We start from the raw sequence: 144,179 nt of genomic DNA, 5'->3' as shown, positions 1-144,179 counted from the left end.
CCGTGTGCTGTGTCCCAGAAGTGGCCAGCAACAGGTCTGTCTCATAGGCGGAGGCACACAAGTAGCTCCACACCGCTGTTGCCCACAGGCACCACCCCCTTCGCGCCCGGCCAGTGGGATTGCAGAGCCGGTGCTTGGGGTGGGGGCAGCACGCGGAGCCCTGTGGCTCCCCAGGTGCTTAGCCAGGCAGCACCGCCGACAGGACTTTTAATGGCCCGGTCGGCGGTGTTGACCAAAGCTGCCATGACCCAGTGCCTTACATTCCACGACTCAGTACTGGGTCACAACCCGCAGTTTGAAAACCACTACTTTAATACCCAGTTTTTTCTCCCCCATGAAGGTACTTATACACTGTGATCAAGTCACTTTTCAATCTTCTTTTTGATAAGCTAAATGGATTGATTTGAGCTCTTTAAGTCTCATTCTCAAGCATTTTCTCCAGCCCTTCAAATAATTTCTGTGGCTCTCTAGTTTTTCAACATTCTTTTGAAAATGTGGACAGCAGAACTGTACATTGTATTCCAGTATTGGTCTCAATAATCCTTATTCAAGGTAAAATCACATCCCTTCTGCTCACTACTCTGCTGTCTATATCTCCAAGAATTGAATTAGCCCTTTTTGCCACAGCATCATACTGGGAGCTCATGTTCAGCTGCTTTTCCACTATGACCCCCAGATCCTTTTCAGAGTCACTGCTTTCCAGGATACAGTTTCCCATCCTGTAGGAATGGCCTGCTTTCCTCATTACTATATGAATAACTTTGTATTTGACTATTGTTTGACTAGGCTCAGTTTATCGAGCAATCCAGATCACTCTTTATGACTGCCCTGTCCTCACTATTATTGACCAATCCCCCAATCTGAGTGTCATCCACAAATTTTATCAGCAGTGATTTTATATTTCCTTCCAGATCATTGATAAACTGTTCAGTAGCATCAGGCCTACTGCTGATCCCTGCGAAACACCACTAAAAACACCGTCATTCAATTATTCCTCTTTGACAACTATTTTTTTAGATCTGTCAGTAAGCCAGTTCTTAATTCATTTAATATGTGCTCTGTTGATATTGTATAGTGCAAATTTATAAAATCAGAGTCTCATGCAATACTAATTAAAACACCTTACAACAACCTAGGTGTATTACATCTGCACAGTTACCTTTATCAGCCAAACTTGTAATCATCTCAAAGAATGAAGTCAGGTTTGTTTGACGTAAAACCATGTTGACTGGCATTAATTATATTCCTGTCCTTCAATTCTTGATCATTTCAATTCTGTATAAGCTTTTCCATTATTTCTCCTGGGGACTGATGTCATCCCAATTGCTCTTTTTGAATACTGCCACCGCATTAGCTCTCTTCCAGTCTTCTGGAATTTCCCTGGTATTCCAAGATGCATTCAGAATTAACATCTGTGGGCCAGAGATCTCCTCAGTGAAATCTTTTAGCACTATTGGGTGCAATTTATCTGGGCCTGCTAATTTTATTTTTTTATTCCCTAGTACACATTGTCTAACATCCTCCTCAGTTAATAATGGTACTTCATCATCCTGCTTCTTTCCAAATACAGAACAGAAATATTTATTGAACACTTCTGCCTTTTCTGCATCATTATTAATGATTTTACCATCTCTACCTTGTATCAGCCTCTTTCATAATTAGGATTTCTTTTGTTCCTAATATATGAGTGATGGTCACTTCCTTTGGTTGACATACCAGATATTGAATCCGGGACCTCCAGAGCAAAAAATCACCGGCTGCTACAGCTTAAGCTAAAAAGCCTCTCTTCTACAACTGCGGGCTATAATATCTCATAGTCTCTATGGTGTTTCAGGCAAAAAGAGGGACTAATAACACACACTCACCAGTGGGTTGCATATACTTAAAAAACTCCTTACTATCCCTAGCCTTGTTGGGGATGGATTTTTCATTGATGTCTTTAACTTCCCTCATAATTTTCTGCACTTCATAACTTCTAATTTATACTGATTGCTATCTATTTCCCCCTTTTTTCTTTTGTTATATATTGCTTTTTTATTTTTAACTGCAACCTTCACTTTGCTGCTGAACCTGGATGGGCTTTTAGCCAAAGTTGTCCTCTTTCTTGATTGTGGAATTGTGGCTTTTGGGCAATCTGATAAACTGTTCTTAAAAAATTCCCAATTTTCATTCACAATTGTCAGTTTAAATTTTTCCTCCCAATCAATTTCTCTCATAACTTTCTTCAGCTTTAAAAAGTTAGCCCTTCTCAAACACCATGTATACTACTAGTTGGGACTCTCCTCTGTTTGCCCATATTGAATGTAATCAGGTCATGACCACTGGTCTCTTGGCAAACACCAACTTCCAGTCCAATGATTAATTCATCTTTATCCATCATAATGAGGTTCAAAGTAGAGTTTACCTCATGGTGGGTACAATACCTTGTGTGTTAGAAAATCCTCATCCATAATTTTTAGAAACTCTAATGATATTTTAGTACTAGCTGTAGGAGACGTCCAAACTGAAGTTGCCACAACACCATCCAATAAACCCATGTCTGGACCTGTCTCCAGCTGCCTGTGACATCATTCATTAACCATGAGAGCACCAATGGAGGCCACAACAAATGCTGTTTTAAATGGGAGTGCTCTCTCCTGTCGGTTTAGAGTGTCTTCACTAAAGTGGTACAGCAACGCAGCTTCACTGATGCAGCATTTTAAGTGTAGGTGTGCCCTCAGTGAATATCTATGCTGCAAACAAAACAAAACATGAAAGCGTTTTTCCAGATCCCAGGTCAACTGACTCGGGCTTGCGCTATGGGACTAAAAATACAGTGTAGACATTTCCACTTGGGCTAGAGCCCAAGTTCTGAAACCCAGTGAGAGGGTTGGGTCTCAGAGCCCAGGCTGTAGCCTGAGCAGCAATCATAGAATAACAGAGTTGGAAGGGACCTCTGGAGGCCATCTAGTCCAACCCCCTGCCCAGAGCAGGACCAATCCCAAGTAAATCATCCCAGCCAGGGCTTTGTCAAGCCTGACCTTAAAAACTTCTAAGGAAGGAGATTCTACCACCTCCCTAGGTAACGGATTCCAGTGTTTCACCACCCTCCTAGTGAAAAAGTTTTTCCTAATATCCAACTTAAACCTCCCCCACTGCAACTTGAGACCATTACTCCTTGTCCTGTCATCTGCTATCACTGAGAATAGTCTAGATCCATCCTCTTTGGATCCACCTTTCAGGTAGTTAAAAACAGCTATCAAATCCCCCCTCATTCTTCTCTTCCGTAGACTAAACAATCCCAGTTCCCTCAGCCTCTCCTCATAACTCATGTGTTCCAGTCCCCTAATCATTTTTGTTGCCCTTCGCTGGACTCTCTCCAATTTCTCCACATCCTTCTTGTAGTGTGGGGTCCAAAACTGGACACAGTACTCCAGATGAGGCCTCACCAATGTCAAATAGAGGGGAACGATCACGTCCCTCGATCTGCTGTCAATGCCCCTACTTATACACCCCAAAATGCCATTGGCCTTCTTGGCAACAAGGGCACGCTGTTGACTCATATCCAGCTTCTTGTCCACTGTCACCCCTAGGTCCTTCTCTGCAGAACTGCTGCCTAGCCATTCGGTCCCTAGTCTGTAGCGGTGCATTGGATTCTTCCGTCCTAAGTGCAGGACTCTGCACTTGTCCTTGTTGAACCTCATCAGATTTCTTTTGGCCCAATCCTCCAATTTGTCTAGGTCCCTCTGTATCCTATCCCTACCCTCTAGGGTATCTACCACTCCTCCCAGTTTAGTGTCATCCGCAAACTTGCTGAGGGTGCAATCCACACCATCCTCCAGATCATTAATGAAGATATTGAACAAAACCGGCCCCAGGACCGACCCTTGGGGCACTCCGCTAGATACCGGCTGCCAACTAGACATGGAGCCATTGATCACTACCCGTTGAGCCCGACAATCTAGCCAACTTTCTACCCACCTTGTAGTGCATTCATCCAGCCCATACTTCTTTAACTTGCTGACAAGAATACTGTGGGAGACCGTGTCAAAAGCTTTGCTAAAGTCGAGGAATAACACTTCCACTGCTTTCCCTTCATCCACAGAACCAGTTATCTCATCATAGAAGGCAATTAGATTAGTCAGGCATGACTTTCCCTTGGTGAATCCATGCTGACTGTTCCTGATCACTTTCCTCTCGTCTAACTGCTTCAGAATTGATTCCTTGAGGACATGCTCCATGGTTTTTCCGGGGACTGAGGTGAGGCTGACCGGCCTGTAGTTCCCAGGATCATCCTTCTTCCCTTTTTTTAAAGATGGGCACTACATTAGCCTTTTTCCAACCTTCCGGGACTTCCCCCGATCGCCATGAGTTTTCAAAGATAATGGCCAATGGCTCTGCAATCACATCCGCCAATTCCTTTAGCACTCTCGGATGCAACGCATCCGGCCCCATGGACTTGTGCACGTCCAGTTTTTCTAAATAGTCCCGAACCACTTCTTCCTTCACAGAGGGCTGGCCACCTCCTCCCCATGCTGTGCTGCCCAGTGCAGTAGTCTGGGAGCTGACCTAGTTGGTGAAGACAGAGGCAAAAAAAGCACTGAGTACGTTAGCTTTTTCCACATCCTCTGTCACTAGATTGCCTCCCTCATTTAGTAAGGGGCCCACACTTTCCTTGGCTTTCTTCTTATTGCCAACATACCTGAAGAAACCCTTCTTGTTACTCTTAACATCCCTCGCTAGCTGCAACTCCAGGTGTGATTTAGCCTTCCTGATTCCATTCCTACATGCCCGAGCAATATTTATATACTCATCCCTGGTCATTTTTCCAGTCTTCCACTTCTTGTAAGCCTCTTTTTTGTGTTTAAGATCAGCAAGCATTTCACTGTTAAGCCAAGCTGGTCTCCTGCCATATTTACTATTCTTTCTACACATCGGGATGGTTTGTCCCTGTAACCTCAATAAGGATTCTTTAAAATACAGCCAGCTCTCCTGGACTCCTTTCCCGCTCATGTTATTCTCCCAGGGGATCTTGCCCATCAGTTCCCTGAAGGAGTCAAAGTCTGCTTTTCTGAAGTCCAGGGTCCGTATTCTGCTGCTTTCCTTTCTTCCTTGTGTCAGGATCCTGAACTCGACCATCTCATGGTCACTGCCTCCCAGGTTCCCATCCACTTTTGCTTCCCCTACTAATTCTTCCCGGTTTGTGAGCAGCAGGTCAAGAAGAGCTCCACCCCTAGTTGGTTCCTCCAGCACTTGCACCAGGAAATTGTCCCCTACAGTTTCCAAAAACTTCCTGGATTGTCTGTGCACTGCTGTGTATTGCTCTCCCAGCAGATATCAGGATGATTGAAGTTGCCCATGAGAACCAGGGCGTGCGATCTAGTAGCTTCTGCAACTTGCCAGAAGAAAGCCTCGTCCACCTCATCCCCCTGGTCCGGTGGTCTATAGCAGACTCCCACCACGACATCACCCTTGTTGCTCAGGCTTCTAAACTTAATCCAGAGACTCTCAGGTTTTTCTGCAGTTTCATACTTGAGCTCTGAGCAGTCATACTGCTCCCTTACATACAGTGCAACTCCCCCACCTTTTCTGGCCTCCCTGTCCTTCCTGAACAGTTTACACTGCTGAATGTCTACACTGCTATTTTTAGCTCCCTAGTGCTAGCCCCTTGAACCCAAGTCAGTTGCCCCAGGATCTGACACTCGCTGCTGTGTGGGGGAGCAGGAGGGTTGCAGTGTAGACATAACCTTAGTGTCACATTTGGCAAATAAAGCTCTGAGCCACACCCTCTCACCAGGGGGTGGAAGCAGGTGCCTGGGGAGGCCAATAGAAAGGGGCGGCACGCCGTCCGTTATTGGGGTGGCACGTCCTGATCTTCGGCGACAGTTCGGCGGTGGGTCCTTCATTCTCTCCCTTCCTCTTCGGCAGCACTTCGGAGGCAGTTCAATTGGGTTTTCCATTCTTTTTCTTCGCCGCTTTGGGCAGCAAAAAAGCTGGAGCCGGCCCTGCCTCTCGCCATGGTAACCACCACATCAAACAAGGAACGCTTAACTGAACAAAATCGAGGGGCAAGATTGTCATTTACAGAGGAGTCCGGAGGTAGGATAAGTGGTGGATAATCCTGTGTTTTCCCTTAGCCCTTTTAGATGCCACACCCAGGGGTGATGTTCATAGATCTGGCACTGGTAGGATTTAAAAAAAACCCAAAAAAACAAAACCACTCTCTTAGATACCATCTTCATCAAAATGTTATCCTGAACTGTAGTTACTATCCTTCAACAGACTTCAAGTTTTCCACTCACACATCACCTTGCTCCTTCATATGGTATTTGAAAACCTGCTGAAAAATCCATTACATAAAGAAATCCCGTTAGGATAATCCAATAGCAGAGTCCATAACACCTGTAAATTAATTGGGGAAGGAGCCTTTTCCAGAATTGCTCTCACTGATCCTGTTGGAGTACCGAGGCCTTGGAAACTGCTGTTCTTCCCACCAACTGGGCCTTCCCCTTGCCTCCACAGTAGATGAGGGAACCATGCTGACCCACACACCTCCCACAGAAATGCTTCTATTTGTGGAGTTGTGGTTCTAGGGTCAGACTTCTGAGTCTTTTTAGGACCCATATGTAAATCTGTGGTAGAGATCATCCTTCAATCCAGGGATCGCTGATGATGATTTGCAATGGGAACAAAAATACTTCCCATCATTAAAGACAAAAGAGACGCTGGACCTGATATTTGCTGTTGGAGCATGTGGTTTTGACACTGGTAACCTGCTGTCTGTATAAGCAAGCTGGACTAGGTGGCACAAAGTCATGCATTCCAGCCACAGGTCCTGGTTCTTCCTACCTCACGGCAAGTTTGTCACCTCTGCCACCCCCAGTTGAGATGCCTCATCATACCTCAAGTTTGTCCCTTGATCTGTCAGGATTTCCCAGGGCACCCTGACTCAGGCAAAGATGTTCATAAGTTCTGTAGCCACCCCCTTGGCATTCATGGAGCACAGCGGCACTGCTTCAGGGTACCAGGTCGCATAGTCCACTACAACAAGAATAGGAGTACTTGTGGCACCTTAGAGACTAACCAATTTATTTGAGCATAAGCTTTCGTGAGCTACAGCTCACTTCATCGGATGAAGTGAGCTGTAGCTCACGAAAACTTATGCTCAAATAAATTGGTTAGTCTCTAAGGCGCCACAAGTACTCCTTTTGTTTTTGCAAATACAGACTAACACGGCTGTTACTCTAAAACCTACAACAAGAATGAACCAGTATCCAACAGCGCTCTTCTCCAGTGGACCAACTATGTCCACTCCAACTGGCTCAAAGAGTACACTTACAAGCGGCTGGGGGATCAACGGGGCTCTCTCAGCTGGCTGAGGTGCAGTGAACTAGCACTCTGGGCATGAGGCACAGAAGTCTGCCACGTCTTGGTACACCCCGGACAAAAGAACCAGGCTAATATCCAGGCTAGCGTCTTTTCCCTTCCAAGGTGCCCAGCCACGGGCATGGCATGGGTGAGTCACATAACTTCCCTCTGGTACAGTCGGGTCAACAAGCCTAGCAGCCTCTTGTTCATATTCCGACCTATTCATGATGACGACAGCACCTCCTTTGTCAGCCTTTTTGATTATGATGTCAGAGTTGTTTCTGAGGCTGTGGATGGCATTGTGTTCTGCACGGCTGAGGTTATGGGGCAAGCAATGCTGCTTTTCCACAATTTCAGCCCGTGCACGTCAGCAGAAGCACTCTATGTAGAAGTCCAGTCTGTTGTTTCAACCTTCAGGAGGAGTCCACCCAGAATCCTTCTTTTTGTAGTGTTGGTAGGAAGGTCTCTGTGGGTTATTATGCTGTTCAGAGGTGTGTTGGAAATATTCCTTGAGTCGGAGACTTCAAAAATAGGATTCTAGGTCACCACAGAATTGTATCATGTTCGTGGGGTGGAGGGGCAGAAGGAGAGGCCTTGAGATAGGACAGATTCTTCTGTTGGGCTAAGAGTATAGCTGGATAGATTAACAATATTGCTGGGTGGGTTAAGGTGACAGAGACAAACACGTACAAGATCTCTATCAAGCATTCTTACAACTACAATACCCACCTGCTGAAGTGAAGAAACAGACTGACAGAGCCAGAAGATTACCCAGAAGTCACCTACTACAGGACAGGCCCAACAAAGAAAATAACAGAACGCCACTAGCTGTCACCTTCAGCCCCCAACTAAAACCTCTCCAGCGCATCATCAAGGATCTACAACCTATCCTGAAGGACAACCCATCACTCTCACAGATCTTGGGAGACAGGCCAGTCCTTGCTTACAGACAGCCCCCCAACCTGAAGCAAATACTCACCAGCAACCACACACCACACAACAAAAACACTAACCCAGGAACCTATCCTTGCAACAAAGCCAACTGTGTCCCCATATCTATGCTGGGAACACCATCATAGGGCCTAATCACATCAGCCACACTATCAGAGGCTCGTTCACCTACACATCTACCAATGTGATATATGCCATCATGTGCCAGCAATGCCCCTCTGCCATGTACATTGGCCAAACCGGACAGTCTTTACGTAAAAGAATAAATGGACACAAATCAGACGTCAAGAATTATAACATACAAAAGCCAGTAGGAGAACACTTCAGTCTCTCTGGTCACTCAATTACAGACCTAAAAGTGGCAATTCTTCAACAAAAAACTTCAAAAACAGACTCCAATGAGAGACTGCTGAATTGGAATTAATTTGAAAACTGGACACCATTACATTAGGCTTGAATAAAGACTGAGAGTGGATGTGTCATTACACAAAGTAAAACTATTTCCCATGTTTATTTTTCCCCCCTACTGTTCCTCACACATTCTTGTCAACTGCTGGAAATGGCCCATCTTGATTATCACTACAAAAGGTTTTTTTTCTCTCCTGCTGGTAATAGCTCACCTTAACTGATCACTCTCGTTATAGTGTGTATGGTAACACCCATTGTTTCATGTTCTCTTTGTATATAAAATCTTCCTACTATATTTTCCACTGCTTGCATCCTATGAAGTGGGCTGTAGCCCACAAAAACTTATGCTCAAATAAATTTGTTAGTCTCTAAGGTGCCACAAGTACTCCTGTTCTTTTTGCGAATACAGACTAACACGGCTGCTACTCTGAAATCTGATGGTACAGCAAGTAAATGGTTCCATATATTTACTGACATTCAGTGGGATGATCAACATGATGCTGTCATTATTTTCCATACTTGTATCCATGTGTTTTGGATATTTTGGAGGATATGCTGGTAGAGCTCGTCAAAACATTTAATCAAAATTTTGAATTTTGACACGCCCCCCCCACCCCAGACACACACACAGAAACTAGAATCTGGAAAGAGAAAGGGAGGCAGGAAGTATCATGAAACTTTTTTCCTCCTTTTTCCAACCAGTTACAGAGCCGGCTAACTTTTTTTGAAATTAAAAATGGTCAACAACATTTTTCCTTCAGATTTCAATTGAAAAAAAAACAAATGAAAAACAAACAAAAAAAGTGTTGAGGGGGAAACATTTGCATTATTCCTTCCTGGTTTGACCAGCTCCACATGAAAGGTTGGAATACACCAGGAGATGCATGCTTTACAGGACACAGAATTTATAATAATACTCAGATTCTTGAAGCAGTTTCTGAGAGAGAGTAGACAACAGGGCTCTGCAACAGATTTATTTGCAGCCAACAACTATACAAAAATGATGGATCAGATCTTTCAAGCCTGATATCAAAATGAAGACTTATTCAACAAACTCTACACAAGTAAAAGAAATGCAAAGTGACATTAGTCTAAGGTTCTGTCAAGTGATAACAACACTGATAGAATGTACCATCACACCCTGTTCAGCAAAATCACATAACTGCACTATTTATTCTATTTCTGGAAGATTTCCTCATGTACCTAAATGACTAATTTAGAGCTTACAGTATATATAAAAAAGTGCCTCTGTTTTATTGGTTTGCTGCCTAAATATTTCAGCAAATAAAACTACAGTGAACCTGATCAGTTAGTTAGCCACTACCTGCCATATTTACCTAATGATAAACATCAAACCTGTTTTAGGTACCAGCAGATAAAGAGATATTGGCAACGAAAGGAGTCCATTCCTAATAACATTACAGAGACTCTGCCTCAACATGAACCAGTATTTTTTTATGATAGCCACATATTTCACTTTCCTCATACTTTTTCCTCTGCTAAAAAGAAAATAAAACCAAAGCAAATCATTCCATCGCATGCACAGTTCTCCCCAAGTCAGAGAAAATCCACACATGGCAGATGTTAGCCAATCACTCAATGCACTGTTGGAAGATGCTCCAATACTATGGTGATGAGAGTAGTATAAAAACCTGCATAGAACAGAACAAAACTTGGGTTTACACGAAAGGTTATTGACTTCTTACAGTGGCTGAGGCCCATCTGAATGCACTAGCCTTGAAGTTTAGCATTGAGAGCTGACCCAAGACACTTACAAACTGACAGAAAATACAAGTGATTACTTTGCAAAACTGCTAGGATCTCAAAAACTATTGCTATGCAACACATTGGATATTGTGAAAGTCATTCATTCATAAAAATGAAGCTAATTTACATAACAACATTTGCATGGGTTACTTATTTACATAGTGACCCCACCCATTGCAAACTCTAACTTTGCCAGTGAAAGAGCTTTTCATTTTACCTGACAAACCTTCTAGTAAATGTCCCTTGTGTAGAGTAACCACCAAAGGAACACTTCTGATGTATACTATATGTTGTGTTAATCTACACTGGATCTGGGAACTTTTTCAAGGGCAGTGCATTCAAAGAGGTATATTTCTGATTTTTTAAAGCCAATATTTTACTTATTAACCAATATTGCCAAATGCTTGGTGAAAGACAAAATCAGAAAGAGCACCCAAATTATCTACTGGTTGGGTCAGATGTTTAACTGATGTAAATCTTCATAGCTCCATTGATTTCAAAGAAGCTATGGGGATTTACACCAGCTGGCCCTTCAGCCATAAAAATAGATTAGCAATGAACTTCATTTTAAAAAGATACAAAACTGATTTAAGAATAAAACAAAGTAAAATACAAATGTGCAATTAAAACAACCTTAGATGTGCAATGATATCCTGATCAATCTGAGAAGTGAATCACTCTTACATCAAGGATTAGTTACTGTTGGTGTGAACAATACAGCTGTTGAAAAGCTGGACAAACCCTGCTAAATTAAAGTCACAGTTTATCTCTTCTAAAAGGTCTCTCTGATAAAGCAGTAAATCAATGAAAGGAAATATCCTCTCTTTCATAAGTTTATCCTGATAAAAGAGAGACTATGCCCTGTTCAAGAAGTTTCTGTTGCTAAAGAGGTTGAAGTTTGTTTCTTATTCCCAGTTCTTTATTCATGATACCAGCTCCTTATTTGTGGTTCCCAGTTCCTTATTCAAAGGGCAAAAGTATATACATGTAAGCAGAGTCAGGATGGGCTCCACCCTGACATCTGGTGGTGAGGTGTGGCAAGTTGTGGAAAAGAACTTCAGGGGCTGATCTCAATTTGCATAGGCACACCCACCCTGCCTAGAATGAGGCCATAACTGCCCAAATGGTCACTTTGGCTGTTGTGGGATCCCCAGTGTCTTTGTTATTGGGGCGGGAAGAGTAAATTGTTATTACCCTGATTATGGGAACTGTGCTTGGAACTGGTACTTGGCCTTTTGTTATGATGGAGGGACTCACCATCAACTGAGTAGCACTCGCTAGGCAAGGGACATGGGTTCCAAAACTCTGTGAAGGGGGAGAGACTTGAGACAGGTATTAGTACCTGGTGGTGTGGGCCCCTTTGTGAGGGCCTGAAGCACCAATTGCATCGCTGTCTCTTTCCACTGTGGAATGTCAGAGCTAATTTTGGGTCTATTAAGAGTCTTGCTACAGGTACTGTGCTGCATTCACTTTGGCCTTATAGTGCACCAGCACTAAGGCTCCCACTACTATGAGCTGAAATCACTGAGCACTGTGTCAAGTAGTGGGGAGCCGGAAGATCTAGAGTGCAGTGGTGCTGTTCGTGGCTAGGCTGGCAGAGTGTTCATGAGACGGTGAGGTGAGCTGTGCAGAGCGGAGCTGTTCATGAGACAGCGAGCTGAGCAGAGCGGAGCCGGTTGTGGTGGAGCGGAGCCGTCGGTGAGACAGCGGTGTGTTCGTGAGACGGCGAGCTGAGCAGAGCTGTTTGTGAGACGGCGAGCTGTGCAGAGTGGAGCCGGTCATGGTGGAGCGGAGCCGTTCGAGAGACAGCGGTGTGTTCGTGAGACGGCGAGCTGAGCAGAGCTGTTCGTGAGACGGCGAGCTGTGCAGAGTGGAGCTGGTTGTGGTGGAGCGGAGCTGTTCGTGAGACAGCGTAGCAGAGCAGAGCCCTGTGGGGCAGTCAGCTTCAGGACACGTAAGGTGCCCCTTACCCCTTTCCCCCACACACAGGCACATTTTAGCCAGACTGGGGAGTAACACTATGCAGATGAACTTTTGAATTCTGGGGCTGGACTTTTTGGACTTTGGGTGATTTGTGGATTGCTGGACTCAAGAGACGTTTGGGTTCTGGGACTCAAGAACCCAAGGGAAAGGATGTGGCCCAATTTTCTGGGGTGGGTCTTTGCTCATGGTTTGGTTAATGAACACTAGTTGTGGTGTTTCCCCAATTTAATGCTGATGTCGTTTACCTCAAGTTATTAAAGATTCTCTACTACACCGAGACTCTGTGCTTGCGAGAGGGGAAGTATTGCCTCTTTGAGGCGCCCAGGGGGTGTGTAAGATTTCCCAGGTCACTGGGTGGGGGCTCGAGCCAGTTTTGTATTTGCTTTGATGAGAGGGAACCCCTGTGTACTGAACCCGGCCCTTGCTGCTATCAACTTGGCCTGGCAGAAGGGTTACATACAAATATATCAATGTAAGATTAATTTTTTAGAAGTGTAATCAAATCAATGTGATAAAAATGTAATGACTAATTACTTAATTACTGGGTTTTGACCAACTGTACATGACAAAATACGTTTTTGGTCACCCAAGTGAAACATCCCTGCAACTGCTGTGAAGGAGCTGGGACATGTCACTTGCCAACCTAAGGCTTTGTTCCTGGCAATAGGCTGCAAAATGTACCCCTGCCCCTCACAACCCCACTTTCATATTGTACATAGGGCTTGAATAAGAAGCTGGGTTTTGGGTGCCTGTATAGAATAAAATAAGTCTCATGTCGTCCCAAGTGACATCCCTGTGAGCGTCAGACTGCTTTGAAGGAGCTGGGACATGCCACTTACTGACCCAACATTTCGTTCTTGAGCAGTACGCTAGCCACACATCATGCTCCGACCCTCTTCTGTATTGTAAATAGTGATTGAATAAGGAACTGGATTTTGTCTGGCTGTATGTAATAATATTAGTCTCTGGTTACTTCAGGTGACACGTCCACACAACAATTAAATTGTTCTGATACAGCTGAGGCATGGAAATCCCTTACTTGAAACTTTTTTGTTGCAAAAAATTGTGGTTCATGTCACCAGCCCTTCCCCACCCCCAAACACACCTGCACCCTTTAGCAAGGTAACGGGAGCTGCAAACCAGGGGGTGGGTGATGGATATTCCCAGGGTAAAACCTGAAACTGGGGTACTATTGAGCCCTCTGTCTCACCAGCCTGGGCTCCCTCTCACACCATGTGATACGCTGCAAGGCTCTCCAAGCTTGCACTCACACCAACATTAACAGGCAGGGGCCACACTCAGCTGAGTTACTCATGAACCAACAATAGAAGCTCAACCAATTCTCCCACAGCTCCCTACCGTTCCCCCACAGCTCTCTACCCTTGTCAAAAGCCTGACCAGTGTAAAGTAATTACCCAGTCCGCCTCTCCCTCAGTGTGGGGAGGACAATGCACCAGCTCTTGCTCCTGAGTAGCTTTCCCTTTAGCATTTTAAACAACTGTTTTAGGTACAAATATAAAACAGATTTATTAACTACAGAAAGATAGATTTTAAGTGATGATAAGTAATAGTGTACAGATCCAGGAAGATTACCTAAGAAATAAACAAACCCTAAGTACTGCTGTCCCCACAGCTGTATCTGCTGTGGGTGACTGTACCAAAGCATAATGTCTCATGAAGGCATGCAAAGAGTTCCAAGTAGCTTCCCTATATATCTCTAGTAGGGGTATATCTCTCAGAGAGAAAGCTTGCCCTCTAGTGGAATGAGCCCTCACCCACCACTGCCCACAAAGGGGTAAGTGAAAGCTAGTAGGTAACAAAGAGCAATACAACCCCAACCCGAGATCCACTTAGAAAGTCTCTGCACCAATATAGCTTGACACTTTGATCACTCTGCTATGGAAAAAATAGTTTGTGTCTTTCTAATGTCCTTTGTTCTCTGTAGATAAAAGGCCAAAGCCCTTTAGATGTCTGGAGAATGCAGCCTTCTCTCTTCCTCCGAGGCATGCAGTTTAGGAAAAAAATACTGGTAAGTAGATGACCTGACTCATATGAAATTCAGAAACTACTTTAGGGATATATCTGGGAAGGGAGCATAATGAGACCTTTTCTTTATAAAATATAGTATATGGTGAGTCTGCCTTGAGTGCCCCCAGCTCACTGACTGTGGCTGATGCTATAGCTATTAGAAAGGCCACCTCCATAGACATATGGGCCATATATCATCTGACTACAGACTGAAAGGGTGGTTTAGTGAGAGACGACAGAACAAAGTTGAGGTCCCACTGAGGTGCAAACTTCACTAATGGTGGAAATAATCTGAAAACCCCCTTCAGAAATCTAGTTATGACAAGATGAGTGAAGATCATATGGTTATCCACTGGAGGATGGAAAGCGCTGATTGCTGCTAAATGTCCGCTGAGTGTGAAACCCAAAGACTTCAGGGTATGTAGATACTCTAAGATAGCAGGGATTCAGGCAGATTCCAGAGGCACTGGTAAGCTCAAGGGAAGATACAGTTCTATTTTGCTGAATAACAGCTCCTCATAGAATCCTTTCTGGTTTGGGTAAGGATGGATCACACCTTTCTGGAACATGAGCATTCTATTTCTGATCCCCATCCAAATACTAGGTCTGAGTTGTAGTGGTCCTGGATTGGGAAGCCTGAACCTGCCCCTGTGCTGTGTTAGATGATCCAGCAAATGGAGGGATGTTCAGGAGTGGTTAAACTGAGAGCTTCAGTAGATCTGTAGACCAGAAATACCTTGGCAAGTTGGGTGCAATCAGGATGACTCGAACGCTGTCTTGGCAGATCTTCCTTAGAACTTGTGGTTTCAATGGAATGGGAGAGAAGGCATATCCTAGGCGACCGTTCCATGACATCAAGGAAGGCATTTCCCATTGAGCCCTTGCCCAAGGCTGCTCTGGAGCAGTACCAAGGAATTTACCTGTTTGCCCACAAAGTGAAAAGGTCCCAGGCTGGTGTTCCCCATTGGGTGAAGGCTTCATCAAGAATCCAATTGTGAATCTCCTATTCGTAATTTGCGGAAAAATGTCTACTCAGCCTGTTCGTTAGCAAGTTTTGCACTCCTGGTAAGTATGATGTAGATAGGGTTATCGGAGGGCTGATGCACCAGTTCCACAGTGTGGCTGCTTCAGTGCACAAAGGGCAAGATCTCATTCCCACCTGCTTGTTTATATAAAATACCATTGTTGTGTCGTCCAACATTATTTGGACATGTCTGGATTGGATGAGCAGGAGGAAGGTGTTGCAGGCCCAAGGGACCAGCCTGTGTTTTAGTAAACTGATATGCATCCTGGACTCCTGCAGGGTCCAGATGCCTTGTGCCATATGGTCACCCATGTGAGCACCCCAACCCAAGAGGGAGGCATCGGTAACAATGGTTGCCTCACGAGTCAACGGGAGAAAAGGAATCCCCACCCAACCTTCTCTGATTTTTGTCCACCAGACGAGAGTCCTTGGATGGAATTGTCACCCTGCCATTATCTGGTAAGTAAATGGAGAGAATCCAGGCTTGTAGGCAACAATGATGAAGCCTGGTGAAGGGCATGTGGCCATGAGGCCATGTGGCTGAGAAAGGAAAGGCAAGTTCTGACTGACATCCTGCGTCTGATAGTGACTTATTGTCTGAAAGCGCTCTTAGCCTGAAACCTCCTAAGAGGTAGATATGCTCTTGCGGTTGAGTCCAATGTTGCCACCATAAAGTTTATGTACCTCTTGGGGGTCAATGTGGATTTTTTGTAGTTGACAAAAGGGAAGACAGAAGGCTGAGCAGAACATGGGTTGCCCGCTGGACTTCTTCATATGAGTTGCCTGTCAGAAGCCAATCATTGAGATATGGGAAGACTGTAAATCCCACTTTTCTCATCCAAGATGCCATCACTGAAAAAACCTTTGTAAAGACCCTAGATGCTGTGGCCAGTCCAAAGGGGAGAACTCTGAATCGGTAATGGATCTTGACCAAAGAGGAACCCAAGGAACCTCCTGTGCACTGGGCAAATGTCTATGGGAAATTATGAGTCTTTCATGTTGAGAGCTGTGAACGATGTGCCCTTCTCTAAAGAGGGATTATTGATGCCAAGTAGATCAAGCAGAAATTTAGTTTTCAGATTAACAGGTTCAGTTGTTGTAGATAGAGAATTGCCCTCAACCCCCAATTCTCCTTGGGGATCAAGAAGTAAGGGGAATAGAATCACTTCCCTTATGCTGCGGTAGCATCTTTTCTATAAGTCCCCTGAGGAGAAGGAGTTCATCTCCTGTTGTAGAATTGCCCTGTGAGAGTGGTCCCTGAAAAGGAACTGGAAAGAGGGTTTGTGGGTAGGCATTGCCAGAAACTTGGTCAGATATCTGCCATGAATAACTTCTAGTACCCATTTGTCTGCATTTATAGAGCTCCAGTTTTTGGCAAATTGGATAAGGTGACCTCCAAATATCTGAGGAGGGGAATGAAGAGGCACCAATAAAAGGATGTGGGTCTCGACAATCCAATCAAAAGAAACTCTTTCCTTGGGGGTTAGAGTATGATGTGGCAGTGGATGTTGCAGAGGCTGGGTTCCTGGATCTATAAATCCTCAGTCTCTTACATGGTGGATACTGAGGATGCTGGTGATAAAAAGGCTGAGGAGGCAGTCTTGCCCTCTACCCCTGTTTATGGTGTTTTCTCTTAGGGGTAGGAGTATAGCTGCCCAGCAAGCAAAGCATTCTCCTTCAGCCCTTAAGGGAGTGGACAGACTCATCCGTCTTCTCAAGGGAAAGGTTGATCATATCAAAGGGTAGATTTTGGATGGTACTCTACACCTTTCTAGCGAAACCTGAGGATTGTAACCACAGGTCTCGCCTCATAACAGCAAAGATGATGGAATTGCTCCTGGAATTGGCAGATGCGGCTCATCTTCCATCTCTGAATACATCAGTGCATCCAGTTGTGGATGGCAAGGCAATGGCAAAAAAGGACACATGGACCAATCCTGGGTGTCTAGGGTAGGGCTCCCATGGTCCCCAATATAGCCAGTAAGATAGATCAACCAGTGGAGGAGGACCCCATGGCATAGGGGTCTCTTGGCCAATCATGTCTGGTCTGAGTCCAGAAGCCTGATCTTGTAAGGGCTTCTGTCCCATGCCACCTCCACCCAGTGCCACAGAGACTCTTCAGGGCCTCTGACTCATCCAAAGAGAAAGGTGGATCTTGCACTACCAGCAGAATCGACACCTGTGCTTTGAGGCTGGCAAGTGGGATAGAAGAATGATTCTGCCTCATCAGGATAGTCTCTTCCGCTGGTGTAATAATGTCCCAGCATAGACACAGTCCCAATAGGAGGAGTGAATGCAAATAGGGGATAACAAAGTTGTCCTCAGAGGAGATGTAGGTCTCAGACTGCCCTGCGGTATGAGGCACGTTCATTGGCAGAGCCAGAGCTTCCCTGGTCACCGTGGAAGTTCCCTCCAGGGCTGTGTCGCTACCGGTACCACACTGGCTTTAGAAGTGGATGGGAGCACAAGGAGCTGTTTATCCTGAGCCTTCACCATCAGAGCTGATGTCAGAATGATACCTTTGCATGCCTCCTTCTCCTGCTGAGAAGATATACTCGAGTTTAAGTCCTTAGCATCAATGCACACTGGCTCTGTCAATTTAAATGGGGTCAGGGAGGGATCTTTTCTCTTCAGGGCAGTTTTAGATGAAGATGGCTTGTCCTTATGGCTATGAGAGTGCCCTCTGCTCTCATGTGAGACCTTCTCTTTAGGCTTTGCAGTCTTAGTCTCTGCTCCCAATCTCTAGGGTTGCCAACTTTCGAATTGCACAAAACTGAATACCCTAGCCCCACCCCTTCCCTGTGGCCCCACCCCCTGCTCACTACATTCCCCTCCCTTGGTGGCTTGCTCTCCCCCCAACCTCACTCACTGGGGCAGGGAGTTGGGGTGAGGGCTCTAACTGGGGGTGTGGGGTCTGGGGTGGGGCCAGAAATGAGGGGTTCAGGGTGTGGGAGGGGGCTCTGGGCTGGGGCAGGGAGTTGGGGTATGGGAGGAGGTGAGGGATCCAGCTGGGAGTGCAGGTTCTGGGATGGGGTTGAGGGGTTTGGGGTGCAGGAGGGGGCTCCAGACTGGGGGATGGGGCTGAGGGATTCACAGTGCCGGAAGGGGCTGCAAGAGGGAGTATGGGCTCTGGGCTGGGGATACAGGCTCTGGGCTGGGGCTGGGGATGAGGGGTTTGGAGTGCAGGAGGGGGCTGCAGGCTGGGGGGTGGGGATGAGGGATTCGGAGTGTGGGAGGGGGTTGTGGGTTGAGGCAGGGGGTTGGGGTGCAGGAGGGAGTACGGGCTCTGGGCTGGGGATGCGGGCTCTGAGGTGGGGCCAGAGATGAGGGGGTCGGGGTGCAGGAGGGAGCTCTGGGTTTGGGCAGGGCTCAGGGCTGGGGCAGGGGATTGGGGCGTGAGCTTACCTCAGGCAACTCCCTCTCAGCTGCACAGCGGGGCTAAGGCAGGCTCCCTGCCTGTCCTGGCTCTGAGCTGTGCCCCGGAAGTGGCCAGCAGGTACAGCTCCTCGGTGGGGGGGGAGCGGTCAGGAGGTTCCTTGCGCTTCTCTTGCCCGAAGACCCCCACCCCCCACAGCTCCCATTGGCCGCGGTTCCCAGCCAATGGAAGTGCCTAGCTGGTGCTCGGGGAGGAGGCAACCTGCGGAGCCCCGTGGCAGCTCCATCTAGGAGCCAGACCTGCTGGCCACTTCCGGGGCACAGCGCGGTGCCAAGACAGATAGGAACTACCCTGCCTTAGCCTTGGCCCACCACTGACCGGACTGTTAATGGCCTGCTCAGCGGTGTTGAGCGGAGTTGTCAGGGTCTCTTTTCGACTGGGCAATCTGGTAGAAAACCAAATATCTGGCAACCCTACCAAGCTCATGGTCGGAGGTCACTTGTTGAGACTGATGTATTGGGGGAGTACTGAGCCTAGATCTGATTGGGGTCTCATTGCCTTTGCCATCAGATATTTTCTAAGTCTCAGTTTCCAACCCTCAGGAGTTCTCTGTATCTCCTCAGCAACACAGGCTACTGTGAACACATTAAACCTATTCTCCACTCTCTATACTGCTTCATGTGGAATTTCAAATCAAATTCAAGGTCTCAGTCCTTATTTTCAAGGCACTCAATAGCCTGAGCCCAGGATATCTTAAAACAGGGGTTGGCAACCTTTTAGAAGTGGTATGCCAAGTCTTCATTTATTCATTTTAATTTAAGGTTTCGCGTGCCAATAATATATTTTAACATTTTTTAGAAGGTCTCGCTCTAGAAGTCTATATATTATATAACTAAACTATTGTTGTATGTAAACAAGGTTTTCAAAATGTTTAAGAAGCTTCATTTAAAATTAAATTAAAATGCTGATCTTACACAGCCGGCCTGCTCAGCCCGTTGCCGGCCTGGGGTTCCGTTCACCTAGGCTGGCAGCAAGCTGAGCAGGGCCTGCAGCCAGGACCCCGGCTGGCAAGGAGCCGGCAGCCAGAACCCCAGACCAGCAGTGGGCTGAGCGGCTCAGCCCGCCGCCGCTCAGTCTGCTGCCGGTCTGGGGTTCTGTCCGCCGGCTCCTGCCAGCCAGGGTCCTGGCTGCAGGCCCCGCTCAGCCCGCTGCTGGTCTGGGGTCCCGGCCCTGTCCACATAGAGTAGGTACCTACCTTCTCCCTGGTTCTAGCCATTCTCTTCCTCTCTCTGCACTGAGATGGGAGTGGGAGTGCGCTGAGACCAGGGCTGGGGGTGAAGGAGCAGGTTCAGGTGCAGGGTCTGGCCAGGAGCTAGAATAAGGGAGGGGACTCAGGGTTGGGGCAGGAAGTTTGGGTGTGGAGTGCTTACCTGGGCAGTTCCCATTTGGTGTGAGGGGTGCAGGTGGGAATGTGGGGTGTGTGTGTGCAGGAGCTCCCATTTGGTGCTCATGGCAGGGGCTGGGGTTTGTGAGGAGGGTGCAGGAGTCAGGGCTGAGGTTGTGGGGTGCAGGGGTCAGGGCACGGGGCTGGGGTGTGTGGGCATTGCAGGGGTCAGGGCAGAGGGCTGGGTGTGTGTGAGGAGGGGTCAGGGCAGAGGGCTGGGGTGTGTGTGAGGGGATGCAGGAGTCAGGGCAGAGGGCTGGGGGTGTGGGCTGGGGTCGTGGGGGTGCTCCCAGCCCCCTTCCCTGAGCGGCTCACGGCAGGGGTCTGGAAGGGATATGCCCTGATTCCACCCCCATCCCCAAGGTCCCCGGAGCAGAGAGCGTGCTGCTGTTCCACTTTTCCCTCTCCTCCCCTGTAGCAAAGGCCATCAGCTGATCGGCGGCAGGGAGGGAGAGAAGGAGGGGCAGGAACCCAGCACGCTGGGGGAAGAGGCCGGGGGAGGGGGAAGCTTGCCTGCCCTGCAAGGAGAGAGTGGTGGGTGGAAAAGAGCGGGCTGGGACAGGCAGGAATTTAAATGGTACGCTGCTGTTTGCCAGGGTCCGTGCCATTAAAAATTGGCTCGCATGCCGTCTTTGGCACGCATGCCATAAGTTGCCGACCCCTGTCTTAAAACAAAACAAAAAAAAAACATCCTAAGCTCTGGAACAAAGATCATGGTCAATATCACTGCTTCTCAGGTACAATGGAATGCTCTAGGATAAGGACAACGCTTAGCTGTGTGGGAGACAAACTTTTTTTTTTTTGGTGTGTGTGCGGGGGAGGCTGATCCCAGATTGTGGAATGACCTCCCTCAGGAACTAAATCATCACCACAAACCTCACCACCTGCAAGACTCATTTTTTTGGCCTTGACTTCTCTAACAAACACATAGCAACGGAAAAAGTTAGATCATAAAAAAGCAATGTAAAACCCAGCCAAAAGAAGACACTCCACTGCACATACCCTGGTCCCCGGGGAATATCACTAGTGGGCAGCATCAACAACAGCAACAATTGCTCAGTTAATTGCTCAATTATTTTTTTTTATTATACTGAATATCAATTTCTTATTTTACAATTTCAGAGTCAAAGTGAACAAATGCAATGGGTTATGCCAGGTAACTACATCATTTCATCAGTTGTGAGCTATGCATCTTACTCATTACGCTTGCAGTAAAGTCTTATCACAGAAAGATACAAAAATGTGACCCTTGGCTATTTCCATCAGCGATTTCTGTGCATGATAGTAGGTAAGTTGAAAGGAAACAAGGTGCATTTTGGTGGATGCATCTCAAAATAGTGACCGGAATTTTTTCAAATACCATTTGCTGACTATTTAGACAAATATGAAATGCCTCTATCCCAGAAAAATACTTTATCTGCCTTCTCTGTAGCACTTTTCCGTGTAACTTGAATATAGCATTAATATTTAACATGTTTCAAATATTGATTAGTTCCATAGAAGTCACCAAAATTATTTGCATTAACAGTAGAGTTTATTAAAGCAAAGCTGGTATCATTATAGATACAAAGATGCTGGGATAACACACAATACATATTTTGTACGTTTCCACAAACTTGGTCATACTGAGGACTGGCTTTTCTATGATAGAATTTTGGAATTAAAAAGGAAAGGAGGTGGGGCTATTCTAGCCACAGACAGATTTATCCAAATTCTATTAAAGTATACCAAGCCCAGGGGTGCTGGAACAATTTTTATAGAAGGGGTGCTGAGAGCCATTGAACCAAACTGTAAACCCTTTATATAATGGAAACCACTTCAAGCCAGGGGGTATGGCAGCACTCCTAGCACCGCTAGTTCCAGCACGATATTGTTGCTGTATAAATCTCACAGCAACACTAAAGACACTAGCTGGTTCAACTAATGGTAGTAGATAGGAATACAGTAGTATGCCTTTAAAACTAGTTTATGAGCACTCTAGTGGCGTTCACTGTTTTCTCTATTTCAGAAGCCATTGGAAAACACTCAGAGCAGCAGTATACATTAAGCTAGGACTTGTATGTTTGCATATATTTAATAAACATGAGTATTTGGGAACCAACTATGCCCAAGCAGTGTCGTCTTACTAGTTTTGTTGAGCAAAAGACACATTAATCATACCAAATATTTTTATATCTGTAACATAATTAAAGGAATTTCAGTAAACACCCATTTTTTCTGTTGTTAATTCATCTAACAACAAAGGAACATTCCTACAGACGTCTACATTTGTAACTACCTTATAATTTCTGTGAAATCATTACAGCTAGATTTCCAACAAACTGGCTGAATATTGCTTTTGTCAAGGTTCCTCCCCCACTCTGAACTCTACGGTACAGATGTGGGGACCTGCATGAAAACCTCCTAAGCTTACTTTCACCAGCTTAGGCTAAAACTTCCCCAAGGTACAAATTAATGTTATCCTTTGTCCTTGGATCTCCACTGCCACCACCAAACTTTAACTGGGTTTACTGGGAAACGTAGTTTGGACACGTCTTTCCCCCCAAAATCCTCCCAACCCTTGCACCCCACTTCCTGGGAAAGGTTTGGCAAAAATCCTCACCAATTTGCATAGGTGACCACAGACCCAAACCCTTGGATCTGAAAGCAATGAAAAAGCATTCAGTTTTCTTACAAGAAGACTTTTAATAGAAGTAAAGGAATCCCCTCTGTAAAATCAGGACGGTAGATACCTTACAGGGTAATTAGATTCAAAACACAGAGAATCCCTCTAGGCAAAACCTTAAGTTACAAAAAAGACACACAGACAGGAATAGTCATTCTATTCAGCACAGTTCTTTTCTCAGCCATTTAAAGAAATCATAATGTAACACATACCTAGCTAGATTACTTACTAAAGTTCTAAAACTCCATTCCTGTTCTATCCCTGGCAAAAGCAGCATACAGACAGACCCAGACCCTTTGTTTCTCTCCCTCCTCCCAGCTTTTGAAAGTATCTTGTCTCCTCATTGGTCATTTTGGTCAGGTGCCAGCGAGGTTACCTTTAGCTTCTTAACCCTTTACAAGTGAGAGGATTTTTCCTCTGGCCAGGAGGGATTTTAAAGGGGTTTACCCTTCTCTTTATATTTATGACAGCTTTTTATTGTTTTTTACATGCATACTGTATGTTAATGGACAAAGAAAATACAAAATAAAAGTTGGGGTAATATATTTGTCAGACCAGAAATAAAAAGGTTCACCTCTGGGAGTGAATATCAGAGGGGTAGCCGTGTTAGGCTGTATCCACAAAAACAATGAGGAGTCCGGTGGCACCTTAAAGACTAACAGATTTATTTGGGCATAAGCTTTTGTGGGTAAGAAACCCACTTCTTCAGATGCATGGAGAGAAAATTACAGATACAGACATAAATATAAATTGGCACATGAAGAGAAGGGAGGTACCTTACAAGTGGAGAACCAATGTTGAAGGCCAGTTTTAGCCACCTCTGTGCAGCCGGTGGCATGTGCTTCCCAATGCCATACTGGATCCTTCACATTTATTTGACAAATAAAATGTGCAGAATTTTGCTGAATTTTAAAATATTGTGTGCAGAATTTTTAATTTTTTGGTGCAGAATGCCCTCAGGAGTAAATAGTGAATTAGCATCTTTCATTTTGCTTCATTTGCCAGTTATTTCTGTCCTCTTCTAACTTTTTTTGTTTTTTTTATCTTTATTTGGTGGAAAGGTCGGGGGACACTTGAGGGAGGTGCGTGGGGACGGCAGGCGGGGATGGGGGAGAGACCCAGACCCAAACATTGGTGGAGCTGGGTGAGTGGCATGTCCCAGTGTCCCAGCTCCCTCAGAACGGCCTGAAGGTCGTGGGGACATTGTGCCTGGGGTGACCCAAGACAAAATTTGTCACATACAGGCTGTAAAACCCCAGTTTCTTATTCAAGCCCTCCTTACAGTGTAGAAGAGGGGCGGAGGCATGACATGTGGCAGCATATTGTGCAGGAACCAAGCTTTGGGTCATGGAGTGGCATGTCCCAGCTCCTTCAGCAAAATCTGATGGTTGTGGGGATGGGTCACTTGGGGAGACCTGAATGACACATTACACTTCTGGTCAGACACATCCTAGCTCCTTGAGTATGGAATGAATGCAGAATTGGCTTGTAATTTAAATTTTGACCACAGAAATGTGACGCAATGTGATTGTATAAGACCCCATGCTGATGTATTTTAACTAGTTTTGACCTTGCAATAAGGACCTGGGAACCACAAATCAGGAGCTGGGGATAAGGAACCAGCTTATCCTCCTGATTCGTGGCGCCCTCGGCCAGGAAGAGGGGCCAGCAGCCCCCCAGGAAAGCACCCCGAAGCCGGGCGCGGCGGCGGGAGGCAAGGAGCCGGGCGGATATGTAGCGGTTCACGCCTGGGTTACGGTCCCGGAGCCGCTGAAAAGGCCCGGGAGAGCAGGCGCATTGGGAGCGTGACTAGCACCCGCGTCCTCTGATTACTGCCGGCAGGTCAGATGGGCTCTGGCCGCCGGGCACAGGGGCCGCCGGGGACAATGGCCGCTCAGAGGAGCCTGCCCAGCTGACAGCCCCGAGGACGTCACCTGCCGAGCGCGGGAAATAGCCGTGGAGAGGCAGCGGGGATAAATAGAGGCCGGCAACCCCAGGCACTGCCCGGCGCCTCCCCGCGGCCAGCCCCGCAGCATGGCGTGCCCGGCGGCCGGCGAGGAGCTGCCGCGCCCCTGCTGCAATGGCTACAGCGAGCTGCCGTCGGCCGAGGCGCGCCGGGCCCTGGTGCAGTATCGCCCGGAGAAGCGCGGCCGGGAGGAGGCGGCAGAGGGCGGCGAGCTGCCCGCCTTGGAGGACGCCTACCTGAGCATCCTGCAGCGGCTGGGCGAGAACCCTGCGAGGCAGGGGCTGCTCCTGACGCCCAGGAGGGCTGCCAAAGCCATGCAGTTCCTCACGAAAGGCTACCAAGAAACCATCGAGGGTGAGTCCTGCTGGCCGGCCTGGCTGTGACGGTTTTGGTGGTTGGACTAGGTAGGGTGAGCAGATGTCCCGATTTTATAGGGACAGTCCTGATTTTGGGGCCTTTTTCTTATATAGGCTCCTATTGCCCCTGTCCTGATTTTTCACACTTGCTGTCTGGTCACCCTAGGCCTCGATGGCCTCCGGAGCGAGGTCTCTTCCAACCCTAATCTTCTGTGAGTCTATGAAAGGGAACGTGCAAGCGCCCCTGGTCTCTGCCGCCCTGCTCATGGAAACCAAGTGCCCTGAGCCTAGATGGCCTTTCACCAAGTGGGACCCTCAGCTGGACCCTTTCCTCTCCTCTCAGCTGCTGCTTCATTGCCTTCCACCTGTCCTCCAGAGACAAGGGGGTGGGGGTATAGCTTGTATTGGACCCATGGCTGGGGGTGAGAGCTACACCAAGCGCCCCTTCCGGGCTGGGAAACTGACTCAGTGGGTCACAGCTCACCACAAGGTGGCACAGAGTGGTTAGGGTAAAGGTTTTGTTGAGCAAAAGGTTAGTGGTTAGGGTTTTGTTGAGCAAAAGACACATTAATCATACCGATCACATTAATCATACATTTCACAGGGATCATTCAAGGTGAAGTGGCCTGTTAACATCCCTCCAGTCATAAGGGGGAAAGGGAGGGGAAAAGGCGGCAGGGGGGTAGTGGGTTACAGATTGTTGTAATAAGCCATAAATCCAGTCTGTCTATAGCTGATCCCGTAGTCCTCATACTCAAAGGAAACCTGCACAACACTTTCGAAAAAGGAGCCTGGCAGCTTAAATTCATAACTCTGTTAGACACTAAAAGTCAGAGACTGAATAGAGACACTGGATTTATGGCTTGTTACAGCAATCTGTAATCCACTAATAGCGCCTCACCCCCAGGTACTTCCCTCAACTGGAGGGTTAAAGACCACTTCACTTTGACAGGCCCCTTAAAATACATTTTAACTACTTCTGCTAAACAATCTCTTCCACCTTGTATGTAGCTGTGGCAGTGTGAATAAGATTCTCAGACCTGAAGAAGAGCTCTGTGTAAGCTCCAAAGCTTGTCTCTCTCACCAAGAGAAGTGGGTCCAGTGAAAGATGTTACCTCACTCACCTTATCTCTCTGATATCCTGGCACTACAATCACACTTCATTTTTCACTTCACTAAGGGGGCAGATTCTCACATTCCTGGAAGGTGCTCTATGGCTTTCAGTTCTTGCATTTAACAGCCTTCACCTCTATAAACCTTCAAAACCCTTCCCAGTCTCTCAGAACATTTCATACAGTCAAGTTTATCAGTGAAATGGGGGAATTAAAAACAGGGAAACTTCTCCATTTTACTCCCCAGCTTCAGGGTGATAATCATATGTATAAGTGCCATGGGGAGGGGGGGAAGTGGGAAGTAATTTTCAAATAAATGAATCTAAACACAGTCAGATGCATTACTCATAGAAAACTAATTTGCCATTTTGTGCTATGTTTGTACAGCGCTTAGCACAGTGGGGTCCTGGTCCAGGACTGATGCTCCTTTGCACTACTGCAACAGGAAACAAGAATTTCAGCTTGAGCATCAGTTAAAAAAGAGGGAGGGGGAAGGCAAGTGGCAGCAGGCTCGAGGGTTGTGTATTAATTATTCCTGGAGGTATACTAATAAAGTTTAAACTTAAATAGTATCTTTGTTACCTTAATTTTGTAAAATAAGGCCCTGAGTCTGCAAACATTTTTGGGGGGACATGCAATTAAGTTTAATGTTACTATTTGCAGAAGTGAAATTATGCAAACACTTATATTTAGGAGTAAGAGTCATTTGCAATTTTACCTTTCAGAGATTTTTATCTTAATCTTCTTTTTCCACTGTTGGCATTTATATTAGTTACATTTCCCCCCATTTTGTAGTTTTCTGGTTCTCTATTCTGTATCTTAATATCCACAATAGGAGCTGGTCTCTGATGACAAATTTTTCTCATCTTCAATGTTTAGACTTTTCTTTCAAATTAATTTAAACAAATAAGGCTTTGCAGCTTCTGAAGTACAGATTTGATAAAGAATGTGTGTACTAGGGACCCATTGTCTCCAAACAGATAAAATTCTATACTAGTTTATTAGGAAATAAGCTCATATACACCTTAACAATGGGTGCTGGCCTCTCTCTTTATAGGCATGCGCTGTGATCAATGCTCCCTTCACCCTGCCTGTGACTGGGAGCATTCAGTAGGCCCCCAAAAGTAAGAACCGCATAAAAAGAAGTTTAGCACTGCTTGGCAGGGCTGAAGTCCATTAGATGACACCTGTGTATAAAGTTACTTATATGCATGTAAGATGGGGTGTGCGAGTTGAATGTAGGAGTCTACCTGTACTTAAAACTGATTTTTTTAAAACTATACTGTCAGTTCTATACAACCATTGAATTTCAGCTAAGAATATGTCCATATTTAAACTATTTTTAAAAGGTTTGGGGTTGTGCTTTTCTCTCACATCAGATTTTGTTTTGTGCTTAGAAAAGTACTTACCAACTGCAGTACATGCATAACGCTATTTAGGATAGAATCCTGTGTAGAGTCTTTCATTAACTGCTCATCTTGTCCTTTCAGATATACTCAATGATGCAATCTTTGATGAAGATCATAATGAAATGGTTATCGTTAAGGATATTGATATGTTTTCCCTTTGTGAGCACCACTTGGTACCCTTCTTTGGCAAGGTAGTTATCCATCTGCCTTATAGCAAATATTTGTCATTCAGAGGTCTTGGGTGTTCTACTGAATAAAGGGAAATAAAATGTGTTTTGAAAAACTAGGGTGAGTTCTTGCTCATAGCCAGTGTAGTCCTGTAGAATTCAGAATAATCATTCTTAGGAAGAATTTTAAAACATGAAAACTATGATGTGGGCATTTTGAGGTGATAAGTAGAGGATTTATTTTGTGGACTAACTGCATCTGCAGTATGAAGCATATTAGTGAGGGGAAATAAGAGCCATATTTTCTACAATATGATAATAGGAAATTGATTATCCTCGGAGAGGCTCCTCAGCAGGCTCCTAGAAATCCGTTTGCTGCGGGAAAAAGATGGAGTATGCATTTTTACAGAGACTCTTTAGTTTTTACATTTTTTGGAAAACTAAAAATGTATTAACTAGTAGCTAAATTTTACTGAAAGTACCAGTGTCACTTATTCAGTGCATGCAACCTCCCCTCTTGTGGTTGGTTTTTTTTTTGAATGCATTTTAAATCTACATAGCTAAACATCCCCAATAAACTGCTTCTGGCGTATATAAGTTGCCAAATGGCATAAAGGGGTTCATGTTTTAATGCATCTCAAATTTAACATAAGAACAGCCATACTGGGTTAGACCAAAAGTCCATTTAGCCCAGTATTCTGTCTTGACTGTGGCCAATACCAGATGCTCAGGAGGGAACGGACAGAACAGATAATCAATTGATCCGTCTCCTGTCACCCATTTCCCAGCTTCTGGCAAACAGGCAAGGGACAACATCCCTTCCTTTCCTGGCTAATAGCCATTGATGGACCTATCCTCCCTGAACTTACCCTAGTTCTTTTTTGAACCCTGTTATAGTCTTGGCCTTCAGAACATCCTCTGGCAAGGAGTTCCAGATTGACTCTGAGTTGTGTGGAAAAAATACTTCCTTCCTGCTGCCTATTAATTTCATTTGGTGACCCCTAGTTCTTGTGTTATGAGGAGTAAATAACACTTACTTATTTACTTTCTCTACACTAGTCATGATTTTATAGACCTCGATCATATCCCGCCCACCCCCCCGTTGTCTTTTTTTTCCAAGGTGAAAAGTCCCAGTCTTATTGATCTCTCTTCATATGGAAACCGTTCCATACCCCTAATCATTTTTGTTGCCCTTTTCTGAACCTTTTCCAATTCCAATATATCTTTTTTTGAGATGGGATGACTACATCTGCACGCAGTATTCAAGATGTGGGCATACCATGGATTTATATAGAGGCAATATGATATTTTCTGTCGTCTTATCTAGCCCTTTCTTAATGATTCCCAACATTCCGTTTGCTTTCTTGACTGCTGCTACACATTGAGTGGACGTTTTCAGAGAACTAGCCACAATGATTCCAAGATCTTTCTTGAGTGGTAACAGCTAATTTATATCCCCTCATTTTTTATGTATAGCTGGGATTATTTACCTCTCTCTATTCTGAAAACTGACCATTTATTCCTACCCTTTGTTTCCTATCTTTTAACCAGTTACCAATCCATGAGAGGATCTTCCCTCTTATCCCATGACAGCTTACTTTGCTCAAGAGCCTTTGGTGAGGGACCTTGTCAAAGGCTTTCTGAAAATCTAAGTACGCTGTATCCATTGGATGCCCCTGGCCCACATGAGGCGGTGAACAAGCAAAGAATTCTAGTAGATTGGTGAGACATTATTTCCCTTTACAAAAACCACGCTGACTTTTCCCCAACAGATTATCTTCATCTATGTCTCTATGGCAATTTTGCTCTTTACTATAGCTTCAACCAGTTTGCCCGGTATTGAAGTCAGGCTTACCAGCCTGCGATTGCAGGGATCACCTCTGGAGCCTGTTTTAAAAATTGGCGTCACATTAGCTATCCTCCAGTCATTTGGTACAGAAGCTGATTTAAATGGTAGGTTACAAACTACAGTTAATAGTTCTGCAATTTCACATTTGAGTTCCTTCAGAACTCTTGGGTGAATACCACCTGGTCCTGGGGACTTATTACTGTTTAGTTTATCAGGTTGTTCCAAAACCTCCTCTAATGACACCTCAATCTGAGACAATTCCTCAGATTTGTCACCTAAAAAGAATGGCTCAGATTTGGGAATCTCCTTCACATCCTCAGCCATGAAGACGATGCAAAGAATTCATTTAGTTTCTCCGCAATGGGCTGATCATCCTTGAATGTTCCTTTAGCATCTTGATCATCCAGTGGCCCCACTGGTTGTTTAGCAGTGTTCCTGCTTCTGATGTACTTCTAAAGAAAATTGCTGTTACTTTTTGAGTCTTTGTCTAGCTGTTCTTCAAATTCTTTTTTGGCCTTCCTACCTACATTTTTACACTTCATTTGCCAGTGTATGCTCCTTTCTAATTTCCTCACTAGGATTTAACTTCCACTTTTTAAAGGATGCCTTTTTGTTTCTCACTGCTTCTTTAACTTTGTTTAGCCACAGTGGCACTTCTGGTTCTCTTACTATGTTTTTTTTTTTTAAATTTGGGGTATACATTTAAGTTGAGCCTCTATTATGGTGTCTTTAAAAAGTTTCCATGCAGCTTGCAGGGAATTTCACTTTTGGCATTGTACGTTTTAATTTCTGTTTAACTTTTTATGAAGTCCCCATTCCTGAAATTAAATGCTAGAGTGTTGGGCTACTGTGATGTTTTTCCCCACCATGAGGATGTTAACTTTAATTATATTTTGGTCACTATTACCAAGAAGTCTAGCTGTAGGCACCTTTTGGACCAGATCCTGAGCTCTACGTAGGACTAAATCAAGAATTGCCTCTCCTTGTGTGGGTTCCAGGACTAGCTACTCCAAGAAGCAGTCATTTAAGGTGTCAAGAAACTTTATCTCTGCATCCCGTCCTGAGGTGACATGCTCTTAATCAATATGGGGATGGTTGAAATCCCCCATTCTTATTGAGTTCACTTCAGCCTCCAGCCGTGAGTAATTAAAGTTATGAAAATATGCCAAAAAGCTTTAAAAATCACCCCTAAAGCCCATGTCACTGAGTTTGGCAAGGACAAATTTCATGTTAATGGTAATGTGGTCTTCTGTACTGTATGCAGCAAGGCTGTAGATTACAGGCAGACAATTGTAGAACACATGGAAAGCACTAAACAATGAAAAGAAGAGGTTGAAACAGCAGGGAGGGCCGTCAACAACAATAAAGAAACAATACACTGTGACTGGATGATTTTATGATTGGTGACGCTGGTAGACTTGGAACTTGCTTTAAAATTGTAAATATATCAATAAAACGTTGTGTTCAGTTGATACCTATATATATTGTAGCTAGGGAAACTAAAGTGCAACATTTCATTTTAATTGTGGAAAAACACAGGGTTTTTTTTTTTTTTAAATCTGAGAATTTTTTGGATTTTTTTTATCATGGAAAACTAGGATTCCTGCCCCTTGCACCCACTAAATATCCACTGAAGCCAATTTGTGAGCGGGGCGTTGCCTGCATAGATATATGGGATCAAGCTTGTCTGAGTATGGGCAGGGAAATTTTCCCTGAAGTCTCTTCCAAACACAACTTAAACTCCTTAAAAGTGATTGCACTCAGCATCCCAAACTGGCAGTCATTGTACCACCAAAGCTCCCAATGCACGGGTCTGCTAGAATGAAGATCGATTAAATAAATAGTTCCATGTATCTTCCTCCTGCTTCTTCCCAGCTCCATCTTCCTCCCTTCCATATTGCTTTTTCTCCTGTAACAGCCTCCTTCTTTCCTTTCTCCAGCTTCTCTCTCTCTCTCTCAATAAACCTCCTCTCCTACTTGCCTCTTTCCCTTCTTGTGCCTCTCTGACACTTTTTCCATGAAGACTGATAATTCTTGAGAGCTCAAACTGTTTGGAATATACAACAATATGAACTGTCTTCTTCCTTACCAATAAATCTACTTGCTCTACGTATGCCCATAAGCTACACAGCATCTGTACATAAGCACCTTCTCCCTCTACTACATGGTGCAGGTCTGACTTCACAGGGCACTTTGTCTGCATTAAGGATCCAGTCCTGCTTCCATTAAAAGCTGCACTGAAACTCCCATTGACATCACTAGAGGAAAGATCAGGCCTGAAGCCAGCAGGTTTAGGTTCTGGGAGCCCTGATCCTGCAACTTCCACTGGAGTGGACAGACTGCTATGAATGTGGAGACCCATTGACTAGGCTAGAGCTTCTCAAAGACACAGCCATCTGACTGTGCGTTGTACACTGCACCTCAGAGCCCTGAGTTTATTCAGACCTTCAACTTTCCTGCAGAATCAGGTGTGTAGTAATCATTCAGCACTTAGACTCCTGTTCATATTTGCAGGTACATATTGGATATTTACCTATAAAGAAAGTGGTTGGACTAAGCAAGCTTGCAAGGTAAGTGCATCTATGCAATGTGGTAGTGAAAGTGTAAAGGTGAAATCCTGTTCTCAGTGCACAGCCCAATTGAGGATGCCATGTACTGGGATGCTCTGCAGAGGGAAAGGGACAAGAATACTTCCCCTGAGATGTATGATAGCAACAAAGTTATTGCTCCAGAGGCACTACTGAGGCTTTAAGGCTGCAGTAAGCCCTGGGGCTCCTTTGGTCTGGTGGGTCTGCAATAGCAGATCCCTTGTTCCCACTTGCCCTGCACACTGGAGTGCATGGAGTCTACTGTGGAGCTGCTGCAGAGGGATGTGGAACTCCTGTATGGCATTCTGATCTCCCTTTCACAGTGGTGTGGGGTCCCCTATGGCTCCAGGGGGCAGGATTTTCCACTGTTCGTGTAAGCCAATAACCAGGATTATGAAGGTGAGCTGAGAAGGACTGAGAACTTGGATTTCCCCACTGTGATTCTTAAGGATAACTTCTCATAAGAGAAACTGCATAAATGTTTGTGGCTGATATAAGCCTTTTATCCCATAATTGTGCTGAATTTGTAATGTCCCCCAACCACTGAGACCCCTCAATCTGTGCATACAGAGCACTCCATCACCTGCTAACAGAAGGGGGCTAGTGGGAGAGCGTTCTCTTTGAGGGATCATCAGTTTTTGGACTGAAATAGCCTTGCTTTGTGGGCATGCTGCAGTGCTTGGGTGTTGCTTCTCAGGAAGGAGGGGCTTGACCATGTCTAAGGACTTACGTGAATAGTTCATTTAAGTGAACGGCTGGCAGTTTTGTTTATTGGCAGCTGCTGCAAATGGTGCTGCCTTCGCTTTTGGGTTTAATTTATTTGTTTTGTTAGCATATATCAGAGTTGCCTGCAGTTTTCAGCTATGTGCCTCTCTCTCTCTCTCTCTCTTTCTTTTTTTTTTTTTTTTTTTTTTTTAAGGAACTTTTTTTTTTATAAATGAAATTTACTTTTCTACTCAACAGGCCATCAACTTTTACTTAAACTCAGCCTATACATCTTAAAAGAACAGTCCAGATGTCAATAGCAGACTATAATTAAGTGTCTAGTAGTAGCCCTGTTATAGTCTTCTGCATTCTGAGCACCAGCTTGTTAATGGTCGATCAGAGGCTGCTTTACAAATGTGACACACAGGCTGATAATCCACAGACTGAAAACAGATTATAATGTGGTTAAATAAGATCTTTTTGAGGGAGTACTTAATTATTTTTTTAAAAATATGCTTTCTCTAAGGGATTCTAAATCCATTTATAAGGTACTTGGGTTAAAATAAGTGGTACAAAGTAGAATATATTAATACTCAATATATAAGGTATTCTAAAATAGACTGAATATCAGCTGTATGTAAATTACATACTGTAATATAAAATCACTTGTACTACAATATATTTAGCCTTCTAAATAGCCAGGATAAAATCCTACTTAACACCTGTGATACCCAGAGAGTCTATTAAGTTCAACTGAAATTTTGTGTTTAAATCAGGAGGAAATATTTATTATTCTTACATTTTTCCCCCTCCCAGAATTGTTGAAATCTTTAGTCGAAGACTGCAAGGTGTGTATCCTTTCTACAATATCTCTGTTCTGCTGAACTGTATTTCAGCTAGATGATGCTCAACTGAAGAAAGTATTCAAGCGTATGCCTAATTTTAATTGACACTAGTTCTGTTGAAGTAAATGTATTTAAGGTTAGGCATAGGCCTAAGTACTCTCCTGAACTGGGAACATAATCAGTGTGGCATATTTGTTAAAGTTGTCAAGGGACCAAGCAGAAAACATCCAACTAAAGCAGCCTGATTCTACACCTCAACAGTCTATTGCCTTTATTGGAAGCTTGAGGTGTCTATTCCTGAGTCCAGAACCTCAGTGATCAACAGCTGGGTCGGTATAATGGGGAAGGTATGCATATAAAATAAGAAATGTGTTGGGTTCTCTTTTCTGAAAGAATGAGGAAGTGTACTCAGTGCATAAAAAACAGGAGTACTTGTTCTCTTTGCAGATACAGACTAATATGGCTGCTACTCTGATACTCAGGTGCATAGGCCACCCCTGATAGGTAGCCAAGAAGGACAGCAGTCACTGAAGTGTGGGGAAAACTGACTTTGGATAATGTATTTCACAGGGTGTAAGGGTGGTTTTGTTAACTATTAAAAATCCTGCGGGCAGTCAAGGTGGATAAATATCTGCTCACTGGATGAACAGATTTCAGGGCTCCAAAGGTGTCATTCCAGCACTTTTTACAAACACTAAATTCACATTGAAAAAATAATTTAAAAAACCATTTCTAGCATAGGGGCTCATTTTACTTTAGTTAGCTAGTGGGAGAATTTGAGGGACTGTATTTGCAAGGAATACCAAGAGTGGCAATTACATATAGAAAAATCATACTGTTCTCTTTTCAGTTCAAGAGAGGCTTACCAGACAGATCGCTCTGGCAATTACTGAGGCTCTGAAACCTGCTGGGGTGGCTGTGATTGTAGAAGCGTCGTAAGTAATTCATTATTGTTAGTCTAATTAAAGTCAACCTCTAAGAACAGTTACCACACCACAGTATCTGAAATGTCATTGTTACCTAAACAGACTTGGGAGAGTTGCGTTTCAGTTCCTTCCACAGACTTCCTATAGGACCTTAGACAAGTCATTTAATCTCTCTAGCTCAGTTCCCCATCTGTAACATGAGGATCCTAATATCACTGCTCTTCACTGGGCACATCAGGATGCATTCACTAATAACTCTGAGGTATTCAGATGCCATTGTGATGGGGCCATTTAAGTACCTGGATAGATAACTTCTGAGTATAGAAAAATATTACAGTACTTCAGGTACTAGCTTATGAGAAATGGTGACCTCTGTCGATATCCACCTTTCTCACACACTCCAACAATTGCTGCTGGGTATATATGGGTAATTTGGCTTGAACGGACAATGTAAAGTGAAAGTGACTAAAAGTGGGATATAAAGATTTTTGGCATATATTGCACTGTCACTTTGTGTGCTCAAGTTTGGTACAAGTCTTAGTAGTTGTGGATGCTGATGGTTAGTCATTTGCACAGATACAGATGTGTGTGGGTACATTTTTTTTCAGGCTTACCCCAAAACTTGTCCAAGTGTATTCTAACATGTGGACCAGTCACATCTGGCACCAATACATTTAGGATATGTGTACCCTGCAATTAAACACCTGTGACTGGCCCATGTCAGCTGACTCAGGCCTGTGAGCCTTGGGCTAAGGGGCTGTTTAATGGCAGAGTAGACATTTGGGCTTGGACTGGAGCACAAGCTCTGGGACCCTCACTCCACATGGGGTCCCTAGCCCAAACATCTACACTGCAGTTTTACAGTCCCGTAGCCCTAGGCCCATGAGCCTGAGTCAGCTCACACAGGCTGGCCATGGGTATTTAATTGTAGGGTAGACATACCTTTTATTGGCCTGGTTTGTGCTGTTCTGCAAGGCAAAAGTGGTGAATGTAGACTGAATAGTTCAAACATGATCTGCTTAAGCTTCCTGTCAATATTTATTCATTTATTTCAACTTCAGTCAACAAGTATGGTTGTAAACAAACAACCCCCCTCACTAAATGTTTTGAAATACTACAACATTTAAAGAAAATAGAATTCAAGAACGATTCTCCTATCAATAGTTCTGAGTGAACTGGTAGCTCCCAATAATATTTGGACATGCTTTAACGAATCAAAGGCACTACTTGGTACACAGTGTATTGCTGATTATCAAAATGGTAATTAGATCCAGTTATCCCAGTGTGCAGGTTAAATAGCCAACCTCAGTTTAATATGTTGTTAACTAATTACCTTCTAGGCACATGTGCATGGTTATGCGAGGGGTTCAGAAAATGAACAGCAGGACTATCACCAGCACCATGCTCGGAGTCTTGCGAGAAGATCCAAAAACCAGAGAAGAATTTCTTACGCTGATCAAGAATTAAATGGAAACAGCTTCCCACTCACTGTTTGTTGGCTCTAACAGTAAAACCAATTGCCAGAAACTAATTACCATGTGTGATGCAGGACTGTTTGTAGCATCTGTGTATTAGAAATAGCTGTGTGACAGCTTGGTTCTCAGTAATGCCTTGTAATGTCATAAAATATTTGGTAGAGAATGAATATGCCTCAATCAGAATTACTGAACTGAAAAGAGATTAGCTGTTTCCCAATGCTAACCATAGAGTGCTATGAAAATATGTTGCTAGATGGGAGCTAAAAACAAGCCTTCCCCCCCCCCCCCCCAAAAAAAACAAAAAAACAAAAAACCAAGCAGCCACAGGAAGGTGAAATTAAGCACAAAATCCTGTGGCCTTTATCACTCAATCTTCAGTCCCTTTGTGCTCCTTGTATTAGACAAAGGGGTCAGAAAGCCAACAGATCTCCCCAACTGGAGATTCATCTGGTGTAAGGGGATGTCTGGGAGGCATGGAACTGTTGAATCTGATCCTACACCATCCTCTTCTGGCCCCCAGGGTAGGGGGCATGAGGGAAAAATTGCCAGATGGGAAGGGGCATGACCACTGTGCTCCACCAATTCCTGTCTGGTGAATGGCCTTTGGGGGCCATAGCCAGCTGGGTGTAGCATGGAGTAGTAGAGAGCTCAAGGGCTGGCTGATTTCCCCGCAGCCACCATTAGGAATATGAATGGGAGTCCCCATGGATGTGCCTGGAGGTGACAGTGTGGAAAATGGCACTTCTCTAGCTCTGCCTCTTTCCTGCCCAGCTAAGCTCCCCTGATCTGAACTAGTTTCCCAGAAGGCCTAGGTTTGTCATTGCCACACAATAGTGCTTCATTAGATCTTAGTGACCCATTAGTGCTCCAGCAGATTTTTTCAATATATGCATAATATCCCAACACCTCTCACCCATCACAAAGATCTGTTTATGGCTAAGTCCCAGTCCAGCTCACTCTCAACCTTGCTTTGATCCCTTCTGAAGAAAAAGCAGGAGATGATATGGCACTAGGATTGTTCCTTAAGGTCATGATACAATTTTTGATACCATAATCTGAGTCCAGAATTGTCTCTGGGATTGAGTAGTTTTTCAGATCCCCATGCATAGATAAAAGATCAGCTCTTTTTAAACTGCAATGTATGTATAATGTTGGAGAGCTGAATTCTTATAAAGGCTTGTTATTAACCCTCCAACAGAACTGACATTTGTTTTGATAGTAAGCCTCATAGCATTACTAAACCAATCAGAACAAAGATGTAGCTATGGAATTTCCTCCTGGAGATCATAAATATAGAACACTAGAGGGCCATATTCTGCTACCCTTACTGTGCAGTTAGTCCCTTTCATTTCAATGGGACTACTCGTGGAGTGAGGCATTGCTACTCAACCTGAGTAGAGTTAGCAAAATATGACCATAACAGAGTTTCAAATAAAGGTTTGTTTTCTTTAAATGCTTTGTCCCCTATCTGACTGGTGCTTGATTTTTAATATCTACTCCTCAGTGTTGGAACAGTATCATTTTACAGACACTTAAGACCCTTCGTTTTCAGTTTAAGCTGATTTTTACCAAAAAAATCCCGGGTTTTACAAAAAGTATTGGTTTTCTGGTTTTCACCCTACTTTTGTATCATTCAAATTTTATATTATATATGTGTATATATTAGGAAAATACATTTCATGAGATATATGTATTACACACCGACTAATGTATTCTTGTATGTGCAAAGCTGCCTGTTGAAGTAAGGCTCTGTATTAGTTTAGAAGATACACAATAAACAAACAGGCATGCACGCAAGCTCTGAAGTGCATGTGTGTATGAACATACTGATGAATCTCATGGCAAACATTTCAAGCTGTTAGCAGACAACAGTTTAAAGATTTGATGCTAAAATGGGAAGAAAATGAAAATTCACCAAAATAAACCCCAGTATTTACCCAGAAAAATTAAGGTTTTTTGCTCTGATTTTCAGCTGTTTTTGTTGTAGTAAAACACTGAAATTCCTGGGAAAAATTAAATAAAAAACAAAAAGGACCCTACAGATGCTGTATTTTTCAAGCAAATGTATTTTGAGATACATCTGTGTGTATGTCCTAAATGTACTAGAATGATATCTTACTATCCATATGCCAAATCAGTTTGAGAATCTGCCTTAATCTTTGGTAAAATGGGGGAACACATTAATTTACTGCTAACATTTACTCAGACACTTACTGCTTTTAAACTGGTAAATATTGGTTTTATAAATGAAATGTTCAATAGAGAAACATTTTGCAGCTCATTCTATTCAAAGGTAAATGTTGAACAGTCTTAGAAAACCTTCTTCTCTATCAATAAGAGCTGCATAACAGTGTTCAATAGTGGTGCTAAAATACATGTACAAGTTTTGTGGAAATTGCATTAATGCATTTTCAAAAAAGTTTTGGAGCATAGTTATATTATGTATATTATTAGCCTTTTGCTTTGTTACATGGGGATTGTGGGGCAAACTCTTTTGTGTGTCCTATTCTCACATATGCAGTGTTGTTGTAGCTGTGTTGGATCAGGAAATTTAGAGACACACGGTGGGAAGGTAATCTTTTACTGGACCATCTTCTGTTGGTGAGAGAGACGAGCTTTTGAGCTTACACAGAGCTTTTCTTCAGGTCTGGGCAGACCTGTGCAAGCTCAAAAGCTTGCCTCTCACCAGCAGAAGATGGTCCACTAAAAGATATTACCTCCTCCATCTTCTCTCTTTCTTCTCACATATATCAGACATGTTGTTTCTAGGGCTGTCAATTAATCACAGTTAATTCTAGCGATTAACTCAAAACAAATTAACTCTATTAAAAAATTGCGATTAATTGCACTGTTAAACAATAATAGAATACTAATTTAAAAATTATAAATACTTTTGGATGTTTTTCTACATTTTCAAATATATTGATTTCAATTACAACACAAAGTGGACAGTGCTCACTTTATATTGTTTAAATATTTGCACCATAATAATAAACAAAAGAAATAGTATTTTTAAATTCACCGCAGATGAGTACTGCAGTGCAATCTCTTTATTGTGGAAGTGCAACTTACAAATGTAGATTTGTTTGTTTGTTACTAACTGCACTCAAAAATAAAGTCCATTCAGTCCTTCTTCTTGTTCAGCCAATCACTAAGACAAACATGTTTGACCTTTACGGGGTCCTACCTGTAATGTACTTTCATGATAAAAAGATTGCCCTACAGTACTTGTAAAAGGTTAATTGAAAAATATGATTTCCTTTGTTTATCTTTTTTACAGTGTAAATATTTGTAATAAAGTGAGCACTATACACTTTATTCTGTGTAATAATTGAAATCAATATATTTGAAAATTTAGAAACTATCCAAAAATATTTAAATAAATGCTATTCTATTGTTTAATGGTGTGATTAAGCACAAGATTTAAAAAATTACAATTAATTGCAGTTGTAATCATGATTTTTTTAATAGTTTGACAGCCCTAGTTATTTTGCATTAACAGAAGGCAAAGCCATGTTTGTCTAGCAATCTAGGAGCCATGAATTTTCCATGAGTTTTAATCCCAAAGGAAGATAACTTCCTTTGTAGCCTTGAACAAGTCACTCTGCCTCAGGTTCCCTTTCTGTAAAATGGATTGAATGCTACCTTGCAGGGGCGTTGTCAGGCTAAGTTAATGTTTGCACAGTGCTCTGAAGATGAAAATAGTCAGTGCTGAGTGTTACTGTTATGCTCTACTCCCTCAGTTTGAGCCCTGATTTTACATTACACATAGAACAGAAAAACAGGAAACAAAATGCAGCTAGTGCACCCAGTAATGTAGGATGGAAATTAAAAAAAACCAAACACACACCTCAAATCCAGCAGTGTGTGGTATTTATTCTAAAATATGAGTAACCTATAAATTCAGATCCAAATGATCCTGCAATATTGTGGTCTACATTTCAAATGATCTGATACTTTTTAAATATTTTCATAAATACAGAAGCCTAATGATTACCCCCTTTAAATACACAGGCCCCCAGTTCCATGGTTTTGAAGGCTGTCACCTTCATCTAATCTTTCTAGAGATCAAAATGAAGTGGGAAATTAACACAGGGGTTTTTAAATGATTTTATTTACTTTATAATATTAGTATGTTTGGTTTTGGTTTCTAACCCGAGCTCAATAGCCAAAATATGTTTTCAATTTTATAATGTATGTAACATTTTTTAAAAAGATATATATATACACTTCATCTACCATAATGCTGAGTTGTCTACTTCTTTTCTATACAGCTATCACTGTCTCAGTCAAAGCCCAGTGTTAACACATGTGTTTCTCAGCCAGCTGCCAAGGAAGCAGTGATAATGAAAAATTTGGATTTGATTAAAAGGAGCGAAGCAGAGTACTATAAGGCTAAGATTTTGTCATGGTGATTTTTAGTAAAAGTCACGGGCAATAAACAAAAATTCAAGGAAGCCATGATCTACCTGTGATTTTTGCTGCTTTGGCTCCATGGTTTCTCCTGCCACTATACTGGCTGGGAACTGTGGGGTTCCCCCTCTGCCTGCAGCAGCTGGAAGCTGCAATGGGGGCCCCCCCTCTGCCCACAGCAACTTGGAGCTGCAGGGTGACCATATTTCCCAGGGAGAAAACCATACTCCCCAGGTGCTCACCCAAGGTGCACACTCTTCTCCCCTCCACTCCCCAGTGAGGCTGTTGCTTGTCACTACAACCCTGAAGAGGGCCCCCTCAGGAGGCTGTCACATGTTGCTGGAACCCTGCCAGGGCCCTGCTGGCTGCCAGGGAGTCACACAGCCCCTGGGGCTGAAGCAGATGTTACTGATTCAGTGACTTTCATGACCTCTGTGACATAAACATAGCCTTAACTATAAGCAGTATGACAAGAGTGCCGCCTCTCACAATACCCCTTATGGTGGCCTCACCTATGGGGAAAGGAGCTTCACAGTTTCACCCACCACAATTCCCCATACAGACCACCACTTGTAATGCCACACACTATCCACAGTAGTTATCAAACCTGAGACTTCTGCACCTTAAAGTCTGAGCTACTGCAGCCTGAGCTAAAAGCCTCATCTCTGGTAACTCATGAGACCTTCTCTATGTGGCCCAATCATCATTAGAGCCAAACACCACACTGAATGCATGTGAGATACACGTACACATTGAATAGGAAAGTTGGTGTAACAGGATGCTGCTCTTGGGGAGAGTGAGCAGTTGTTCAACAGCAGTGTCTGTGATCTCTCTGAGGGGAAGGCATGAACCAGCTTGAAAAAGGGCCACCCTACTGAAGTACTGCAATGAGTTAAAAATATCTCATGATGGGCAACATCACAAGCTGCTGACAAACTGAATGAAAGCAAAATGGACACTTTTTCTAGCTCTATCCATCACCAGGAGATAATTAGTCTTCAACAGGAAACTGTCTCTGTCCCATACCCACCTCTGAAAGCAGACTGGTAGGGATTTAGGACAGTGTCTCCCAAACTTTGGAAACCTGAGCTCTCTTTCAATTATGCACCTTGCAGCCTTGACATGTGTCACTAGAGATCTATCCATGCCAATTTATACATCTTCCGCACTTGCTCCCCCAACTAACCCTTCATACATTCCTGAGGGAGTGTGCACCACATGTAAGAAAGGAGATAAATCATCAGCATTTGCTAACGTGTTTTGATGAGAACTGATATAGTTAGCTATATTGACATTTTATCACCCTATCTGAGCTAGCATGCATTGGGAGAATGGGGCAATTAGACCTCAGAGGTATTGTTTCATGCTCTCTATTGCTGAATTGGTAACACTCACTTTGTATTTTGAGGACTTTCTCTGCAACTGTAACAATTGCAGATGAACTTTAAACAAATAATAAAAGCTGAGACTCTGGCGAATAGCTGAGAGGTCGTTACTTTATACCCAATGGGGGAACGTCCTGTACTTTAGAAAACAATGATTTAGGAAACTAGTGGAAGCCAAGTGTTGTTGCAGCTGCCCTGTCACCACTTTTTCAATAAAGTTCCATAAAAACAGAGGTTTGAGACAAGAGAGTAATTAGCAACAGTCCTTGGTTTTTATTCTATTTATTATTTTATCTTTTTATTCATCAAAATAATTAACACAGAGGGCCAGAGCCTGATACTGTAATGCTTTGGGGTTCAACCCAGACCCATAAGGGGTTGTATCACTGTCTGCCCTGTGACTCTGGCTGCCTTCAATGCTATGCTACTGTGGCTCACAGTTTTGACACCAAAAGCTTGTAAACAAGCATGCAGGTCACAGGCTGGCTTCCACTGCCCAGTTACTTTTTGAAGAGTGACCCCAACTCCCTCCCAGTTCTAACTTTGCCCAAACTCATCTGCCAATGTGACAATTTGCTGAGGTTCCTAGAATTGTGAGTGACTATTTTACTCCTCTCAGCCTCAGCATGTGACAGCTCCCTGACAGAGCAACTTATTTGCCTGGCCAGCAAACTCTTCAGGACTCTGCCAGTCCAAACCTTGCCTTGTAGGTAACAGTGAACCTTAACACCTGAGTTTCCCAGAGATGTCTCCCTGCAGTGTCCAGCCCTCTCATGGAACACTCCCAGAAGTTAGTTGCTCCTTTAGAGAGAGAGTACACTGTAGCTCATTAATTTAACTGGGGTTTAACAAACACTCTTGTGTCAATCACAGCACTGCATTGGTTTATAGCAGGGGTAGCCAAATTTACTCGTCCTCCAAGCTGCATACGATAATCTTAAGTAGTTCAAGAGCTAAGCATGTCTGCAGGGCTCGGGGCTTCTGCCCTGCAGCAGGGTGGTGGGGCTCTGGGCTGAAGCCCCTAGACCCCTGTCCCAGTCTGATAGGCTGAGAATGGGCTGGGGGGGGGGGGGCTCTCCACATGGGAGGGCCTGCGAGTCGCACTTTAACTGTAAAAGAACTACATGTGGCCTGTGAGCTGTGGTTTGGCCACCTGTGGTTTATAGTAAAAGTAAAACATTTATTTAACAAACAGGACAAGGCGATACCACGTGTAAGGAATAAAGATAGATGCTCAAGGATTATCCCAACAGAATGCATGGCATCCACCAAGCCCTATGTGGGAAATCAAATTAAAATTTTATTTGAAAGAGTTTGCTTCTCCAGTTAGGCATGCTAAGGCTCACATGCCTATTCATGCACCTAATGGATTACACCAAGCATGTGTGGAGAAAGAGGCTAACTATCTAGAAAACTCTCTCTACATCACATGGGTGGCTCTGAGGGTATGATACAATCATCCCAGGCATTGGGATCTTAAATCCAACCCAGGGCAGAAATCTGAAATAAAATTAAAAATAAAAGTAGGCATATTGCTCTAAACTGCCTCCTCAAAGACCGATTTTTTTATTTGAGGGAAATGTAATCTGAGTACAACAGAGTATTCAGAAGGCACCAAAACTATTCTTCAGATGGGGCAACCAGAATTGCACACGGTATTCAAGATGTGGGCATATCTAGGGATTAGGTTTATGTAGAGGCATATTTTCTGTCTTATCTATCCCCTTTCCTAATGGTTCCTAACATTGTGTTAGCTTTTTGACTGCCACTGCACATTGAGTAGATGTTTTCAGAGAACTATCCACAATGACTCCAAGATCTCTTTCTTGGGTGGCAACAGCTAATTTAGACACCATCATTTTGTGTATAGCTGGGATTATGTTTTCCAACGTGCATTACACTTTGCACTTATCAACACTGAATTTCATCTGCAATTGTGTTGCCCAGTCACCCAGTTTTGTGAGATCCCTTTATAACTCTTGGTAGTCAGCTTTGGACTTAACTACCTTCAGTGATTTTGTATCATCTGCAAACTTTGCCATCTCACTGTTGACCCCCTTTTCCAAATCATTTATTAATATTTGAACAGCACTGGTCCCAGTACAGATCCTTGGGGGAGCCTGCTATTTACAGCTTTCCACTGTGAAAATTGACCATTTATTTCTACTCTTTGTTCCCTACCTTTTAGCCAATTACTATTCCATGAGAATATTCTGCTTACTTTGCTTAAGAGCCTTTGGTGTCGGACTTTGTCAAAGGCTTGCTAAAAGTCCAAGTACACTGTATCCACTGGATCACCCTTGTCCATATGCTTGTTGACCTCCTCAAAAATTCTAATAGCTTGATGAGGCATGATTTTCCTTTACATATGCCATGTTGTCTCTTCCCCACGTGTCATCTGTGTGTATAATAATTCTGTTCTTTATTGTAGTTTCAAGCAATTTGCCAGATAGTGAAGTTAGGCTTACCTGCCTCTAATTGCCAGGATCGCCCCTGGAGCCTTTTTAAAAACTTGGCATTACAGTAGCTATCCTCTGGTCATCTGGTACAGTCTGATTTAAGAAATAAGTTACATACCACTGTTAATAGTTCTGCAAAGTTCCTTCAGAACTCTCAGGTGAATACCATCTCGTCCTGGTGACTTATTGCTGTTTATTTGTTCCCAAACCTCCTCTATTGACACCTCAGTCAGGGACCATTCCTCAAGTTTGTCATCTAAAAAGAGTGGCTCAGGGTAGGAATCTTCCTCACATCATCTGCAATGAAGACTGATACAAAGAATTCATTGAGCTTCTGTGCAACAGCCTTATCTTTCTTGACTACTCCTTTAGCACCTTGATCGTCCAGTGGCCCCACTGATCACAGGCTTCCTGCTTCTGATGTACTTAAAAACCTTTTTGCTGTTACTGTTGTGTCTTTTGCTAGTTGGTCTTCAAATTCTTTTTTGGCCTGCCTAATTATGCTTTCACACTTGACTTCCCAGAGTTTATGCTTCTTTCTATTTTGTTCGTAGGATTTGACTTCCAATTTTTAAAGGATGCTTTTTTTGTCTCTGTTCTCTTTGAGCAATTCCACATATTTGCATTCTGCCTTTTCACTCTAATTGACAGGTCCTACTAGGGTGACCAGATGTCCTGATTTTATAGGGATAGTCCCAATACTCAGGGCTTTGTCTAAGAAAGGCGCCTATTACCTCCCCACTCCCACCCAATTTTTCACACTTCCTAGCTGGTCACCTTAGGTGCTCCCTGCACTTGCCTTATGCTCAACACTATGCCTATTTCCCTGAACAGAATACCACACTTGTAACATGTAACAAACCACTTCATATCCTTTGACAACCCCTTCACACAGGATACCACCTAAGCCTATATTATCCTTTACTCAGCATTCAATCCATAGACTGACCTCATCTCACCTCACTACTGACAATACCCATGCCAAGAAGACCCCAGCGCTCTGCTAACTGACACAACCTACACAATTCTGTACTGAAACAATGCAGAGTGGAACCTCAAGATACACATGCACCTCTTTCCTTTGATAACACACAAGTGGACCCAGACCTCCTCACATCACAATCACAGCTACAGGACACTGCTCATACTGATCTCCAGATCTCCTCATATCAATCACAGCTCAGATGCTCCTCAAGCTAATCCCCAGATCTTCTGATATCACTCACACCTGCCCCACCTACTGCCTCCACCATTCAGTAAAGCTACACCTAAACCACTGAAAGCAACTGGAGTGCATGCAGATCATTCCCAATGGCTCTTGCCAGCTCCAGGCAAGCAGAGTTATGGTTGCCTGGGTGCTTACCTTACCTCTCTATTTCCTGCATTTCAGAAGTTTGAATTTTACTTCTGAAAAGGCATGAGCCATTACAAAGAGTTTTTTTGCCATTTAATTTTATATAACTGTGTAATATTAGACCAATAGCGCCCTAGGATTATTTCCAGAGCAAGAGCCTAACAATTGCCTATTTAAGAGAATGCGGGCATCTTGCCTTTGATGTATGGCCAATAGTTTAACAAGGAGCATGACAAAAATCCTGTGATAGGACCCATGCACCAATGGTATATGTGCCCAGTGGGAAGAGAGAATGGGGAATTTGTCCATTTGCTTTCCCACCACCACCTGGCAACCAAACATATATTAAGTGCATTTGCTGGAAGTGCTTATGTTTTATTTCTGAAAACTATGCTAAGAACATTGATAATATACAAGGAGCTTAGCTTGTGTCTTTGGAAATGGGGATGGGGAGTGAGGGCTTCTGGGTTGTTCCTCCTATGGGAAAGCTATTTTGGAGATATCTGTCTAAGGAGGTAGATAGCTGGCCTCAATCACTGTAGTATCTTAGCATCTCCCTTCCATTTATTGCAATCTGATCCATACCAAAGGCCAAAAGCCACCTCTTCACAAGTATTTTTATGAGCCCCAATTAAAAAGTCATCTGTGGCAGTATCCAGAGGGGAACTGACTCCATCAGAGTCCAGGGAATCACCCCAACCCTATGAACTGGTGCTTTATCTGTATAACTTATGAATTCTGATTGATATTTTGAAGTTCTGTTATGAGGAACTGCTGTATTTAAAGTGCCTATCTCTTTGTAGATCCAAGATTGCTGACAGGGCCTGTAACAGCTACACACCAGACAAATACAAAAGGAAATACTAAAGATTAATGACAATACTTAGACATCACAAAAGTTATGCTAGAAAGCAGCTCAAGCCTTGTAGATCCCATTTAGCTGAGCCCCTGAAAAGGGGGCAGGGGGGAAAGAGCAGTAGAAACTTACCAAGAGTAGAACAAAAGAAGCCAGGTGACCAGGAGGAGTTTAAATAGAGAACCACACACAAACAGGAAGTGTAGAGTGGGAGAGACCAAAGTCACACAAGCTTGGTAAGGAACCCCAGCAGGGAGAGGTCATCCAGCATGCAGCACCCTCACAGTAGGGTTACTACCCTTGAAATATAAAAAAACTGGGCACTCCCCACCCCAAGGCAAGCCGGCTGCAACCCCAAACCCCAACCACAAGGCAACTCCGCCCTTCAACAGCCACTTATAGTATCTAGAGAGATAAGCACATATATAGATAAGATTGAGAACATCATTTTCTTACCTTGGTCGTGTTTTTCCAAGATGCTGTGTTTGTGTCCATCTTCACTGAGATTATTTCTTCCCAAACTGCATTGATTCTATATTTTAACTATATACTTAAACGTGAATGTTTTGGAACTTTATATGTAAAGAAAATCCATTGAGTCTATTTCTTGAACTTGTATTTGCCGTTTGATTTTGCCGTTTCCAGCTATTTCTTATTTTAACGTCAACATCGTAGCATCTGTAGCTGGACACAGAAGCTTTTAACATTAGCTATTTCGGTGAATTGTGATAATAATGCAAATCTTTAGACCCACATAAAAAAAACCCTGGCAGATTAAATTATTTTTCTGGCAACTGGCAAATACATAAAGAAAACTGACCAGGCCAGTCAAATTCTGGCCAGATGGTAACCCTACCTCACAGGGCGTCCTGACTGCTTTCCTGAGCCCAGATGGGCCCAAGGACTCTGAACAACTCAAATGACTCGGACTGCCACTCAGAGAAGGTCCTAAAGTGATGAGGAAACTGGGTCACAGATGTGGTTATTGTTTTGTCTGATTCTGTCTGACTTTCACTGGTTGAGTACATAGGTCTCAGTCAGCACACACACACTTTGCACAAATTCACTACTGCATGCCCCCTGAAAGACCTGAATTATGAATCAGAAGATACACATCTTTTGGGTGGAGTTCTGGGAAAGGGGTGTGTTTAAGTAACTGGGATATCTTGGGGGTCAGTGCTGATCATGGGGCATAGGGCAGCTGGGCTGAGGATCCCATTTCCAAGAAGTGGTACCAGAGTGACTGACAGTGCCCAAAGAGCGTGCCAGCTCGGTCAAGAGAGGAACCAGTGCTGCAACCTGCTGAGGCTCCAGAAGTTCACATACCTCAGGGGATCCAGATCAAAGAGGCTTTGATTCCTCTCACAGTGGTCCTAGTGGGTGAGCAGGAGGGGTTGCTCACTACGATCTGGAACACCTTCCTTCAGTTTGGTGGTAGTATTTTAAACAGGGGTTTTAGGAGCCCTCGCCAGCACATCACTGCACCCTGCCCTCCACATGGAGGTGTTAACAATGAATGCAGATTCTCTCTGGTGGCCTTCACCAGTCATGAAGAACGTGAGTGCACCTCACATATACTTGGCAGCAACTCTCTAAGTACACCTCAAGCTCCAGGCAGCAAAAGTAGGTGAAAAACAAATCAGCCAGTACAGATGGGGCGTTTCTTGCCTCTCATGCTGATATTACTACGACATACGTGGTCAGGCTGTTCCAAACCCTATTGGACCTCACTCTGAAATAAATTTATGGTTCGTCACAAGCAGAAACACTTGGTTCTGTTACTGGGAGATGGCAGTCTGTTTAATCAGATGGTCCACAGACTGGGCCAGTTCTGATGACTGAGATTGCAAAGATACTATTGCTCCTCAGGAATTCTGTTTGCATTCTCTACAGCCATATTATGCCAAATGCAGAAATTCTGCAATCATATTCAGAGTGAGTTCTCTGCCATCCACCTTTCAGTTTTTCTCCCTGCTATTTCCTCTGTAAACCCCTGCTAGGACAATAGAGAGAATGGAGGTACCCAGATGCCATTGAGCCAATGCTCATAAACAACAGATGGTTATAGCAATCTAGGCCACTAGCACTGACACCTAATTAGGGCTGTCGATTAATCACACTGTTAAACAATAGAATACCAACTGAAATTTATTAAATATTTTTGATGTTTTTCTACATTTTCACATATATTGTATTCTGTGTTGTAATCAAAATAATATATACTTTGATTTCAGATTACAAATATTTGCACTATAAAAAAAAGAAATAGTATTTTTAAGTCACCTAATACAAGGACTATAGTGCAATCTCTTTACCATGAAAGTTGAACTTACAAATGTAGAATTATGTACAAAAATAACTGCACTCAAAAATAAAACAATGTAAAATTTTAGAGCCTGCAAGTCCACTCAGTCCTATCTCTTGTTCAGCCAATCGCTCAGACAAACAAGTTTATCACATTTACCGCAGATAATGCTGTCCTCTTCTTATTTACAATGTCACCAGAAAGTGAGCACAGGCATTTGCATGGCACTTTTGTAGCCAGCACTGCAAGGTATTTGCATAATTCATACTCATACATATGTAAATACACAAAAACACAAACATTATCTCCCCACATGTCTTTTGAGGGTTATTTATTTTGCAGGATGTTTAACCCTTTCTAGCCATGCGTCACAACAGTATAAATCCAGTTTAATTCTTTCATGTGATTAGAATTACTCGGTTTGCAAGTCCAACTCCTAACACTGAGCAATCATATGTGTAATCAGATCTCATCAGCACACTGAACAGGACACATTCAGGAACATAGCAATAATATAAATACACCTTTTAACCTGGGGAGAACACAGAAAATAAGAATTACTAGATTTGGAAAAGGTACAGCCTGTAACAGGCATGTGAGCCTGAACAGACTAACTGAACAATCTGTTTTCAGACAGAAAACTGGAAATGAGCATCCTATAATCTCCTCTTGCTGTAGGAGCGTAATGTCTCTTAACATCATTGATTTTATCTCATCAAGGTAAAAGATCCCCATTTATGCTATGTGAAAGAGTTGACTCACTGCAGCATATGTCCCCTCATAGCTGGCGGATGTCGTAGCTTTTTCCACTCTAACACCCCCTGCTGACAGTCACTCCAGTCCTGTAGAGTTTTCTTCTCACAACTCAGCCTTCTGGCCAGGTCACATTTTAATCCCACCCCTCTGGGGTGGGAAAAGCACACCTAAAAGTCCAAAAAAACAACCCAAAAGATCCTTCTGCCCCTTTCTGGTCTATTCCTCAGCCCATCCTTGAGGCTCTATCTTCAGCCTCACTCTGGGCTCAATAGTCCTTGTATGCCTTCCTCAGGACTGATAGGGGAACCCAGTTTCATCCTCACCTCTGGTCCCAGGGACCCTGCTTTCAGATGCACTACTGTATCCCCGGGCCACTTCCTATCTCTGAGTCCCTCATGGGGCTTCTCCACTCATTCTAGTCTCTCTTCTAGTTCACAGGTCTTTGGCTTCTCCATAGGTCCTGCCAACTCCTGCTCTCTCTTGAGTGGAACACAAACCCTCAGGACTCTCTCTCATCCTTGCCCCCTTTCCAAGGCCTTCATAGGGATTCCATCCCTAAAGCCTTCTTCCATCAGCTTTCCCCAGAGAGGGAAATCCTCTTTACTGGGTCTCTTTCTTGGATTTCACCTGTAGCATTCACTGATTTCTTTTATGAAGACCCACCTCCCCTCCAGCTGGATCTAACAACAAATCAAGACTGACAAATCCTCTAGGTGCAGCAAAGCGGGCTGAGATATCAGACTCCTGTTAATCCTTCATTCACCTATGCAGGGCAGATACTGCATCACATCCTAGTTTTCAGAATATGCCACTTTAGGTTCTGCTCTAACAATGGACAGAGAAAACATACATTTCCTGACATATAAGATTTTTTTTTCAAGTTAGAGACTTACGTGCTGGAGTTGGTTACACAGAAAGATCTTTCCTTATCTACTGTTAGCCCAAACTTTTACACGGGTGAAGCTTTTGACTAGGGTGTGAAATGGGAGACATTTTGCATGTTACCCAATTAAAGAGATGCAACCTAGGTGTCTTAATGGACTTGATTTTACACTGTTCTTCCATTGGGCTCCATTTTCTTCTGGTGTAAATCAGCAGAGCTCCACTGAATTTAATAACCATGCCTTTACCAGACTCTCCCTAAAACAGGGAGACAGAAGATCCAAGACTGCTTCCAAAGAAAGTCAAGGCATGGCTTGGCAGAAGCAAAGGAAGAAATTAAGGTATTTAAAGAAATTATTGTGCCTGTAATGATCTTGTAAATACCAGTTTTTTCCAATTACTTTTTGATGATACATCAGCTCTGTGCAGAAAAGGCAAACAGAAGTTTTAAAACTGTCATATTAGAGCACTTACACAGGTTTTGGCCTGGTAGTTTCCACAGGAGTAGAAACACACCTCAGGAGGTAGAAGTAGTGTATTTCAACCAGTGACTGCTGGCTGACCATAGCAATGTTACTGTCACTTCCCTACCTGGGATAGAAAGGAACATGACATGTTTTCCATCACTTATTTCTTTAGGTCTTTGCCAAGACACAGCACCACTACTACAGCCATCACCATGGACTCTTTCTACTGGGAGTATGAAATGTGGCAGTGGCAGATACTGCTGCTCTGAGGGATATATTCAAACTACCATACAGGAGTTAGTAACAGGCACCACTCTGAAGCACTAGGCCAGCCCTCTTCATTATCCAACTGTGTAGCTGCACAGAGCTCTACTCCTGTGGGGAAACCACCCCCACCACAAAAGACTTACTTGAGGTCACTGTCAAGACATACGATACACACTCCTGTTATATTCCATCCGAAAAGCTGACACTTTCATTTCCCTTCTTCTCTATCCCCTTCATTAAAAGGAGTTCTTTAATCCCTGGCCTGGTTGCCAAACCCTTCCCCTGAAACTGTTCTATACTGAATACTGACAACCAGCAGGGGCTTATATCAATACAGCACCCCACAAAACCTGCATCCAGCTCTGCTGCAGCAGGGCAATTGGAGAAGGCGGGCTGCAAACAGACTGGCTTGCCACACCTAATGTTTTCTTCATAGCTCAGTTTTTTCCACCTCCCATCAGGAAATATCACCACCAACAGTTCACAGTATTTCTTGGGTGAATCATGAAGTTGTTTCAGTAATAGTTGTGACAACAAGAGAAAAATTAAACTCAATACAGCTATTCACAGAATGAAACAAATGAGTGATAGCTGAAGGGAGTTGCAAATCAAGCAAAAAGGGATAGTGGTAGCAAGGGAAGGGACCCTGTGATGGGGTGATGTTAGCCACCATAATTTGAGGCCACTGGAAGCCAGCCACTTAGAACACCCCTGGCACTGGGTGTAGAGAGTAGGAGTGACTGAGGTAGTCTGGGTTTGGAAGGGTAGAAGGGATCACTTGCATCTGTATGAAGCCTGATGAGCTAATGTGGTAATTATCTCGCCAGCTGGACAGTGCTGAGAAGAAAGCAGGCAGTATAAAAGGCTGAAACAGGGAGCAGAAAGGGGCTCCATATAACTGCTGGGATGTACCTAGAATATAAACAATAATAAAGATGCTTGGTGGAAGTGCCCTGGTGGACTGTGTGTGCTGCTTAATTCACAAGGAAGGCTTACCAGCCAGGGTTTCCAGGAGCTGAAAGGGGAACCCATACGCCGACCCTTAGAAAAAAATATAGGTTTAAAATATTCACATATTACATATAAGGAAACAAAAACAAGTCCTTGTGTAGCTGTACATGGTGCATATGATACTCTCAGTGCTTAAGTGATACTTCAGTGGGAGGAGAAAGGAGGATTCTAAAGACTTAAAATCCCTACAAGTTCTGGTAGCTTTGGAAGAGCATTCTCTTGACTTAGGCTGCTACAAACAGTTAACAGTCCTTTAGCTCAGGATAGTTGTAGTACTTTTATTAATATTTCTTGCACCTGATGGAGAATACCAAGCACTGCTACAGGCTGGGGACCAACTGGCTAAGCGGCAATTCTGCAGAAAAGGACTTGGGGATTACAATGGATGAGAAGCTGGATATGAATCAACAGTGTGCCCTTGTTGCCCAGAAAGCTAATGGTATATTGGGCTGCATTAGTAGGAGCATTGCCAGCAGATCGAGGGAAGTGATTATTCCCCTCAGTGAGGCCACATGTGGAGTATCAGGTCCAGTTTTGAGCCCCCCACTACAGAAAGGATGTGGACAAACTGGAGAGAGTCTGGCGGAGGGCAACAAAAATTATTAGAGGGCTATGGCACACGACTTACGAGGAGAGGCTGAGGGAACTGGGCTTATTTAGTCTGCAGAAGAGAAGAGTGAGGGGGGATTTGATAGCAGCCTTCAACTACCTGAAGCGGGGTTCCAAAGAGGATGAAGCTAGGCTGTTCTCAGTGGTGGCAGATGACAGAACAAGGAGCAATGGTCTCAAGTTGCAGTGGGGAAGGGTCTAGGTTGGATATTAGGAAAAACTAGTTCACTAGGAGGGTGGGGAAGCGTTGGAATGGGTTACCTAGGGAGCTGGTGGAATCTCCATCCTTAGAGGTTTTTAAGGCCCGGCTTGACAAAGCCCTGGCTGGGATGATTTAGTTGGGGTTGGTCCTGCTTTGAGCCGGTGGTTGGACTAGATGACCTCCTGAGGTCTCTTCCAACCCTAATTTTCTATGATTAGCCACATAGTAAGGAACAGCACCAGATAAAGTTCAGTATGCTCACCTTTACAATCACCACTACTTCTAGGTTCTCTCTCTCTCTCTCTCTCAAATAAGCACCCTCCTTCCCAGGAAGGTGGATGTACAGCTTCAGTCCCTCCTACTCAGTTTGTGAAGGTCACTTTTCATAGTTCTACTGAAGCACTTATACTAGCACAGCTTTCAAGAACCTTAGTTCCAAAATAGATGTTTAAGATCACACTCCAACTACAGTAGGACATGAAGAATATCAGGGGATTAGCATTAAGATTCATTTTATTGTGTTGAGCAAGCGGACATCCCTGTGAAAAATGGCTGTAATAACTAATCTCACAGAGGAGACTTGATAAGATATTTCTAAAGCATTCCGCTATCTTCAGCCGCAAAGGTAACATTAACTGAAGTAAATTGGTAGTTATTAATTTAAATTAGTAACATGTTGGGTTTATTTTTTATTTAGTATTCAAATCATTTGTTGTAATTTGACCAATGTTACTCCAGTTAGTAAACCAATGAAAAGTCTCAACAAGAGTGAAGTGTTGTTTATATCTACACACCAACATTCCTCAGTGCAGGACAAAACTGTAACCATTCATTTTTGAATGTGGAAAATTACAAATACATCAAGTTATCAGAAAATAAAGTAAACTGAAACTGAACAGGAACAATAACTTTAATGAGTTGACATGATCTCATATTTTAAGCATTTACAAAATGTTTACACTATTACGTAAGTGGTAGAGTCAAAACCTAACAGTGGACTAGCAGGAATACAAAGTCTGAGAATCTATGAGCTATGATGGTGGTGGTTTTGATCTGAACACTTAGTAGACATCTCATTGCAATTCAGGACTATATCAATATGTGTAAAACCATTATTTTTAAACATCGGTAAGTTTAGTGCCAAAATAATAAAAGTCAGTTCTCTTAGACTTCTGGTCAAACGTGTCTTTCAGTTTTTCCTTCAGACACATATTACTCTCGAATAATATTCACAAGCTATTTTAGATTAGAAGTTAAACTGTATAAAGATTTTCAGAAACAAGTGCATAAAATCCTCACTCAACATAATTAGACAGATGTTTGTTTGTAGTTCTTGGTATCCAAGACTTTTTTCCCACACATTGAGCAGATGCCTAAAAATGAAGAATAAGGTGTACAAGTCATATTGAGGGTTTTTTGGATAAATTTCTTTTCAATGATTTTCATGGCTGTGAGTCTTTATAAAGAGTGTCTCTTCCAAAAAGTTGTCAAACAGGAAAAGTTGACGGATGAGTAGAATGAGCTCTCATTCTCAAGTTGTTTGTGTGCTCTCTTGATTTTTATCAGAAATGGCAAATCATGCAGTAGTGATATTATGGCTGCTAAAGCAGTTTATGTCTCAATGATACAGCTACACTATGGGTAAATAACTAACAAACATATATAACTAATATAATTCGGGCTGTCAAACAATTAAAAATAATTGCAATTAATCACGCAATTAAAAAAGTCTCACCATTAATCGCAGTTTTAATTGCACTATTAAATCATAGAAAACCAATTTAAATTTATTATAAATATTTTTGGTTGTTTCTCTCCATTTTCAAATATACTGATTTAAATTACAACACAGAATACAAAATGTACAGTGCTCACTTTACATTATTTTTTATTACAAATATTTGCACTATAAAAAGATATACAAAAGAATTAGTATTTTTCAATTCACCTCATACAAGTATTGTAGTGCCTATAAGTCGAAGCATGAAGGGTCATACCAACGTTTAGCATATCTGGCATGTAAATACCTTGCAACGCCAGCTACAACAGTGTCATGCAAACACCTGTTCTCACTTATTTGTCTAAGTGATTGGCTGAACAAGAAGTAGGACTGAGTGGATTTGTAAGCTCTAAAGTTTTCCAGTTTTCTTTTTGAGTGCAGTTATGTAAAAAAAAAAAAAAATTCTATATTTGTAAATTGCACTTTCACAATAAAAAGATTGCACCACAGTACTTTTATCAGGTGAATTGAAATATACTATTTTTTGTTTATTTTTTTTGCAAATAATTGTAATAAAAATATAGAGTGAACACTGTACACTTTATATTCTGTGCTGTAATTGAAATCAATATATTTGAAAATGTAGAACACATCCAAAAATATTTATAATACATTTAAATTGGTATTCTATTATTGCTTAACAGTGTGATTAAAACTGTGATTAATCATTACTTTTTTTTTAATCTAGCTAATTTGTTTTGCGTTAATCACTTGCAAAACTGCGATTAATTGACAGCCTTAAATATAATTAAAGGTCTGCTATAAACCAATAAAAGCTAGGAAGTTTAGAGTCAGGAATGGAGTATCAATTCACCCCTGTGTGTGCCAAGCTCAACGGTATGGAAACACTATTGTATATACCATAATGGATGCATTGCAATAGTCTGCTTCTTTGTGTTGCTGATTTGATCTTTAACTTTTACTTCTAAAAACAATGAGGAGTCCTTGTGGCACCTTAGAGACTAATAGATTTATTTAGACTCTAAGGTGCCACAAGGACTCCTCGTTGTTTTTGCTGATACAGACTAACAGGGCTACCACTCTAAAACCTTTTACTTCTCAGTTTCAGCTTAGTGCAAGCTTCATTTACAATGGACCAAGTACTTGTATAACTGGGCCAATAAGTCTCCTTCAGTAAAATTTGCATTATCCTTCTACTGGCAGTGGCATATGGTTGCTCCATTTGATTGCCACAAATTGCAGCTGGGTTCATGGGAAGTCAGAGTCAGCCACAAAGACAACCATTGACATATGCACTCTTCAAGAACCACCATCGCTCAATTCTCTCACAAACTGGGTATCCCTCTCTTCCTTTTGTGCCACACAGCCAGAATCAGAGGCCTTGTGAGGCTTGTATGATATAGGAACCTAAAGATCATTTCTTTTGGTGTGAGACTATTAAATATAAAGTAAAATTTGAGACTATATGGGAAAACTGCAGCAAAGGCGTAACAAGAGCCAATGGTTGGAAATTGAAGCTGGACAAATTCAGACTGGAAATAAGGTGTACATTTCTAACATCAAGGTTAATTAACCATTGGTACACTTTAACAATGGACATGGTGGGTTCTCCTTCACTGGGAATTTTTAAATTAATACTACATATATGCTCTGGGGAAGTTGGGGGTGGAAGTTTATGACCTGCATTATATACGAGGTCAAACTAGATGATCATTATGGTCCCTTCTTGGCCTTGGAATCCACAAATCTATAAATTAATTTTAAACACAATCACATTATTTTATATTAAGAGAGAGTTCATGCAGTTGCTCAGCAACAGCAACCTTCAATAACAATTTTCCATAAACCTACCAAGGTAAGTTTGAATTATTCTTCAGCTCTACTATTTCTGATGCCTAAAATTAAAACAAGTGGAGTTCCATTTGTGCACTAAATTCAAGCTGGATGGGGAAGGAAAAGTCATGCTACATAAATCTCACCTTTTTTATAAGCACATCCCTGGCAGTAGTGAGACCCTGGCTGATGAACAGAACTCTTACAAATCCGGCATATTGCAAATTTGTTCTTCCCATAAGGATCAAATCTAGGATGAAAAAATAAAATATTCCATACATTAGATGTTCATGTAAAAGCCATAGGAGAAAGTACTCTCATCTGCCTCATCATGATAATTGCAAAATCACTGAACTTACAGTGGCTATAAACAGACAATGTAGAGAAACTATGGCCTAGGAGAGAGACATTCAAAGAGTCCTAAGGCCAAATATGGCATATGGAAGCTAATAATATGGCCCACTGCACACCCCTGCAGCGTGTAGACAAAGCTGATCAAATGTAAGTCTTTATTTGTAAACTATTAATGATAGAATATTTTGCACTTCCATACCTTTCACCTAATGGTCTCTAAGCACTCTGCAAAAAGGGAATTAAGCCTCAACACTCCTGTGAGGCCAACAACTATCACACTATTTTACAAGTAGATAAACAGGCACTCGGAGGTTTCTCAGTTACTTATGGTCTCACAGGAAGTCTTGTCAGAGACAATAACACAGGGGTGGGCAAACTGTGGCCCGCGAGCCATGTGACCATGCCACTCGGCCCCGCTCCCGCTGAGGCGCTGGGTTGGGGCCGCACCATGCGGCTCGGCCCGGCTCCGGCCAGGGCCGCACCATGCGGCTCCCAGAAGATGCGGCATGGCCCTCTCTGGCTCCTACGCACTCCAAAGATCCTCCTCCCATTCTCCAAACCCCTCGATCCCAGCCCGGAGCACCCTCCTGAATCCCAAATCTCTCATCCCCAGCCCCATCCCAAAGCCTGCACCTACAGCTGGAACCTGCACCCCTTCCCACACCCGATCCCCCTCCTGCCCTCCAAACCCCTTGGTCCCAGCCCAGAGCACCCTCCTACACCCCAAACTCCTCATCCCCAGCCCCAACCCAGAGCCCGCACCCCCTTCCACACCCCAACCCCAATTTTGTGAGCATTCATGGCCCGTCATAAATTTCTATTCCCCGATATGGCCCTCGGGCCAAAAAGTTTGCTCATCCCTGCAATAACAGAACCCAGATCTCCCAATTCCTCAACAATATCAAACCCTTCCTCACCAAATCTAAAATAAGACAACTAGGCAGATATATGAAAGTTTAGGGTGGACTTAAACATTGCAATGTTTGGGCAGTTGTATTGCTATGTTCTCCCTAGAACACAGCAATACAAGACAAGTCTGAAGATGCATACGTTTGTTTACAAATATTTATAGCACCATAATATTGCACGGTCTTTGCCTCAGATAGCTTGTGTTCTGTCAGACAAATACAATGAGAATTGTATATCAGTTTTAAAAATTACTCAGAAATACATGAAAAAAGTTTTGTCCCAGTAAAAACTTTATAAGATCTTTATTCTTATCTGAGTAAAGTTAAAATTGCAATACTAACCTTGCCTTCTTTGAAGTCAGTGCCTTATTTTCATTTAGTTTTCGTCCGCCACTTTCTTTATAGAGGAAAGATAAACCAATGTACTGACTAATATCAAAGTCATTTGTAAAAAGCTTATTTAATAAATTAAAAACAAGAGACATACCCATATGCCCCTCCCAGGCTTGATCAAATAAGGGGGAAAAGTTCATTCAAAACAAGAGCCCAGGAACGTCATAAGTCTTGAAAGTCCAATAGAACCCACATTGAGTTCTCATATTACTACTACTATACCAGTGGTTCTCAAACTTTTGTACTGGTGACCCCTTTCACATAGCAAGCCTCTGAGTGCCACCGCCTTTACAAATTAAAAACACTTTTTAATATATTTAACACCATTATAAACGCTGGAGGCAAAGCGGAGTTTGGGGTGGAGGCTCACGGCTCGTGACCCCCCCATATAATAACCTCGCAACCCCCGAGGGGTCCCGACCCCCAGTTTGAGAACCCCTGTACTATCCACTAAATGTAGCAGAAGTGCAATATATTATAAATAATGAAAAGTTATCTAAAGGACATGAACAGTTGTGACTAACGTAAGACGCAGTTCAATCAGCTTGCTTGGAGACACTGTATTAAAACATAACTCTTAGAGAATGCATACTCAATATTTTGTACATTTACAGGAACTTCCATCAGAGAATCTCTACAAACTATAATTTGGTCTCAATATATGAATTCTCATTTCCACTGTACAGTTAATTTGATACAGGTTTTGGTCAAGGGGAAAAATGGGTAAAGGTCTGGGTCCTTTTCCTATTGTCTTCAAAGAATTGGTATGTAAAGCTCCAGGTGGGTGGACTACTGCACTGCACAATTGAGGCCTTAGTTATTTGTCCAATATTAGACAGAAAGTCCATGGCAGAGCTGGAAATGGAACCGAGGGTTTCTAACTCCTAGTTCTGTGCCTTAACCACCAGGGAGTCCTTTCCTTTCTCTCTTCCTCCCAAAAGGATGAGCAGTCATATTTAATTACACTCCAATACCCCATTTTAAATCTACTGTTTGTTAGTTTGGTGTTCAGGTTCCATTTAGCTACTAAATATGTAACAGTTCAATATAAAATAAGTGTTTTTAAAATAAATTTAATACTCATAAATACCCAAGAATAACCAAGTGAAATACTGATCAGGAAGATTAGCCTGAAGGTGGGTGCAAAGTAAAATGTTGAGGGTGAGTAGACTAGAGCAAATAAATGGGTGGAAAAAATGAATATAGGGTACTCCAAGGATTAAGATGCAGACAACAGGTCCTCTTAGTCCATGCTTACACGCGTCATTATTTCGTACTGCGATATAGTACAAACACATACAGCACCACAGAAGATCAAAGTAGTTACATTCCCAATAGACTGAATTATCATGGGAAAGAATCTGACTAAAGTGAAGGACAGTTATCTACTGACATCTAATAAGAGCATAAATTCATCCTCAATTCAGTAACTCTTCAAATGCAATACCTGTAGTGTTTCTTGCTCCATCCTTCCATGTGTCAGGTGTAATTACAGTGCCAAGTTTCTTCTCACCTATAACAGAACATACAGCGGGGGGGGACTAGACCCAGTTTCCATTAAGGCCTCTAAGCAAATGCTGCTTATTACTACAAATGTCATAAAATATGTATTTCTGGAGTCAGTGGTCAGCAAGCTCCTGATCGGAGGCCAGGCTGTGCTTGGCCTTTATAGGTTCCCTTGGTGAGAGATGCCAGTTCACCCACAGAAGCAATGACACAGGTTCAAGCCATGGGGCAACAGCTGGGACAGCCAAGAAGCGGTGGGGCAAACATCGAGTGGGCGCCATGCAGCAAGGGCTCCACACAAACCTGGGCAGCTCAGCCCATAGCTATGCCCGCCTCGGTGCCCACCTACCAGCCGGGGAAGGAGGGTGGGGGAGATGAGGCCCAGCCCGAAAAGGGAGACCTGCCCCCGCGGGCCCACCACTTGCCCAGAGGGCAGGGGCGGGGCCTGAGAACGGACCGCGGAGAGGCCGCTGGGCCCCTCTCGCTAACGGGGGAGGGGCCGCAGGCCAGTGTCGTGGGTTAGCCCCTGGGCGGGGATTCAGCGCAGGCTCCCGGGGGAGTCTCAATCCCGGCGCCGGGAAGGGGTGCGGCGTGGGGGAGGCTGCCCCAGGGGACTCACACTTCTCGCAGACCATGCTGAGCCAGAATCGCGCGCCAGGCTCCGCCGCCGCCGCCGCCGCCGGCCAGCCGCAGGGAGGCAGGAGCTCTGAAAACGTAAACAAACCGTCACTGCCGGCTCTCCGCTTCCGGCCTCCGCCTCGGCCTGCCCCCCCACCGGACCCAGCCTATCGGTTTGCCCAAATCACATAGCCAGTTATCCTGATTGGTTATCACCACCTGTCAATCTCAGCCCTTGTGTCCTCTGCAACGCGCCCGGCGCGGCTACCTACGCAGAGACTAAAGCGAAGGGGCAGGTGAGCCCCATGACCTCTGACCTCGCGTTCGGTGTAGCCCCGCCCACTGCCTCATGGATGTGACTCAGGTAAGAGGAAGATGGTCTTACCTCCATCCCTCTCCCGCGGGGCTGCGCCTCCCGTTGCCTCCCCCTTCTCCTGCCGGCTGCTCCCCCCCCCCCCGCAGGCTGTGCTTCCCGATGCCTTCCCCCACTGCCTCCCCCCTCCCGCCGGCTGCTTCCCCCCCGCCGCAGGCTGCTCCTCCCGCTGCTTCCCTCACTGCCTCTCTCCCCGCCGCAGGGCCTCCCGCCGCTCCTCACCAAATTCGGGGATGAATGCTGGTCACGTGCTGGTTGAGGGAGGTTGAACATAGGCTAGGAAGCAGACAGGTCATGACATTTTGCCTCTCTGCAAATTGCCCGATGGCACAAAGCCTGTGGTGCAGACTGTCACTGCCTGGGGATGCAAACATCAGCATGGCCCATGCATCAGATGTTGTAGCAGGAAACATTATCGCAATCCGTTGCCAATGGCAGGTTGCAAAGAATGGTACAGAATAATATTGAGCAGGAACCCTTCCCCCTCCCCAGTGTATCTTACAAGACTGTGTAATTGTTTTGTCTTGCCCAACAAAATCAGGATTCCCCATATCTCTGAGAAAATCACAAGAGGGTGGGCTGAAGAGTTAGCTTCTTGAATTTCTTTTTGCTTGTATGTAGTAAGGGTTAAAACTTAGTTATTTGAATGCCCTACCTCCAAACAGTTACAAATTTAGGTTGAATAGAAGTGGATAGTTAAGGTTGAAAATAGCACCTGTTCTTTAAAGAGTTTCCATCAATTTAGAATTTTATATATATTTTTCAGCGTTCCCATGTTTTAACACTTCAAACTATGAAAGCAGTTATTTTTTCAAATCTGCTTTTCGTTTTTTGTGCTGTTTGTTTACTTTTTGTTTACTCTGTGTGCTTTTGTTCACATGGAGAATGAAAATGCTCAGTTTCATATTTGTTTATGTGTATTTTCTCTTTGTGCTCAACCATGGGAACCGGTATTTCACAATGTTGTTGTAAATACTTCAGAGGAATGTTCTATATAAAAAAGTCATCAAAATGTTCCTATTAGTTGTCTCAAAATCAAATTAATCAGCAGTGAATCAGCATCATCTAGTGTATGTGAGTATTCAGTTCAGCCAGCTTTTGAACCACTGGGTAGCCAATTTTCAAGTATTTTATTGCTGGCTTTTTTATTCTGAAACTTTTTTGGAATGAAACATCATGATTGCTCCTAAACTGAGTTTTCTGGTTTAGAGCAACACATAATTTATCTTGCTATGCATTCCAACCAGGAAAAATAATATTTTTTTCCTCCCTCTCAAGCTTTTCAGTAATTAACTACAATAATGTTATTTGCTTTATTGTAGGTGGATAGTCACGATAGAACACCATGAAAGATACAGAAATAAAGAGACTGCTGTCTGCCCACATTGTCTGTGTATTTTCCATTATCCTAACAATTGTTGTTCCACCTTTCTTCTTGGAGAACTTCTCAGTTTTGGGAACACACCTTATCTGGTTGTGCATCTGTTCTATTTGTGTAACAACTGTAAATATAATCTTGTATATAGTACTTAAACCAAATCCATCTTCTAAGAGAATTTCATTTGCTCACAAGGTAAGACTCTGTATAGTTAACTTGATGCTAGTAGCTTTGAGGGAGGATTGACTGTCTTTTTACTGAAGGAATCAACTAGGAAAGTGAAAGGACAAAATACGTTAAAGTGCTTGGTTGTCAAATCTTGGCCTTTGTAAATGAGCTGAGTAAGTGTGTATTATCTTTTAAAATGAGTTTTCCAGTATTTTCATCAATGTTAAACATTCTCTTCTACTCAAGTTTTCAGGAGGGAGTATTTCTGTACTCACACTACTAGACCCCACTCCCCTCCCAGAGTCAGGTAGAGGACCCAGGAGTCCTGATACTGGCAACTCCACTCCAACTGGGATCTTTCTACCTCTGACACTGTCAGCAAACCCAGGGGTCCTTGCTAAGATATGTCTTAGTGTGTTTTCAAGAACTGGTGGTTTATAGTCTAAGACAATGATCTCCCAATAAGCTCCACTCTGGCAGAAGTCCGTCGGACTCTTATGAATGCAGAGGTCTATATAGACACAGGTCACTGCAGGATTAGGGCCTAAACCAGCATTATGGAGAGGTTTGTTCTCCTCTGCAGTTAATAGTTGTTAAGACATAGCAATAATTTGATAAAGAAAAACAGTAAAATCTTGAAAGTGTTTTTTTAAAAAAAAAAAATTAAACCCATGGAAATTTAAATGAACGTAAAGTGTAGCAAAATTAATTGGGAAAGTATTGGAATGGATAGTTAAGGTCACTTGAACAACCAAACCAGCTCCCACAGGCACTGCAATTTTATAAAAGACACTATAATACTATATTTTGCAAGTGAGGTATTGGGAATGTGAACACAAAAGAAATTAATTTTAGCATGGGGGTCTGGACCAGTACCCAGCAAGCCCAGGATTGGGGAAGCACAAAAGCATCTTCACATCACCTTTCTTCTGCACCTCAGTTGCTGAGCCAAGGGGTTAGACCACTGTTACTAAGAATTTGGTGATGTTCAAATAGCTTGACAAGCCAAATAGCTTGAAAGCAATAATTTTGCACACAGTGTGTGAGGTGACATTGATTTATTTGATAAGGGGCAAAATGATACAAAAAATATTTAAAAAAACCTTTTTAAGGATTTGTAACTTGAAAAAAAAAAACTTAACTTTACAAGGAACATGAAACTTAACTAATGTTGGAAGTTTCCTTTGTGACTTGATTTGAATAGAACCACTCAGATTTGGGTGGTGCTTCTTTAATCAAAACTGCTCATCAGACTCCTACAGAAGAAAAACAGGTAACAAATGAGTACCATATAAACTGGTAGAAAATTAATGATGTATTTTAAAAAATATTATGTACATCAGCTGTTCTCAAACTGTGGGTCGGAACCCCAAAGTGGGTCATGACCGCATTTTAATGGGGTTGCCAGGGATGGCTTAGACTTGCTGAGGCCCAGGTGGCAGGGCTCAGGTTACAGGCCCCCTGCCTGGTGTTGAAGCTCTTGGGCTTTGGCTTTGCCACCCCATCCCCTGGGGTGGTGAGGCTTGGGTGGGCTCTGGCTTCGGTCCCCGCTCCTGGGGTCCTGTAGTAATTTTTCTTTTCAGAGGGGGTCGCGGTCCAATGAAGTTTGAGAACCCCTATTACAGGATTGTAGAAAGTTAGATAGTCATTTCTGAAAGTGGCACTGTCATGTTGAAATCTAGTCAGTTTTAAAATGTAGTTGGAGTCAAATATAGTTTTATATACTATGATGTCTCGGAGTCTCTCTGCCAATTTTTAAAATATTTTGTTTATTTTCTAATCTTCCTTAGTACTTTGTGGAAGATGCATTCCAATAAAAGAAGCATACAACACAAGTACTGTCAAAGGTGCACGGGAAACAAACTGGGAAACATTTTTCTTCATGTTATCCTTCTCGGTTATAGTAATTGTAGGTGTTGTTTGTAATAGTAGTACAGTAGGTAAAACACATAAAACTGAAGTGTGATTTTTATTTTTAAAACACTAAACACAGGAAAACTTTTATATTAAATTATTAGTTTCAACCATAGCCCAATGTAATAATTTGAATGGCATGTTTCCAAGGTAGGCATAGTGGAACACTGTTGATAAAATGAAGAATGTATATTGCTTAATGTACTATTTATAGAGCATTATCCTGATATTTAGTGGTGGGTTTTTTTTTTTTTTTTTTTTTTTTAGGTAACCAGATTTCTAAAATGCTGTGTGTTCTTCTTCATCTCATGTATACTGTTTCATGGAATTATCATTCTTTATGGAGCACCACTAATAGAGTAAGTCTGAAAACCCTATCTTCACCTAAAAGCTTTAAAGCTCCTTACAAATATTGGTTAAAAGGCTTTGGATTAAGTCCTGGCCCAAATGAAGTCAATGGCAATCCCATCGATTTCAGTAGAAGCAGGACCTCACCCATTGTCTGTATATATTTTGAGGCAGGCACTAGTAGGAATTAAAAATAGACAACTGACCGCTTGCCTTTTAGTATATGTTCATTCTGTTTTATAATCTACATGGAACAGTGATCAAGAAAAAAAACAGCATGGGAAAGTTGCAGTACACTAGAACCTCAAAGTTACAAACACCTCGGGAATGGAGGTTGTTCATAACCCTGAACAAAATGTTATGGTGGTTCTTTCAAAAGTTTACAACCGAACATTGACTTAATACAGCTTTGAAGCTTTACTATGCAGAAGAAAAAGGCTGCTTTTAACCATCTTAATTTAAATGAAACAAGCACAGAAACAGTTTCTTTACCGTGTCAACTTTTTTTTTAAGCGTTCCCTTAATTTTTTTAGTAATTTACGTTAAATACAGTTCTGCATTTTGCTTTTTTAGAGGGGTGACTTGTCAGTTCGTAACTCTGGTGTTCGTAACTGAGGTTCTACTATAGTTGTATAAATGTCCCACGTCCTTCTCTCTCTTCCTATCGTATTAGCATTTGGGATGTAAGTTATAGGGGGAAACTTGCTTTGCATCTATCATGGCTGCTATTTGAAAGTGGTATTGAGATGCTGAGTAATTACATCATCATGCAGGTAAAGCTCATTATCTGCTTCCACAGTCAAACAAGAAAGATGAAAGATTTGGGAAAGTAAAAAATCAGTGGATACTTTTGAACTAAAGTGACTATCCATACAAATTACCAATGTGTCTGTTAAAGTTGTACAGGACCCAAATATTTCAGATGAATTACTACATTTTTTAGTTTGTTTAGCAGATATGGGGCTATCTGGGGATATTGTATTCCTTTCCCTTTATTCCTAAAGGCTGAACAGAAGAAACTTATCTTGCTAGATTAGCTTTAAGAAGGTGTACACATTTTCTAATGGAGCTGGCATTTTTAAAAAAACTTTAGACTCATTGCTCTTAACATAAAATTAACTAAAAAAGTTTGTCCCTCCTTTATAGGTCAGTGCTTGAGACATTTCTGTTTGCAGTACTCCTATCTACATTTACTACTTTACACTGCTTGTGTATGCTGGGACCAAACATTCAAGCATGGATAAGGGTGTTTAGTAAAAACGGGTAAGTTTTCATTTTCCTCCTTTTCTAACAATATAAACAGATATGACTGCAATAAAAACAACGAGGAGTCCAGTGGCACCTTAAAGACTAACAGATTTATTTGGGCATAAGCTTTCGTGGGTGAAAAACCCACTTCTTCAGATGCATAGAGTGAAAATTACAGAAACAGGCATAAATATATATTGGCACATGAAGAGAAGGGATTTACCTTACAAGTGGAGAACCAGTGTTGAAGGCCAATTCAGTCAGGGTGGATGTGGTCTAGTCCCAATAATTGATGAGGAGGTGTCAACACCAAGAGAGGGAAAATTGCTTTTGTAGTGAGCCAGCCACTCCCAGTCCCTATTCAAGCCCAACTTGATAGTGTTAAGTTTGCAAATGAATTGTAGCTCTGCAGTTTCTCTTTTGAAGTCTGTTTTTGAAGACTTTTTGTTGCAGAATGGCTACTTTTAAATTTGTTATTGAGTGTCCAGGGAGATTGAAGTGTTCTCCTACTGGCTTTTGTATGTTACCATTCCTGATGTTTGATTTGTGTCCATTTATCCTTTTACGTAGAGACTGTCCATCTGGCTGATGTACATGGCAAAGGGGCATCTATATCACATTAGTATATCTATATCACATTAGTAGATGTGCAGGCGAATGAACCCCTGATGGTGTGGTTGGGTCCTATGATGGTGTCGCTAGAGTAGATATGGGGATAGAGAAGGCAATGGGGTTTGTTACAGGGATTGGTTCCTGGGTTAGTGTTTCTGTGGTGTGGTGTGTAGTTGCTGGTGAGTATTTGCTTCAGGTTGGGGGGCTGTCTGTAGGCGAGGATTGGCCGGCCTCCCAAGGCCTGTGAGAGTGGGGGGTCATTTTCCAGGATAAGTTGTAGATCGTTGATGATGCACTGAATAGGTTTTAGCTGGGGGCTGTACGTGATGGCCAGTGGTGTTCTGTTATTTTCCTTGTTGGACCTGTCCTGTAGTAGGTGATTTCTGGGTACCCATCTCACTCTGTCAGTCAGTTTGCTCACTTCCCCATGTGGGTATTGTAGTTTTAAGAATGCTTGATAGAGATCTTGTAGGTATTTGTCTCTGTCTGAGGGATTGGAGCAAATGCGGTTATATCTTAGGGCTTGGCTGTAGACAATGGATTTTGTGATGTGTCCTGGATGGAAGCTGGAGGCATGTAGGTAAGTACAACGGTCAGTAGGTTTCCGGTATAGGGTGGACTTCAGTCTCCCTGGACACTCAATAACAGATTTAAAAGTAGCCATTCTTCAACAAAAAAACTTCAGATACGGACGTCAAAGAGAAACTGCAGAACTAGAATTCATTTGCAAACTTAACACCATCAAGTTGGGCTTGAATAGGGACTGGGAGTGGCTGGCTCGCTACAAAAGCAATGTCCCCTCTCTCGGTGTTGACACCACCTCATCAATTATTGGGAGTGGACCACATCCACCCTGACTGAATTGGCCTTCAACATTGGTTCTCCACTTGTAAGGTAACTCCCTTCTCTTCATGTGCCAATATATATATTTATGCCCGTATCTGTAATTTTCACTCCACGCATCTGAAGAAGTGGGTTTTTTACCCACGAAAGCTTATGCCCAATTAAATCTGTTAGTCTTTAAGGTGCCACCGGACACCTCGTTATTTTTGTGAATACAGACTAACACGGTTACCCCTCTGATACATGATTGCAGGAAGCAACATGTCCTGGAGTCTTTTATAAAGAAGATAGGGCTTTCTGAATGAATGTACAAGGTCATTATTCTTAGAGTCAAACTTATCACATCCATAATTTAGGGTTGTCATTGTTTCCCTGATGAAACATCTCCGTGGTACAGTTGATTGGTGAGCTAGCTTTTCGTTTTGTTTCTGGCCTCCAGGGTTCAAAATCTAGTTTCACACGTCTTTAAAATAGTTTGATTCTAAGTGGACATTTGTCCACAGTGCAAAATCATTACACAATTTGCATGATCATCACCCTTTATAGAAGAGACTCATGACTGAATTCGATGGAATAATCTTGCACATTTCCTCACTTGATAAATGTTGAAGTTACACAACTTTAAAATGACACTTCTCACCACCTGCTTCCAAGGAATTATAACTTAACTGTGGGAAAAAATGTAATTGACCTTAAACAGAAATTTGATGCACATGATCTTTGGTATGAATATTGGAAAAAAACAATTTAAAGAAATCTGTTTTCATTGTAGGAAAACTCAAATGTTCTGGTGCCATTATTTAAACTAATTATGAAAATAACATCAGCTTTGTTGCATAATGAGATGCTGTAGATCATTACATTGGCCTGTATTGAGGACAGAGTCCATTTTGATTCAGTTTAAAGACACACAACCCACCAGCCCCCTCCCAGATAACCAATAATTTAAATTAGAAGATGGAGACATTGAAGTTTAAAAACTGTAAACATGATAGTAGTAATTCTATACACACAGATTTTTATTATGTATATCATAATATAGGTCCATAAGGCTGAAGTCTGATCACACTTGTGTTTACGTTTAAGTGAATCACTATTGACTTAAGTGGAGTTACGTCTGATTTATACCAAAGTAGAGAAGATCAAAATTAAGTATACTGTGTGTAATAGTCACATGTAACAACCTTTATATTAATATTAGCATATAAGCTGTGCGTGGGCTTTGGTAGTCATTAACCATCCTATTCGGGTCAGTTGCATAGGGCATTTTCTCCTTTCACTCTAAAGAGTAGATAGGGAAACAGAAATTAAACCTCTGAAAGATTTAATTAAAGTTTTTTTTTGAATATTTTTAGTCAAAATAAAGTAAGACTAAGTACTAAAATGTTGTCAATCCACCCCATTGTACTGGGAGGTTTTAGCTCGCTAAACTGTAGGTGAGTTTGTGACACACATTCTACAATGATTTCCTCTGTTCTGCTAGGTTAGATTTCAGCTTTAACTCAGTTCCATTCCTTTTTAGGATTCAGTTTAGCTTTTTAATGTTGTTTTGAACATTAGTTATTTGTATGGCTGTATTATGCTGTAGGAGGCAGGCTTGTCCCTTCATCTCTCTCTTTCAGTCTCACAACATTTTAAAGTAAAATACATGTTTCATTCAACATAATGCAGCTGATTTGACTCTTATGGGTGCAAATCCATTACAAAGAACTACTGTAGTAATCTTGTAGTCATGTAGTATCTCAATGGTTCTCCTTTCCAGAAATTAATTCCTTAGTTTGTAATTTATTAACTGGAACTATGCTCGCAGGAGTGAGGTGGAAGTCAAGGGGACATGAGCTGAGGAAGGGGTTGCTTGTGGGTGCGGTGTGTTCCCAGGTTGATTTACTGGGTTTACCATGTGGAGTGAGGAGTGGGTAATTCGATGGTGAGGGAGAATAGACGGTTGAATAGTGTGGGAGGACAGGGGATGCTTTTGCCTTAAGTTTTAGTATGTTGAGTTGTGGGGGAGGGGAAAGGGAAAGAATTTTGTACATACTAGGAATGTATTTTAGAACAGGAGAGCTAATCTTTTCATTGAGTTCATTGTATCATGCCCTAAATTACTATGTGACCTTATTTTTGTAACCCTCATCCACCTATGTGTTTTTTAAAAATCAATAAACCAAGTTCTGTAGAAGGTGCATGTGTTTGTAATGAAAATTCAATAGAATATTAATTATAGCAATGACAGAAAAAAGCTTGACATTAGAAAGCTATTAAAGTCTAGCTTTATGAATACAAATATCTAGCCTGGAAAGGGTTAGAGTTGTGTTATGCATTCATAATGCCAAATTATTCACGTTGTGAAATCTTTCCACGATTTTCGTGTCTCCTAAAATAAAGATCCGGCTGTGAATATCTTTTCGCATAACTATTGTAACATGTTCAGTATGCCCCACCATAGGGCTGAAAAGTAGTCCACTTGAAAGGCCCTATCATTGTTTATACCTGCCTCTGGAAACTTCCACTACATATATCTGACGAAGTGGGTATTCACCCATGAAAGCTTATGCTCCAATACATCTGTTAGTCTATAAGATGCCACAGGACTCTTTGCTACTTATCACATGTAACTCTTTATATCATATTGGTATAGTTACAGATGAGTCAGTCCCTTAATTCTTGCATATTTGAACCTGATCCTGCAAGATTTGTAATGTTTCTTTGAGTGCTTAGCACCCTCAATTCCCATAAGTATTGCTTGCAGAGGCATTCACCACTTCGCAAGATCACTTGTGAATTAAGTTATTACAACATCAGTTTTTAATTTAATGTGTTTCTCCTTTTAAAAGAATGTTTGCCCTATGTAATGACTTACATCATTTTTGAAGCCACATAAATCAGATCTGTGTATTATAAAATAATAAAAATTGCTTCAGAATTTTCCATTATGCAGAATTTTCCATTGGGTAGTGCACAGAGAAGAGTTGTGGACATAATGTTCTCAAATAAAAATGTGACATTGAATTGTAATTGTCAAATCTACAGTTTAAAATTGTGGGGAAAAAACGTGTTAGTTTACTTTTCTAGTATTGGATTAAATATTGTGCTAACACTGAGATGTTCCAATTCTTGAAGTATCAATTTATGTTCAATTTTAATAGTATACATATGCATGTATCTTTTGAGATATGCAAATAAGTTACTGTATTTTACTTCATGGCATCCTGTGCCAAATTTTAAGTAAACCCTAATCTGGGCTCCAGTTTTCTCTAATTCTGCATCCATAGAGTAGGTTGCCTAAGCCAGTTGCTTCTGGATTCGGTGTGTAGTGTGACAACTAGTATGGCAACTACTGTCACCAAGCTAATCACATGCTATCACAAGCTGATAGTGGGAAAGAAAAACTGTAAAAAGGTCATCAGCATTAAAGGAGGTGGGAAACTGCTATTTAAAAGGCTTTTCAGTAATTTTTGGCTCAAATAGCAACCTGAGTAAAAGACTTTAGAAATCAGCTAGCAATTGCTGATTTTTACGGCTCCTGTTTGTGTTTTTGTTTCAAGCCACTAGTCTGAATGATTGTGTTGAAACTCCCTAGCTGGCATTAGTTGCATTGTTAACATCTGATACTGTACTATAGAAAATGAGTAGAGAGAGATTTGATTTTATTTGGTGTTGATTCTGAAAACAGACTTATTTAGTTTCCTGTAAGATGTAACTTAATTATTCAGTTATATGCTGTGATATGTTCTTGAGACTTGAAAGTGTTCTTTATGCAGAAGTGCTACAATAGAGCAAGCCAAAACTAGAATTGCACATGAACATTCTACTCTAAGGTGGGACCCGCCGCTACTACAAAAGGTGTAGCTGCACACCATGGGAGCAGACAGCCTCACCTAGAATTGTGGGGAGACTCATTCTGTTAGCCCCTACTCCTGACCCAACCCAGCACATGGCCACAGCGGCCCATCCCTCTCTGGGGGCACTACATGGGGAAAGAGCTTACCCCACCTTCTGGGTGAGGGAATAGGGTCAAGTTGCCCTAGCTTCCAGCACATAGCTATTATCATGCTGGGTGGGAAGTGGGCAACTGGAGCTTTCTTATGCTGCCAGCTGATGTAGTTAGTCTCTAGCTTAATTGTGCTGCAGGTTCAGGAATCAAACCCTACTGATGATGTGAGGTTGTTACTGTTGCACATAATAGAATTTGTATTTATTTTTCTTTTACAAATGAGGAAATTGCATACAGAAATCTCGTTAAAATAGGTTATTTAGGCTGTCGAGTCAAACATTCAGAAAAAATTAGGAAATGCCAGACTATAGATAAAATAAATCTGTTTTGCTCTGTATAAAGCTTATACAGGGTAAATTCATAAATTGTTCGCCCTCTCTATCATTGATAGAGAGAGATGCACAGCTGTTTGCTCCCCCAGGTAGTAATCACTTACTCTGGGTTTACTAATAAACAAAAGTGATTTTATGAAGTGTAAAAAGTAGGATTTAAGTGGTTTCAGGTAATGACAGAACAAAGTAAGTCACCAAGCAAAATAAAGCAAAAATATGCAAGTCTAAGCCTAATACGTTAAGAAACTGATTACAGGTAATATCTCACCCTCAGAGATGTTCCAATGAGCTTCTTTCACAGACTGGACTCCTTCCTAGTCTGGGCCTAATCCTTTCCCCAGTACAATCCTTGTTAGTTCCAGCAGACATCTCACGTCGTCGTAAGCAGGGGTTTTCTCATGACTGGCCACACTGCTCCACCCCCTTTTATAGCTTTGGCACAGGTAGGAATCTTGTCTGTGCTTGTCCCCACGCCCGCCTCATCAATGGAAAAGTACAAGGATTAAGATGGATTCCAGTATCACGTGACACAGTCACATGTCACTAACCCCCCTATTCTCCATTCTTCCTGAGTTAGCCCACAGGAATGCAGGTAAATAAACCATTTACAACCAGTTGTCCTAGTCAATGGGAGCCATCAAGATTCTAAACCACCATGAATGGCCCGCACTTTGCATAATTACAGTAGGACCTCCGCGTTATACTTCATATTTCTAGCTTCAGATACAAGAATGATACATGCATACAAATAGGAGGAATACATTCAGTCGGTTATAACCTTTGTTATGATACCTTACAAGAGACCTTTTGCATAAAGCATATTTAGTTACATCATATTCACATTCATAAGCATATTTCCATAAAAATATGGAGTGCAACGTCACACAATTGTTACCATTTAGTAAATGAAAACAAACTAAAGTGAACTGTACATATGTTTTAGGAAATAAATAATGAAGTGTGTTTATATCTAAAGTTGTCTAATGAGAAAACATCATAATACTAAAATTTGGCTAAGCTTTATGTTTTAATACTTTGGATTTACGGGTAGTTTGCCTGTGATTTATTAAACTGATTATAAATGCAGATAGAATATTAACTTTTGTCTTTGCAGAGATGTGTCACAATGGGTGAAAATCAGCCCTGGCACAAGTGGGTGCGTCTCCACTGGCTGCACTGGAACGCCTCCTGCTTACACCACAACTGTATTTGGCCCAGTGTATTTTTTTTATAAGTGATTTAGTTTCTTTTATATGTGTGTTCTGGGTTTGGTTCTGTTCAATATCTTCATCAATGATTTAGATAATGGCACAGAGAGTACCTGTACAAAGTTTGCAGATGATACCAAACTGGGAGGGGTTGCAAGTGCTTTGGAGGATAGTATTTAAAATTCTAAATGATCTGGACAAACTGGAAAAATGGGCTTAAATTACAGCAAGGGCAGTTTAGGTTGGACATTAGGAAAAACTTCCTAACTATCAGCGTGGTTAAGCCCTGGAATAAATTTCTCAGGTTGGTTGTGAAATCTCTATCATGGAGATTTTTAAGAGCAGGTTGGACAAACACCTGTCATGGATGGTCTAGATAATACTTAGTACTGCCATGAGTGCAGGGGACTGGACTAGATGACCTCGTCAGGTCCCTTCCAGTCCTAAGATTCTGATTCTTTGTACTAGCTACAATATCTTAATCTTAACACTAAAAAAGAAGCCTAATAAGCATAATATTGTGTATTCCTGAATTAAAAGGGACACCATTAATGTGGGGAAAAAATAAGACCATTTCTCTTCTCTTCAACAAATGTCAGGCTTGTATTGTAAATATGTTATAGTCTGTATTATATTGATCTTACAAACACTTAAACACATGCTTAGCTTTTTGCATGTGAGTAGTCCCATTGAAATCAATCACCTCAGTAAAGTTTATGTGCATTTTTAAGTGTTCGCAGGATTGGGGCCAAAGAGTCTAAATTCCTTAAAATGAGGGCTGGAGTTAAAGTCAAAGTATGTTATGCAACCTAGACACAGCACAGGAGCATTTGTGATGCAGTCTGATCTGTCAACCTTGACAATATCTTTTCTTAAAGAAAAAGAATCTTAATTTTTTTACTAATGCTTGTAGGGAGCATTACTGTTATCTTGGCTTCTTTTGTACATTCACCAAGTGTCATTTTTTATATCCTTAGGAAGTAGGAATAGAATTTTCACCTTATCTGTACCATATCTTAAAGAATTACCTTGAAGAGAGGATCATTTCAGAATCTATCACTGTATACAGTCATCAAACCCAACAGTACACAAATGTAAACGCCTCTTTTAGAGTATTGTTACTGAGCCAAAAATAACTCATTTTAGCATAGGAAAACTGTTCATAAACATTAAGTTGTGTAATGAGCTGCCATTAGGAAAAGTATTTCTGGCTAAAAGTGTGGGAGGTTCTCATTCAATAATAATTTCTCAAAAAAATAGCTTTTTCAACGTGGTCAGGTAATACAGGATGTCTAAAGCAAAATACTATCTTGAAATGGAAGTCAAATTTCAATGGATAAATAAACAATGTAGCTCCTTCCATCAAACTACATTAATCCTACTATGTCTGCCTTTCCTCCATCCCTTGAGCTACCTCATCCTTGGTACATCCTGAGTAGATTTGGCAGTGCTTTCTCATTTGAACAAGAAAATCCTTATAAAGCTTTTAAGAAAAACAAATACCAATAAACCAAAAACCAAAGAGACTATACGGGAAAATGATCTGGCAGTCCAAGGACACTCTGACTAATCATTATTGCTAGGTTACTCCCTGTGCAAACTCATGTCAAGAAAGTGCTAATATAATTCTGTTAAATGCAAACTACTATGTAAATGCAATGTAAGATGTTCCACAAAATGTCAGGAAATGTAAAAACACTGTTGCATATTGTTTGTTGCATGGGGTAAACAGGATGTACACACTTAACACAAAATAGTGATGATAGTACATATGTGCAGCATGAAGCATTAATGTGAATTTTGAACCTTAGTCTTTTGCATTTCTGAAAATTTGTTATTTCAACTAGGAAGTCAAACTATTGTAAACAGATTTTTTGTATTTAATTTTATTTGATTTTCTTTAAGTTAAAGGAAGAGAATCCAGCGTTGTTTAGCATGTGGAATTTATGGATTAGATTTTGCCCTTGGCACCTAAAGAGATGCTAGAGGCGGGGTAGGGAAGACTATAGCTATTGGTCTTTGACAGTGGACCTTGTAAGTTTCCCGGAAGCAATACAGATAAGGTAGAGGATATTCTTAGTAGAGAAGAAAAGCATTTACCCAGGAGAATGTTTGCCCTTATGATATGAGGAGGTTTCTTCGTCCTTTGTCAAGGAGACTCATAATTTAGGAATATGTCCAGATTGCCAGCTGCTCTTGCAAACTGGGTTTGCCACAGCATCATCTCCTATGCAGGTTTCAGATGATAATTGTGACGGCTTATAGTCTATCTGATGTTGATCTGATCACAGTTATGTATGCATTTGTGACTTGATTAGAATGTGTTCTTAAAGTTACAGTTGAAGAACACACAGATGCCACATCTGGTTCAGAACATGGCAGCAAGTCTGTTTAGTAGATTAGATGCAGGCAGCATGTTACAACTCTTCTCAAATGTCTGCATTGTCTCCCTGTTTGCTTCTAGGTACAATTCAAAATATGAATATTGATAAATAAGACCTTGAATAGCGTGAGTCCTAACTGCCTGAGAAAACACCTTAATTGCTTTCATGACCGCCAAGATCACTTGTGTGCTCTGGTTTACAGTGGTATTTAGAGACTGTGGTGATGCCCTTCACCACAAAACCTGAAAATAAGATAGGCAGTATTTGATAATCTCTTGCACAGGAGGAGCCTACATTTTGTAATTTGTTTCCCCATGTGGGTCTGACATAATCCAAGTTATTGGCTTTCAGGGTATGCTCCGAAGGCCACCTTTTCTCCTGAGCAGGAGGTTATGTGGTATATTTTTCAGAAGGCTTGTATACAGGGTTGGGTCTATTAATATTAGACTACCAGCTATTTTTTCTTTGTTTCTATGCACCGACAAATGTGTAATAGCACTATTTTATAAAATTAACAACCAAATGCTCACTCACATAGCTGAACTTGCAGGCATGACTCATTTGAATCCACAGCTGTAAATATAAAACATTTTCAGTATATATTCAGTAAACACTATTCAGGTTTATTAACTGAAAGAACTTTTTCAAACCTTGCAAAACTACTAGTATTTAGTAGTTAGGGATTGTAAAAGAACAAACCTCAAAAACACAATCCCATAAATTTACAAAAAAACCTTTTTGCTCTTTTAGAAAGGGTGAAAAAAAAAAATAAAACCCTCTTTGATTAGAGACTGAGCAAGAACCATTCAGACTGAAAGGTGAATGAATCAGAGAATTGTATGTGAAAGCAGAGGATTATAAAGGAAACAGATTTTATAGTTGAAAACAGTTAACATTGTAACTTTCGCTATAGCAAGTGTTCTGACATCACAAAATCACAGTTCTAGAAATACGCTAGACTCTCATTCAGTTGTTTCAGCTACCCATACTCGTCTGCCTTTTGATGACAATAACTTTTTGAATACATTTAAGTGGCAAAAACAGGCATTTTTCTTGAATATATCCTTCCCTGACAGGTACCAGTAGCGTGAAGTCCTGCCCCAGGCCTGCTCAGACACATCCACAACATATTTTTTGTAGAAACAGTCTGTTTGTATGATAGGAAACAACAGACCATGAATCCTTAAAAATTGCCTCATGTGCTGAGATCTGTATAAGTTAAGCAAAATGCTTGCTGTCTTTTAATATTCGGTCTTCCAGTGTGGTAACAGTCTTGGTGCTATTCAGTAGGCTCAGTGCCTCAGACAGCTGTGTTAAAAGACTAACTTCAGAATTTTGGAGCCAAATGCCAAACCATCTGAATCCTAATTAAGTGAACCCAGGACTTCAGGTCATTAGATTTGTTATGGTCCAGTCATGGTAGCAGCTGGTTGTGAAGAAAAGGAGACTCCACAACTTGTTTTATTCCTTCACATGCAACGAATGCATCCTTCAGCCTACGTCCAAATATAATTGAAAGAACTAAGTTTTCTACAGGTCAGAGGCTATTGTGGGCCTTCACTGAGGGGCAAAGCCAGTGATCAAGCATGGCCTTATACCTGCTCCTGTCTAGGTTTCTATCTTCACCCTGTAAGGACTTCAGGTGTCTGCTGGAAATTAACCCTAATAAACCAGTTTCTTAAGGGAATGTTGGCAGTCCTAATAAGAGACAGCTGTGGGACCTCTTGGCCTCAGGCTGGCTTCAGCCCTTAGTTTGACTGGCGATGTGCAGGAGCCATTCAGCTTGTCCTAGTATTCTTTAATTAATGGAAGTTTGCTTTGGGATATTCACATGGCAGACTTTTTTAAAATTTAAAATTCCATTTGTCATAAAATTAATCCCCAACAGAATAGAGTACTTTGTTGCAGCTTTACTTGTGCTTTCTTACACAAATTAAAATAAAAAACAAACCACACTCACTGCAGTAGTTAGCCTACTTTAACTTTGCCAAACTAAACTATATTCCAAGCTAAAGTAATCTGAGGAAAATATCTAGTCCAATTGCAGTCCTAGGAGCCCTTTCAGGGTTTGTTAATATTTTGGGGTTTTTTTATGAAGCATTACTGGTTGGGGAATTGTGCTCTTGCATATGAACTAATTAGAGGAGATCAGAGCCCTCAACAATGCTTTTAGCAGCAAAATCTTCTTATCCCCAGATAAATCTCAAAATTGTGGTCTGTTAAGGGAACAGTGTTTTGTGAAATATCCAGCCTTTTATTGTTCTTAGCCTTGTTCATATCATGCAACTTGTGAAAAGTGGGATCATTCACATGTCCCACATGGTGAGGTACATGAAGTAATGGTACCAAGCCTTTGTTGGCATAGGTTGAGTGAATTACTGCAATTTGTCACTTCAGTCTTTTTGGTTTTTGGCATGTTTTCCTAAGTAACTATTTTCCCTATGGGACAGAAAGAAATCAAACAACTTTTTAATAAAAATCCAGCAAGTAAGAAGTAAACAAAAATTAATTCCAGCAGAGCTCATTCTAGATGCATCTGGCTCCAGTTCCTAAAAGTGAGGGCCCCTGATGTTTCCTCACTGGGAAGCCTGTCAAGGCACTATTATTATAGCAGTTACATAAAAACCTTGATTAGACTAAAATTCTAAGATATTAAAAATACTAATCTTTTTTTTTCTGTTAGAATTACTTACCTGTGATCCTTTCTGTGTCTTGTTGAGGTTCATTGTCTGGGTACACTGCAAGAAGGACAGGAGACACTTGTCATAGATTTTAATCAGGCTGCAACTTTATTATATAGATGTCTGGAACTACCTGGCAGATAAAGTGTACAGTGAAGGAAAATCCATGCTTTTTCAAATCCATTCTCCGGGGCTTCCACCAGCCCCCCTTTGTTTCCATCCAGGTCCCCCAGCCGACCTATGGCTTGGACCTTACCATCCACCACCCTCGTAAGAGGGTTAAGGTGGGCTATGAAAAGGGGGAGGGGGGGCAGTTGGCTCCCTGCCGTACCAATCAGAGGAGTCCCTAACCCCCTTCCCTGTTCTGTTCCTTTATCCAGTACCTCCTTTTAAGTCCTTTACCAGGCCATTTATCTGGTCACTGGCTGCTGTTCCTGTGGAGTACCTGCACTGAACATCCACTCAACCCTACAAAATAAGTTGCGACATATGGCCTACCACCTTTTCTTCTCGCCAGAAAAGGTCCTCCCTCACACCCGCTGTGGGGAAGGTGAAAAAACCTCACTCCACCGAAGCCAATTCTGGTGATGGGGGAAAAATTCCTTTAAAAGGAGCGACTAGCATAATGCCCACAACAGGTCCTAACCCAGCATGCCATTCGCCTTCACTAGGGGAGGGAGGGGGGGGGGGTGGGTGGGTGGCTGCTGGCTTTTTCGCTGTGTGGAACAAAGAGACTTGCCCCACCCAGATTTCATACCTTTATGCCCTTCGGACCTCACGTTCCTGCGGGGAGGGGGAGTGAGACATTGCTGCAAAGCTGACCACCAAGCACATTTTTTACAGCAGTTTCTGACCTCCTTCCCCCTACACACACACTATAAAGCAGAGCTGTCCTTCCCGGGTAAGCCCCAGACAAACTCTTCCCCACCTTAGTTGTGGTGCAGTCATTAGGAAATTTATATGGCAGATGAGAACTGCAGAATGCTAAAGGAAAATTGCAGTGGAATATGAGAGATTCTTCAAAGATATCCATCTTAACAGATAGAAATACAACAGAGGGTGTGCCAGAGCACAGGAGTGGTGGGACCTGCCTAAAGTAAAAAGTCTAAGCTGTGCTACCCAGAGGGGCATGCTGCCTACTGAGGTACTTAAGTTGCCTCTGGTGATCAGTTCCATTCTCTGGTTGGTGAAGGAGCTTATATGGGACCACAATGGCTGATTAAATCCATCCTTTTGTGTGGTGTGTACCGTAAAAAAATGAACAAATAGCAACCAAAACCCAGCATTTTTTAATCGATTAGCTGGTAGAGTTTGGGGATGTTCCTGATGTTTATGCTTGTGGGGCTTATATGTGCCCTTAATCTTCTCTTCTCAAACAATTTATGGACATTCAGTGGCATTGTCAACACACCTTGGGGATTTTTGCCTCTTTCATCTACTCCCTCCGGAGCACTTTAGGGAGGGCCATTTGCATCATCAGCATACCTAGGGCTTTTGGCTCACTTGCCATGCATTCTCCAGAATAACATATATCTCTGGACAGGGTCCTTGGGCAATAGTGCGTTACTGGAGCCCTTGTGGACACTTCCGTGTCCCTTTTCATGCTGGTTATTGGCATTGGTGCACCATCTACTGACATGCCTGCTGTGCTTTATGCCCCAGAAGGGACTATGACTGGCCAGCACACGATAAATATTCACAAATGTAACTGTGTGCCACTGGGTCCTAGAGTGTACTCCTCAGTGTCTCCCTGGCCTTCTCCAATTGGTCTGTTAAGATTGCCATGAAGCCAGCCTGGAAAGCCTCAGAATCTTTGGTTTCAAAGGAACCCAGGTAAGACCCCATACTGGGTGTCAGAACTCTGCCCCAGCGCTACCTACAATCATGCAAGTCCCACAGAGGAGATTGTATAGCTTTATATCCACTCCTATATAAAGTGTCCTGCTAGACCTACGGTGACTGTTACCAGATTGTGGTGAGGTTTCTTCCTTGAGCAAGTAACCCAACCAGTGATATTCAACATGACTTGTCAGAGGGTACGTGTAAACAAGGAAAACGGATCATGTTTTCCCCTTAGGATCAACCGTGACCAGCGAACACATTTGTCAAGGTGTTAAACTGTGTCTTCATTAGGTGCAAAGTCACGTTTAAAAAATTAGTTGGCTAGCAAGTTTTCAAACACAGCCTATTTTCCTAGTCATCTCCACAAAGGCATCATCTTCTGCCAGTGCCAAAAGAGAACCAGACAACGCCTCATTTGCAGCTGACTCTGCTGTCAGCTCCTACAAACACCTGCCTGTGGTTCTGGCTATTCCTCTTCCAGACATTATGTCACATATAAGCTACATAATGGATCCTCAGATGCAGCAAGACATATTGCATTAATAGCTGTGATACTATCTCTTCAGAAATTTGCTTCCTTAATGTGTGATGGTCTTTTCACTGATCTTAATGCTCCAAAGTGTTACTTAACAAAAGCAGTGTCCTAACATGGACGTTTGTTGGAGCCCTTGTTAGCATGGAGTTTTTGAGATTCAATATCAGATCTATGCTCTGGAATCCCTTATGCAGTTCTAGATTGCTTGAACACTGATGGTTTCAGCACAACCCATGTACATGCATACATTAGCAGCATTGACACTTCAACTACCCAGACATCTGTTGAGAAAAATAATACAGCAAGGCACATATTATCCAACAAGTTCTTGGAATGCATTGGAGACAATTTTTTATTTCAGAAGGTGGAGAAAGCAACTAGAGGAGAGGCTGTTCTAGATTTGATTTGGAGAAATAGGGAGGAACTGATTGAGAATTTGAAAGTGGAAGGCAACTTAGGTAAAAGTGATCATGAAATGATAGAATTCGTGATTCTAAGGAATGGTGGGAGGGAAAACAGCAGAATAAAGACAATTGATTTCAAGAAGGCAGACTTGAGCAAACTTGAGCAAGATCCCATTGGAAGCCAAGCCTAAGGGGAAAAACAGTTCAAGAGAGTTGGCATTTTTTCCAAGAGATATTAAGGGCACAAGAGCAAACTATCACTCTGCGTAGGAAAGTTAGGAATTATGGCAAGAGGCCACCCTGGCTTAACCAGGGGATCTTCAATTATCTGAAACTCAAAAAAGAATCCTACAAAAAGTGGAAACTAGATAAAATTACGAAGGATGAAAATAAAGAAAACGCAACACAAGTATGTAGGGACAAAATTAGAAAGGCTAAGGCACAAAACGAGATTAACTATCTAGAGACATAAAAGGTAACAAGAAAACGTTCTACAAATACATTAGAAGCAAGGGGGATACGAAAGACAGGGCAGGCCCATTACTCAATGAGGGAAGAAAGACAACACAGAAAATGTGGAAATGGCAGAAGTGCTAAATGCTTTTTTTGTTTGTTTTCACCAGAAAGGTTTGTAGCGATTGAACGTCTAACATAGTGAATTCCAGTGAAAATCAGATAGGATTTGAGGCTAAAATAGGGGTAGAACAAATTAAAAATTAGACAAGTTAGATGTTTTCAAGTTGGCAGGGCCTGACGAAATACATCCTTGGATTTGACAGAGGAGATATGAGCCATTAGCGATTATCTTCGAAAAGTCATGGAAAATGGAAGAGATTACAGAGGACTGGAAGAGGGCAAATATAGTGCCAATCTATAAAAAAGGGGAATAAGGACAACCTGGGGAATTAGAGACTAGTCATCTTAACATCAATACCGGGAAAGATAATGGAGCAAATAATCAAGCCATCAATTTGCAAACACCTAGAAGATAATGTGATAAGTAACAATCAGCATGGATTTGTCAAGAGCAAATCTTGTCAGTCCAACCTAATAGCGTTCTTGGATAGACTAACAAGCCTTGTAGATAGGGGGGAAGTGGTAGATGTGGTATATCTTGACTTTAGTAAGGCTTTTGATACTGTCTTGCATGATCTCATAAACAAATTAAGGCCATGTCTATATGTACAGCGGTGCAGCTGTACCAATACAGCTGAGTTCCTGCAGCGCATCAGGTGAAGATGCTCAGTGCCGACGGGAGTGAACTCTCCTGTGGGCATACAGAAAACACCACTGTGATTGGCTGTGCATATAAGCGTTTATGTTGGTGTAACTTATGTCCTTCGGGGGTGAAATATTCACACCCCTGAGCAACATACATTTTTGCTGACAGGCCGTAGTGTAGACATAGCCTAAGGAAATATAACCTAGGTGGAGCTGCTATAAAATGGGTGCATAACTGATTGGAAAACTGTTCCCAGGAGTAATTATCAGTTGGAAAGGCATATCAAGTGGAGTCCCGCAGGGATTGATTCTGGGTCATTTTCTGCTCAATATCTTCATCAATGATTTACATAATGACTTAGAGCAGAGGTCCCCGAATTGTGGGATGCGCCCTCCTAGGGGGGTGTGGAGGGATGTTCGGGGGGTGCAGCCAAGGCCCAGGCCAGCCATGCACCACCCCCCACCCCGGGAGGAACAGGGAAGGAGCGCCACCCAGTTCTGCTCCGGGCCGTGGCCCCGGTTCCTGGCTCTGGGGCCCTGGCTGCCAGCCTTGGCCCCTGGCCGAGGCTCTGCTCCTGCCTCCAGCTGTGGCTCCAGCCTGGATCCTCCTTACCCAGTCCTTGCCTCCCCACAAACTGTTTCCCTGTTCATGGCCCCAGCTAGGGTGGGCATGGACAGGGATAAGTAGGGGGTGCGACCCTGAAAAGTTTGGGGACCACTGGCATAGAGAGTACACTTATAAAGTTTGCGGATGATACCAGGCTGGAAGAGGGTTGCAGGTGCTTTGCAAGGATAGGATTAAAATTCAAAATGATCTGGACAAACTGGAGAAATGGTCTGAAGTAAATAGGCTGAAATTTCATAAAGACAAATGCAAAGTACTACACTTAGGAAGGAACAGTCATTGCACGTATACAAAATGGGAAATGACTGCCTAGGAAGGAGTACTTCGGGAAAGGGATCTGGGGATTATAGGGGATCTCAAATTAAATATGAGTCAACAGTGTAACGCTGTTGTTAAAAAAGGAAACATCATTCTGGGATGTATTAGCAGCAGTATTGTAAGTAAGCCAGGTACGCGAAGTAATTCTTTCACTCCTCTCCACACTGATAAGGCTTTAATTGGAGTATTGCATTCAGTTATGGGTGTCACATTTCATGGACAAATTGGAGGAAGTCCAGAGGAGCGCAACAATAATGATTAAAGGTCTTGAAAACATGACCTATGAGGAAAGATTGAAAAAATTATGTTTGTTCAGTCTGGAGAAGAGAAGACTGAGGGGAGACATGGTAACAGTTTGCAAGTACACAGAAGATTGTTACAAGGAGGCCAGTGAAAATTTGTTTTCCTTAACCTCTGAGGATAGGACTAAAAGCAATGGGCTTAAATTGCAGCAAGTGAGGTTTACGTTGGACATTAGGAAAAGCTTCCTAACTGTCAGGGTAATTAAGCGCTGGAACAAATTGCCTAGGGTCAGCAGGTTGTGGAATTTCCATCACTGGAGGTTTTTAAGAACAGGTTAGACAAACACCTGTCAGGAATGGTCAAGTTCAGAGGTGGGCAAACTACGGCCCACAGGCCACATCTGGCCTGCGGGACCGTCCTGCCCGGCCCTTCAACTTCCGGCCAGAGAGACTAGACCCTGGCCCCACCCGCGCAGCCTCCGCTCACCATGCTGCCAGCGCTCTGGGCGGCGAGGCTGCGAGAGCCGCCAGGTGCAGTGTATTAAATTGCTCCCCGTAGGAATGTGCTACTTACGGAGCACCAGGACTGGCAGCTGTAAGTAGTACACAGTAAGTAGCATGTTCCTATGGGGAGCAATTTAATACACTACACCTGGGTAGGGAAGGCTGTGCCTTTCCAAACAGCCTGGCCCCTGCCCCCTATCCGCCCACTTCCCACCCCCGACTGCCCCCCTCAGAATCCCTGACCCATCCAACTCCCCCTGCTCCTTGTTCCCTGATTGCCCCCTCCCGGGACCCCCTGCCCGTAACTGCCCCCCCCCGGGACCCCACCCCCTATCCAATGCTCCCTGTCCATACCCCCACCCCCGGACAGGCCCCCTGGGACTCCCACAGTTATCCAACTGCCCCCTGATTACCCCCCAGGATCCCCTGCCCCTTATCCAACCCCCCTGCTCCCCTCCCCCTTACTATGCCGCTCAGAGCACCGGGACTGGCAGCCGTAAGTAGTACACCGCAAGTAGCACATTCCTTTCGGAACCCTGGTATGGCCCTCAGGCCAAAAAGTTTGCCCACCCCTGGTCTAGTTATTACTTACTCCTGACCTGAAGGCAGAGGGCTGGACTAGATAACCTGCTGAGCTCCCTTCCAGTCCTACACTTCTGTGATTCTATGATAGAAAATACCCTTTGCCTAGAAATACCTCCATCTAGTTCTTACCTTAAACCTGTGAGAGACCAGTTGTTAAGGCTATTGTAACTGGAGGCAGAACTGGCTAAATGGATTTCCCCTCCCTATTAGCATGCCCATTGATGTGATACAATGGCAGTAGCCTGAATCCTCCATTCTGATTGGAAGTTGCGTGCTAGAAAGACCTACACTTATAAAGGGAAAAAAATTGCTGACTGTTGTGAAAAGTCCCTTGTGTATTCTCTTATAGACTCCACACAAAATCCGCCCCACTTCTTTCTTCTCTTGTCTCAGTTTGGGTTAAAAATAATCTCCCTAACGGATTTTCTACTCTGGGAAATTATATCATGTTAGACTACAACCCTGAGGAATCATGTTAATTAACGTGGTGTGAAACAGTGCATACAGGGACTGTTGTGTTTAACATTGTGTCAGCTGGTCATGGCTAACCCTAAGGGTCACAGGCTCAAAAGGTTAAAATAACATTAATTTTTGTCACATTGCGGCTTTTTCATCACAGCTTTCAAATACAACTGGCCTTTCCTAATTTCAGTGATGACAACTGCAGAGGAGGTATCTATCTTTGATATTTTAATAAAAGGCTGAAGTATATGAGGCTGCTAAGGAGACTCTTAGATCTATGTGTACTGGGAAAGTACATCCTATTGGAACCCTGGGGAGTTGTGGGAACTAACACAGTGTTAAACACAACTGGGGACGCACCATAGCAGAGAACATTGTGCGTACCATAGCATCAGCTGGTCTAGGGTCTACCACAGTTCTGATTTGGATTTGGCTCAAGATAGTGGAAATATCTCAATAACAGTACACGGGATTTTTAGCTCCATCAGCTTCAAATCCAAAATCTGAATCCTAGCCAAAACCTAATACAGATCTCTGTGCCACATCTTCAGCCTACCTATAATGATATTCTCCAGTCTGAAGGCAAAAATCCAAGTAACCTTTTTGTTATTGCCACAAGGAGTAATTAAGTATCCTTTGGCAAAAATAAAACTTGCTTTAGGTCCATAAAGTTTTTTTTAAATAACTTCTGTATTTCATCATGTTATGCCTCCATCAGAAGACTAAAAGGTGCAGCGTTCAGTAAAATCTGCTAGGGGGTTGAATGTTTTTGTCTGTCATATTTCCATAGGAATTGGAGTTGAATGTATGCAGTAGCATTAGTAGAATTGTTAGTCATAACATTATAGCAGTTTTTATATTTTTAAATACAGCGTACAAGCTAATTTTGCATGCTGGACCCCAGATTTGGTGCCTGAAATGTAACTCTCATGTTGTCAGGGGCTGGAAGTGGTATGGAGATATTACATTCCGCCCCTCTATGTATGGTATGTGGTTAAGGCAGGGAAAGGGGAAAGTGATACATGCTCCTTACTAACAAACCTCCTCGAAAACAATGGAAAATGCAGGGGTGGGGGAAAGGTTGCTACAGTGAGCGGGGTGTAGTAGACATATACCCATATAACCACCCCCCACCCAATAAATCTGTAAATTATATATTAAAAAAATACAATTGACATTTTATATCTGCTGTTTGACTTGCAGAGCATGGCAGAGATCAGATCAGTCGGTCTAAAGCTCTGAAAGCATTACTTTTGTGCTGTTAAAATCTTGTAATATGTGCTAATCTTCTAGAGCTATGTCCATCTGGGATAACAGTCTACAGATTACCACGATGTGTAGCATAGTGGGAGCATGGCTTGGAGCATTTCCTATTCCTCTGGATTGGGATCGGCCTTGGCAGGTCAGTCTTCATACCTTATATTGTAAGTGTATTCACATTCGTTTGTTGCAGTGTGAGAGCTGAACAAAAAGCAGGGAGACAATAAAAGTATATTAGAGGTGCTAGCATGAAGCTGCTTATGTAATGTAGCCAAATCCCATTTAAGAACTGTATAATAAATATCTCTTTTCCAGTATCCAACATGCAGTGTTTTTACTACCTCTTTCAGTCGGTTTTGAAGTGTTTTGTGTGTGTCTCTGTGTTCATGTGCTGATACTATCAGTAGATTCTTGAAGAAAATCACACTGAAAGCTAATATTCAGAGTTTGATATTGAGGAGTTACACAAGCAGGAAGAGAAGAGCAACATGACACATGGCAGGGAGTGTATCCACATTCAGTTTGTGGATAGAAAGCACTGCTTTTATTGTTTATGGGGAGAGGAAGAAAGATGCTTTCCAAGTGTTTCAGCTTCCCTGCACCTTCCATTAAAGCACTTAACGAAATGCATTTAAAATTGCTATTGGCTTAATATTGATTTGTGGAGTTTGGGTGGCCAAATACCTCTGCTGAAAATTTACCTTACGATTTCAAAGGAACCACTGGCAAGTAGCAGCTACTTTGTTGCACAGTAAAAAATGGGAAGCTGGCACTGCAGAAAAATCTGTAAATTCAGCAGTCTGCACTATTCCATTTGACTTTAATTGCCATGCAGAAATGATCTCTCCAGCTGTTACCTAAATATGTAAATGTTCTGAGATGATTCTTAGTAATAGCTATTGGTGTAATTAGAAAGAAACCACTGCTGCTTTCCATCCTAGTGAGGTGCTAACCGTTTACACTAAATCCATCAGTATTTGCCAACCCTATAATGCTACTAGTCAGAAGCCTCCTCTTCCAGAAGCTAGTAGGGCAGCCAGCACTCAAGTCTCTCTCATCCTCATGAAGCATGGTGATTTATACTCCTATTGGAGGGTTTTTTCCAGAAGCAGCTGAGCAGGTTACCTTTGTGTCAGAAGCCTTTCTTTCAATCAGTATAATTACATCTTTATTAAACTGTCTTAAATATCCTAAGAAATCAGAATAGCAGATGAGTGGTTTAGTAGTTTAAGAATAAAGTTTGACTTGACTCCCTGCAACTACATATTTTAAACCTTGGAGCATGTTTCACCGTTCCCGCCTCTTGAGGGTAGGTGCTTGGTAGTATCATTTAGTGTATCATTTATGTGGTTTCTTTTATGAGACCTTAAAATCAATGGGCTCAATCCTGTAAAGTGTGCCTTGTGCAGGGCATCCTCATCTCCTGCTGACTTTAGTGGATGTTGAGAATGCTTGGCACTTTGCAGGAGTAAGTATGGAGATTTTGCTTTCCCTGCTTTGACATTAATTAACATTCCCCTGTCATTTTCTAAAAGTCATGTCCCTGTGCCATGATAGAGATACATAAAATCATGAGTGGTGTGGAGAAAGTGAATAAGAAAAAGTTATGTACTTGTTCCCATAATATAAGAACTAGGGGCCACCAAATGAAATTAATAGGTAGCAGGTTTAAAACAAATAAAAGGAAGTTCTTCTTCACTCAGCGCACAGTCAACCTGTGGAACTCCTTGCCTGAGGAGGTTGTGAAGGCTAGGACTATAACAGGGTTTAAAAGAGAACTGGACAAATTCATGGAGGTTAACTCCATTAATGGCTATTAGCCAGGATGGGTAAGGAATGGTGTCTCTAGCCTCTGTTTGTCAGAGGGTGGAGATGGATGACAGGAGAGAGATCACTAGATCATTACCTGTTAGGTTCACTCCCTCTGGGGCACGTAGCATTGGCCACTGTCGGTAGACAGGCTACTGGGCTGGATGGACCTTTCGTCTGACCCAGTATGGCCGTTCTTATGTTCTTATGCCATAGGTCAGAATGCACCCCAGCCTAGAAACCCATGTGTGTCTTATCCTCCTGACCAGGGTTTTTCCAGGCTACATAGTTCCCTGCCTACACTGTGAGTTTCCCAGCAAGACAGACTGCCTAAGCAGGCCTGCTTTGCTTTCTCATAGAGGCTATGAGCAGCATAATTGCCCACAGCTGAAAGTTACCACATAATCCTTTCTAAGCAAGCACATTTACTCTTAAGGTGAAAGCATTACAGAGAAAACATATTGAAAACAATAAAAGAACCTACAGGCAGGCTGCTAAACTTACCAGAGATCACCCCCAAGTCTAGCAAGGGTTCTGGCATGTGATCAATCCTTCAAACTCCACCAAGGCGTTTTTCTGTGGTTATGAGTTCATAGCAGCTGTTAGCTCAGAATAAGCACCTCTGTGAATCATTCATTCTTTCCTTTATGCAGTTTGGGCCTTTGAGCTTGTTCTCATATAACAGATGATCAGCAGACAAACGTCCCCACCTCAGGGCAAAGCTTCAAAAGGCTTAGTTCTGGCATTACTGGAGGGGGTACATTAGCATGCACATTTTCCTAGAGATTTCCTGGGAAACGCTGTTTAACTTTTTGTCCCAAAAGTTGTTTTTGTCTGGCACATTGTTTAAAATAGTCTTTTGAAATTCATAACACTTCCCAGGGTTTGTTTACATTGGCCATGTCTCCCTTCTACAGAAGTTACATACAATCCCACAAAACTATAAAAACTTGGCATTTATAATACTATGGACTTCCAAAGCTATTTAAACTTAATTCAGTTAGCTGTCCCAAAGATATTGCAGGAAATTGCCATATCTGTCACAGTGTTCACCAGTCTATGTGGATACAGCTCTCCACCCCAGAGAAAACTGCATTTCACTGTGTTTGCGTGTTGTATGTATAGGGACAGATTTTTGCATTTGCCATATCTTTATGTTGTTTACACCCATGCAAAGAGTATATTGCTACCAAATCAGCATGGTAACAATTTACATCCATTTTGCACTGGTATAACCAACTTTGCAAGGTGAAGTGCAACAGAGAATCTGACCCTAACAATGTACTTTGGTCTGTGGGATGAAAGTTGTTGTATACTTGAAAAATACTGTATTAATACAGTATTGCACGAGATCTAGGTCAGAATAGAGACCTTACATTAGATAATGTATGTCCTGAAGACTTCATTAATAAATTATATACACAACTTCCCATAAAGTTGTGCAATATGTCTGTATCTTATATACCAATAGTATGAGCTGAGATATAAAAAATGGATAGATTCTGATGAACAAGACACACATATTCATTCGATAAGACAGATAATGTAAATAAATGTAATCCTTGATTATACAGCTCCAAATGTTGACATGTGGGAGACCCAAGTTTGGCAGTATCCTGGCAACTTTTTTTGTGTGTGGCTAATATAGACTTGGGTCAGAATTTTCAAACATGAGTGGCTAAAGTTGGGCTTCTGAATGTATATTCAGGCATCTAAACAGGCGTTGCCAGCTATTCAGAAGTGCTGAGTGTGACAGATATTGCGACTGCATGCTGCATCTTTCAGAGAACATATTGTATTAAAGTTATAAATGATCTGTGTATTACTGTGGGCCAGGAATTGTATGCAGCTCAGGGGAGGGGGATAATGGTTGCTTTTAGCTCCTGCAGGAACTAAAACCAGTGTGGGGTGATTAAAGTGAATCACTCATGTTGTAAATACCTCTAGAGAGGTACCATCCCTTGGGAGGCTTGCAAATACTTGTTCAAACTGGGTTTTCCAGAGACTAACAGACAAAGAAAGGTCTTTTGATATAAAAAGGCTGCATTTAAACTAAGGGCCTTCTTTCTGATATAGCAAACAGACAGGTCTTTCTGTCCCTGGGAGCCCCAACCCTTGGAAGGGTTGGAAAGACATTGGCCTACTAAGGCCCCATAAGTATGACAAGTGATTCTGGTATGTTTAGTTTTTGTTTAAATCTGTTTGTTTTTTATGTTTTCTCTAATGCGTTTACCTTAAGAATAAATGTGCTTGCTTGGAAAGAACTGTGTGGTAACTTGTAACTGCTAGTAATGCACTGTTCATAGCCCTCAGAGAGAGAGAGAAGGCCAAGCATAGGTGCTGGCCTTTAGGCAGACTGGCTTGCCAGGGATATCACAGTGTAAGGCAGGGAGCCCTGCAGTCTTGTCCTCCTCTCCTCCCTGCCCCTGTCACAAGAGACAGCTGATGACTGGAGATCTGAGACCTGACTGGGCACTCCTGGAATGGACCACAGGAAGTCGGGGGCTACAGGTGCAATTATCCTGAAACTGTGACACTGAATATCTGCAGTTATCTAAGTTATAGTACGTTGTCACTGGATGTCTTTGGGCAGCAGTATTGTCCAGAACCTCTGCTGCACTATGCACTGTGGCTGCACACCTCCCTGTCCCTGATGCTCACCTCCCACCCTCATCTCTGGTATGTGCCTTATATTGGAGCTTGGGAGGGGGTCCACAAAAGACAACCTGAGGCTGTCTTCTTCAGTTCCTGTGCCAGGGGAATTCTCGGCCGTATCTAGGGTTTTCAGAGCTCCTTTGTCACTCTGGCCCAGCATATGGCAGCTTGAGCAGGGGTGAAAATCTCACCAAAATTTTGGACTTAAAGTACTTGAGTATCCCTTTTAATCCTCTCTTTCTGGGGAGCTTATGGAGTAACCATAGAGCAGGCAGTTTATCAATCCTGTAGGCCACAGATAGGAGACTGCTTGTGGGGGACAACATTTTTAAATGCTAATGTTCTTTATGGCCCACTTCATAGGGGAAAGTGAAAGAAGTCTTTTTAATGCAAAACAGCTTGTATATTTGCATTTATCTCAGTAAATGTAGTCAAACACAAAAATGATACTGTCCATGGGGTAGAAACCAGTCTTTATAGGCTGTTTTTTATTAACTTGGGCTTGACTTGCAGAACTTGACAATATCAGTTGCATCCGATGAAGTGAGCTGTAGCTCACGAAAGCTTATGCTCAAATAAATTGGTTAGTCTCTAAGGAGCCACAAGTACTCCTTTTCTTTTTGCGAATACAGACTAATACGGCTGTTACTCTGAAACCTGTCAATATCAATTGAGAGATTATATACTTCTATGAACAGGGACTTCAAAAATACCTGGTGTCAAGGTTCCTTCCCCACTCTGAACTCTAGGGTACAGATGTGGGGACCTGCATGAAAACCTCCTAAGCTTATTTTTACCAGCTTAGGTTAAAACTTCCCCAAGGTACAAACTATTTTCCTTTTTCCCTTGGACTTTATTGCTGCCACTACCAAGCGTCTAACAGATATATAACCTGGAAAGAGCCCGCTTGGAAATGTCTTTTCCCCCCAAAATCCTCCCCAAACCCTACACCCCCTTTCATGGGGAAGGCTTGATAAAAATCCTCACCAATTGACATAGGTGAACACAGACCCAAACCGTTGGATCTTAACAATGAAAAAAACAATCAGGTTCGTAAAAGAAGAATTTTAATAGAAGAAAAAGTAAAAGAATCACCTCTGTAAAATCAGGATGGTCAATACCTTACAGGGTAATTAGATTCAAAACATAGAGAATCCCTCTAGGCAAAACCTTAAGTTACAAAAAGACACAAAAACGGGAATATCCATTCCATTCAGCACAGCTTATTTTCTCAGCCAGTTAAACAAACAGAATCTGACACATATCTAGCTAGATTACTTACTAAGTTCTAAGACTCCATTCCTGTTCTGTTCCCAGGAAAAGCATCACACACACAGACAGCCTTTGTTTCTCCCCTGCTCCAGCTTTTGAAAGTATCTTGTCTCCTCATTGGTCATTTTGGTCAGGTGCCAGCGAGGTTATCCTAGCTTCTTAACCCTTTACAGGTGAAAGGGTTTTTCCTCTGGCCAGGAGGGATTTTAAAGGCGTTTACCCTCCCTTTATATTTATCACACCTTGTCACCAAATTATAAGAGATGGAAAAAGGTATTCTGGCCAGACTTTTGTGGTGTTTGTAATGGAAATATTGCCCCCAGTCTGGTCAAGCTGAGATGTCCCATGGAGGTGATGTATTGGAGTTGGATTCTGTTAGCATTCCCAGAGAGCTGATTCAAGGAACAGCATTAACATTGGTCTTTTCCTTCCTCCCACCCAATAGAGCAGTGGTTCTCAAACTTATTTGATCGCGCCCCCCTTCTTTGTGTCTGTAGTAGTTTATGCCCCCCCCCTCCCCCGCCACACAAGTACATATACCAGTAAAAACAAGCAACTCTAAATATTAAAAACAGTGAGGCATTGATTCAAACAGTGCTAACAATCCTTTGCAATAAGAGCAAAAGTAAAACTGTGATTGTGGTCGATTCTTACAATTAAATGTGCACACCACAGCGTAGCAAATGGATTAATGTACAAATGGCAACGACTTTGTATAATGCTATGCAGACTTAACAGAAATCCATCAATATACACAGCACCATCTAGAGTCAAATACACAGTGCCATCTGAGGACCTGGTATGGCTGGAGCAATCAGCTTTGTTAGTTATTCAGTGCTATGGGTAAAATGTGTGCTGTAAGTTTTTGTTTTTTCCCCCTAATAAAGCTTTTCATCCCCTCCTCCCCCGAATACATTCTCTGCCCCCCAATTGAGAACCTCTGCAATAGAACCTCTGCAATAGAACATTGAGATCTACTGCTCAGGTGTTGAGCTATATATGGTTCTTCAAGGCCCTCATGGAATCTTCAGGTCTGATAGACATTCCTGGGTCCTGGGCACCAACAGTAAGAGCATTCCTTACAGGAGTATTCCCAGTGCTGCCACTGGTCACGTGGGAAGCGAGGGAAAGTGATAAGATCTCCTTTCCTTGTAGCTGTGAAGGAGGATGGACCCTTCACTCTCTGTCTTGAGGGGACAGGGGTGGGAAGAAAAGAGGCATTGACGTAGGATTGTGCTGTTGTATTGGAACGCCAATGTTAAATCACCTTGATGCAGTGTTTCACATATTGACACAATCCTGATGAAACATCATACCACAGTGCCAGGACAGTCTGTTGTGTCTTCATAACTGCAGTGGTGAAGTAGCTCTCCAGCTGTTTAAAGCTTGAGTATTCCTGTAATACTGGTGATGGGAAATGTGTAAAATGATGATCCTTCCAGAATGGAATGAGAAGACAACCAGATATTTCTGTCAGAACTGCCCTTCAGAATAGGCCGAGGCTCAGGGTGACAGAGTCTAACTCAGCGGTGGGTAAACTACGGCCCGCAGGACCGTCCTGCCCGGCGCCTGAGCTCCCGGCCGGGGAGTCTCGCCTCCGGCCCCTCCCCCACTGTCCTCGCTCCCCTGCAGGTATGCTGCCGCATGGGCAGCGTGGCTTGCGCCCATCCACCTCCCAGACTTTTCAACAAGCCTGTCCTGCCACTCTGAGCGGCATGGTGAGGGGCAGGAGGTCCCGGGGGCAGTCAAGGGACAGGGGGCAGTCAGATGGGGCGGAGGTTCAGGGAGGGGGGTGGTCAGGAGATGGGGAGAAGGGGGGGGTTGGATGGGGGGATGGATGGGGGAGACAGGGAGCAGGGGGAGTTGAATAGTGGGTGGGGTCCTGAGGGGGCAGTTAGGGATGCGGGTCCCGGGAGGGGGCGGTCAGGGGACAAGAAGTGGATGGGTCAGGGGTCCCAGGGGGCCTGTCAGGGCAGGGGTGTGGATAGTTCAGGGACAGTCAGGGGACAAGGAGCAGGGGGTCTTAGATAGGGGGTGGGATTCCAGGGGGTGGTTGGGGCAGCGGGTCCGGGGAGGGGGTGGTCAGGGGACAAGGAGCAGGGTGGTTGGATGGGTGGGGGGTTCTGAGAGGGGTGGGAAGTGGGAGGGGGCGGGGGCCAGGCTGTTTGGGGAGGCACAGCCTTCCCTACCCAGCCCTCCATACCATTTCACAACCCCAGTGTGGTTCTCGGGCCAAAAAGTTTGCCCACCCCTGGTTTAACTTATGCAGCAGGTGGAAATCTTTTACTTGTACTTGTTGACCCAAGCCAAAAGCAATGTCACCGCTCTAAGTAAGCCTACAACATTTCTGCTTTTATTCACTAAATTGTGCAGATAAATGAAGTGTGCCTCTGACTACACCATAAGCAGCACTACTTCCAGAATTATCGTACATTCTCTCAGTCTTTTCACTTGTATGTTGCCATATGTTTACAGCATTAATGAGCTGCTCATGAAGTCATTACATGTACAGTTTACTTTGGGCTTTCTTATTACCAAACCTTAAACTTTGTTAATGGACTGGGTTTCTATAAAAAGCAAACCTGGACATCATCTTTTAACTCTGAGAAAGATTTACACAGAAATGATGTAAGTGATTTATAGTGAAAGTATGATTAGCATTAAAATGATAGCACAAGAACTGCTATACAGCAGACCTGGGTTTGAATGTTCAAGCAAACATGGTGACTTCTCATTTCCAGGATTCTAATCCACCCTTGCCTAGAATCTATATAATAGGTCAATTAAGGGGTACCGAGTGATTTTCACACAATGTTCAATGGCCTGTTAATGAAGATGACCTATGTATCTTTTGGTTCCATCTGATTCTCTTTCAGTACTTTCTGAACAATATTACACCTGTTCTCCATGCAGAACACAAGCTTCCAGTTTGTTTCCAGGTATAATTTAAGATGTTGGGGATCATCTCTTTCCCAGTTTGATACCAGCTCTGTTACTCAAGCGAAAAGCCCCATAGTTTAAGCAGAAGGGGGTTGGAAGCAAAGCGTCTTACAATGGATGCTCCTCAAATCTGGTACTTCCCTAATTCTTCACCAGAGCCATTATTTGTTGCCCTTCAAGGCCATATTGCAAAAGTCATCTTTTTTTTTTCCCCCTTCTCAAGCTTTTTAGGTAAAGTGGGAGAGTTGGTTGTTTTGGATAGTGGATGAGGGCTAATGTGGCTGGAATTAGGGCAACTTCTTGTAATTTATCAGACTGTTGCATTTCTTTCTGTGCTAATCTTCCTTTAATTACTAAGACAATTTCAGTGTATCTGGAATTTTACTGCTGTGACTCAGTGAACACAGAGCTCATTCTGTGCTATTGGAACTCCTTTGCTTCAGTTTAGGAGATTAGCTATATTTAAAATTCTGGTTGTTATGAGTAAAGATTTGCATGGGCTTTACACTTCTTAGAGGCTTTAGCATAATTCAGGGCCGTGGTTAAAATACGTAGGTCTCTTCTAAACTATGTTGTAGTAGTTTCTGATGCAACTGTATAGTAATCAGATGTGCAAAGGTTGAATTTATAAGGGTGATGGAAACCAATGCTTTGAAAATTTATCAGAATTGTGTGCCAAGAGCACAGGGCTACAGCCTATTCCCTAGTATCAATCTGTTAACTTTCCTTTGTATGTAAGTCAGGGAAGTTAAGCTATGAAATCCACAAATGTGGGCAAAACAACCTCTTTCCCCATACAAATAGTTTAAAAAATGCAGTCTTCAGCAAAGAGTATTTTCTGTAGAGATGGCTATTTATAATGTGACATGAGCTATGAAATAAGTGGTAATAAAATTAAATCAGCTAAATAAATCATTTTCCTTATCAAGATATCATACTAAATATCATAATCTGTTTTCAATAATAGGTTGATGCTTAAAACCTGTTCCTCAACTAATGCTCACATCTAGACTGTGTACTTCAGCTTTATTAAATTGCTATCATTAGGGTAAGTTATATCAAAAAGAAAACCAAAGATCCAAACATACATATAAACCTGTGACCTTCATTTGCTTTGAAATTATTGGTGGTGAAACACTCCTGTGAAAATTGCCATACTGTGACCCTTATACAGTAACTCCTCGCTTAACGTTGTAGTTGTGTTCCTGAAAAATGCGACTTTAAGCGAAACGATGTTAAGCAAATCCAATTTCCCCAAAAGAATTAATGTAAATGGGGGGGTTAGGTTCCAGGGAAATTTTTTTCACCAGACAAAAGACTGTATTATATGTATGGATACACAGTATAAGTTTTAAACAAACAATTTAATACTGTACACAGCAATGATGATTGTGAAGCTTGGTTGAGGTGGTGGAGTCAGAGGGTGGAAGAGGGTGGGATATTTCCCAGGGAATGCCTTACTGCTAAATGATGAGCTAGAACTCAGCTGAGCCCTCAAGGGTTAACTCGTTGTTAATGTAGCCTCTCACACTACAAGGCAGCAGGAATGGAGGGAGGGGAGACAGCATGGCAGACAGAGACACATACCCTGTGTGTGTGTGAGAGAGAGAGAGATGCACCGTTTAAGTATGCTGACCCCACTCTAAGTATACTGCCTTTTTAGACCAGGAAGTTGAGACAGCAGCTGCTGTCTGCAAGCTCCCTCCCAGTCCTGAGCTCTGTTATGTCCCCCCACTGCTCTATGGAGATAGGGTAAGTGGGTGGCAGGAGCAGGGGGGAGGGGAACACCCTGATATTAGCGCCCCCCCCAGCAAGCAGGAGGCTCTGGAGAGCAGCTCCAAGGCAGAAGGCAGGAGCAGCACATGGTAGTGGGGGGAGGGAAAGTTGAACTGCTTGCAATTGATAGCCTACTGGGCGGTGGCTGCTGCACAGGGAACTTAGGGGAAAGGGGGGAGCTGATAGGGGGGCTGCCGGTCCACCCTGGTTCCAAGCCCCCACCAGCTAGCAGCAAAGGGCTGCTCTTTCTGTAAGCAGTGGACAAAGCAGGCGGCTGCCAAACAACATTATAAGGGAGCATTGCGCAACTTTAAACGAGCGTGTTCCCTAATTGATCAGCAACATAACAACGAAACATTAACTGGGATGACTTTAAGTGAGGAGTTACTGTACAAAAATTCAATAAATTCTGCTCACTTTAACCCTAAGAATGAACTAAATTTATCAGAAACATTACTTATTTGGCTTGTCCACAGCAAGATTTGAAACACTGTTAGTACCTTTCCAGTGAATTGCATTTAAACTTGGTTGTTGCAAAAAGGTGCTCAGATTTCCATTAGCTAGTGTAGCTAAGGCTTGTCTGTGTTTATAAAATGGCTTACAGAATTGTGGTCATAGATTAGGATTCGGACCATTCTTTCTTTAATGGCTGTTGTAAGCAGGGCCAAACTGTACATTAATAGTAAAACATGTTTAATCATGGTTGAGGAGAGGCATCGCAAGCAGAATTTAAGTGCTGACCTTTGGCTCTGTGACAGTCCTGGGATGAGGTAACCTCAAGTCAGCTAGTGTCTCTAAAATTCAGCAAGTTTGTAAATGTACTGCTTGATTTAGGATAAGTATTAAATGGTATCTAGTAAAGTTAGAGCTGTTAAACATAAGCAAATGTACATACCAAAATAAGCTTTGTATAATTGATAGATGTGTATTTCCATTAGCTCAGGATTTAGCAAATACTTAACCAAGTCCAAGTTCCTCTTCTAAACCATCTGGACTTGAGAGCCAGAATAAGTCCTCTCCAGATCTACCCCTGAAGTTCCCATCAGGTATTTTCCTACAGAAGTGGCCCCAAGTCAAGTTGTCAGTATGAATGGGCAGTTACTGCATCTTTTTTCCTTCTCTCTTCATTCGCATTGTTTAAATAGAAGATTCCAGTGTACTCCTTTGAGTAGAGTACTCTCTTAGTTTTCTCTCTGTCATGTGAATGGGTATGCTTATGCTGCCACTGAGACACCACTTCCATCTTCCTGAGATCCTTTCTTTAAAAGTAATTTTTAAAGTGACTATTTAAGTGAGTTGTTAGTCTAGTTCTTTGTGGACACGTGTCCACATCAACACTGGCACCCTCATCAGCAATCTCAGTAGAAAGGCTGAGGAATGAATGGCCAGAGGAGGTTTCCTTCAGATATGCTGCCAGTGGTTGTGTGGAGGAAGTTTGTAGTACCACTATTTTTATGTCTTACCTGTTCAGTGGTTAAGATTTAATAAATAAATAAAGAATAATGCATATTTCTTATAGTGCTTTTCATCAGTAGATCTCAAAAGTCCTTCATAATTTTTTAGTGTATTTATCCTCACAACACCCTTATGAAGTAAGTATCTCCATTTTACAGATAGGGAACTGAAGCATAGACAAGCTAAGTGATTTGCCTCAAGTCACAAAGGAAGTCTGTGACTGAACAGTTATATCAAGATTGGATTTTTTTTTTTTTGGTATTTCACCATAATTAACTCTTTTACACACTCTGGATTCAAATAGGAAAGATCTGTATTCTCAAAAAAAGTCCAGAAAGCTGGACACATCACTGATCTTAGACAAACAAATTACCTCCTTTCCATGCACCACTTATGTCATCTAGACAGCAATACCAAGATTTTTAAATAAAAAAAAATATATATACAAGTGTCTCCAAAAATCACCATTTTATTTTTCAGATTTAAATTTTGAAAAAGTATTGCATACAAGGGGATATGCAGACTAGTGGGCCTGTCTATATCTGAAAAAATACATGAAAATGCATTTTTTAAAGCATACATTATAAGCAATTAATCATCAGTTTCACTAAGGAACAAAATATAGTTTTAAAAATGTCAACATTCTTTCACTGTCTGAACAATTTTTCAAAATGGAAATAAAAAATAATTAATGTAAAGCACTCCTCCTAGAGACAAAATATATGGTGGAAAATCACAATTGGGATCCTAATGATTAAGTGTATTTCCATTAGACCCTCTGTTAATCAGAAATATGAACTTTAACCAAATTCTTATGTGATTTGGTGCGTTTCCAATATTTTCAAATAAATGTATCTTCTTGTAAGTGTGTAAATAACAAGATTATAGGTTTACAATGTTTGATGGGAATAGGGCCCAATCTTGCAGTCCTAACTGAGGCAAAATTTCCATAGACGTAAGGATTGCACATCATGCCTTTATTTTGTAAATTTCATTTCTGTAAAATCCAAAGATATCTGCAATATGTTTCCCCAAGATAAATCTTTCAGCACACAAGATAAACACTTATTCTACTATTCTGGTAGACATATGTCACAATATTTTTTTTAACTTAATTAAGATTTATATGGTGCAGTGTTTTTCTGAGAATTGTATTCCTTAAGTAAAGCTACCCTAGTTTTTGAAAAGATTCAACGAATTGTGTATGCAAAAATCTAGCAGCCTCTAGCCCCATGATACAAGATGGTAATATAGTGATAGCTCTAGCCAATAGGAAAGAACTTCCTTTTCTACAGTTTGACAGTTTCAGGATGCACACAATTCTTTCCATCCCAGGATTTCAAGGTGTGTTACAAACACTAGTTAATTACTAAAAAAAGGAGGACTTGTGGCACCTTAGAGACTAACAAATTTATTTGAGCATAAGCTTTCGTGAGCTACAGCTCACTTCATCGGATGCATCCGATGGAGTGAGCTGTAGCTCAGGAAAGCTTATGCTCAAATAAATTTGTTAGTCTCTAAGGTGCCACAAGTCCTCCTTTTCTTTTTGCAGATACAGACTAACGGCTGCTACTCTGAAACTAGTTAATTACTGTGAGCTTCACAAAACCCTCCTGCAATAGGTAGGGGAAACTATTTTACCTACTATGGCAATATCAGCACTGAGGTGGAATGTGATAGCTGTTAGCACAAAGCAGCTCTGCACAAGAGTGAAGTATGGTGATGGATAGTGCAGACTGTTGGAACAGGTAGAATTTAAGTAGGCAAAATAATTATTGTAGTTGGAATTTGCCCAGACATTGGGTTAACATCTCTAGTCTAACAAAAAGTGCTGTGAGATCTTTAAAAGAATACAGTCAGCTTCAAAATCTCATTGGTGTCTGGATTTTTTTGTACCTGTTACAAGTAATACTTAAACCTAGAGACAAAATTACTTCAGTATTTTTTCTGTTTATTTACGGTGTCTTTGACAGCACTTTAGGTATAGTCAGTTTATGTGGTCTTACACAGCAACAGGAGTGAGGGAGAGAAAACATTAAAAATAGGAAAATGGGATTATAAACAACAAAAATTGGCAGGAGAAAGATTTCGTACCCAAAGCTACTTTTAACTCTCTTTCAAAATTTGCTGCATTTCAAGTTATTCGTTATTAGAAGGACACCATAGATGGTAGGTCCTCCGTTTTATGTTTCACTTGAAAAATGGCATCTAGAAGAGCACAGTGCCCTCTGACACCATAGATTCAGTACTGATTCAAAGGGAAGAGTTCCACTTCAAGCACCAGCATGACTCCTTGCCACACCTATGTGTTGGTTGGAGAGCTTACTGAGCCACCTCCATGCTGAAGAGCTTGAGAGACCCATCAGTTCCAGCACAGGATGGTGTGGCTACAGACCAACACCATAGGCATGTTCTAAATGCCATACAACTAGTATTCCCAGCAACCCATACTTCACTGAGGGCTGGTTTACACTGAAAAAAAAAAAAAACCACACACCAGCACAGCTGTCTCTCTGAGGCGTGAAAAATCCACATCTCTGAGAGACGTAACTATGCCAACTTAACCCCCATTGTTGACATAGCTACTGATTTTTGGGGAGATAGATTAACTTTAGTGACAGGGTAGCCCTTCCCGTCACTGTAGTGGAGTGTCTATACTGAAGCACTACAGCGGCACAGCTGTAGTATTTAAATGGCTTGTCTATACTTGAAACACTACAGCGTAGATGTTACCTATGCTGACGGGAGGTGTACGTAATCCACCTTCCCTGAGAGGCAGCAGCTAGGTTGGCTTAACTATGTCACTCAGGGGTGCGGATTTTTCACACCTCTGAGCAAAACAGCTGAGTCAACATAACTTTATCGTGTAGACTAGGGCTAAGCCTAGACATATGCTGACAGATTGGATTTTGAAAGTGACAGTCTTGATTTTATTATATTTTTCAATATACCAAACTGTTAAGCTATCAGGTCTGTTCCTGAGTTAACATACATACCTGATTTTACCTAGTGTAGCCTTTATCTAAATTGACTTCATCATTGTTAGCAGCTAATAGATGATCTTGAAACAGATATTTCACTTAGGGTACGTCCACCGGAACGAGAAGAGTAAGGTAAGTCAACGGGAAAGTATCTCCCGTTGACGGAGTGTGGTGTAGACACAGCAGTATGTTGACCTAAGCTACATTGACTCCAGCTACGTGAATAACGTAGCTGGAGTTGCGTAACTTAGGTCAACTTAACCCCACAGTGTAGACCTGCCCTTACTGTGGTTATTTCTATCATAGAAACACCAGAAAGGAGTGAAGAGAACCTTATGGTTCCTGTTTATACAATATGACTTTTGGGTCTGTCTAGAGTTTGTGATGCTGCTTTTATTCAAGTGACTTGATTGCCATTGAGCTTGATTTAACTAACTTGACTGTTAATACTAACCTAGATGCCCCCTGGAGCAAACATTTGTGGAGCATCTCGAATAAAGCTGTGTTTGTTAACTCAAGTTTAGGCAATCAATTAAGTAGCGTTAAAACTGGACCACAAACTCTAGACATACTCTAATTCAGTGATACTCAGAGTGAGGCTTGCGAGCCGCAAGTGGCTCTTTAATGAGTCTCCTTCAGCTGTTTGCAGTGCATGATACTAAAAGACTGTGATTTAATTATTAACCAAAGTTATTAACCAATCAGGATACTTTTAATATGTTAGCCGATTGTAGTGATAAAATAAGAATGCTTGGTCAGTCATTTTGCTGTGAGAATAATATATATGTGTATAAATATAGTAAATGAAACTACTAATTCACACTACTGTGGCTCTTTTGGATAATGTTCACTAATTCGGCTCCTCAACCTCTGAAGTCTGAGTACCACTACTCTAATTCTTAGCGCAATACTGCTGAGCTCAAAGGGTTTCTTTATTGTGTTTACTACCTAGTGTAAAGACTGTTTTAAAGGGGCGTTGGATAGAAAGAGTGAAAAGCAGGAACCAAATATACTTTGAGATGCAGTAGGAGGTGTGGACCTTATTTTCCTTTAATGGGGGTAGATTTGTTTTTTAATGGTTATATTTTCTTAATTAACATCAGTCTTTAATAATGGGAAATGGAGAACTTGCAGAGCCAATTAAACTTTCTGTGAATTAAAAATAACTGTTTAATAGCCGTAACTGCCAAATAAAAAGTTCTCTCTTCACCACTCATCGTGTGCTGTACATACAGCATGTGACCAGACACATGGTTTAGTGAAGAAATGCCTGCAAACCCTCCTCCCCCGCCCCAAAAAACAAAAAAGTTAAAGCATATATTGAAATAACATTACAAGTTCAATATAACCCTGTAAGGCATGTTAGGTTCAAGGGGAAAAAAATCACTGTGCACATTTATGCAGTCAATTTCTAACTGAAACCTATGTAACCATATTACTTACATAGCTTCCTAATTGACAGCTGTAAGACTGGATCTTGTAAAATAGTATGCACAAAAATTAAAGTTATAGTTCAGGAATCAAAGAAGTGCCCTTATACAATGTCTAATGAATGGGCTTAATTTATTAAAAATTGTAAGTACCACTTACAGTAGTTCACTTTATCTGCTATTTGCATCTTTAAAAATAAATCCCTGTTTTCCTAATAGGTAGCTGCCCACTTTATATACACTACATTGAGCAACTTTAACTATAAGTGTTTCTGCTAGCATTGCCTATATGCAACTCCCATTCCTTGTGATGGGAGTTATGTGTTAACAAAGGGCAAAATAATCATGCAGTCATGACGAGTTCCAATTGTATTGTCCAGGTATATGGTTCTGCAGTGCTACTTACTTTGATGTAATCCTACAAACTGCTAAGCCTTCTCTGTGCGATACTGGGCACCCTCCCCTCTCATTAAAGGCAGTGGGAGTTGACAGGTGCCCAGCACCATACGGGACTGGGCCCTGGCTCAGAATCTGAATGCTTGCATGTTTTTGTAGAAGACCTAATACAAGCAAGAGAAGTTACTAGCCAACATAACATTTTTACCCCTTGTGCGATCTTAGGCCAAATCCCCAGCTGCAGACAATGAGCATGCAGTGCAGGTCAGGTGCATGAGGGGAGCAGTGTTTACCTTTGCTCTCCCCAAAGCCTGAGGTTTCTGAGTGCAAGGCCAGATACCCAGTATAAGTCAGAGCGGCCATAAATGGGCTGCTAACAGTCCCATGGGGCCAAAACCACAAGCCATGCACTTCAATGCAACCATACCATACAATCCAGTCTACAATATGCTTAGTAGTAGACTCATTGTTAAGATGAAAACCTATCAGATAGTAACCTTGCATTTCTGTAATGCTTTCTCACAGGGGTTTCTTGAGTCAAGTACTATCTGTTTTTCACAGATGGTAAAGTAGAGGCACAGAGAAATTACTTACCCAAAGTTAGAGAACAAGTCAGTGGCCAGGCTAGGAATAGAATCCAGAATGCCTGTCTTGTGCTCTAACTACTGGACCATGCTCCCTCCCTTAAAACGGTGCTTTTCTGCAATAATTGGTGAGTGGATGTTAGATTTTTTTTTTCAAGCAGCTGTTCAGTTCAAATTCATAATTACACACACCTTAGAACTGGCCATTTTCCACATGTATATGATATGGGAACTGGTTGCTTTCATGGGTTTTGTGGGGATGCTGGTTGATGTTTATTCTGGCATCTCAGAAGCAGGACAGTTTGTGATAGTTGTCCGAAGGAAGTCATAGCTTTCCCCATCTCACAACCAGAAACTTTCCCCTCCCTCTGACCTGAAATGAGGATGCAGCCTACCTTCCTATTTATGTGTTCCTGACCCAACCTTCATGTGGGAACCAGTGAGGATGTGCAGAGACAGGTGCCTAACTCCTGTTGGTCAGAGAGTAGAAAAACTAAATTGTGTACAATCCTCTACAATTCTCTGAGGACTAGAATGAGCTTTACAATCCGCATGAGCTTAATACTCAAATACAGAGGGCAAATGCAGAAACCAGGGAAAATCCACCCTGACCAAGAAAATTAATTTGATTCCAAAAGGCAAAGCAGAAAATGATTAGAACCTATGGGAACGAGGGTCCAGGAAACAATCGAAAGCAGTGATACTCAGTCTTGAAGATCAGAAGAGCCCTGACGAAATCAATGAAGTTACAGTTGCTGTGCGTGTTGTGTCATGACAGTGTTTTTGTGAGTCACTTATGCCATGACACATCACAACTGGAGGAAGTTGCACTGTGTGTGGACTACTGTTAAACACAGTAGTCCACTTTGCAGAGGCCACTTTGTCATCTCTGCAGTTTCTCAGTCCGGGGGCCAGCCAGCAGTTAATTCAACCTAGAAGAGCCTTTGGGCTCCTGTAAGTTGCACCTGGCTGCAAGTCAGCTTCAAAGGCCATTCCAGCAGAAAAGGGTCAGAACGGTGCAGAAGGGCTCTGACAATATTCCCAACCCCCAGTTGCACTCCTGACTCTGGAGGCTATGAGCACAACGTAGCTATGCTCCATCTGTACATGCTGAGGATTTTCCCCCTATGTTTGGGGAATTCGCAGGAGGCCAAGTAAAGCTGGCTTTACAGCTCCTTTGTGCCATCAGAGCAGTCCAAAGGGACAGCAATCAGGCTGAGGATCTGGCCCAATATCCTTCCCTTCTGTGCCACTGGAAGGGTGGCATTCCTTGTCTCTTTTTGCCCCCTTCCATTTAGTTGCTGGGGAAAGTGAGTGTGTGTTCTTTCCTCCCTCTCATTTCTGTCAGCTGCTAAAAGCCAAGGGAGGATTCCAGAGGTCTGTCAAAGATTCCTGGATTGAATTTTGATGGCATGGTTTATAAAATTCTGCAATATACTATCACAGATTTAAAAGGAAGCAAGGAAGAATGCTTTTGAAGTTATAAAGAAAGTGACAGCAGTATTTTAAAAAATAAAGTTATGAAGTGCTGCACAATGATTGAGAATGCAGGAGAGTTTTTAATGTTGAGCTTTACCCCAGGTTGCAATTTGACCAGGAGAAGATAAAACTATCCCCAAAAATTCCTTAAGTCATAGTAGCAGTTGAATGACCCAGTAAGAGCAGGGATAGGGCAAAAGAAGAGTTGCTGTAGATTGTGCGGGATGTTGATTCACAAGGGGAAATACAAAAGGTTCCAAAAGCCACCAGGAACAACACGTACTTGTGAAAAGCAGACGAGGACCTACAGACTTGAATTAATGTAGGTCAGATTTTTAATAAAGGGTCACTGATCACTCAGAGTTAGTGAACTGGACACAGAGAAAACTGCCAAGTTAATCAAGCCATTGTGGATCGAGAGGTATTTGACTTGGCTGAAATACAAATGGTTTCTTCTTACCACTAGTGGTACTGCAAGAGGCACTTTCATACAGAAGGTAACACATTTGTTATATCACTGCAGAGATTTTTGCTTTGTAAACATGTATAATGAATGACCTGTAAAATTCTGGAACTTATTGAAGTTGATTTCAACCTGATAATGGAAATGTAAAGATCCAACTGAAGCATAAGCTTACCCAAGGCCACACTATACTATTTTAAAATGTATGTAATACCTTATTGTGTGAAGACATCAAGACTTTATACAAAAGAGATGCAATGCCGTTGTTAATGAATGAAAATGAGCAAGTCTTTGGTTTAAAAGAGGCAGCAGGCATGACACTGTTGAACAAAATTACCAAATAGAAACAGGGGCCATGAATGGAAAGTGAATTAAGGTCAATAAAGAGTACCTAAGGCACCTCATTTATAGATAGTCATCTTTGCTACACTCCTAAAGACCTCCAAATAATACTCATAAAACTGCACACAATAAGGACTGTGAAGGTGAAACAGCAGAGAACCAAAGCACTTATTCGAGTTAAACTTCCCAGGATCAGAGGATAGGAGGGAAATATGCTTCCCCAAACCAGAAGGATGTAATGGACAGGATCAAAGCGAGGAAAAAGCTGACTTCAGAAGGAAGATGAGTACCATAAAGAGCAAAGACACTCTTTGCTGCTCATGAATCACAAGCCAAGACCTGGAGCGAAAAGCTAGAAAGTGAGGCACTGATAGTTCCTATGATGTCCAATTTTCTCCTCTGCCTTGAAGACAGGAGAAGACAAGTACACTGTACACTTGCCTCCAAATGGAGACCATTGTTCAGCAGGCATAGTAAGGGTTGTCCTGGCAAAAGATGGAAGAATCATTATAAGAGCAACAGGAATTAAAATTTATCTTTTGTCACCAACATAGTGAGGCTCTTCATTTGACGGGATGTTATTGGGTGGTAATTATGCTCTAACCACCACATCCTAGGCTAGATTAGGGCTTAACTTTAAATACTTTTTTGATTTCTCCCTCCCCCCCCAGGTTCAAGTATGGAAAAAAAATCCACTCTAGTACTAGCCCCATTACCTGAAGCAGTGTGAGAATGAGTTGACCATATTGAGCCAATTCTGTCCTTGTACTAGGATATGAAACGAATTTCTAAACACTAAACCCTAGTGGGGCCTGCATTTAACTGGGCCTGCTTTTTGATTGCTGAACTGTGTGTAAAATGTGCATTCAGCATCCATACTTCCCCTTTGACTAGCAGTAGGAAAGAACTATGAAATTCCCCTGCCTGCTTTTCAAGTCCATGCTGGTATGTGTAGTCAACCAAACCCTGTCCCCATCTTGGTATGTAGGCTCATTTGGTATTTTTCATTCTTTTCTGCACACTTATCCAACAGCTTAGAAGGTCCTTGGGAAGAAAGAAGGCAAAAGGTACAAGTGTATGTTTAAAAAAAACAACAACTGCACATTTTACAAGTCTCAAAAGGTGTGCAGAAAAATTGAAGAATACTTTATCAATAAATCTGGCCCAAACTTCAGGTAACACAAATGCTTAAGTTTCTCAGATGGTTTTGTGAGTATCGTACTAAGCCTGCAGTAGCCAGAAGGCTGGTTACATTTTAATGTATATTAGTTAACTGTACAACACGTAGTGTTCATGATAAATGCATGTATGATTGTTACACTTTTCGCATTCTTTAGGAAAGCACGTCAAGCTTTAAAGAGAAAAGGGTTGTACCGCCTTTCAATATTTAGATTACACTGAACTTGTGCTCAAACAATATTTTCCTTCTTTCTCTGTTTTTACTGTATGTTTTCTGCCCTCAGATATGGCCCATTTCCTGTTCCCTCGGAGCTACCTTTGGCTATGTGGCTGGCCTCATTATTGCACCTCTGTGGATATACTGGAATCGGAAGCAGCTTACATACAAAAGCAGATAACTGGGGCAAAGAGAGAAGGTATTTCTTTGTGCAGATTCCATACGGACTGGGCAGAAATTTTTATGTGATTAAAGCAAGAGACTATTGAAATATTTTCAACGTGGTTTTGGGCCAAGCATCTCCACTTACGGCATTATTTATATGCTGTTGTTGCCAGCTCTAACTTTTTTAACCCCTGAGAGATTGTATCTTCCAGTCCAAATAAAGGATTTGTAAAAGATGGTGGCTGCTTCTTACTAGAGTTCTGTTGATTTGTTTGGTTTTGTTCCTCTGGATTTCACCGATTTCAGAGGTTAGATTCCTAAGTTTAGCTTACAAACTTCTATGATCTATAACAAGTTCTGTGTACTTATGTACTGTATCATTTACGTTTGACAGAAATTCACAGTAGGCCTGGCCATTGTCAAATGTATCTCACGTGATCAAACAGCAGTTTATGCATCTTGATCCTATTCTTTTTTTCACTGTGTGTTTCTTTGGAGTTAAAATGGCTATTATAGCTTCATCAAAAACAGTCTTCAGTCCTTTCTGTGTTAAAGCTGAACACTCCACATAGCAGCAGGCTCCTATCTGTCAAAAAAAATAATGAATTTAATAGCTACATAGGCATATATTCAGATCTATTCGTTAGCTCTTGAGGTTTTTTTTCTTTTGATAGAAACACCCCAAGGTCTTGTGTTTGACCTAGAAAAATCATCCCAATGTGTTCCGTGTCCTGTAAAGCAAAGTATTCCTTTCTTTTGTCTTTTGATGATAGTTTTGGAATTCATTTCTTTAGGTTCTGTTTCTGAAGAAAGCGTGTTTACAAGCAGCTTGTTTTGGGTTGATTGTATAGTCCTAAACGCTTCAGCTAAAGGACAGGAAGAAAAAATTATGTGGCCAACTTGTAGATTCATTTCTGAAAATGAGCAATAAATAAAAATGCCTAGCACCTACCGGACATTTTAAAAAAAGTTAGAGTTTTGTAATGATTAATTGCCTTTAGGTACATCCCCTGTTTTAATTAATTATCTGACTCATGATCATTATTGACTTCTGTACTGAAAAGAGTTACACTGTTATTAAAAGAGAAACATCTAAGTGAGTCTGCTTGTTAGTAGTGGTTTTATAAAAAGCTGGTTATCTAGACTGGTGAAATAAGTATGAAAATAGCACATAAGAAGAAAAAAATGCAATCAAGAATAAGTTGGGTAGGAGCAGGTTTTTTTCTCCTCGAGTGTCTGATTTACCTCTTTTGCTAACTTCTGTCCCTGTTCCATAGATATAGGCTTCTCCTTCATATCATTCAATCTTGCTAAAGTTTTTGGATCATCACGAAGATCAATCTAGTAGGAAAGATGGAAATAATATTGCATAATGATTACACACATGTCAAATAGAAATCATTGAGCCATATCATGTCCTCCGTTCTAGGGCCTGATCCAAAAGACACATGAAGATGTAGATCAGGTCTCCAATACCCAAGTATCCAAAAGGAAGGGTAGGTGGGTTATTTATTCTCAGCTTTTTTCCTTAACTTCAGTGTGACACTCCAGAATCACCAATGAACACAGGAGGGGCAGGATTAATCCAATACATACTGGGGAAATTTGAGCTGCTTCCGCTTAGAGCATAATCCTGTAAGACTCCGTGGGACTAGAACCTGGGACTGTGGACCTTAGGTCATCTGACAGTCCCATGTTGCTACTGAGAGGCCATGCAGCACCACATCCAAGGAGCACTATGGTGACAGCACCCTGTGGCCTTCTGATTGGCTCATGCTCACTATTTAACCCTGGAGGGTGCCCCAGGAAGTTGTCTAGGCAATCATGCAGACTTCTAGCATGCTGTGACTCCAGACCTCACCTTACTTTCTGATCTCTGGCCTCCAACCCCAGCCTGACTCTGAGCCGGACTCTTTCCTGTTGATACCAGCTCTAGTGACTACTCCGATCCTTGCTCTCTGACTACCGCCTCATGGCCATCCTTGACATGTGGACACCAGCCCACCATGACCGCTAAGCCAGACTGCCTACGCCCTGGTTCCTTATAAATCCAATGTCCGTTGAAATCAAGAGAAGTCTCTCCATTAGTTTCAATGGGTATTGGATAGGACTGTTAGCCATGGCACGGGGTTATGCGCGTAATGTGGGGCCCGATCCTGCAGTGCATTCTGGGACTAGTAATCCTATTGATTTCAGTGAGTTACCCGGAAGAGTAATGCTTGTAATCCCAGACCCCTGCTCAACAGCCTCAAGTGCTTGTGTAACACGATGCATCTTTTTTTTAATAGAATGAAGATAACTCTGGAGCTGGGTGACATTTTTTGACAAACTTTTCACTGAAAAATGCAGATCCAGGTTGATGGAAACATTTTGCAAATTCATGGGGAATTCACCACATGTATTTAGTTTGGGGGAAAAAAAAACAAAAACCTAAAAATATTCCCATAAATTTGAAACATTTTGTTTTGACATTTTCTAAGTGAAGTGTATACAATCTAAACAAATTTGTTTTGAAATTTATTTTTAAAAAGATTTTAAAATGTCAAACTAAACATTTTGTATCACTCAAACAATAATTTTCTTCGACTTTTCAGTTCACCAAAAATTTAGAAAAAAATTCATTTTATGTCTCCCCAATATGTAGTTTTAATTTTTTCAGTCTGGCCAACAAACTGAAGAATCGGTTATTCACTCAGGAGTACTTATAACACAAGTGACCCTGTTTTCCTACTGTCGGATGCGAGCAAGGTCATGTCTACACTACAGCGGCATAGTATAGATGCTTCCTACATCAACGGAAGGGGTTTTTCCCATTGACGTAATTAATCCACCTCTCTGAAAGGCAGTACCTAGGTCAGTGGAAGAATCTGTCCATTGACCTTATGTCTGTCTACATTCAGGGTTAGGTTGTTTAATAAGAGGGAAGGTCTGAAAGAAAATAGCATAATGCCACTATATAAATCTACAGCCACACCTTGAAAACTGCATACAATTCTGGTCTCCCCATCTCAAAAAAGATATACAGTACTAGAATTGGAAAAAGGACAGAAGGACAACAAAATTGATTTGGGGTATGGAACATCTTCCATATGCAGAGAAGTTAAATACTAAGACCGTTCAGCTTAGAAAAGAGACAACTAAGGGGGGATATGATTGAGGTCTATAAAATCATGAATAGTATGGATTAAAAAAAAAATGACTAGAGAAGTGTTGTTTATTCCTTCACGTAACACAAAAACCAGGGGTCACCCTATAAAATTAACAGGCAGCAGGTTTAAACTAACAAAACAACTAACTGAACTACTTCACACAATGCACAGTCAACCTGTGTAACTCATTTCCAGGGGATGTTGTGAAGGCCAAAAGTATAACTGGGTTCCAAAAATAATTGGATAAGTTCGTGGAGGGATAGGTCCATCAGTGGCTATTAGCCAAGATCGTCAGGGACGCAGCCCGATGTTCTGGGTGTCCCCAGACTTCTGACTGCCAGAAGCTGGAACTGGACAACGGGATGGATCACTCAATAATTGCCCTGTGCTGTTCATTCCTTCTGGAGCATCTGATAGCAGACGCTGTCAAAAGACAGGATAGTGGGCTAGAAGGACCATTGGCCAAACTGGGTCAGATCATTCTCATGTACTTATGTCCTAACTACAGTGCTCAGGGCGTGAAATATTTCACAGCCCTGAGTAACATAGCTATGTCTACCTAAGTTATAGGTGTAGGCTAGGTCTAACTCTTCCAGTTGAAGTCAGAGAAAGGGAGTTATTTGGATCCTGCTGCAGGGGCCCGGGGCCCAAAGAAAGCACACGTTAGATGATCTGGATTATTTAAATAAAACAAGCAAAATAAAACCAGACGTACCTGGGTTCCTACGAATAAAAAGGGTACATTAGGTGCATATTCCTTTAGCTCTGGTACCCACTCCTCCTTCACGTTTTGAAACGAGGCTGGATTTACCACTGAGAAGCAGATAAGGAAGACATCTGTCATAGGATAAGATAAAGGTCTCAGACGATCGTAGTCTTCCTGAGGAAGAAAAATGTTGTTATCGGCAATCCTGAACTGAAGCTCACATTTTGTTCATTGTAACAGTTACATTCAGGGACTGTGCTCAAATATCTCAGATAGAAAACTCATTTAAACAGAGACTCCGTTTACTTGGCTCTTTTAGTGGTACCCCGTCAGTTAACGTGGCCGTTAGATTAAAATCCACACACAGGAAGTAAACATATGAATGCAAGTGAAAACCATGGCAATGTTGCTACCAGTAGTTACACGGTTATCTATGCAATATGATATTTATGGAAAGCTAAACTTCTTTAAAGCCTCATTTTAAACATTCTTTGCATATCTGCAACCTAAGGGCTAGCTTTTGCCCTGGCATGCTGAGGGGAAATAAGCAGACACATGCTGATTCCACAACCATTCTGCCTGTACAAAGCAAAATGGGTGGGGCAAATCAGAGACATCCATAGTGCTGCTTCTGACTATCCACCTAACCAAGAAAGCACTCCCTCTTGGATCTCAGATGTGAATGGTAGCTGAGCCCTCTCCTAGCTTTTTGAAGTATCAGCAGGATAGTGTGTCCTATTACTGATGATCCTGTTCTGGGGGACAGAGTGGGATCAGAGCTCCTTTATCCACACACTCCTTTAGCCCAGTGCACCCACCCAACACCAGGGAAGATTTGGCATTAAAAAGCACTGACATTTTCTAAAGGAAAAGATCACCCAAAAGAATTCCTTTGAAGGAATTCTCAGTGTGGATGGACAAATCACTCAGGTGTTAGTTTTTTAGAGCCACAGCATCAAAGCCGCTTGGCCATATTGGGAAGGTGCACAGGCACACCAGGCTTGTTCTGCTGGATGGCATTGAAGAGAGCAGGCTATGCTGGTGCCATTCCTATTTTAGAGAGTTTAATGTAGATCACTAGCTTCAGAGCCTTTACACGGAAGACTGGCATTGTGCCCACATTGCACAGGGAAGGCTTTTGGTCCCCTCTCCACTACAATGAGCACCAAGGCAGGGCTAACCAAAGTCTGCTGCAAGCTTCTTGATACAAATTCCCATCTGAATTAAATCCCACAAATATTAGAACTGTTTATTCGTTAAATAAAAACAGGCTGATGTAATTCAACACTACCTACACTTTGGGAAATTCAGCTATAGTTTTTCACTGGCAACTGTAACTGCCAGATTGCACATATTTAATTGTAAATGAAAAACTTAATTAGCAAATAGTTATAACTGAAAGCATGTCAATGGAATCCCAAAGAATGTGTGAATTTCCACAGAATATTTCTACCAACCCATCTCCCTCAGAAGTCTGGAAATGAACAGCCAAGGGATGCAGGCACTTCACTCCTATCAGATACTGCTGCATAATTTTGCAAAAACACAAAAACTGTAGAAGATGCAGATTAGTGTCTGTTCTGAACTGGTTGGAACATCTGTGACTGACACATTTTGTAGGCAGGTGTACTAGACTGGCCAGAATGCATGCAACTCTGGCCACATATCTGCCAGAAGCTAGTTATGGCGCCCCATTGAGTGAGGCTGGGGTTGTAACTAGATTTCCATCATAAGCCCTGTTTTGCCCAGTCCTAAAAAGCTACTTTCCATATATAGTTTCCATGCATGTTCTCTGATTGAGAATGGTTTCCTCAATGTGATAACAAGGTCTGTCATATCTCCATATCCAGAATACACTACAACTTCTAACCAGCTTTGTAAGCAGCTTGTACATGCTTAACTCTGCACATGATTGATGTCCACACACTTTAGTGACCAGAGTAGCTACATTACAGTGTTTAGTGGCCTCAGCTGCCACATAACTATCTTCCTGCTACTTCTTCAACACTTACTGCTGTGTGGACAGAACCTGCTAACCATTGTTTAGCCCATTTGGCTGGTCCTCATTCATCCTAGCTCTCGGGGTGGCATGACATCCCAGGCTGTATTGTCCTATGTTCTGCTCTCTGTCCTCCTCCAGGCTCTCTGTGCCCTGCTGAGGCAGATTGAGACAGCAGCCCAGAATTTCCCAGAATGCACTGATATGAACCCTTAGGCAACAAGGGAGATGTGGCTGCACAAACAGTCGAACGGTTGTCTTGCGGAAAAATGCTGCTTTAAGGACACAACTCAGCCATGTTTGCCCAGGCTTTGTATAGGAAAGGGTGAATAGCCATGTACTTAGGTAGTACTTAAGATACAAGACCTTGCTTACTTGGATTTTAGCGTACTGGCTTCTAAATACCCTGTTGAGGTGGAGAGAGAGCCAGATTTTAAAGCAACAATGGGTAACTGGTATGTGCTTTGCTGAGTCAGAATATTCTTGAATTATCAGCTATTCCTGTCCCTGATCACACTGGAAAAATATTTAGACCAATCATTTCCTTTTTAAAAGAGTGGATCACTTCATATTACTGTGATAGTAACCAAGTAACTACTAATGGTTAGCTAAGAAATGTGCCTACAGCTAGTCTGTACTAAGCAGCCTATTAGTTACCTTTCCCACCAGCCCCTTTGTTTGTATCATTCAGCTATTTCATTTTGTCTTTTCGACTGAAGATCTTTTGGGCAGAGACTATCATTTACTATATGTTTGTACAGTGAATGAGGCCACTAAGCCAGGGATAGGCAACTTTCAGATAGCAGAGGGCCACAGTATCCATTAAAACCCTTTGGCAACCCATACATTTATTTTTTAGAGGCTCCAGGATGTAGCAGAAGAGGAAGCCGTGGCAGTCGAGGAAAAATATGAGCTTATACCATCCCTGCCCTGGTCCCTGACATGCTGGCCCTGTTCACAAGGGTTCCGGAAACTTTGCGTGTGTGTGTGGGGGGAGGGCAAGGCCAAAGGGCCCCCTCCCTCTCCAGGGCTTGTTGCTCCACGGGTGAGCCAGCTGCCCTCTCTTCTGGTGCCACAGCAGTCCCTGGTGGGTGAAAAGTGTAATTGCAGCACCTCCCCCAGCAGAATCTATTATTCTGCAGGGGGAATAAAAAAAATCTGTGGGGGACATGAATTCTGCGCTTATGTTTCTTTTGTTAAAAAGTGGGGAGGCACGGCCCCTTAACCCCCCTCCCCGGTTCTGATGCCAGTACCTATGTCAAGGCTGAATACCCACTCTGGCACCTCGGGTGCAGGAAGTGGGGGCCCGCAAGGATTTTAAAAACTAATACTGGCCACTCCAGGCTTGTATTAAACTCCCAAGGTTACAGCTTCTCTCTGACCTTGGTTTGGTAAACGCTGCCACCACCCAAATGCAAAAAAAACCCAAAAACAACAAAAAAACCCTGAGACCCAGGAAGGAGCACTTGGGAATTCCTCCCTGTGGGGCACCCTCAAGCCCTTTCACCCCTCACACCCCTCAGAGAAGAGCTGAGAAAGAAAACAAAGGAAATTAGCTGTTGCCATCAGCTAATCAAAGAGCATATGCACTAACCTATTAGGACACCAAAAATCCAATCCTGTTCTTATTAAAAACAAAAAGGAAGAAAGTACATCTGGAACTTAGGTTTTTGCTAGATTTTAAAAGAGCAATACCAAAAACTAAGCACACAAAATAGCTTTCTTGGGGGTTCAGCTTAACAGTTACAAGCAAACAAAAGCATCTGGGGTTAGCACAGAGGAGTCCACAAGCCAATAAGAAATAAAAGAAATAACCCTACTCGCATCTTTTTAGACATTCCCTAATTTTACGTACATATCTGAGGCTGCAGATAAGTGGGTTTGAGGTATGAATTGATAATCTATAATCATACATGACTTAAAGCTGGTTACAGCATTACTGCTCCGTGTCCCTGCAGCCCAGAGAGAGCAGCAGACAAAGGGAAAGTTTCTTTCCCCATTTTAAAAAGTTCTAGCCTTCCAATTGACTCTTTTGGTCAGGTGCCCACTTTTTTTTCCTTTACCTGGGGGACCTGTTAACCCTTTACAGGTAAAGCAAGTAGAGAACAGCTACCAAGAGGGATTTTACAGCTACCTGGCTGGCTGTCCATCAAAGGAAGTTATTCCCCCTCTTATTTATCACAGCCTATGTTCAGTAATTCCAGGTACGGTCCACCAGAGCCATCCTAGAATGAGCCCACTGCAACCAGGGAGCAGCTGTCTCCTGCCCGTACTCGCGTAGGTGCTAGGGAACAGCCTCCTTTCCTCCTCCAGACAGTGGGAAAAGCCGCCTCTTGCCCCCTTTTGCTGACCTCTGCTCCCTGGTAACAGAGCTTCTCACATCTTCCCTCACTCCAGGGGTTGCCAGCGCTGCCTACTCTCAGGCTCAAATCTGGGTGGGCTATGCCCCTGGTTGGTAGGCCAATGCAGCCCTGGGCTACCAGTTGCCAATCTCTGCGGTACCACTACTGCAATAAAATAATAATAATTAATAATTAATTGAGTTGCTATGCTTTCTGATCACTTGAAACAGAATTAAGTCAAGTTCTTTTGTGTGTGCGTGTGTGCGTGCATTAAATGCATATATACACGTGCATTTTCAAGTCAGGGACTTTTTGTGAGCATGCCAATCCCTCCCACTGTGTACACAACTGCAGTAAATGAATGTGCAATAGAAAACATGCACATATGTAGAAAAATAGGTGCAGATCTCAGGCCACTGTCTGTGAAAAATCAAGCCCCAAATGTGTGAAATTACTAGGAACAGAGAATGAAAAGGCACTGTTACCATGACTTATGTAAAACCTCCTTCAGTTTCTGATAGAGCCCACTGTAAACAGAATGCCCTCATACACTTTCCACCCTCCTCCCCCCCCACATAAATGGAAGGTGTAAGGGATATCTCTCTCCCCTCTTGATGTTTGTTTATAAGGGCAGAAGAGAAACTAACTCCCACTATTTCCATGCATGTAAACTGACTGTGCCCAAAATGTTGCCAAATGCAGAGACTAAACAAAATGAAAATATAGAGAATATTCTTCCTAATACAGTTCTTTCAGTTCTAGTAATTTACTTGTAACTTTAGTAGGTACAAAATTTTGAGGAGAAATGTAACTGAAGTTAATGATGTCCCTTTTTACAATATCCAATCTCCTTATAAGCATACATTTTACCTCTCTACCCCTACTACTGTATGCAGTCAGATCCTATTCAGGGAAGCAACCACATTTACTGGGTGGAGATCAAAATCCTAAAAAGAGACTGCCCAACTACAAATTAGACTGGTCCCTGGAGTGTATGATCTTCAAGATAGTACATAAGAAAATCAGCTAAGCAGGTTAGTCAGTCATTCTCAGATTCAGGACTACTGAAAACCTGTAAAAAAAATTTGTTTTAAATTACAAACCAGTCATAACATTAACACATGAGAATGTGTCAAACAAACAGCAATAAAATATTTCATTAGCTATTAGCATAATAAACATGCACCATCACTCAAAAAAAAAATTAAATTAGTTCAATGACCTTAAAGTGCCTCTCAATCAGTCTAAATTCTAGAGGTCTATTTCCAGACAATGAACACTAATTATTTTCCAATTGCAAAGTTGTTTTACATGTGCATACTTTGCTGGAAAACCTGCAGTGTGCATGAAAGTTTAGACTAACTTTTTTTTTTTTTGTCTTAGACACTATTCCTTTTACAGTTAGATACATCTTGGTACCTTGCATTCCTTCTGAAAAACTGGCTAGCAACTGTTTTAGAAGTGAGCACTACTATTGTTTCTTTAGTAGCCTCTGCGGATAAACTTCTCCTTTCTGCTCTCTGCATCTATTTATATAACTTTATACTCTGCTTCTTCTACAACACGGAGGCCTACGTATCTCAGTCCATCCTGTATAATTAAGGTGTTAAACTAAAGACAAATACCATTTGTCTGGCTATTTTACACATCACAATCAAATTGTCTGCTAAAGTACATGGTATCAGCTCCATTGACTTCAATGGAGTTCTGCCCACTTACATCAGCAGTGAATTTGAGTCTATATATACACTGTACTCTGCTTGAAACAGTCAGAATGTTGTCATGTCTCTCATATTAGAGCCCTGTCTATACTAGGGAAAGTCTTCAAAAATGTCCCACTGTTGCTAACACTGGGTCAGCTCCACCAGTACTAGCAACATGGGTAGCCCAAATGTAAACAGATGGGCAGCTGCTTCCACCAGTTTCAACACCATGTCAATTAGACCAGCTCTAAGCAAGGTAAGATGACATAGTGCTTAAAATGTTGTCAGCAGCGAGGTTCCCATCTACACTATGATCCCCAACATTGCTAGCACTGATTGAGCTAAACCCATGTTAGCAACAGTGAGAAATCTGGAGAAAAAAAAATTCCTGTATTCGGGCCTAAATAATGGTTGAATTCCATGGGATCAGCTAGAAATACTGTTAGTGTTTAGACTGCTCATTTGAGAAACATGGAAAAAATCAGTGTGCAACAGTATAATTTTATTACTTGAATTCATCAGCATACACGAGAGAAATTAACTTTATTCCAAAATTAAGTGCAATGGCAAAATCTAACTATACTAGTCAGAAGTCAACATAAATTCCAGTGTGAGTGCATGCACTCATACTCTATATCAATTAAACTTTCATTCTAATTTGGGGGAGGCAGTGGGTAGATTTAGGCATTAAAAACATTTGAAGAATTTGACTGGAATATTTTAAGAACCAAAGATATGAGCAGAAAGAAGGTGACTAAGGACCAACATGGTGCAGTACAATTGCCTAACATTCAAATCGGAGAGAGTTGTATTATGAGCTTTAAAAGAAAAAAACACCAAAAAACAAAACAATCAAAAAAACCTATTTGTCATCTGCCAAAGCAGCCAAATACAAATGGAGAAACAGGATAAGAAAATAAGAACAACAACTACTTTAACTAAGCCAATACCGTTGCATCCTATTTGTTTAATGTCTTCAAAGTGCTTTGAACACCTCCAGGGGAAGACACTAGATTAGTACTGCAATAAATAACAAAATACTTTGTAAGACACTGGCCATCACTTGTTGGGTGTCAGTCTGGTAACCAAAGAAAGTGGCTGCCAATAGGAAGTGAAAAGAGTAAAAAGACAAGGATATAAGAAACTGTTGCTAATAGTCTGTCTCAGCATCTCAACTATAGACATGCTTGTTGATCCTGACAGATCTGTTGATGCATAGTTCTTTATTGAAAATACCTCTGAAGTTGTTTTTAAATGCATTCCAGGAAAGAGGAGGTTACTGACCTGTAGCTGGAGGTTCTTTGAGATATGTGGTCCCTATCTGTATTCCACTGTGGGATTATGCATGCACACCCTGCACCCGGAGAATCTGAAAGTAATGTTTGTTGGTCCACGCATGCACCCTGGTTCACCATGCCCATGACATAGGTGATAAAGGGTGGGACGGACCAACCACCTCTGCAATTCCTTCTGCACTGCCAATCAGAGAATATCCGAAGCGGAAGGGAAGGCAGGCAGGCAGTAGTATCAGGCAGAGACCACACATCTTGAATAACCTCCACTTACAGATAAGTAACTTCTTTGAGCGATGGTCTCTATTGTATTCCACTGTGGGTGATTGACAAGCAGTACATAAGTAGGAGGAGGGTGCAAGGATGAGGACGGTAGGGTTTAGTGGAGAACCACTCTCCCAAAGGAGGTATCAGCAGCTGAGTCTTATACCAGTGCATAATGCCTTGCAAACGTGTGGATGGAACTCCATGTGACTACTTGATAGATATCTAGGAGGGGTATGGTCCTGATGAGACGCTATGGTCATTGCTTGAGCTGTAGTGGAGAGAGCTCATACCCATATAGGGGACGGGAGATTAGAGAACTGATAGAGTAGAATGCAACCAGATATCCATTTGGAAATTCTCTGGGTGGAGACGGCGTGCCCTCTGACACTCTCCACTATAGTGACAAATTGTCTCCGGGACTTCCTGATTAGTTTTGTTCTCTGAAGGTAAAAGGCCAACACTCATCGAACATTGAAGGAGTGGAGTCTACCTTCTTCTGCCGATGCATGCAGTTTCACGAAGAATACAGGTAAGTGAATGGACTGGTTCAGATGAAATTCCAAAACCACTTTAGGGATAAAATTTGCAATGTAGGCGTAAAGAAACTGTGTCTTTGTGGAACACAGTGTGTGGAAGGGTCTGCCATCATTGCTCCCTGTTCACAGACCTCCTCTCTAGTGTGATGGCTGCGAGAAAGGTGACCTTTATGGAGAGGAAGGACATGGAACAAGTAGCTAAAGGCTCAAAGTGGGGCCTTGTCATTACCAAAAGAACAAGATTCAGGTCCAACTGGAGCGCAATTTTTTGAGAAGGTGGGAAACTTTTTATCAGAATCAATTGGTTAATGGGTGTGTGAAGATGGAGTAGCCCTGAGTACGTGGATGGAATGCACTGACTGCCACTAAGTGGACTCGCAAAGGGCCAGAGGGATAGACCCGATGTCTTCAAGGATAGGATATTGTCTAGGATGAGGGGAACAGCTGTAGTTTCTGGTAGAACTCCTCTTTGTTGTGCCCAGGACGAGAACCATTTTCATTTAGCTAGGCAACATTTTCTAGCTGCGTTCTTTCTGCTATTAGAGAGGCTGTCTCAAACAGCTGAGGAGCACGCACGTTCTAGGGATGCCGCCCTTCCAAATACCACACCCTGAGGTAGAGAAGTCATGGATTTGGGGTGTTTGATCCTGCTGTTGCACTGAACCAAGAGCTCGGGTAACATTGGGAGGGTAATCAGCGGCCAAGGTGACAAGCACAGGAGGTTGGGGAACCAGAACTGTCTGGGCCACAAAGGGGAGATCAGGATGACTGTTGCCCTGTCCTGCCATATTTTGCATAACACCTGTGGTAGTAGCGGCAGTGGAGGGAAGTTGAACTGGTCTGGCCAGGAAAGGAGAGCGTTGCCCGGGGAGCGGTAACCTAGGGCTCCTCTGGAGCAATACATTGCGCACTTCTTGTTCGCCTGGAAAGTGAAGAGATCTCTGGTTGGGATTCCTCGCTGTGTGAAAATGTCATGCAGCACCGTGTTGTGAGCTTCCCACTTGTGGTCAATCATGAAGTGTCAGCTGAAGAAGTATGCGAGCACATTCTGCATCCCTGAAAGGTAGGCTGCAGATAGGGTGATCTGACTGCTGACAGTCTCTGGAACTGGTTTGACTGCCTCTTGCACACAGAGAGGCAGATCCCACTCCCCCTTGCTTGTTGGTGTAGAAGACAGTTGTAGTTGTCTGACTGTATCAGGACATGGTGAGAGCAGATGAATGGAAGAAAAGATTCACATACCTTTCTTACTGCACGTAATTCCAGTATATTGATATGCATTCTAGACTTTCGAGATGTCCATGTTCCTTGTGCCGTGCAGTTGCCCATATAAGCTCCCCAACCTAGCAGGGATGTAGCCTATTAAAATTATGAACTATTTACAACTGGATTAATATGGTTTTGCAAAAAAACGTCAGACCTGAGGATGCTAAAGGGTCTGACCGAACCCAGCGGGGGTGAGAAGGAACTGAAGACGTGGTTGGTCCACCCCCCCTTTATCACTTCAGTCACAGGCATGAGGTGAGCCAGGGCGCATGCGCAGACCAATGGACACTACTTTTAAATTCTCTGACTGCAGGCACATGTATAAGCCCACAGTGGAATACAATAGGGACCATCACTTGAAGTAGTAGTTCATTTTCTCTGCTGCTCTTTGGGGTAGCTCTTCTTTTGGTCTGGTCTCCTTTTCTTTATGGTAGCTGGGAATTACTCTACCAGCACATCTGACATTGTGTGCCCCACTGTGGTGGAGCACTGAAGCAGAGTGTTGCTGCATTCACATTTTGGATGGATTTGTTTTAATTCATCCAAAACTTGATTATTTCTCTAGTCTACAGCTTGTCCTTCCTTTATTGTCCAAAAGCTTTTAATGTGAGGGATTGGCTTGCAATTCTTCAGCAGAGTAGTATATTTCAAGTGTCAGCTCAGACTAATCATAGACACTACTGCTTGATTTCAGGGAATTTTTCTTAACACTGGTAAAGTTGATTTTAAATTGATATTTTGCCTGACTCGACATATGTGAGATAGGACGGGTGCTCTGTGGGTTAAAACAAGAGGACAGAGTCAGGCGATGTAAGTTCTGTTCCACCTCTGCCACCAACTCGCTGTGCAACTTGGAGCAAGTCACTATCCACTCTGTACCCCAATTTGTCCACCTGTAAAATTAGGATGCCTCAGGGAGGGTTGTAAAGCTTAATGCATCAGGGTTTGTGGACTGCTCGGAGGTCCTTTGAAGAAAGGAGCAATAGAAGTACACATTGTAATTAACCTAATGGAAGGGTTTTTTTATTAAACAAATTAAAACCTCTAACAGCTCTGGACAGCCCTCTAAAACTGCAGTAAATTGGGTTTCCTAGTATCTGTTACATGGCTGGACTGAGAATCTGGGGCCTGAGGCACACCAAGGCATTGGGCCCCTATGGCTCCCCCTGTGCCATGGCCCCAGCCCTCAACATGGAGTGGTGGTGGCAATGGGTCCCACTCTCCTTCCAAAGAGGCAAGGGCACAATGCCCACTTCTCCTCAGGCATGCCATCAGAGGTCCTCCTCCCTTTGTGACCAAAAGAGGGGTTAACAGCAGTCCCCAGAAGCCCCACCCCCCAGTACTTTTCCCCAGCAACCAGGGTTTATCTGCTTGAGCGGGTGAGTCTGGCCTGCTGCACTCATCTCCTCCTGTCCCATGCAGATTGCTCTGCTTTAGCAGAGTCTTGCACTTAACACCTCCACTGAGATGCATGGAGTAGTTCACACCTCTCAGAGCTATTATCTTAGGCTGTCTGCAGACTCAGAGGTCACTGAGCTGGTTATATTTAGGTTACTTTTTCAAGCTTTTCTTCACAAGGATGAGGGCTAGAAACTTTACTTTAAATGAAAGCTGACATTCTGATGTAATCACATGACACCAGGAACTGGAGCCCTAGGCACAGGCCCAATAGCGATTATGGTTTAATCCAATCTACTGCATCTCTTTTGGCACTGAAAATAAAAAGCTAATACCGTCCTGTGACAGGGTGTACCAGGCCCTTTGAGGACCCCTGCTGGAGGTCTTGCAGTCCTAACATACCCCATCCCAGAAAAGGAGCAGTAAGGGTGGGTCCTCCAGGCCTGCCTAGACAGGTCACAGGGAAGCAGCCAATCAGAGCACAGTAGGCTCAGTTAAAAGGAGCTGCTGGGCCTGAGCAGGAAGGATTTCAGCTCTGAGGAAAGGATGAGGAGGAAGGGGATACATGGGAAGTGGCCCGAGGAATAGCAGTAGTAATTATTAAAGAAAGCAGCATGGCGCTGCTATTTGTAGGGTCCCTGGGTTGGAACCTGGAGTAGTGGGTGGAGCTAGATCCCCCCCTCACTGGTCACTGGGGGCGTGGCCTAAGCCCCAAGAAGGGGATAAAGCTTGTTTAGAGGCCCAAGTGAAGGGCAGGACTTAAAGAGTCTCCAGAGAGGAAGCCCTGGGGGTAGTGTGCAACACCAAGGCAAACATGGACTTTAAGCTAGCCCAGAAGGGGCTGAGAACTGAGCCCAGAGACAGGGCTGCAGGCATTACGAAGGGCACAGGGAAAGGCCCTGTTGACCCTTTTCCCCCAGAAGGGGTTCCTTCACGTCTTTGGAATATGTATGACTTAGCTGGAAGGCTGAGTCAAGGACAACCCACTTGACGAGGGCAGCCGCCGACAGAGAGCACCATAAGGAGAGAGCAGGTTTGCACTCACCTGACAGGAGGCGCTCAGGAGAGGTGAGTGTGCACCATTACACTTCCTCTATACAGTCAGGCCTGAATTTACATGGGTTTTTTGCACAGTTGCAGTTATGCACTGTCAATTAATTATGACCCTTTGAATCCCTACCATGTACACAAATACTTTTACATGGTGCAGCACGGTCACCAAGATGCACAAATCAGTGGCATAGTCAGGACCCAACACTTGGGTGGGCCCCAACTTTGGGTGGGTGGGCAATGATGGGGGTGGGGGAGGGAAGGCAGGAAGGATGGGGCAAGAGTGATGGGGTGCCTCTCCTCACCCCCTCCAGCTGGCCTTGTGGGGGGCCACAGAAACTCTGGCCAGGGGCCCCCCAGCCACAGGCGCAGGAGCTTGCCCCACCTGGCACTCCTGCCAGGGAGCAGGGTTGGGGCAGGGGGACTTGCCCCACTCTGCCTTCCTGGCGCTCCTGCTGGGGAGCAGGCCAGCCTCTGTGCCCCAATCCCACTCCCTGGCAGGAATGCCAGGCGGAGTGGGGCAAGCCCCCAACACCACTTTCTGGCAGGAGCACTAGGCGGATGGGCAGAGCGGTGAAAGCCCCCGCGCTCCAACTCCCTTCCCTGGGTGCGTGCCTGGGGGCCTCCCCCACAAAGCTGGCTGGAGGGGGTGAGTGGAGGGGGCCCCGATCCTTCCTGCTTCCCCTCCATCATCATTGCCCACTCACCTGAAGTCAGGGCCCACCCCACTGCTCCACACACCACGGCCTCCCCAGATGAGCACGCAGAGTTCTGACTTCAACAATATGATGATAATGTTGATACTGTATCGAGTTCATCCTCAACATCAGTAAAGGTTAGTACCTGTACTGTAGTAAGTTTAAATTTCATTTAAAAATGTTAATAAAACCTGTAGTACTGTATTGTGTAAATTAGGGAGGTCATTTTGTGAGCCTGGAACTGAAAACCTTATTTCCCATAGACCCTTGGTATCTTTTTACATGATTTCTATTTGCATGGTGTTTTTTAAAGAACATAACCACAGTGTAAATCGAGGCCTGACTGTATTGCAGTCTAGGGGAGGAATTTAATGTCTCCTATCATAGAATCATAGAATATCAGGGTTGGAAGGGACCCCAGAAGGTCATCTAGTCCAACCCCCTGCTCGAAGCAGGACCAATTCCCAGTTAAATCATCCCAGCCAGGGCTTTGTCAAGCCTGACCTTAAAAACCTCTAAGGAAGGAGATTCTACCACCTCCCTAGGTAACGCATTCCAGTGTTTCACCACCCTCTTAGTGAAAAAGTTTTTCCTAATATCCAATCTAAACCTCCCCCATTGCAACTTGAGACCATTACTCCTCGTTCTGTCATCTGCTACCATTGAGAACAGTCTAGAGCCATCCTCTTTGGAACCCCCTTTCAGGTAGTTGAAAGCAGCTATCAAATCCCCCCTCATTCTTCTCTTCTGCAGACTAAACAATCCCAGCTCCCTCAGCCTCTCCTCATAAGTCATGTGCTCTAGACCCCTAATCATTTTTGTTGCCCTTCGCTGGACTCTCTCCAATTTATCCACATCCTTCTTGTAGTGTGGGGCCCAAAACTGGACACAGTACTCCAGATGAGGCCTCACCAGTGTCGAATAGAGGGGAACGATCACATCCCTCGATCTGCTGGCTATGCCCCTACTTATACATCCCAAAATGCCATTGGCCTTCTTGGCAACAAGGGCACACTGTTGACTCATATCCAGCTTCTCGTCCACTGTCACCCCTAGGTCCTTTTCCGCAGAACTGCTGCCTAGCCATTCGGTCCCTAGTCTGTAGCGGTGCATTGGATTCTTCCATCCTAAGTACAGGACCCTGCACTTATCCTTATTGAACCTCATCAGATTTCTTTTGGCCCAATCCTCCAATTTGTCTAGGTCCTTCTGTATCCTATCCCTCCCCTCCAGCGTATCTACCACTCCTCCCAGTTGAGTATCATCTGCAAATTTGCTGAGAGTGCAATCCACACCATCCTCCAGATCATTTATGAAGATATTGAACAAAACCGACCCCTGGGGCACTCCACTTGACACCGGCTGCCAACTAGACATGGAGCCATTTATCACTACCCGTTGAGCCCGACAATCTAGCCAGCTTTCTACCCACCTTATAGTGCATTCATCCAGCCCATACTTCTTTAACTTGCTGACAAGAATACTGTGGGAGACCGTGTCAAAAGCTTTGCTAAAGTCAAGAAACAATACATCCACTGCTTTCCCTTCATCCACAGAACCAGTAATCTCATCATAAAAGGCGATTAGATTAGTCAGGCATGACCTTCCCTTGGTGAATCCATGCTGACTGTTCCTGATCACTTTCCTCTCATGTAAGTGCTTCAGGATTGATTCTTTGAGGACCTGCTCCATGATTTTTCCAGGGACTGAGGTGAGGCTGACCGGCCTGTAGTTCCCAGGATCCTCCTTCTTCCCTTTTTTAAAGATTGGCACTACATTAGCCTTTTTCCAGTCATCCGGGACTTCCCCCGTTCGCCACGAGTTTTCAAAGATAATGGCCAAGGGCTCTGCAATCACAGCCGCCAATTCCTTCAGCACTCTCGGATGTAACTCGTCCGGCCCCATGGACTTGTGCACGTCCAGCTTTTCTAAATAGTCCCTAACCACCTCTATCTCCACAGAGGGCTGGCCATCTCTTCCCCATTCTGTGATGCCCAGCGCAGCAGTCTGGGAGCTGACCTTGTTAGTGAAAACAGAGGCAAAAAAAGCATTGAGTACATTAGCTTTTTCCACATCCTCTGTCACTAGGTTGCCTCCCTCATTCAGTAAGGGGCCCACACTTTCCTTGGCTTTCTTCTTGTTGCCAACATACCTGAAGAAACCCTTCTTGTTACTCTTGACATCTCTTGCTATATATTACATTAATGCAGGATCTACTTTGACTATTTCTTATACCATGAGAATGTGTAAAATGTGGAATAGAAGTATTCTAAGAGCATAAAACTTGCATCGCTGTGGAGAAAAATTTCAACTTGACAGTTCTGGTTTTGTGATCTGTTAGTAATCATCTGTTGCTTTCATGGCTTGTAGCAGCAATCGTAAGAGGAGGCTCTCAATCAGAACCATCTGTTTTTAGAAGGCAAACCAAAAATAGATATTAGGCAAAGCTGCTAGAGGAATCCAACCTTCATCCAGTGAAGGGTAACTGTAACTGCTGCTCAAAGGGTATGAGTGAAGCACGCACACTTACAAGAGCTGGCTTCTGAAGAGAAGTTCCTGCTACAAATCTAAATTATAATCCATTTTCCTAGTAGTACATGGTAATGACAGTCTATAAATCCTCACTTCGTATGAGTCACTTTGCCTTACTTTTATCATTTCAGAGTTTGTTTCAAAGCTATCCTTGAAGAGTTAAGGAAAGATTACACCACCAATAGTTTTCTTCCTGGATAAGAATATTTCTATTTAAAAAGGGCTGGTGTGATATTTTTAGATCTGTTCAACAATAAGCAAGTGGACAGTACTATCTCTAGTGTCTGTTGTGCACACCAGACAGCTAAATTGAACCGTGAGTTACACCAGGGAAAATCCAGAATAGTTCCACAGGCTTCAAACCTAGTTTCCCAGAATTAAGGGCTAAATTGCAGTTTTGCTACAAACCCTGAACAAGGTTATGTTTCAGCCAGTCACAATCTGGTTTCTAGTTCCCCACTTCCCCTGGAGGGGAGGGGAAGTAGTCTGTGATAGCTCTATATCTAGCACAAATTACTTGATCTGGTGCATAGGCTCATTTGATCTTGTTCAGCCTTGGCTCTACCTACTCCCCATCCACCTGTATGGAATGGGGAGAAGCTGCCACAGGAGGCACTGCCAGAGGGAGAGCAGCCAAACATTGAACTAACTAGGCAGGTCCCAATCTGGCCCTAAACGAAAGCAGAATTTGCCCTGATAATAGCCTGTGTTATTCCTATTATAGCAGTGTTCAGAGGGACCAATTTGGCCAAAGACCCCATTGTGCTGGCTGCTGCATTTAATTTTCCTACTTCCTGAAATCTTCAAACTTTATTTTCTATACATGCAAAACAAGTTCTGTTGACCCAGACAAGTGTTTGGGGGAAAGAGCACACAGAAAATACCATCTATTTTCACAGGTTTCTGGCTGTGTTTATGGAGCAAGTGATCTGTTTGCCCAGATTGTGGTCAGTTAATATTAGATTCACAGGGAAGGCGAGAGGCTGCCAATTTGTGGCAGTCATGTATTTTTAATTTATGGCAAAGACACAGAGCCCAGGATAAGTGCTCTCTTACTGTATTATAGAAGGAAATAGTATACCCAAATCCACCTCCAAATTGGGATTAGAAGAACTGTTCAGAGCAGGTATGAATTATACATTGAAAAAGCCTAGCTGAATTATGATTTCTGATACAATTTTATTCTGAAGCATTTGTAAGAGTGAGATTGCTTACATGCCTGAATAGCTGCTTCTTCCAGCTGGATATTTGTCTTTTATACAGAAGCCTGTTAAGCTTAGTTTCAGTATATTTAACAACTGGAAGAGACCAATGGCATTGATAATAATCACATAGGGTGAAACTTACCCACCAACACAGTGACAACAGAAGGCTCCCCAATGCAGTGGAAGAGCCATGATGCTGCATAGCATACGAGTGGGTGGGATGGCCATGAATCAGGAACACTTTGCTCCCCTTTATATGGGGTGTGGCTGACCTCTACATCTGCTGTGCATGGCTCACCACAAAAAGAACTTGGATGGTCTGCAGGGATGGGAGCTGCTCCCTGCATTCACCATTATGCAGCCCAAGTAGCCACACATCTCCACACAGGCTAGGGTCACAGCTGCTATCCCAGTCTATGGGTTGGTAGAGTGGCTTGCAGAACTGCCCCTACCCTAACCCCCATGTTCAGAAGTAGATTCTATTCCCAACCCCCATGATAGTCCCCAGAACAAACCTTGTTTATCTGGACTGTGAATACAAAGAGAGGGTGTTGGGGGAGGTAAATTTAAGCCTTTGGGTCAAGTCTGGCCACCTCCCGGAGGAGGTCCCCCTGGCAGTGAAACTGGTGAGACTCTCCTGGGCAAGGAGGGGAAACGGATGCTTGGATGGAGGCCTGCCCTCTGTGAATGGCATAGAACTCCACTCTGCCTGAGCTTCCTTCTCAGTGGGGGTGGAGGGAGCCAGATGATCTGCATGGATTTTTCAGTCTTTCCTCATGTGCGGAGACACAGAAGGGCCACCAAAGTCTATTTTGGTGTGAAGCAGCTTTCATAGAGCATCTACGGCACTGATGTCCGAGCATGAGGGAGGATTTCTTCTGCCCAGCCTGAGTAGGTGCTGGACTTGGGATTTGGTCCTTAACATACAATTTCATGTGACTGTCACTTATGGCGTTTATTTCCATCAGTGTTAATAATAGACAGTCACTAACAGAATCATAGAAATCCACAGTGACAGATTTTTTTTTAAATGTTGTGTTGTAGCCTGCAACACAATGCAAGACCAAAATGAAATCCATGAGGATCTGGCCCAGAGGAGCTATGGCCATATTCACCACTTCAGGATAGAGACTCATGCAAATAGCTCTATATTATTTGAGTTGGAAACGACGGAGCAACATTTAATGTTACTGTTCAACCTAAAGTGGACAGCTGAAAGAGGAGGTCAGTTTAATGCTTCTATAGATGTACCACATCATGGCTGGCTAACACCAAGCAAATACTTTGTGTGGGACTACTTCTAAGTGTCAAACCTATACTAAGACACTCCAGTACTATGATGGTGGGGGACAGTTTACACCAGCCGAGGATCTGGCACAGAGTGAATTAGCCTGCAGCTTCCTAAAACAAGCTCTTAGCCTCAGGGATGCTGAGTGTCCTCCTGACCACCACCACATGGTTCACATGTTATGTTTGCAGCCTTTCCAACAACACTGGCACCAACCTGGGAGAGGGGGAGAGCATGCATGGGGTCAATGCAGGGTTGCCAACCCTCCAGGATTGTCCTGGAGTCTCCAGGAATCAAAGATTAATCTTTAATTAAAGACTGTCATGTGATGAAACCTCCAGGAATACATCCAACCAAAACTGGCAATTCTAGGTTAATGCTAGATAAATTCATTCAACTACCAAGCAGAGATATGGGGGGGGGGGGAATCAAAGAAAGGAAAGCAATAAGATCCCACTGAGTTCTGTGACATCCCCTGTAAGAAGCTCACACTAACTAGCAACCATTACTCCCTTGGACTTAAATTTAAATACTTGACACTCGCCCAGTAGACAGTCACATTCTACACTCTGAGAATAATGGGATGGTCAGAAATTTAAACTTTCAGCTCAGCTCTTTTCTTCTGGGCAATTGGGTGCACTGCAGACATCTGACAACTCCTTCTACTGTACCAGCACTTGTTACAATTAGTAGAGCCTGGGGGTCAAGCAGCCTTTTCTAGAGGGAATGGAACCAAAAAAAAAGCTGGGGTACTGTAGTGTCTAATATTGGACACGTCCTGTTTGGGTACTATATCCTACATATGTCGGAAGATGGACTCAGTGATCAAATAGACCTTCACAGGGAAAGGACCTATTACAAATAAAGACAAAAGCGAATGTTCCAACACTATAATTTAAAAACTGTTCTTATTCAATAAATGGGTCTAAGTCTTTATACAGACTCCTTAAGATTAATTCCTGTGATTGTTGCGCATCTAGAATGGCACTAAAGTTGCAAGAGACCAGTGCCACCCAATGTTTTATTTGTAATGAAGGAGGTGCTGGGGCTCAAGCCAACTTTTTTATTTTACATTCATAACTGATGCAGCAAGCTCAGAGGTGCCAGGGCTCAGCCCTGATGTCACCTCATGCACATTTTATAATAAATCACTGTGAAACTTTCAGGAATTAAAGGGGATGTGTTTTCTAGAATTCTTCTGCACAATGTGCTGGGGTGTGTGGTTTGTCAAGTGTGTCCAGCATCAGCCTACCTTCAATAGGAGTTCATGGACTTCAGTGGAAGCAGAACTAGCTTAACACTGAGTGCATTTGAAAATCCTACCCCGGGTCTCCACTATTCTGTTAGCAAACCTCTCACTGTTTATGCACAGTCTCTACCTCTGTGTTAAATTACTAATAAAGGTAGCCTGTGTCACCTCTGAGCTCCACCCAAGCATTCACTCCAGACATTTTATCCAAATTTCAGTGAAAACCAATACCCAAGAGGAACTAGCAAGATGCATACTTAACACTCAGCAACACGGATGATCATTCAGCATTCATTCTTATCTCTAGCTGTTGCTATGTCTAATTTAGATTGCAACCTGCTTGAGGCAGGATTCTGTCTTTGCTTTGTCTATAAAGCACTATGTTCACCTATGATGCTGATAAATGTTCCTTTGCTCTGGACGATAGTGTTTTGTTATATGCAAATCACCAAGTGCTGGCTATTGCAAGAAGAATTACTGCATTTACTGCCACAGAATGATGCAGTATAGAACATTAAAGAAGAATTATTACTGTAATAGCTACATGAGTCAAATGACAATCTTTCCATAACTCTTTTATAAGTGTTACTTTGGTATTTAAAAGCATTTTTCATAAACAGGTTATTCAATTCCAAACTAATATGAAATGGACTTTTCTTTTTACTGCTCTCCCATTCTTTCCAGTTTCTCAATAAGATTATAAAAAGAAGGGGTGATGGTGGGTTTGGTTTTTTAGTTAGAAAAAATAAGTTTTGAGGCTCTGTTCAAATGTATGTATTCTAGGAACGGTAATATTCGTAAGTGTTGCTAACTCTTGTGATTTTTACTGCAAGTCTCATGAAACCTAGTGTTTTTCTTAAAGCCGCAGCTGCTGGGCCTTGATCACAGCTTTAATTTAAAGGCAAAGGGGAGTTTCTAGCCCTTATGAGTGTGGAGAAAAACTTGAGAACATTAACCCAAAAGACTCAAATCAGAAGAAAAATGAAAAGAACTTCAGAGTGAATTTTTTTTCCCCCAAAAGTGTCATGGATTGGGGGAGGGGTGGAACTGACTCATGACTTTTGAACGTTTGGGATTGGCAATTAATAATAATTTTTCAAATTAAATTGACTGCCATTTTGTCAATGTGCTCTTGATATAGGACCTGACAGAAAGCCCATTGAAGTCAATGGAAAGACTCCTGTTGACTTCAAATAGTTTTGGGTTAGCCCCTAATATAGATACTAATAAGACAAGTAATATGATCTAAGGTATTTAACTATGGAAAGTAGATATAAACTGAAAACTATGTATTCAGGTCCAGATTAGGCTTAAGCTGGGGTTCAAAGTTGGCTCCAGAAAATGGGTCCCTTCTTATTTTAGAACCAAAGTAAGCACAGATTCAGATCAGGAGAGTCAATTACAAACCTCCCCGAAATTCTCAAAGTTTGGTATAATCTCTCAGAATGGCTGGACTTAATTAAACCACCTTAACTGAAAGAGGTGAGAGGGATGAGATTGGATATTATCCTTTATCAAATGAGTGCAGATGTGACCAGTTAAAATCAATGCAGAAAAACAAAAAACCAAACAGGTGGAACTGTTGTACCGACAGATCAGTAATTACTGTTTGGGTTCAATATTGTCTTTTTAATTTATGGGAGGTGCACAGAGTATTAGATAGGTGTCACTAAAACCTAACTGTCATAATAAAGAATGGAGTCCATATGGATCTTGGTTTCAAATTCAAGGACACCTCATTACTATTTAATCTAAAAAGTGGAATTTTTACTTGACTGTATAGTCAGTGTGAAATAGTCTGTTTAGTAGTAGGGTCTCAGCAGAGATTCCAGAAATGGGTTTCAAACATTTCATTTGTATTCTTTAGTTATAGAGATTTTACAAAAGGGCCTCTCACACTGGGTTAATTGGCTCTGAGGTCTTTACTACGCTCTTTACTGACTTTGCTCTGGCACTGACTTTGTGACTTTGGTTAAATCACTTAGGTCTGTAGTTTCCAAAAGCATCCATTACATTTTGGTACCCAATTTAAGGTACCCAGGGCCTGATTTTCAAAAGGAACTTTTACCTCTTAGCACAAACTGGGGGAAAAAATGTTTTAGGTGTCTCAAATTTACCTCTCAAGTTTAATAGGCACTTTTGAAAATGCAGGCCTTGGTATCTCTGATCCTCAGTTTTCCCTATCTATGTACTGGGGATAGGGATACTTCTCTACCTCACAAGGGTGCTGGGAAACTTGTTTAATGTTTATGAATCCTTTTGAGATGATTAGATGGAAAGCGCTGCACAAGAATTATTCTTCAAAAAGCATTTTTAAAGCAACCTGTAGTTTTTAGTGTTCCCTTTACTATTACTGAGGATATCAGGTTTTCATTAACAACTTTTCCCCATAATTCTCAGCCTGATCCAGCAAAAGAATTAACAAAATTGTGTTTGACATTAGTCTATTGCCCTGTAGATACTGTAAGGCTTAAATTGCACACAGCCTATCTGGCACATTTTCATTTTAATGTCATCTGCACATACCCATTTCTACAGGCTAGTTGCTGCTGGAGAGCTCCACATGTTCTGGCTAGGGACGCCATCCCCATGCACACACCAACCGCTCGAGGGAGCATGTCCTGTGCTCTACACAGGACTGAGGCGCTGAAATATACATGGGGCAGTGTGCACCCAACAGTGGGCACATAGCTTCCCAGCTGCAGCTGGCCTAACTAGAAAGGGAGAAGTGATAATTGCTATAATTTATTTATCTACTAAAATAGCCTTTTTTTTTTTTTTCAAGTTTTACAATAACTGAGATGCAAGCTGTTAACTGTTACGGACGCTGCGTTTGATGGATTTGCACTTGCATGCTCCAGGGCTGCATTTGCCCCACGACTCCATTTCAGGACCAACTAAGAGTAAATGGGCCGTAAGGGAAGAAAGCCATATTTCAACACAACATACCTGTAACTAGCCAGAAAAGATGTGTTCCATTATCAAGTCAGTAAGATGGTGAAAAAAGAAAAGACGGCTGAACTGGATCATCGGATAATGGCGAGAGAGGTGGCCAGCAGGGATTACAGATATCACTATCACCTCTCAGTTTATTTATAGCAACAACAAATAATCTCATTCTGCAAATTGTGTACACAGTGTGTCAATCCATCACCCTCACCTTTCCATCACCCTCATACATGCCCCTAGCTTCTTACTCGTTTGTGCCTTGTCTTAATCTAGGTCCCAGTCTTGCAAACACTTACACATGTGCTTAACTTTTAGCACCTTAGTCATATTTACCTCAAGAAAGAAAAGGATTTCCAATACCAGGGTCTACATTAAGACAAGAGCCTTTGACTTCTGGGAGAATACCCAGATTTAAGTATGCCCCTAAGTGTTTGCAAGAGGGGCCATCTCTATTAGCTAGTCCAATAGCACCCAGATGACAGGCTGCTGGGTGCTATTGGAATACAAATCCCCATCATTATCTGAAGTGGGTAAACAAAGGGCTCAATACCTTCAATTTCTGTAGGTTTCAGTGGGAGCTGAAGCGGAGCTCAGAGCTTTACAGCCTTAGACTCACAACATGCTCCTTACTCAAAAGGGAGGGGCAACCCGTGTTCTCGAAGCAGGTTGAGTCTCAGCAAGGAAACATGGAGGCAGTAACATTAACCTCTAGGTGAACCCTGAAAAAACAGTGGTCCCCTAATGAGCACCACTGCAGCACACTGTTACTTGTCCATTGTACACTGGCATATCCTCTCAAAGGGAGAGGTTGCTAGAAAGTGAGGGAAAATATAGATGAGGGAAGAAATCTAGACAACTTAAAAATGGGTGACATTAGCTACAAATCCTGAGGGCCTGATATGAAACTCAGATGGTCAAAAATAATTCTCCTCAGCTTCACTGAATTCCTATACACAGCAACAGGGCTGGGTGGAGCAACAGACTGCCCCTCTGAGAGGAGCTGGCTGTGGAATGCCTTATCTACATGGCATGGCCACTGGAGAGGCATAGTTATCACCCTCCTCCTGGCCTAGGAGCTAGAACAGCTGCAGAACTAAACAGGCTACTAGAGCTTCTGCTGTCCAGCTGCTGTACTGGCTATTTTCTGCTCAATAGGCCCTAAATGTTTTCAGTCAGAGGAAAGCCGGGTGGGTGGGTGCACGCAGGCACCCACAGAGCAATGTCTGTCTGTGTATAGAAAGAAGATTGTGTGTGAGATCCTGACTAGTCTTTTTGTTCTGTATATTCACAACCTCAGATCAACAGAACTTTTATCCTCTAATCTTGTTATGAAGATATCAGAATTAGTCTTTCAAACTAGGTTTGAGGGAGTAAGTGATCTGTAGTAGTTTGTGGTGATTAAGAACCCTACTATTAGTTTCCAACTGGCTTCTTCACAGCACACCCAGTACAAAGCCTACAGAACCTTCCACTGAACAAAAGCCTCTCACAGGTGGATAAGTGTGGGAATAAGTAAAGAGACACCTGGGTTGACAAGAGAGCTTGAGTACATCAGGAAAGGGAGGAGGGCCCAGTGGCTTTGGCACTAGCAAGAGACCCCAGTACAATTCCTTGATCTGCCAGAGACTTCTTTGGGCAAGTTACCTAGTCTCTGCATGCCCCAGTTTCTCATCTGTATAATAGGTAAATTCTAAGTCCCCATCTTACAGGGGTGTTGTATGGATAACTACTATGGTAAAGGGAGGGCCACATACATGACAAAGCTCTGAGAAGATAAATACTGTGTCATCCCCATAGCACCTTATAGCAAACCAATTTGCAGTGGGACAGGGAGGAAATCACCTGCACCACTAAGTCAGAATGTAAGGATAGATCCTCTGCTGGTGTAAATCAGGAAAGCTTCAATGCAGCTATTCTTACATACAGCCGCTGAGGATACAATTAGTATATTGTTAAATTAGCAGTCTGCAGCAGACATATTTAGGAAGCCGCCTGCTATCACACTGACATGGAGGAGACACCCAGAAGCAAGATCTATAATGCTTTGAATATTTTTATTTTCTATTTTAAGAATATGGTTTTAGAAGCTTTAAAGGAACATTTCTGTCCCCCTACCCCAGAGGTTCTTAACTTTTCCTTCTAAGGCCCCCCTCCCCCAACATGCTATAAAAATTTCACAGCCCACCCATGCCACAACAACTATTTTTCAGTAGATTAAAAGCCAGGGCTGGTGTTACGGGGTAGCAAGCAGAGCAAATGCCCAGGGCCACACCACAAGGGGCCCTGCAAAGCTAAGTTACTCAGGCTTCTGGGAACCGCAGCCAATGAGAGCTGCGGGGGCAGCGTTTGTGGGCACGAGTAGTGCATGGAGCCCCCTGCCCCCATCCTGGGGCCACAGGAACGTGCCAGCCGCTTCCGAGAACAATGTAGGGCCAGGGCAGGCAGGAAGCCTGCCTTAGCCCCACTGTGCCACCGAAAGAGAGCCGCCCGAAGTAAGCGCCTCCTAGCTGGAGCTTACACCCCTACCCCAGCCCAGAGCCCCTTCTGGCACCCAAACTCCCTCCCAGAGCCTGCAGCCCTCATCCCCTCCCACACCCCAACCCCCTGCCCCAGGCTCAGCCCAGAGTCCCCTTCCACACCCAGAACCCCTCAGCCCCACATCCCCTCCTGCACCCCAACCCCCTGCCCCATCCTGGTGAAAGTGGGTGAGGGTGAGAGAGAGCGAGTGACAGAGGGAAGGGGGATGGAGTGGGGCCTTGGGGAATGGGAGGGGCAGGGGTGTTTGGGTTTGTGTGATTAGACAGTTGGCAACCCTACTTTGGCTTCAGCCCAGGGAGGAGGGGCTCAGGCTTTGGCTTTCTGCCCTGGGCCCCAGTGAGTCTAATGCTGGCCCTGCTCTCTGCTTTATTTTGGTGGACCCCCTGAAACCTGCTCACAGCCCCCCAAGTGGCCCTGTGCCCCTGGTTGAGAACTGCTGCCCTCCCCCATTTCTCTTGTTCCATTTGGCAAACACTGACCTTGTCACAGCGCCACTACTGTTTTCAAGGAATTGAAATAAAAATGGCTATTTTGGCTTAAACACCTCCACTTGATACAGCAACTCATTGTAGCAGAGCATCTGTATCTTCATGCACCAGCATAATCCCAGATGACATCATAACTCCGGGAAGAAGGGCTTGCCAGATACCGTCTGCTGGCTCATCAGAAGCAGTTATAAATACACCAGGCTGGGCTGAGTGGGAGGCAAGCATAGAGGAGGACAAGCCTCTGCAAGGTTCCCCTCATGGAGTTCCCCTCTGATTTTTTCTGATGGGGGAAGGGTTTGCTGCTCTTCCTACCACTCCACCCTAGAAAAAGTCACAGAAACCCATCCAAATGCCCCTGGGGAAGCCAGAGGAGGCTGAGTCTACTACCCATGCAGAGATCCATGGTAATCCTGTAGGCCTGGCCACCAGCACCTCCTAGCACAGCTCCACTTGTGCCTAGCTATCAAGTACTCCCCCTAGTTATAACTGCCCCTGGGGATTCCTCTCCAACCCTTTAAAGGGGACTCCCAACCACACCGGGGACCCTGCAGAAAGGATCTCTCTCACACACACACCCCCAGGCTTTATGACCATTTCCTCAGAATCTCCAGCGGAGCAGTGGGAGGACACATCCCTGTCCCCAGCCCACTTTGCCATCTTCCTCTCCCTTGTGCTGATCCTGGACCTGGTGGGCACATTCCATGGAGGTGGAGGAACAAGAGCATGGGGGACAGTGATATAAAGGCCGCTGAGCCCTCATCACAAAGGGGAGATCTGCATGTGGATCTGGTAAGGGAGGGGGGCCAAACACAATTTCCTCTTTCCCCCCATTGTTGGGCACCTTACAAAGATACTGCAGACACTACTTTTTTTTAAATGGGCTGGTACACTTAAAAAGCTAGGGCCAGATTCACTGACCCTAAGTCAAGTGAGTCACCCTGCTTGAGTAAAGGCCGCAGGATCCGGTCCATCAGATTATAACAGTTTTAAAGTTTAAATTTTGAGGACTAAAAATTTTAACAGAGTTTCTTTGACTTACTACTCCAAGTCTGGACACCTAACACTAACCAGCTTTGCCTGAGATAAATCAGGAATAACTCAATTTATCCGACTGCTATGTATTAACTGGTGCATCTCACTAGTTACACAGGAGGGCATAGGGTGCCCAGCTTCTATACTGGTCTGCTTGCAATACATAAACATACAGAATACTGCAAGACTGAGAGAAAGCTGTATGTACACTATTAACGCCCCACAATAGTAACAAGCTGAGACTGAGTGATTTCAGATGCCACTTAACACTAAGCTCTGTTTAAAACCAGTGGTCCTGCATTTTCTGTACTGTACTTTAAAGAGGTTTTAGAATGTTAATAAATTTTTTATTAAGTCAAATGCCCTGTTTTCTTGAATGTATTTTTTAAATGTTCCATATATTAGAGTTTTGGCATTATAGGACAGGCTTAATTCCAGTCTGACAACAAAACATTTACGTAACAGTTGAATGTTGGATAATAGGACTATGATAGAGGAAATACTGAATGACTCTCTTTTATGTGTGCACTACTCACCTGTATTTACATCAGTGACATCATAGTCATGAATAGGGCCCTACCAAATTCATGGTCCATTTTGGTCAATTTCACAGTTATAGGATTTTTAAAATCATAATTTTCAAAATCTCAGATTTCACAGTGTAATTGTCGGGGTCCTGACCCAAAAAGAAGTTGGGGTAGGGGCTGCAAAGTAATTGTAGGGGGGCATTGCAGTACTGCTACCCTTACTTCTGTGCTGCTGCTGGCGGTGGCGCTGCTGCCTTCAGAGCTGGGCAGCCAGAGAGCAGTGACTGCTGGCTGGGAGCCCAGCTCTGAAGGCAGAGCTGCCGCCAGCAGCAGCGCAGAAGTAAGCATGGCATGGTCTGGTATTGCCACCCTTACTTCTGCACTGCTGCCTGCAGAGCTGGGCCCTCAGTCTGCAGCCGCCACTGTTCAACCACCCAGCTCTGAAGGCAGCAGCACAGAAGCAAGGGTGGCATGTTAGGATATTGCCACCTTTGCTTCTGCACGGCTGCTGGCGGAGCGCTGCCTTCAGAGCTGGGCACACGGCCAACAGCTGCTGCTCTCCGGCTGCCCAGCTCTGAAGGCAGGGCAGAAGTAAGGGTGGCAATACCATTAAGCCCCCCCCTCCCCCCAAAAAATAACCTTGCAACCCCCCTGCAACTCCCTTTTGGGTCAGGACCCTCAGTTTGAGAAACACTGGTCTCCTCTGTGAAATCTGTGTAGTATTGGTTAAAGGCACACAAAAGACCAGATTTCACAGGAGGAGACCAGATTTCACAGTCCGTGAGGCATTTTTCATGGCCAAGAATTTGGTAGGGCCCTAGTCATGAAACATGACTTTCTGGTTTAAAAACAAGACAAAAACAAACACCCTTCAGGTATAGATATGACTTTGCCTAGCTGGAAATGAGGCCAGTTCAAATACTGATTTCTGCTGCCTCTGCTGGTAGTTTTGCCATTCATTTCATGCCCAATGAAAGCATATTATATATAACTGGGTGAATGTTGTTTACTTTGCTTAAGATGAATGTCTGTCTGAAACATATGCTCTAGTTCAAACACTAGTTGTTGGGCTACATATAGAAATCACAGCGTGGAAGTCTATGGTCTGTATTATGAAGATCAGACTAGATTATCTTAATGAAAAAAAAACTTACATATATTTGAAATGAAAAACACAGTTATGTTCCTTGCGGTCAGGAGTTTTGAACCATTTAAAAAAGAAATTTGGCCTCAATCCTGCAGTATACAGAGTGCCTTCTTGTGAGAGGCTCAAGACATTGCAATGTCAACCTACATGAATTATTTTGTTTAGATAAGCCACCCCACGCAGCTCCATGTAATTTAACTTGTGACAGTTTCTTCATCTGCAGATTTGCAGAAAGTAGGTGTTTTTAATGTAAACTCAATAGTTATTGAAATCTTTTCTTGACATCTTAACAACAGAAGCCACAAGTATCAATACAATAATACTAGGGATCCCTTGCACTTCAAGCAGGTTTTATTTGCCATATGCAGTTTTTAAAACTACAGGTGGACAAAGCATCTTTCACAATAGGATTTGTATTTGGAGGCTTGCTAGCACAAATTATTCAGTTTGTTTTGTTTGGGCACCAAATAAATTATTACAAATGGAGGTGGCGGAGAGTGATACTGCCTCATTTTAAGTGCTCTTTTTTATAAATTGCAAAACTTTTAGTTATTTAAATTTTCCTAAGTAAGCGAGACTGCACTAATCTGGGATTCTGTCAGATGTGGTGTGCTTGAAACAGAAGAGAAACAGATCGCACGCTGCATAAAGCCATTCAGAATACTAATCAAAAGAGGGTTTCAAATCTGGACGGGCTACAGAAGTCATTACAGTTGTTTAGTCTCGGAATGATGATTTCAGGAATTCAAGTGATGTTAGGTTTGTTACAGCACCGCAACACCAGACAAAATCCCTTCCCAGAATATTAGATGATGCCATTATCCACCATTCAGAACTCTACAGTCACGTACTTCAATCACCAATAAGGGACTAGACAGAGAACTCAAGAGGACCTGGCCATTTAAAACTAAAAATAAAGTCTACCACAGCTGACTGGAATAAGAGTTTGATTCATTATTTTTTTAAACCCAACATCCTGTTTTTATCATTGGTTTTAAAAACATGGCAACACATGGAACTTGATGGAAGCAGGTGATTATTACAAATCAGTGTAGCGAGACAGTCCAACATAAATGAACACCCCTGAATTAATCAGTGTGTATATAATGATGAAAATAACTAAGCTTTGGAAAACACTTCAGACTGGAATAATAAAAAACCTCTGGATTAACGCTTTGGCTGGATCTGAAAGTACTCACCTGTCCTGCAGTATCGTACAGCCCCAGCAGATACTGCTTCCCCCCAACTGTAACAGTGACTGTAAGAAAGAGGAAAAAAGAAAGGTGTCGCTAATAATGTAGCTAAGGGGCATACAAAGGCAAAGGCAGAGGAGTGTTTTCAGTTATACAAGCAGACTCAACATTAAAAAAAAAAACCACAGAGGTCTAAAAAAGCTACTAGAAGAACACATCTGCGATACACTTGGAGATGCAGAAAGAATGGGTTTAATATTTATGTCCTTTCACGTCAATCACCCAGAGCTAGTGGCAGTCCTGTTTAAACCCTTTCCAGGCACTTTTTAATTTGTTGGTCTCGTTCAGACATTTATATACGCCGGCATCGCCCCCCAGCACTTAAAGCATACTGGGCCAGGATCCTCTGTATGCACTTTCATCTGGCGGGCCCTTTCCAAGGGGAGGCGGCCGTGGGCAGGCAGGCCGGCCGGCCGGCCCGGCACAGAAGGGTTAAAACCAGCCTGTGTGAAGAAGGTCAAGGCAGGAGGCTCAGGGCTGGAAAATGGCAAAGTTCCGCTCAAGTTCTGCTCTTGCCGAGGAGGAGCCTCTTACTCAGCACTTCTACGCCCCCACCTTTCAGAGCCGATCGCGGGCGCCCCTTACCTGCGTAGTGGTCAAACACGGTGGGCACGTACTCCTCTGGAAAGGCGTCGTTGGCATAGCTCATCAGCAGGCAAGTTTTGCCCACGGCCCCGTCCCCCACCACCACGCATTTCAGCATGACCGTCCCGCTCCCATTGGCCATGGTTCGGGGCCAGTCGTCATGGTCAAGGCTTCAGCTGCGCTCCGCAGGGCGACCCCGCATCTCCGCCGCCCCCGGCTGCGGGTCGCTCAGCAGGCGCCGCCGCTCGCCGGGGATGGCATTTCTCCACCCCCCCGCCCCTCACGCCCCCCGGCAGGCAGTGCCAAATTTGGCTCGGAGGAATTTTCCTTCCTCTCGCCCCAGCCAGCTGAGCTCGATGACACAATGGATCATAAGACTTGCAGCGCCGAGAAAACAGGAACTTTGAGCAGGAAAGCCAGCACAAAGCACGGCACTTTTCTCCTCTCTCCCAGGCGGCCACCCAGGCGCAAGCTAGCCCCCCCCCCCCCCCCGCACCCAGGCTGCAGCGACAAACCCCCCAGGGAGGGGGGCCAGGGCAGAGCTCCCCACAGCAAGTGTTCCGCCACTTTCCTTCCCGCCCCCTCCCCCAACGTGTCCCGGCTTCAGCCACCACTTCGGAAACCCTGCAAGCTCAGACTAGCTTGATTCGGAGGGGAAAGGAGGAGCGAAGCCAAATGGCTAAAGAGCAACTGAGGGCTCCTCTCCAAAGAGCCAGCAGCTCTGAGAAACGTCCAAGGCTTTGCCAGGGCGCCCCGGGCTTCCTTCTGGAAAGGAAAAGAAAAAGGGGAATCCCTTCCTCCAATAAAACCACCGTCACACGCCCGCTGATTTGGGAGCTGATCGTCTTGTAGATGAGCTAGCTGTCTGAAAGAGGGAGTTTTAAACGAGATGGATTAACTAGATGGATAGAGATGATGATGTACATATATACATGAACCTATATGAAACAAACCCATATCTATGCATATTCAAATTTCATCTCTATAGAACATGAAATTGTAATGTCTCATTTTCTCTCTTTCCCGCTACCCACACACACACAGCAAAATCCTTTATCCGAAAGGGTTAGATTTTTAAAAATTACTTTCTAATTGGGAGAGCCTCCTTCCCAGTGAGTGTGATTTGGCCAGGTTAGAAATTAACACCAATTCATTTTCCTATTGTGAAGAGTTGTTGGGATCTTTCCCCCCTTCCCTTCACAAAATGAGAACTTATCCCCTATAGATAAGAAGAAAACTTTTAAAAACAAAAGGGTGTCAGGTTGAATTGGGGCTGACCTGTGAAGACCAGTATGAAAAGAATCAGTCAGAAAAGGACTGTTTTTTTCAGTACTGGATATATATTAGAGATGTCCTCATACAGAAGCAAATCTGTTCTTGGGTCTGAATTTCATGACTGCGTCATGTGCATATGTACGGGACATGTGTATATGTCCGAGTCATGAAATTCAGTCCTAAATACAGATTTGCCTCTGTACAAACCCGTCTCTAATATATATCCAGTGCTGAAGAAACCAGGCCTTTCATAGCTATTAAATTAAGCCACAATAGTCCATATATCCAAACAACCACAAATGTTGCGTCTTCAAGCAACAAGCAATGCCATCCAAACTACGGGGTGCTGCTAACTTTGCCTCAAGTTTTAAACTATCATTGAGTAGTCTGGATGCAGTGCTGAGCCGCCAAGTACTTAATACTTAACAGGGCCCTGGGATTTATTGAGTTCCCAGGTAGCATCTTTGTTGGCCAGCACCCTCACATTAGATTGGCAAGAACTAATGATAAAATATATTGTATAAGAGATTAGGGATGAAACCCTGGCCCCATTAAGGTCAATAACAAAACTCCCATTGGTGCTCAGTGTTCACCCCCTACTCAATTTATTAAACTGCAGATTCCTGAAATGCAGGAGACCGCACTGATAGTGAATTCAGTGATAGTGAAACTCACTTACCTTTTATTTAGGCTTGGCAGAATCAATTTTTATTTTTTAATAATTTCAATGGATATTGATGTTTATTTTAAGCATTTTTTCAATTTTTATCAATTTATATTTTCACAGTTGTGCAAAATTATAGGGTTTAATTTTTTTTTCTTTTTTATCAGTTTAAATTTTCATAGTTGAAGAAAATTATGTGGGGGTTAGACAATCATTATTTAATCACAGCAGATGTTGAGATTCAAAAAGTTAAAGCTTTATAACCATTAAAACACAACTTGTTAGCATCACATGTCAAAGTAGACAGAGTAAATATCCTTACATTAAACTCTGATGTACTCAAGTAGTGTTTTTCTTACTTTGCCTATGTGTAAATTTCAATTATTATCGAAGGAAATATTTTTTCACTGGTTTGTGTGTGTACAGTGAAATCAACATTTACTGACATTTACTGATAAAAAATATAATCCTTCTAAGCCTACTTTTTAGTTTATTTATTTATTTTAAGACTTATTCCCAAATCCCTGAGCACAACACAATTATGATAAAACATACCACTTATTGCATCACAAAGCACAAACAGCCTGCCTCATCATTCAAAACTACCTGCTCTCCACCCCATGCTTATGTTAGCCCCATGCCCCACCGCTAAAAGAGGCTAAGATAGGAAAGCACAGCACATCCTGAAGGAATTAAATCCAGGCTTTGGCAGACCCAGAAGTATGGAAGCATATTCTGGAGCAGTCTGTTACCATTCCCACCCTGCTTCAATCTGGGACTGTCATCTTGAGTGACTGAGCTGACAGAACCTGCCATGGTGTCACTCATGTAGGGAAAGAGATGGCTCCTCAGGTACCTTGAACCCATATTGTTTAGGCCTTTGAAAGTCAAAGCCAACCCCTTAAACTTTACGCAGAATTCATTTGGTAACCACTGCAGATCTCAAAGCACAGGTGCAATCTGCTCCCTCAGAGAAGTGTTGTGTAATAGATGGGCAGCTGCATTGCACGCTAGCCAAAGTTTCAGAATGAATTTTGGGAGTCACTCCATGTGTGGTACATTGTAGTAAACTGACCTTTTAACTTTTAACTTTTGAGAAGCACCAAGAACTTCATAGTGATAGTTCCTAGATAGATTAGATTAGGTGTGACAGTGACCTGGGTGGTCATGCTGGGGTTCAAATCCAAGAGAAAAGCCCATAACTCTTTTATCGAGCTTGCCATTAAAAAAAAAGGTGCACTTAGCAACAGCTATTAGCTAAATATCCAGGAGGAGCTGGGTATTTCAACAAGACCCTAGGTTGTGAACATGAATAACAAATGGCCTACCTATATGCCATCAGCCTAGGGTGCTCTGTGTAACTGTCACCATTTCTGACAGTTGTTTCCCCTGCTCTATAATGATTGCTTCAGCCTCATTCGGGTTGCTTATCAGCCTGCTTGCTCTCATCCATGCCCCAGTCTCTGCTAGACTCTGGGTAAATCACTCATGTGTACCAAATGAGTTGGAGGAGATCATGGAGATACAGCACTGTGCCCTCTGTATATTGAAATTCCAAACCCCATGCCTCTTGCCAACACTGCCACTGGCTCACAACCATGTTGAATAGGGCGGCTGATAGAACGGAACCCTGTAGAGCCTCACATAAAAGAGCCTTGATTGCAAATGAACAATTGCCCGGTACTGATAGCTCTAGCTCTAGCA

General features: G+C 42.7%; 4 protein-coding genes across 7 annotated transcripts; 2 read left to right on the top strand and 2 right to left on the bottom strand.

The window, feature by feature from the left end:
* Window positions 1–24,935: 24,935 nt before the first annotated feature.
* Window positions 24,936–36,672, top strand: LOC141985353 (GTP cyclohydrolase 1-like). The gene is made up of 6 exons (XM_074949376.1): window positions 24,936–25,313; window positions 27,918–28,027; window positions 32,367–32,422; window positions 33,962–33,993; window positions 34,841–34,925; window positions 36,257–36,672. Exons 1-6 carry the CDS (start codon window positions 25,028–25,030, stop codon window positions 36,381–36,383), a joined length of 696 nt encoding a protein of 231 aa, XP_074805477.1. The 5' UTR covers window positions 24,936–25,027; the 3' UTR covers window positions 36,384–36,672.
* Window positions 36,673–49,150: 12,478 nt separating this feature from the next.
* CRIPT (CXXC repeat containing interactor of PDZ3 domain) lies at window positions 49,151–61,484 on the bottom strand. Of its 3 annotated transcripts, none has more exons than XM_074949384.1 (6): window positions 61,309–61,484; window positions 60,715–60,801; window positions 60,037–60,102; window positions 58,539–58,593; window positions 57,082–57,184; window positions 49,151–54,735 (listed from the first exon to the last, which is right to left on the bottom strand). In XM_074949384.1, exons 2-6 carry the CDS (start codon window positions 60,728–60,730, stop codon window positions 54,607–54,609), a joined length of 369 nt encoding a protein of 122 aa, XP_074805485.1. In that variant the 5' UTR covers window positions 60,731–60,801; window positions 61,309–61,484; the 3' UTR covers window positions 49,151–54,606. The 3 variants fall into 3 exon arrangements, with proteins under 3 accessions (XP_074805485.1, XP_074805486.1, XP_074805487.1); XM_074949385.1 differs by lacking the exon at window positions 61,309–61,484 and adding an exon at window positions 60,933–61,031; XM_074949386.1 differs by lacking the exon at window positions 61,309–61,484 and having other exon boundaries at window positions 49,152–54,733; window positions 57,081–57,184; window positions 60,715–60,869.
* Window positions 60,944–108,390, top strand: PIGF (phosphatidylinositol glycan anchor biosynthesis class F). 2 transcript variants are annotated; one of them, XM_074949381.1, is made up of 6 exons: window positions 60,944–61,077; window positions 62,409–62,659; window positions 64,814–64,905; window positions 66,041–66,157; window positions 86,228–86,336; window positions 107,240–107,570. In XM_074949381.1, the coding sequence occupies exons 2-6, from the start codon at window positions 62,432–62,434 to the stop codon at window positions 107,351–107,353; spliced, it is 660 nt and encodes a 219-aa protein (XP_074805482.1). In that variant the 5' UTR covers window positions 60,944–61,077; window positions 62,409–62,431; the 3' UTR covers window positions 107,354–107,570. The 2 variants fall into 2 exon arrangements, with proteins under 2 accessions (XP_074805482.1, XP_074805483.1); XM_074949382.1 differs by lacking the exon at window positions 86,228–86,336 and having other exon boundaries at window positions 107,240–108,390.
* On the bottom strand, window positions 99,617–140,770 carry RHOQ (ras homolog family member Q). Its single transcript, XM_074949383.1, has 5 exons — window positions 140,537–140,770; window positions 139,898–139,956; window positions 111,202–111,366; window positions 108,583–108,678; window positions 99,617–107,923 (listed from the first exon to the last, which is right to left on the bottom strand). The coding sequence occupies exons 1-5, from the start codon at window positions 140,676–140,678 to the stop codon at window positions 107,768–107,770; spliced, it is 618 nt and encodes a 205-aa protein (XP_074805484.1). The 5' UTR covers window positions 140,679–140,770; the 3' UTR covers window positions 99,617–107,767.
* Window positions 140,771–144,179: the final 3,409 nt, after the last annotated feature.

This window comes from Natator depressus, chromosome 3, assembly GCF_965152275.1.
Source record: "Natator depressus isolate rNatDep1 chromosome 3, rNatDep2.hap1, whole genome shotgun sequence".
NCBI lineage: Eukaryota > Metazoa > Chordata > Testudines > Cheloniidae > Natator > Natator depressus.
Note: the sequence above shows the minus strand (reverse complement) of the source record. Positions and strands in the feature narration are given on the sequence as shown.

Excerpts from the sequence above, each read along its gene's own strand:
- LOC141985353 (XM_074949376.1), top strand. The coding sequence starts at position 25,028 with ATGGCGTGCCCGGCGGCCGGCGAGGAGCTGCCGCGCCCCTGCTGCAAT. Across the intron at positions 28,028-32,366 it reads TGGTACCCTTCTTTGGCAAG|GTACATATTGGATATTTACC; the intron begins GTAGTTATCCAT and ends TCATATTTGCAG. Across the intron at positions 34,926-36,256 it reads GCTGTGATTGTAGAAGCGTC|GCACATGTGCATGGTTATGC; the intron begins GTAAGTAATTCA and ends ATTACCTTCTAG.
- CRIPT (XM_074949384.1), bottom strand. Across the intron at positions 58,594-60,036 it reads TGGAGCAAGAAACACTACAG|AAAGTGGCGGACGAAAACTA; the intron begins GTATTGCATTTG and ends TCCTCTATAAAG. Across the intron at positions 57,185-58,538 it reads CTGACTTCAAAGAAGGCAAG|ATTTGATCCTTATGGGAAGA; the intron begins GTTAGTATTGCA and ends TTTTCATCCTAG.
- PIGF (XM_074949381.1), top strand. The coding sequence starts at position 62,432 with ATGAAAGATACAGAAATAAAGAGACTGCTGTCTGCCCACATTGTCTGT. Across the intron at positions 64,906-66,040 it reads TATGGAGCACCACTAATAGA|GTCAGTGCTTGAGACATTTC; the intron begins GTAAGTCTGAAA and ends CCTCCTTTATAG. Across the intron at positions 66,158-86,227 it reads AGGGTGTTTAGTAAAAACGG|AGCTATGTCCATCTGGGATA; the intron begins GTAAGTTTTCAT and ends CTAATCTTCTAG.
- RHOQ (XM_074949383.1), bottom strand. The coding sequence starts at position 140,678 with ATGGCCAATGGGAGCGGGACGGTCATGCTGAAATGCGTGGTGGTGGGG. Across the intron at positions 111,367-139,897 it reads TGTACGATACTGCAGGACAG|GAAGACTACGATCGTCTGAG; the intron begins GTGAGTACTTTC and ends TTTCTTCCTCAG. Across the intron at positions 107,924-108,582 it reads GACAGAAGTTAGCAAAAGAG|ATAGGAGCCTGCTGCTATGT; the intron begins GTAAATCAGACA and ends TTTTTTTGACAG.